Genomic DNA, 133,321 nt, shown 5'->3' with positions numbered 1-133,321 from the left:
TTCTATGATTCAATTTCCCGCTCCGAGCTTATGTCTATGCTGCAGTTTTCCTGGAAAAACGACCGTTTTCCCAGAAAAACAATACTTACATCCACACTGCTATTGCGGGATTTCGAAAGAAAGTCAAAAGAATGGAGGGGGGTTTTCTGAGGGCAGTAAACCTCATTCTACGAGGAAGATGCCTTTTTCCGAAAAAGGCACGTGTGGACGGGAAGGAGAGTGGGTTTTTTGAAAGAAGAGGCCTCCAGGAAAAAACACAGGTGCTCTGGTGGCCACTTTCTGACCACAGTAATCAGAGCTGAAATGTGAGAGAGCGTCCAATCAATGCAGACGCTCTCTTTCGAGACAGCAGATTGCTTTTTCATCGCGCTTTGGCTGTGTGGACGCTCTTTGGAAAGAAGTTTTCCCGGATGATCTCTTCCGGAAAAGCTTCTTCCGAAAGAAGCCTGCAGAACAGACGTAGCCGGAGCTCGTGCTCACAGGTTCGCCCCCGAGGGAGTCGTATCAAACCACGTGGCGAAACGTATCAAATGCCACAAACTGAGCCGGGGTCTAAATTCGAGGCCCCCTTCGAGTTGGAGGCCCAGGCTAACGGGGCCTCCTGGCCCGTCCTCTGATACGTCAGTTTCACCACCCCCATTGGGCAGCTGAGGAAAGGATGCGCAGAGAGATAAGGCAGCTGCCCGGGGCAGGAACCGGGTCTCCAGATGGAGCTCTGAGTGAGCTGTAACTAGCGAGGAAATCCCCATGCAGTGAGTCAGAAGCCACCCATGGCTGTAAAGCTGTGGGGACGCTGCCAGGGGTGCCCCCAAAATAAAGCATCGCTTGGAGGGTTCAGGGGTCCCCCGCTCCCTCGGAAGGCAACTCACTCAGTGGTTCCACATTCTGGAGCGCTGGCCGGAGCTGGTGGTGCCGATGGGGCGGCCGGGGGGTGACGCGGTTCCCCCTCCGACCGCGTGCGCTGAGCTGACCGTGCGTGGTGTTCTTGGGGGCCGGCTCCCAGTCCCGCAGCGATTTCATCAGCGGGCGCATGGAGGTGGCGCTGAGCCTGCAGGAACAGGAGGAGTGTCTCAGCCTGGCCGTGCTGGACATGCTCCGGATGGCCAAGGAGAGGAAGTGGAGCCCGGAGGAAATCTTCAGCTGCGTCAGGTGAGGACGGCGGGAGCCGGAGCCGCTCCAGAGTTCCACTCGCCCCGGTGACGGGACCCAGAGCCGTCGCAATCACAGGCTGAAAGCGCCGGCTTCCCTGCTCTGCTGGGCTCCGGGCTGGGTCCCACAGCTGGTGCCAGACCACGCTGGCTCACCCCCACTTGCTTCTCTGCCTCCCAGTGCCCCCGCCAGCTGGTTCCATGGGCCCCAGCTGGCGAGCATCCAGCATCACCTGCCCCACACACACAAACACACCCGCCGCGTCTTGCGTAACATCTGCAATGGGGAAGCCGGGTAGGAGAGGCCAAAGAGTGGGGGGAGAGATCAAGACCCAGTCTCCTCTGCCCCCCCAGCTACAAATCCTGCATCCCGGAGACACTCCGCCAGCAGATCCAGCAGCACAGCTTCCTGACCCGCAAGCGGATCCGGAGGAAGTTCCATAAGTCCCTGCAGAAGATCAGCAGCTGCCGGCCGGACAATCCGTCCCTCAAGCTGAAGTACCTGATGGACCTGGAGAAGCGGGAGAAGACGTGGGCAGTGGAGAGCTTCCTGGGGCGCGCCCCCCGCGGTGGTGAGTCGGGCCAGGAGCAGCTGCGGGTCATCCACGTCTCGGGAGAGAACGGCATCTTCTGGAGCCACAGCGGAGACGAGGTGAGGCGGGGGGATGCACAAACCTGTGACCCCCAGGGCTTTGCTGGGGGGATTCCACCATGGGCGCCTGAGATGGGCCGGGGGGGGAAGGGCTGTTGCTGCCCCACACTTTTTAAACAGGGGTGCTGGAACAATTGGCACAATGTGTGTGTGTTGGGGGGGGGCTGAGAGATATTGACCCAAGCTGTAAACCCTGGATATAATGGAAACCACTTCGAACTGGGGGGGCTGCAGCACCCCTTGTTCCAGCCACCCCCCTTTTTGTAGCCCTTTCCCCACCTCTGCATTGAACCTCAACAAGGTTGAGTTAAATGAGTCTCTGAAACCTACAGCAGCCACTAGAGGGGGCTGCCGGCGTCCATGTGGGTCACTGAGGAAGGGAATCACGAGGAAAAACCAGACAGGTTTTCGTTTCCTGTTTCTCATTTGCAAAATTCAGCACCTGTCTTGCCTGCTCTTTCCCGGGGAAACAACAGTCCACTGGAGATCGCAGAAGCCTCTAATCCGGGAAACCAGACCAGGGAGGTGGAGAGGGGAACGGCTTGTCATCCCCTCCCCCTGCTGCCTATGCCTCTGTGCATTATATTTGTTCTTTCTTGCCCACTCTTTAATCCCACCACCACCCCAGCCCTTCACTGAGGCTCCTGCGTTCTCCGGGAAGCCCAGGGGCAATAAGAATCGCCCCTCCTGCTGCGTCTAAAACCTGGGTCCGAGGCTCAGGGGACATTTCGGGTTGATTCTTCCTGCCCCCGCAGTAGGAAAACGCTCCGTTTGGAGACCCAGTTCTTCACCTCTCCTCCCCCCTCCCTGCCCCAGAACTGGCAGCCATTCTGCGACTTCCCCGAAATCGCCGACATCAGCATCAAGCAAGTGAGCCGGGATAGCAACCCCGTGGAGAACCGTCTCGTCACCGTCACCAAGACCGATAACAGGATCCTAGTGAGTGGGGACGGGGGAGAGGGGAACCTCAGTCCTGCCCCCTGCTGGTCCCTTTGGGGTTCACAGATGTCACGGGTCTTGGTGTCCTTTCCTGGAGCTGTAGGGGAAGGGACCTCGAGGGGATCTAGGTAGGACCAAGTAACCTCGACCATCCCTGACCGGTGTCTGTCCAACCTGTCTTGAAATCTCTCCAGAGATGGAGATTCCACAAGCCCCCCTGGGCAATTTATTCCAGTGTCTCACCACCCCGGACAGTTGGGAAATTTTTCCTAATGTCCAACCTAAACCTCCCCAGCTGCAGTTTAAGCCCCTTGCGGCTTGGCCTGTCCTCCGTGGTTGTGGAGAAGGATGTGTCTTTGCCATGTGCTTGCACCCTGGCATCAGGTCTCCCCTCCCCCAGTCTTCTCTTCTCCTGACTAAACAAACCCTGGTTTTTCGTCCTCCTAGCAGGGGTGTACCTGTGGGCGGGCTGTGGCTACCCACGTAGCATGCCGGCCCACCCCCTGGATCCACAGGCAGGAATTCCCAACCCAACCAGAGCTCAGCGTCCGTATCCCTCTCCTGCTGGGCCAGGGTCAGAGGCCAGAGCAGCTGCATGTGGGGTGCCGGCAAGAGCGGGGCACAGCCGGGTGGATGGACACCGAGCCGGGGTCCGGAAAGGCAGACAGAGCTCACGCCCCACCTGGGTCCCCTTCTGCCCCATGGACGCGCCCTGCAGTCTGTGTGACCCAGTTCCATATTCAGGTGGGGGGAAGGAGCGGGTAAGGGCCAGCTAGAGAGGCTGGGGGGACACGGTTTCCTGTCCCCCATCTTTGCCCACCCCAAAAATCAGGGATCACCCAGTTTTCCGGTCCTAGCTACGCCACTGCCTCACAGGTCACGTGTTCTTCATTTTCACTGCTCTCCCCTGGACACCCATGACCGCTGCCCGTCCACAATCCCTTCCCCCTGCAAATTCTCAGCCTGTTTCTCCCTCTTCGTTGGGACCAAATCTGCACCCTGCTCACTTCCCCTGCCTTCTGCAGTGAAACCAGGTCTCCGTGGCACTGAAAGAACGTGTTGGATCATCCAGGCCTGGCTTTAATATCCCCCCCCCCCAGGTCTGGGGAGCTAAGTCCCCTGTCACCACCACGTCCTCGGCTTTGGAAGATTTCGTTAGTCGTTTATGACCAAGCCTCATCCACCTCTATTTTCTAGCTTGCAAGCCCAGGAATACTGTAGCAGATCCCCCCCCCATGACATCACCCCTTTTAGCCTTAGCCAGGAACACAGTCCACCCCCTCGTTTGCCTTTTTTGCACCAGTGCCTCATTGACTCCTTCCACTCGTGATCCACCATGGGTACTGGCGCCTTTTCTACAGCCCTGCTGCCTGGCCACTCGGTCCCATTTTGTATTGGTGCCGTTGCAGTAATTTTTTTCTTGTGCGCCCCCTTTTGGAAGTGGAGGATGACGGAACAAGAAAGAACCAAAGTAAAGTCTCTCTAAGCGCACCAGTGCTGGGGAGAGCATGACATGTGCCTCTCCTCTCTCGGGTCTGCACTAGGCTCTATGCAAAGTGGGCTGCGGCAAACAGCTGTCTGCTTAGAGCTCGAACGATCTACGGGCCGGACAGCGTAAATGAAGCCACAGCTGTCACCGTACAGGTCCCCCAGCTCCTGGAGAACCGGCACCCCCATTCTCTCCCCCTCCCTCCTGCTGTCAAAACTGGTCAATTACAGGGAAACAGCACAATGCATTGGCCCTGGTTCCCGGCCCCACGGCCGGGGCTCACTGCACTGGCTTGGCCTGGCCGAAGCGCTTGTGCAGGGCTGGGTAATAATTTTGACCGGGGGGGCCACTTCAGAAATTTTTGAAGTGGCCCCGGGCCACCCTGGAAGGGGCGGGGCCTCAGGCGAACAGGCAAAGCCAGGGCACTTCCATGCTCCCCCCCCCCGCCCGAGAACCACCAGCTGGAGGTTCCCTCTAGGAGCCAGAGTTCCTGGCAGCGGGAGGAGACTTCACACACTCGCCCCTCCTGCCCCCAGGTCAATCAGGGCCTGGGGGGTGGAGCAGCGGCAAGCCCCTTTGCCCACCCCTGTGCTGGTGGGTTAGAAGGGCTCTGGCTTGGCTCAGACTCCAGCTGTGCCCCCCGCTGTCTCTCTCCGCCCCCCCGCAGGAGGTGGAGTTCCCGACACTGCCCGAGGCCCTGTCCTTCGTCTCCCTCCTCGACGGCTACTACCGGCTGACGGCAGACGCCCACCATTACTTCTGCAAGGAAGTGGCTCCCCCCCGGCTGCTGGAGAACATGGAGAACCAGTGTCACGGACCCATCAAGTGAGGATGGTGGCACGGCCGAGTTAGACGCCAGCTCTCCCGCCAACCTGGCAGCACCCGGCTCTAAATTCCAGGGGGAGGGCGGTCCCAAATTCCCTTTTCCGGGAAAGATCAAGGATGCGTTTAGGTAGGACCTACACAAAACCAACGCTTGTTAGCTCCCCCTTTTGGCTCCGACAGGGCACCGCACTGGCTCGGCTCACCACTGAAAGAGGAGGGAGATGATGCCCACACCGGGGAAAGGGGTTTTACAGAGGGGAGTATTCCTACCTCCGCGAAGGAGCGTGGTGTAGTGGTTAGAGCAGAAGAGGTCGTTAGGACTTCTGGGTTCTGTTCCAGCTGCCCTTCCGCATGGAGGAGGCGATAGCCTGTTCTGAAACCCCTTCACTGCACATCCAGCTTCACGTGGCCTTTGGAAACCGACCCAACACCCACCGGGTGCCGGGTGCCAGGGCGGTCTGCGGTATCTTAAAGGGACTGTACCAAGAGGCTCTGCTTGGCGCCTGGGATCCTGGCGCGGGGCCTGACCCTGGGCTGGGCTTTGCAGGTCCGAGTTTGCCGTGGAGAAGCTGAAACTGGCAGGGAGCAGCGAGGGGCTCTACCTCCTCCGACGCAGCCCGCAGGACTTCGACAGCTACCTGCTCACCGTCTGCATCAAGGTACGGCGTCGCCGTGAACGGGGCCTGGCCCCAGCTGGGGAGCACGGGTGTGGCAGGCAGCTTCCCAGAGTGTATTCCTGCTTCCCAGCCCTGTGCCGGGGAGGTGGGGTCTGCCCCCGGGGCTCCAACTCCAGGTGAGCATGAGAGTCCAGTCCGGGATTCCCCAGTGACCATCCAGGCTGGGCAAGGGTCAGGCTGAGTCGGCCAATCAGAGAGAGGATCTGGAGTGGGACTGGGCTTCCCTGGAACAGATACTGAAAGACCTGGCATGGATTTCTCTGCCTCCCTGGACTGGACAGTGGTCCCAGCCCCAGCTGGAGCGTTACGGCCCCCCATTGACCGGTGGCTATTTGGGGAGCAGGAGGGCCGTGCCGTGGAGCTGAGGAGGCCCAGCTCCTTGGCCGGAGGGCCCCTTGTGGCTGAGGAATCCTTTGGCTCACACGCTGGCTAACTGCCCCCTGCCCTCTCGTTTCTGCCCCGGGCCACGCAGACGCCCTTCGGACCGGACTACAAGGGCTGCCTGATCCAGAGGGACAAGGAGGGGGGCTATGCCCTGTCCGGCGTCGCCAGGTGCTTCAGCAGCCTCCAGGAGCTGCTCCGCACCTACCAGCACTGCACCCTGCACGCCGACGGGCTGGCCCTGCACCTGGCCACGTGCTGCCCTCCCCGGCCCAAAGGTAAGGCCCGGGCGGGCCAGCCCGGAGGGCATCTGGGGGCGCCACCTGGGTCCAGCCACGGGGCACATGGTGGGTGGGAGCCCGGGTCTGCCCGGCCAATGGAGGGGGAGGAGGGAGGACCCTAATGGCAGCACAATGGCCTGTGATGTCACAATGGTGGGTGTGGCCAATAGGGGGCGTGGCTCTGCCCTGTGTTGGCCACACCCACTGCCGTGACAGCCCCGCCCAGAGGTGCAGCCGGGCCCGTGGGCACTCCGGCTCGCACACGGAGCCGCGGGAGATGGTGCAGGAGGACGAGGCGAGTTTCTCCCATCCCAGAGTCTGTCTGCCTTCCGCCCCACCCCAAGCGGTGCACATCCGAGGCCAAGCCCCGAGGCCAATGCTGGGAGCCCCCTCCCTTCTTCCGCTGACCCCCGGCAGGGCGCCTGGGTCAATGACATGGCGAGACCCACCCCCCACTCACCCCAGGCCTTGCACCCGCCTGATCCAGCCCCTTCCTCCTCTTCCAAGAAAAATCCAACCTGCTGATCGTGCGAGGCAGCTGCTGCCAGCTCCCTGGTTCCCCCTGCGCACCCCGCCGCAGCGTCAACCAGATGATGTTCCACAAGATCCAGCCGGAGCACTTGACGTGGGTAAGGAGGGGGTGGGGTAGGGCCCACACCGGGGTCTGACTAGGAAGCTCTGCCTCCCCCGTGCCTCAGTTTCCCTCTGTGAAGTGGGGGGTGCTGTGGGACAAGGCTGAATCCTTTGGCTTGGGGCTGACAGGAGGAGCTGATAGGCCCCGTGCATGGCAAAGGGAGACAGACAGCGGGGACCCGCACTGCTCTGATCCCGCCCGGCCTGGGAGAGGAGTCAGACACCGGGGTGAGGGGCACAAGGGGGCTGGGATTTCCAGAGGAGGCTTGAGTGAGTTAGGTGGGCGCTGCAGCAAGGGAGGAGACACTGCAGCAGGGAGAGGCCAGTGGTGAGTGAGATCAGAAGCCATGGGGATGGGCAGGGACTTCTTTATACGACTGACCTTACCCTGGGAAAGGCAGGTCCCCTCGGCCTAGGGGCTAGGTTCCCCAGGCAGGGGCTGCTGGAGGATTGTGCCCTGGCTAGGAGGAGCCCGGGAATGACCCAAGGTGGCTGAAGGGGCATGGGGGTGCCCCTCTTTATTTATTCCTCCCCCCCCCCCATCTGTTCACTCTTGCCTGCAACAGGGCGAGAACTTGGGCCAGGGATCCTTCACCAAGCTTTACCAAGGCTTCTGGCAGGACCAAGAGGATGAGGAGAGCCACAAGACCCAAGTGCTGCTGAAGGTGATGGACGCCAGCCACGGCAGCTGCTCCGAGGTGAGGCCGGGGGTGGCCTGGGAGTGGGGGAAGGCAGGGTTCCCTGCAAGCGGAGCGCTTGGGCAGCCGCTCAGGAGAGATTCAAATGCTGCCTGGCTGATTAGCAGCACCACTGGCAGCGTATGTTTCTATTGGTGGTGCACATCCGCACCTGCCTCGGTGCACAAAATAAAATTGATTCCACACACGGTTGGAAAAAATGAGAGGGAATGTTGGTGGGGGAGCAGACGCCCTGGGCTCCCTGCAGTTCCGCCCGTGCTAGCCTAGCGAGGGCAGAGGGAGCGTATGTGCAGCACTGCACTGTGCTCAGGGGGACCCTGCCGTGGTTGAAGGATTCCTGGGGACTCCGGTGCCTGAGTGAGTCCCCTGGGCTCTGCTCCCTGCATCCTCACCAAAGAGCCAGGAACAACCAGGCTAGCAACGGGGAAACCACCCTGCCCTGCCCTCCACTGGGCATTCCCGTTGGCTCGGCTGCTCCTATTCCACCAGCCAGCTGGGGGGCACCAGGGGATGGGCGTGCCCACGGACCAGCCGCCTTCTGTCCCAGCCGGCGTCGGTTCTGCCCCAAGCCGCCCAGTCCAGAGCTCCAAAGCCAGAGCCAAAGCAAGGGGGTATCCTGGGGGGGCCCAGCCAGGCTGCTCACCCCGGTTCTCCCTCCGTTCCAGTCCTTCCTGGAAGCCGCCAGCGCCATGAGCCAGATCTCGCACAAGCACCTAGTCCTGCTCTATGGGGTCAGCATCGGGGAAGACAGTAAGTGGCGGCCCCCGCGGGGGGCTCTCCGAGGAGGCTGCCCAGCTCGTCGCGTGTCCGTGGCGGCCCCCGCGCTGGGAGTCGGCTCTGGCGCGTCACTGCGGGGAGGCCCCATTAGGCTACGTCCACCCAGATACCTCCGGCACCCCGAAACAGCGATCCCGCCCCCTAAGAGCAAGCCCGGTCTATGGAAATGCACCCGGCGCGCTATTCCCACGTCCCCGTCCGCCTCAGCGGGTTATTTCGAAACAGGCGACGCGGTTTGCGCAGCAGAAACTGCGTCGCTTATTTCGAGGTTTGGGGGGGCTGTGGAGACGCCCCGTGACCGTTGAGGCGCCCAGGCGGCTGACTGGTCAGTTTCACTGCCGGAGAACGGGACCCCGGTGTCGCATCTCTGATCACGTGGTCACCCAGGTAGTCCTGCTCTAACCACTAGGCCACTCTCCCTCCTAGAGCTGGGAATGGAACCCAGGCCTTCTGACTCCTAGCCCCTCACCCACTGGCTTCACCCTGCTCCAAGGGGCTAGGGAGAAAACCCTGAGTCCCTGCCCCTGGCTCTAACCACGTCCCCTCTCCCAGGTCCCCATTCTAGCTCTCGGGCCCCACCCTGCCCCCAGAGTGGGGAACACAGGAGTCCCGATCCCCTGTTCCAACCACTAGCCCCCCCTTGTACCCCCCTGCAGGATCCGAGTTGGCCAATCTGCAGCATTAAAACTGGTTCCAGTCCCCCCAATTCGGGTGGTGAGAGTCACCAATCCGACTCACTAAAGGTCTTAGTTGGAAAGCAGCGTGGGGCGCGGGAGCTGGGGGTCAGGCCTGGGAAGGGGGAAGGGCCCAGTGGGGTCTCCTCCCAGCCTCTGAACCAGGAGGGCACCCCGAGGACACTCCCCCCCAACCCTCTCGCAGGTCCTGGGTTTTTTTCCCTGGTTGCAGTTATTAACTCAGCAGCCTCCGTAGCCAAATCTCCTGATCCCTGCTCCCCCCCACCCCACAGGCATCATGGTGCAGGAGTACGTCCGCTATGGGGCCCTGGACACATACCTCAAGAAGCACCGGGCTGGGGGCCAGGTGACCGCCAGCTGGAAGCTGGAAGTGGCCAAACAACTGGCCTATGCACTCAACTTTTTGGTAAGCCGGCGGACGACGTGTGCTCAGCCCCCCCCCCCCCCCCCCGAGCCCCGCACCCCACATCCTCACATAACCCCACTGCAGTACGCCTCCCCCCCATACACACACACACACACACACACAGAGGCTGCTCCCAATTCAGCTGGGTAAGTGCGTTCCATTCCTCCAGCTCCACACATTTTGCAAGGGGAGGAGGGGGATGATCAACCCACTTGACAGATGGCAAAACTGAGGCCCCAGGCAGGGCAAGCCACTTACCCAAGGTTCCCCCGCTGCAGAGCCTGAAACAGAAGCCAAATCCTCTGAGTTCGAACGCCGTGCGCGATGCTACCCTGCCTTAACAGCCGGCTTTCCTTCCCCCCACCCCGCTACTGAACTGTATCTAGGGTTGCAGGCAGCCTTAATGCCCCCTGCCAGGCAGCCAAAGCATTGGACTAGGAGCTGATTGGGTCCACCTGATCTGGCTGCCGGGGTGAGTCAGCAGAAACAGCTCTGCCCGGGTGCCTCCCAGATGGCTTCAGAGCCCCAGTTTCTGCTGGAAAAGGCAGAGGAGCGCGGGGGGGACGTAGCAGCGCCCTGGCCAAATTGCCGGGGGTAGAGGGAGGTGCAGAGGCAGCGGGGCTGTTCCCGGTGGCCGGGGTTTGCGGCTGACCGCCTGGCTCCTTCCCCAGGAGGATAAGAGGATCACGCACGGCAACGTCTCCGCCAAGAAGGTGCTGCTGGCCAGGGAGGGGGACGCCGCCAGGGGCAGCCCCCCTTTCATAAAGCTCGGAGACCCCGGCGTCAGCCTCGCCATGCTGGCCAAGGAAAGTAAGTTCCCCGAGGGTGCGCTTGCCCCCATGGGGACCCATCGGGGCTTTCTCAAGGGCCCCCGTCGCCGGAGTATCCGGGTCCCTCCTCGCCTGCAACAGTGTCATCCACCCAGCCCCTTCTGCACGGCGGGCAGGGCGCCGATCCCCCTGTGCCCAGAGGGGAAACTGAGGCACGGGCAGCTGAGGCTCAGTTTTGCACGGTACTCAGGCGGGGCTGTGCTCCGCCTGGCCGTGCCCAGCAGGTTTCGGAGCCTGGATCTCCCGTCCAAGTGGGATTGAGGGGCAAAGGAGCTGTCAGTTTGGGATTCAAACGCCTCTCTTCCCCCCCCCCCCGGCGTGTGCTCCCCTGCAGTGCTGATCGACCGCATCCCCTGGGTGGCCCCCGAGTGCATCAGCGACCCCAAGACCCTGGCGCTCCAGGCCGACAAGTGGAGTTTTGGCGCCACCCTGTGGGAGATCTTCAGCGGGGGCACCATGCCCACGAGCAACCTGCAGCCCCGCCAGGTGAGTCGGCCCCTCTGCCCCTGGAATCCCCCCTTCCCGTGCGTCGGAGCCACGAGGCAGCCCCCGGGGGGCCCCCTTCCTCTGCTCCTGCCCCGTCGGCGGCTGGGATTGACAGACCTGGAGATGCAGGACAGTGGAGGTTCCTCTGGTTGGCTCAGGGCGATCCGAGGGAAGGCCTCAGTCAGCCCCTTCCCCCCCCCCCACATCGCAATCGGCTTCAAAAGCCTCAATTAGGGCTCATTCCCGTTGGCCTGGCGGGGGGCTAAGCCCCTCGGGGTCCCTGCTTCCCGCGTCCCTCGCCCGGCAAAGGCTTCGCTTTTTGGTTTCCCCCACCGGAAGCTGAAATCCCCAGGACTCCAGGAGCTGGTGCTTTATGTACAACTCCCAGGAGCCTGCAACTGACGAGAAAGCCAGGCTGCTTCAGCCCTCGGGGGCGGGGAATTAGCGGGAAGGAAAGCTGCCCTTCCCCGCCGCATCTTGTTTTTCCCGACTCTCCTTCCCCTGGCTAGAAACTCCGGTTCTACCAGGCTGGCCAGCAGCTGCCAGCTCCCAGGTGGATGGAGCTGGCCAACCTCATCACGCAGTGCATGGAGTACCGGCCGGAGCGGCGCCCCTCCTTCCGGGCCATCATCAGGGACCTCAACAGCCTCATCAGCTCGGGTGAGCGCCAGGCCGGCACGCGGGGGCACCGTGCCGAGAACAGTTTGCCTGCCGAGCCACACGCCCTGTTGTACCAGCTGGGGTCCCCTGGGCTCTGGTCCCAGTGTGCCAAGCTGACCCCAGTGCCTCTTGCTGCAGGCTGGCTCCAGGGCATGGCACCCGGTGGGGTACACTGGCCAAGCAGCCTGACCTTTCCCCATCTTTCAGATTACGAGCTGCTCTCGGACCTGGCGCCCAGCGAGCTCCCAGCCAAGGACGGGTTCTGGGGCTACGCCAAAGTCCCAGCGTGCCAGGACCCGGCCCTCTTCGAGGAGCGGTACCTGAAGTACATCTGCGTGCTGGGCAAGGTGAGACCCGCCAGGCCCCGCCGGCAGGGCAGCGGGGTCCCATTCCCGCGGGCGGCACCCCCACCAGCTGCTGAGCAAATACCCCCCAATACCCATCTCGTGGCTCGGAACCCAAGCAGGACGGGGAAGCTGGGCCGAGACCCCCCGCCGGATCCCAGCCGGCCGGGAGCACGATTGCGGGGAAAGGCAGCCCCGCCTCTCCGCGTGCTTTGTGTGTGGGGTGCCGCGACTGCCTCCCGTTTGGATCCTCAGCCGGGGGAACCGCTCCTCTCCCTCCCTCGGCTCTCGCCCGCCAGCCGGCTGGGGCTCTGCTTGGAGCTGCGCATTTCCCCGAGCCGGGACGTAGCCCTCTCATTTCGTGGGGCTAAAGTCACCTCTTTGCAAAGTTCTAAAAGGCCTAAGTTCTACTTTTGAGGGTGAAAATGGTGCATTGGCTGCCCTGCACGAGGGCCAGTTGCTCCTGGCTTCCGCCTCCACGGGTATCTTGTAGCAGGGAGTTCCGCAGGACAGACGTGCATCCCTCACTTTAGTGCTGTGCCAATCCGTGTCTCCACCTCCTTCCCCAGCCATGCTGGGTGGTGGGGGTCATGAGGGAGATCGGGGTCCTTGCCACGGCTGCTGAGCCCCCCGGGCGCCGCCCTCTCGCCTGTTCCAGGGGAACTTCGGCAGCGTGGAGCTGTGCCGCTACGACCCGCTGGGCGACAGCACCGGGGAGCTGGTGGCCGTGAAGCGGCTGCAGCAGAGCTCAGACGAGCTGCTGCGGGACTTCAAGCGGGAGATCAGCATCCTGCGCGCCCTGCACAACGATTTCGTCGTCAAGTACCGGGGCGTGTGCTACAGCCTGGGTGAGCCGGGCGCTGGGCTAGGCGGGGTGAGCGCTTGGCGCAGCAGGAGCCCAGCAGCTCTGCTAGGGCCATGGCCCTGCCAGCAGGGGGACCAGGGCAGGCCGGGGGCTGGATGTGGGGCAGAGTGTGGGGTGTTGGGGCAGGGGGCTGGGCGTGGGGCAGGGGCTGGGGCAGGGGGCTGGGCGCAGGGCAGGGGCTGGGGCAGGCCAGGGACTGGGGCAGACAGGGGCTGGGGCTGGGGCAGGCCAGGGACTGGGGCAGACAGGGGCTGGGGCAGGCCAGGGACTGGGCACGAGGCAGTGGCTGGGTGCGGGGCTGGGTGTGGGGTGTTGGGGCAGGCCAGGGCTGGCCGTGGGGCAGGGGGCTGGGGCAGGCCGGGGCTGGGCACTGGCCGTGGGGCAGGGGGCTGGGGCAGGCCGGGGCTGGGCAGAGGCCGGGGCTGCATGTGGGGCAGGGGCAGGAGGCCGGGGCTGCGGCGTGACGTGCTCTCGGCGGCAGGGCGGAGGAGCCTGCGGCTGGTCATGGAGTACCTGCCCAACGGCTGCCTGCGGGACTATCTGCATAAGAACCAGGAGCATCTGGACCACAAGAGGCTGCTGCTCTACGCCTGGCAGATCTGCAAGGTAGGGAACGCGGCTGCGTCCCCCGTCTCCCCCCCGCTCAGCCAGGGCAGCTCCTGGCACCTCCCTGGTGCCGACAGAGGGGCAGGCCCGGTTGGCCACGGCCCCGAGAGGCCCCCCAGCCAGCCCCAGCGGCAGAGGCCCGGTGACTGAGGTCTGGCGCCCGGCCGGCCCATCCCCTCCCTGCCCCGGGCAGCGCGGCGCGTCCGTGAGGCAGGGAGGGGCCGAGAGTCCAGGCCAGCGGAGCCCCAGTTTCAGTGCAGCCCATTAGAAATACCGGAGGTGGTTTCCCAGATCGGGAGCCGAGCTGGGCTTCCCAACCCTCCCGAAGCCGGGGCCTGTCAGCTGCCACCCAGCACCCCTCCCACCAGCCATCCTCGCCCCTGCAGCAGGGAGGGGAAACTGAGGCACGGGGCAGTGAAATGACTCTCCCACGGTCACCCTGGGAGCCTGGGACTCAGCTGGATGCCCGTCCTCCCCCCCCCCCCCCCCCCCGTGGGCCTGGGGCAGGCGGCACCAGACCGGAGCTGGGCAGCAGTGTGCGTTTCCCCACTCTCTTCCAGGGCATGGAGTACCTGGGATCCCAGCGCTACGTCCACAGGGACTTGGCCAGCAGGAACATCCTGGTGGAGAACGAGACCCACGTGAAGATCGGGGACTTTGGCCTGGCCAAGCTGCTGCCGCAGGACAAGGAGTACTACGTGGTGCGGGAGCCGGGACAGAGCCCCGTGTTCTGGTAGGGGAGACACGAGCTGCCAGCCCCCGCTGGGCTGAACTTCACTGTGGGGGCGGGGGAGGGCGGCCGCTCCCAGAGCAGCTGAAAGCAGCAGGACTCCTGGGTTGTTTTCCTGGCTCTGCCACTCACTCCCCGTGCAGCCTTGCCCATGACCCCTCCTCTCTCGGAGCCTCATATCTCCCCTCTGTGGAATGGGCATAAGCCACTCGAGGGACTGAGCGTTCCCCCACTCCACCATACGATCCAACCTTCCTGCTGGAGGGGCCCTTTCGCGCCAGTCACACAGTCCGTGCTAACAACGGTGCTTTGTAAACAACAGTTCAACAGCCGCCCTGTGACATCAGTTTTCTACAGAGGGGGAAACTGAGGCACGGGCCTACAGCCACCTAGCGAGTCAGCTGGGGATTCTTAGCCCTACGCTCTGTCTGCTGGACTCGGCCGCCTCTCACACTGCTCCCCTAGGGCAGTGCTAGGGAGGCCTAGATTGGTGGGGAACGGGGCAGACAGCAGGGTAGGGGGAGCTGCTGGAGGCTCCGGCCTCTAGTCCACGTATCTGGGGGGCTTTTGAAGACAAAAATGGGGGCGTTTCAAATATGCCGCCAGAGGCCCAGCTGGTGCAAACGCCAATGGAGCCGGGCCCATTGACTCCGGCCGGGGGTCTGGCCCATTGGTCGCAAACCGCTTACCCAGCCTGGCGCGTGCCCGCCTGCCTCACTGACCCCCTCCTCCCGGCCAGGTATGCGCCCGAGTCCCTGTCGGAAAACGTGTTCTCCCGCGAGTCCGACATCTGGAGCTTTGGCGTCGTCCTCTACGAGCTCTTCACGTACAGCAGCCGAAGCCGAAGCCCCTCCGAGGTGAGACCCTGCTCCCCACGGGCTCCATCACCCACTAGCACCACGGGGGCCCTGAGTTTGGAGTTTCTCCACCTCCGTGCCCAGGAAAGAGCTTTGGCCCATCCCCCTCTGCCTCCGCCCTCACGCCAGAGCATAACTTGGCCCGGCTCACTTGGGCTTGCCCCAGACGAAATGCTGAACAACCCTGGGATCCACATAATCTTCAACACTGGATGCCTCAGACGGTTTAATTTCCCTTGCCTCGGGGTGCTACTAATCAGGCAGCCCTGCCTAGGGTGGGGCTGGGTTTCCTTCCTGACCACAGCCAGCTCAAACCCTGACGCATGCGAGCTGAAAACTCTTTCACTTAATAAACATCCTATTATATTCCTGGAAACCAGCGACGCGCCTTTCTTCGCTAATATCCTGCAGCAGTAAGTTACGCAGGTGAACCCCCGCCAGGAGTCCCTCCTGGGTCATTTATCTACATCATCCCGGACAGGTGTCTGTCCAACCTGCTTTTCGATCTCTCCAGTGCTGGAGACTCCGCAACCTCCCTAGACAATTTATTCCAGTGTTTCACCAGCTGGACAGGAAGTTTTTCCTAATGTCCAACCTAAACCTCCCTTGCTGCAATTTAAGCTTCTTGTCCTGTCCTCAGAGGCCAAAGAGAACAATTTTTCTCCTTCCTTCTTGTGACGCCCTTTTAGGTACTTGAAAGCTGCTCTCCTGTCCCCTCTCTCTTCTCTTTTCCAAATTAAAGAAGCCCAATTCTTTCAGTCTGCCCTCCTAGCTCATGTTTTCCAGGCCTTTTGTCCTTTCTATTGCTCTTCTCTGGACCCTCTCCAGTCTCTCCACCTCTTTCCTGCAACGTGGTGCCCCAAACTGGACAGCAGCACCTGCCCCGCGCCCCACACCTGGCCCCAGACTGCCCCACAAGTTGCTGGACAAGCAGAACTTTGACGGGCTAACAGAGGACCCCAGGTTCTGCATGGTACCGGGGAGGGGCGGGAATCAAACATACAAGCAGCAAATGGCATCGCAGTCCCCGCTCCTGCCTGTGGAGGGAGACAAAGTCAGGTCTGGCCCGGGGCTAAGGGGACCCCCCCCAGACCCCACGCCTGCTTGCCGAGGGAGACCAACCCTTTCCTGCCTCGGTTTCCCCCCGCCTTGCAGGAATTCCTCCGCATGATGGGACTGGACAAGCCTTTGCAGGTCATTTGCCACCTGTTGGAACTCCTGAAGGAAAACAAGCGTCTCCCTGCGCCCCCCGGTTGCCCCCCGGAGGTAAGGAACTTCCCAGGGGGAGGGGGGATGGCTCCATCGTGTGCGTCCCCCTCCCCCCCACATGTTCACCCCCTTCTCCCCCCCAGGTGTACGGCCTGATGCAGGGCTGCTGGGCCTTCAGCCCAAGCAAGCGGCCCCAATTCAGCGAGCTGGGGCTGAAGATCGAGGCGCTGCGTGACAGCCGGAGCAAGGTCCGGGGGTAGCCGGGGAGGAGAGGGGGGCAGCGCCCAGGCCTCTGCGCCTGTCTGGACTTGGTGCTCCTGGACCCCGCGCGGAGAGACCCTGACGTGCGCGCCGCCCCATTGGCTGGAGGGACCGTGACGGTGGGGTCCCAGGGCAGCGGGGCCCACCTGCCGCTCGCTGGGAAGCTGCAGGCGGCGACAGAGAAGAGGGCACTGGGACACACGGTCCCCGGCAGCCCCCTGCGCCCCTCGACCCTGCCTCCCGCCCGGTTGCGGGGCTAAGCCAGACATGGCCCATGCATGAGGCAGGGCAGCGAAACCGGGGCCCTCTGGGCTGAAGGTTTCAAGGCCACCGAGCCCCACTGATCCCTCCTCCTCGCCCCGGCACCATCTACCAGCCGCAGAGCCACCAGGCTGCCCAGTCCCCAGGGAGCCTACGTCACTGGCCTAGCCTGCTCCTACGAGGCTTGACTCACCCGTGGCTGCCCGGAATCGTGGCTTCCCTAGCTTAGGACTCAGCTTCACATCAACTGGTCAGGGGCTGAGGAGCATTCCCGGCTGCAATGCCCAGCTGTTTGCCCGTGTAAGTGACTGGGGAAACTGTGTCAGCCGCCTGTTGGTGTTGGCCTCTCTGCTCCACCCTAGGGGGCGCTGCCCCTCGCTGCCCTGTGGGCTTTGCTCATGCCGTGCGAGCCCGGCCTTGAACCCAAATCAGAACTGGGACTCGCTTGCTTCTGGGTGTGATCCAGAAAGTTAAGTCGCTTTTGCAGCCACTCCTGTTTGCCTCTAGGCAAAGGAGCCGGCTGGAGCGACCGCTGCCGCCAATCTTATAAGATACTGCAGGGGCCTTCTCACACCTGGGTTTTTCGTGGAGGGGGAGAAAGGACTGGAAATCAATTTCAGCAACCCCACCCAGAGCGCTGCGAATTACAGAAGAGCAGCACTTTATGCGTTCATTTCCTTGTGCAGAGAAAATAGCAAGCTCTGAATGCAAGGAATCGCTTAGGGTTAAGCAAGTGGTTTTGGTCTTTGAAGCAGAGAGGAAGTTGGGGGATTCTTTCCCCTCTGCCCCAAAAAAGATTAAACGAACATTTTTCATTTTTATACTCATTCAAGGTGTGCTCTAAAACAGTCTTTCTCAACCTTGTTTTTTTTTAAAGTACCCCTCTTCAAAAAAAAAATTATAAGTACCGGCAGTTTCAGAAACACCAAATTATTTTCTGCAATTACAACACGTTTGTTTAAACAGTGTAATCGTAGCTGGGCGGGTGATGACCTTTTTGGGTGTAAAAAGTACAAAAATATTCAAGCGCTGTACAACTTAAAACAAAAACTCCGTTTTCTCCAAATGCCAGTTGTGTTGATGTTCCCGCCCAGACTTCTCTCGAGTACCCCTACGGGGACACGTACCACTGGGTGAGAAGCACTGATCTAAACCATTCAGCTTTTCCATTTAAAACCCAGCCGACATGGGTTAAGAAAAGTTATTTATTAGTTCCCTAAATAGAAGAACTAGAGGACACCAAATGAAGTTAATGGGGAGCAGGTTTAAAACTAATAAAAGAAAGTTCTTCTTCACACAGCGTGTAGTCAACCTGTGGAACTCCTTGCCAGAGGAGGCTGTGAAGGCTAGGACTATAACAGAGTTTAAAGAGAAGCTAGATAATTTCCTGGAGGTTAGGTCCATAAAAGGCTATTAGCCAGGGGATAAAATGGTGTCCTTGGCCTCTGTTTGTCAGAGGCTGGAGAGGGATGGCAGGAGACAAATCGCTTGATCATTGTCTTCGGTCCACCCTCTCTGGGGCACCTGGTGCTGGCCACTGTCGGCAGACAGGCTACTGGGCTAGAAGGACCTTTGATCTGACCCAGTACGGCCGTTCTTATGTTATGTTCTTATGGGTTGGCTTTTCAGAGGCTGAAACCCCTTTGGTATTGCGTGGCCAAAACGGGCAGCATTTTTGGCTCCCACACCAAAGCAGGGATCCTTTTCGTCCCACAAAACCGTTCCCAAAAAATTGGCCCAACCCCCACGTAACATAACACAGCAGGCACCTTTCGCGGATACCCCAGGCTGTGTGCCGCTTTGCAAAGCGTTAACAGATACGCCTTACGAGCCAGGGTGTTCGGGCCCATTGAACTAGATCGCTTTTACAATAGTGGGCACGTAAGAGTGGGTGGCAGGATTAGAGTTTTAATTGCTAAATAGCAGTAGCCCTCGATTTCATCATGTGCACGCCCACAAAGCAAAACAGACCTAGTGCCAGCGATAAGAATCAACTTTTACAGCCCGGCAACGTAAGATAAATGCTTTTAGAGGCTGTTATTCCGACAGGTGCTGTTAACGTCTGATTTCTCGATTAGAAAGCTTTTCACTTTTTGAACCTGGAAGGCGTCTGCCATTCACTCGTTCTCAGATTTCGCCCCACCCCTCCGGCCGCGCTTGCTTGCCACCCTGCAAATTACCTGGATTAGAAATGGACCCAAAACGCACACCCATAAACACGGCTCTGTTTGGCCACAAGGCTACAATGGAATTGCGCCTCACCTCGGGCACGAGAGGGACTTTGGACGCACGGCGGGCGTGGCAAACAATTGGCTGGCGTTCAAAAAGCCCATCGGAGCCCCTCTGCCCCAAAATGACGAGGTGCTTTAAAAAAAAGAGAGACTCATTTTGGGATCTGCGCCTTTGGCACCCGGCTCCGGCGCCCGGGAACGGCCCAGATCCAAGCTTTCAGGCAACACCTCTGGACAACCGAGCTGCCGGAATACGAGGACCGGAGCGTTACAGACAGACAGACCGCTCCCCTCCTAGGGCCGATGTTAGCGGCGGGAGGGTAGCAGCAAGATTTTGGATGAACAAAAAGCACCAAAAGTTCAACCCTGTCTGGGGGCCTAACATGGGTAACTAGCCACCCCCAGAACTGCAGGACGGATAGGGGGTGAACACGCCCCCTTGCCAGCCCCCCGCAAGCAGGGCTGTGCCTGGCACTTCCATCCTTCACCAAGCAGGGCGCTTGGCAGGGGGCAAGGCCGGGTGCCAGGCGACATGCCCCGACTCGCCGGGGGGGCCGGTTTATCGGGCGTGTGCATCTTGGCCGGGAGCAGCAGAGCGTTTGCAGCACAGGCTGTGACCTTCCCAGCTGGCTCCTCCGCCTGCCCAGGCACTAGGCTGGCTGGTGCTGGGCCCTTCAGCCCAGAGGCCGCCTGGTAAAACTGGGGCGCCTGATCCCTTTGAGCAGGGGGCGGAGGGTGCCCATGGTGTGCCAGGGCCAAATGCAGCTGCTGGGCCGGGGGGAGATCTGGCTCTTAACCAAAAGGCAACAGCCACCGGTGCTGCCCCGGGTGGCACATGCCCACTGGGCCAGGGCAGGAGGGCGGCACCCGGGTTCTCCTGGGGACCTAGCCCAGCCGCCAGGGCTGGGTAGGAGCCGAGGACAGTCCTGGCTGATGACCCCGGCGGGCCAGTTCAGGGGAAGGATCGAGGGTCCGTGCATTGGCCACATCCTGCCTGAGCCTGTCTCTCCACGGCAGGTTTTATAACCCAGGAACCATTCCCGTGGCTCAGTTCTGTCCCCGCCCACGGAACGTCCTCCTGGTGCTGCCCCAGCCCCGCCCCTTCCACGCGAGGCTCCGCCCCTGGAGACAAGCCCCGCCCACTCACTTCCCAATCCTTCCCGGCCACCTGGACGGCCAGGGCTGCCGTTCTGCAGCCGAGGCCCCAGCCTTCCACTGCTACGGGGGAGCTGGGTTGCCACACTGCAGCCCCGGCTTTCCCAAGCAACCAGGGCATGTAGGCAGCGCCTTCCCATGCCCCCACCGCCCATGGACACAGCCTGCCAGCAGCGGCCGTACCGAGGCCAAATCTAGAGGCAATACAACCTCTCTGCTCCTTCCTGAAACAGCCATCTCCCCTGGAGAGTTTAGACACAAGAAATCCGGCGCCTTCGGCCCTGTCGTCCGGGGAAGGTTTGGCGACCGAAGTGCTGGCGCCGTGCAAAAGTCGCCAGAAGTGAAAACCATTTTCAAACCCATTTTTCTAGCTCCCATTGTCGACCTTTCATGGCCATGGTGCTAGCTCCCCGATGGACAGACAGAGCAAGGCATTGTGGGGAGCATCCCTCAGGGCAGGGCGGTAGGAAGGCAGAGTTGATGCCTGCACTTCTTGGGATACCCTCGTAGCTCTGGGAGCTCCCCGAGCCAAGGAATGTCAGAGCAGCACAGCCGTCTCTCCGGCCCTCCCCCTGCAGCAGCCGCCTGCCTGCCGCTGGGTTCCTAGCTGGGCGGAACAGAAGCAGTCCAATGATTTGTTGTTTGTTTGTTCCCCAAAGGGAGCAGCTCCCTTATCTGTCAGACACTTTGCGGAGCTTTGAAAGGGGAGAGGCGCAGGCCTGCAGGGCAGCAGAGATCACAAAACACTGAGCAGAGCCACCAGGGCAGGCATGGTGGGATACTGGAAGAAGTGAGTTCTCTCAACAAAACAAACAGCAGAGCCTACCCTGGCTCTTTGTCAACAATAACGGGAGGGGAAAAGACAAAAGTCGCTCGCATGGTTGGAAGTTTTTTGTCACCAAAAGTGGGTGTTTTTCCCAACAAAAGTTGCATTGCAGTGTAAACGCTTTCACTGTTTTGTCATCAAAAAGGCAAGTTTTGGTGACAAAACACAAGGTGACAAGGCCTTTGTTAGACTAGCTGATGCTGACAGTCCCTTCTAACCCGATGCTTCTGTGAGTCAAACTACCCCCACCCAAAGAACACCAAAGGTAGCAACCAGCAAACAGCCAGGCCAGCTGTTCCACTCAGAACTAGAGCAGGGAGACATTTTTCAACCAACATTTCCTTGACTGGGAAACTGGAGGTTCAGGTCCCTCAAGACATTTTGCAAATGGAGAACTTTTTGTTTCAGCATTTCCAAAATGACGGGCTGTGATTATTTTTTAATTCTAATTCACTTTTGGTTAGGAATCTGATTTTTATGTTATTAAAGAAAAGTTTTGAAAAGGTCAAAGATGAAGCCCTTTTTTTTTTTTTTTTTTTTTTTTTTTTTAATACAACACATTTTTGTTCGAGGAAAAAGTTTTCACTTTGGTTGGACCAAAGTTTTTCTTTCAATTTTTCAGTGAAGCCAGTGAACAGAAATCTCAGAAACAGGGTCCTTTAGATGCAGCCCAGGCCCTGAGACAGTCCCTGCCTCACAGAGCTCACAGCCTAATACACAAAGGGCAAGAGGGGAAACTGAGGCACCAAGCCATGGCCTAATGCTACCTGGGAGCTCAGTGGCAGAGCTGGGATTTGTACCCAGAGGCCCAGCCTGGCACACCAGCCCCCACCGCAGCTCAACCAGAACCACATGCTTTTCTAAGCCACTGTCCCCAGTGGCTCGAAGGGGAAATCGAGGCCCGGGGTGTTGGTCCCCCCGAGTCAGTGCCCAAGACAGGGAGAGAATCTTGGCACCCGAGAGGCCAACCCAGGGTGTCAGCCAGTAGCTCACATCTGCCCGTTTGCCCAAGTCGACTCTCCCTTTCCATGCTGCCAACCTTGACTAACTATGCTCCCCCACCGTCTCCCCACCGGCATAGCAGCTCACTGGGACTTTCAGTGCTGCAATGCCAGGTGTGACGGTCTCACACACACACACACACACACACACACGCTTTATGAAGTTTTCCATATGAATGTAAATATGCATAACTAGGAGATGCAGAGATGCTTTGGAAAAAACACCTCATGTAACCGATCAGTTTTAATGTTGCAGCCTGCTAGACCTGTAGAGCCTATGTATCATTCGTGCACGAAAAGTTAGCACTATAAAGCATGAGACAGTTTATAGTTTAAAATGTGCTAGAGACATTACTGGTGCCCCGCCCCCAAAAGTTTTAACGACTTGGCAATCAACTTAATGACTTGAAAACAGACTTGTTTGTCCTGCGCGTCCAAAAGTGATTGGATGAGTAAGACATGTGACTACCCCACCTCATGCCGGCATTTCATTTTGACCCTGGGAGTTTTCCACAGAAGGGGGAGGAGGTAGAACAAAAGGTTGCAGCCCTGGGGGAAGGACGATTTAAGCAAGGGGATACCATCAGCCTGGAGATCCAAGTCAGAGTAAAAAATCAGCTGTGACTTGAAAACCATCCCTCAAATGGGAACAGCTCAGTAGGATAAGAATGTGCCTGCAGTACGTTTTTTCAGTGAATTAGCACCCGTTCTGCATTTTTTTTTCATTTTAACTTAGTAACTTACTTTGATCTGTCTGTAATAAAAACACTTTTGTTTACTATCAGGCCCAGTGTAAATCATGGTTACCTGTGGGGGAGCAACCAGTGCGCATCTCTCTCTTTCATTGACCAAGAGGGTGAACGTCCTCATGAACTTTCCTTGTGTAAAACTCTTACACAGAGATAGGCGGATTGATTTGGGGCTTTGATCTTTTGGGGGTTTGGTTCCTGGGTGCTGTGCCCTTGAACTGAGTCCTCCTAGAGCTGAAGTGGTTCAGTGTCTGTTGCTCTTCCGGGTTACCCCAACTCTGTGCCCTGTCTGGAGACCAGAGGACCTGGCCCAGCAGGACAGGGGGTGGGGAGCCCCCGAGAGCAGGAAGGAGGGTGTCAGCGGCAGGATCCGCACATCGGGGAACAAGCCCAAAGGGGCTTCTGTGACTGCACCCCAGAGATGGGCTGTTACAGGCCACACCTTAAACACACACGAGTGTGAACACCCGGCCTTGCCCAGGCCACCCACAGCCCAAGTGCTGGGTGCAGAAAAGCCCAGGCGAGCTGAACCAGCCCGGTGCCCACACCAGCTCTGCACGGAGGTCTCCGCACCGACTCTAAGGCCAAGGCAGATCATGGGAGCCCAGCACCCAGGCGGGATCAACCGAGGGGCTTCAGGCACAGGAAGGGCCAGTCACAAGCACAATTTGCTGCCGGGACAGCCTGCCCCAGGGAGGCCACCTCCGGAAACCCGAGACAAAGCACCAGCTCTAGAGCCCCCGTTTGCTCCTCCCTCCCCGTACCTCCCTCACAAACAAACCGAGCGCTCCTCGAACCGGGACCCCTCCCCAGCCACAGGCACCAGCGTGGCCAGGGACCCAGGAGTCCTGCGGAGGCTCAGCCCCCAGGCGCTGAACTAACATCCCTGCAGCCAGCAGGATTCTGAACTCAGAGCTGCAGGAATTCACCACCAGCTGAGATCCAGCCCTAGTTGGTCCGCAGGCTCCAGGGCTGCCCCCTCTTTGACCGTCTGTCAGGATATTTTGGGGGAGGAAGCATTAAAGAAGCAGAAACACCCCTCCCCCTCCGCTAGCTGTGACAGTGCGAACCAGGCCTGGGCAGCTCGGCCTAGTGGTCAGAGCAGGAGGGAGAGGCCAGGAACAGAGCCAAAACCCAGGTGAGAGGATCAGCTGCTGGAGCCCCCACGCCCAGATTCCTGATAGATACCATGACAAGCCCTCCCACCCCCACCCCGGAGCGTGCACCTCAGAACCCCCTCGACATCACCCCGGCCAACCATGCACCTGGAGAACTCTGCCCCCAGCAAGCAGCCAAGCTGTTAGAAAATAATTTATTTCAGTGCCAGTTCTCAGGAGAAGGGGGAACAGAACCAAGCCACCCAGCTGGCAGGCCTCAGTTTCCCCTGGGTTAAGGCCCCACCAGGCAGGGGCAGAAGTCACGGTGTGGCGGGGTCAGAGCAGGGACGTTCTGGTGCAGGCCTGCCCCGGCAAAAACCTTCCCAGGGCCCATGGCAGGAAGAGCAGGACAAGCCGGGGGGGGGGGGGGGGGGAGGGGAGAGCAGGAGGGGGCCTGCGAGCTAGCAAACCCTCACCCCAACAGTCAAGGAGCCCAAAGGGCTGGGGGCTTCCCCCCCCCCCCCAAGTCCGGGTGGCAGCGTGCGGAGCGAACCCACCCCCGCCACGAGGGATGGGGCGGCAAGAGAACTCTGCCACGGCCCGGGGGCGGCGATGGCCTCTTGCCACGCCAGGTGGTGAATGTAGAACCCGAGCGTCAGTTTCTTGACACTTCGGGGTGGCTTTTTTTATGGGTGCGGGAAGGGCTGGGGCCGTGTTATCTGGCCTGCTGATAGAGCCGGGGGAGATCTGCCTCTCGCTCGCCACCAGGTGCGAAGCTGAACAATTGAGGTGCCCGGTTCCGAAGGGCACAGGAACAGCCCAAGAGCTGGCGCAACAGATTAAACAAACACTCCAAGGCCGGGGACTCAGGAAACTCTGGGGTCGTGGATCCCATGAAAGGCAATTAAAGTGGCAAAGTCTCCGACGTGCGTCAGAGCTGGGGATGCGGCCAACAGGGTGCGAGAGGCGCCCGGCGCTGGTGGCTCATCTTGGTCACTTTCTACCTTGAGGAACAGAAACGGCCGGGGTGGGGGTGGGGATGGGGGTCGGGTTTAACACTTTTGCCCTGCGATTGGGCAGAGCGGGGGAAGGTTGTGGGCTCGGCTGTCGCCCCGTCCTCACGTCCTACACATCCCAGGCCTGAACCGAAAGCCTCCAGCCCAGTGAGGAGCAGCCGTGTCCTGTAAGGGTCTCGGGCACAGGCCTGGTTTTCGGAGGCAGGGGAGCAATGCAGTAACCCAGCCCTGCGGGACTGTGCCCCCGGAGGAGAGGGGCGGCCGGGTGTTAGCCCACCGGGACGGGAGGGGCCCGTTTGCTCCCCCGCAGACGTGCGGTTTTACACCCGGCATCCCCAGCCCCGGTTGGGGTCCCAAGAAGCCAGGCCCAGCCCGGTTCTTCTCTGTGGGGCCTCCCCCAAACATTTCCACCGGCGGGCAGGTCCGGGGAGAGAGGCGGGGAGCAGACGTCACGTCTCTCTGCTCTTCTGAGCAGGTGGCAGCAGTAGTCCTGCCGGTCAATATACCCAACAGCCAAACCGCCAGCAGCAAGGGGACTGTGCCTCAGCGAGGCAGGCCAGAGAGCCCCGGCGGCCGCTGAGAACACCAAATCCCTCCCCCCTCGTACTGTCTGCTTCCACCCCCGAGCCAAAATTCACCGTTGGCTTGACTGGGCACAATTCGATCGACTTTACGGGATGGTGGCTACGCTGCGGCCCGGAGCTCTGGGCAGGTGCAAGGTGGCATTGCTCGCAGCTAGTGCTGCCAGGGAAACTGAGGCTGGGCCGGCACACCCTCTGCTACCTGCAGCATTTGGACATTCGGCCCCGGAGATGCCGCATCCGAGCCAAGATCTGGGCATCGGCCAAGCCAGTGACGTCCTGCCCCGGGATTTGAGCACCAGTTGCCAACGTGCCAGTTAGTCAAGGAGGCAGAAAATTCCCCCCTCCACCCGGCAGAGTGGCCGCTTCCAGCATCTGCGTTCTCGGAAGCAGGGTGACTCCACAGCAACTCGAAGTGTCTAGTACAGCCACCGGGAAGGGAGGAGCCGAGGTAAACGCCACTGACAAAATGGGTCTAGCCAGTTGGCACAGGGAAGGACCTGGAAGTCGGCGAGCTGTTCAGCATCTCTGGGCCCTCCCTACGTGCCAGCCGCCAGAAAGCCCTGCGGTGGCGTCTTCCTGGAAGTCCCGCCTCCGTGGAGGCGGGACTTCCTGGAACAGGCCACGAGAGAACGCCACGGGTGACCTGTTTGGAGTGCGTGGGGCCCAGCCACAAAGACCTTCGTGATGGCCCTCCCCTTGGGCCCCTCCCCTTGGGCTCCTGGCACCCCTCCCCTCGGGCCCCTGGGGCCCCTCAGACGTGGTCATAGACCTGCAGCCTCTTCCCGCAGTGCAGGTCCGGCTCGTGGATGGCGTGCCACATGAGCAGCGTCTCGTAGGGCACGAAGCGGTGCACCAGCAGCAGCTCGTTGTAGTAGCAGGGGTCAAAGGACTCCAGCTTGGCAGAGGGCACCCTGACGCCCACGGTCCGGATGCCCGCGTGGGAGGCCGGGGCCAGGCCGGCTTTCTCCAGGCACATGCCCAGGTAGACGTCGTCGATGGGCAGGAGCTCGATGGCCTGCGACTCCCGGTGGATGACGCGGGCGGTGAAGCCGGACATGAGGATCCCGCCCCCACCGCAGTAGGGCGGGTAGGCGTCGGAGGCGGCGACCTGCTTGGGGACGTAGTACTTGCTCCACTTCTCCCGGACGGGCCCCACGTGGGCGATGAGCTGGCCCACGAAGAGGTGGGCCTCGCTCGGCCGGTCCAGCACGTAGCGCACCACGTTGCCCGTGTGCACGAAGACGTCGTCGTCCCCGTTGAGGACGAAGCGGGCCCCGGGGCAGCGGGCCGCCAGCCAGTCGTGGAACAGCACCTGCTTGAGGGTGAGGTTGAAGAAGCTGTCGCGGAAGGCCCACTGCAGCACGTCCCCCGAGGCGGCCGCCTCCAGCCGCAGCAGCTGGTTCAGCTTGCGGGCCTCCCGCCGGTCCCCCGCCTCGCCGACCAGGAAGAGCCGGCGGACGCGGAGCCCGTGGTAGTCCCGCTCCTCCCCCCAGGTCTTGCGGATGACCTCTCGCCGCTCGTAGTTAATGGGCGAGGACTTGATGGCCAGGAGGAGGAAGACCTCGGGGGAGCCATCGGGCCCCCCGCACTTGTCGGGCACGTCCAGCAGCTGGGGGAAGGCCCGGCAATGCTTGTAGCGCAGGAAGTCCTGGATGTGGCTGGGCAGGTCGGCAAAGCCGGAGATGTTGGCCACCGAGGCGTTCTCGTGGCAGGGGGGGATGTGGAGCGGGGGGGGCGGGGTGCTGGGGGGTGCCGGGCTGGGGGCCGGGGTCCCGCTCAGCCTCCTGACCCCCGTCTGCAGGAACTCATCCTCGTTAGCCTTGAGGAGGAAGAGGAGGCCGCTGAGCCCCACGGCTGCCAGGACGAAGACCTCAAGCTTGTAGCCCCAGCGAAGCGCCATCTTCCGCTGCAAGAGAGAAACCGAGGCAGGGGCTGATAACCGACACACGCGGCTGCACCCCCAACCGTTCCCCCGTCCCTGCCCTGCTCTGCCCTGTGGGGGGGCGGGCAGGAGCAGAGACATCTCCTCCTCCGCAGCCAGCCTGCCCCGCCACCTGGATGCTGCTCTCCTTTCCTGCCCCCTTCACTACGGCCTTGGCCCCAAACCTCGGCTCCCTCCCCAAGCCATGTGTAAGCACCACATCTGAAGCAGCTGGATTTTCAGAGGTGCCATGCGACCATGGCCAGTGGAAAGCCGGCTGGGCACTGCCCTGTGCAGCCCGACACCCCCACCCTCCCCGCTTCCCGCTGGTTGGCACTTTGCTGCAGCTTATTGGAGGGATGGACGGGTAGGCGGGGAAGAGGCGACTGCCCAAATTCCAGTTTGGGGCAGTTCTCCCTCTCCCCCGGCCCCTTGTCGGCATAGGAGCGGAATGCAAAGTCAGCACCAGGAATCTGAGCCCTCCGTAGCTGCAGGGTTTTTGGAAATGGGATTCCCAACACAGCCAGGGAGAAACGCCCTGCACACCCTGGAGGTCAGCTGCCCACCAGGGGGCCATGCAAAACTCCACAGCAACACAAGGGGCAGAAGTCAGCTGCTCTTCCCAAAAGGGAGGATCTCCATGTAGCAGTATAGGCCCTAGGAGACACAGTAGAGCAGTGCTGGTTCCTCCCTGTAGGGGGCAGTGGTGCGCGCACATGCTTTAGACTCCCCTGCTGTTCAACCACTAGCCAATTAGCCCATCATAAGACGGGATTTTCAGGTCTCTCCTCCACATCAGTCTTCTCTCCTGAACCTCTGGTCTCTCTCTGTGTCTCTCGCTCTCTCTCTCCTCCTCCTACTGCCTCCCCCTCTCTCTCAGCTCTCCTCCACCTTCTGCCTCTCTCTCTTTCTCTTCTCCCCCTCCTGCCTCTCACTCTCTCTCCTCTGTCTCCGTCGGGCATGCACGCTCGTCCAGGCCCCGCCCCCTGGGCGTGTACGTCACCGCACCAGCCCCCTTCGCCTCCCGCCGTGGCGCTCGGCTGACTTCTGCGCCGCTCAGCCGGGCCGCCGCATAGGAGCAAGCGGCCGTTTGGGGAGCGCAGGGCCCCAATAGCCGCTTGCGCCACTTGCTCCCACGCGGCGGCCCGGCTGAGCGGCGCAGAAGTCAGCCGAGCGCCACGGCGGGAGGCAACAGCGCCGCCCAGAGGGAACAGCCGGCGTTTCAGCGTTGCAGAGTCACAGACATTGGGCTACTATCGATAGGATATGCACTCAGCTCACAGCACAGATACACACCAGTCAGGGCCTGGACGTCATGGGGGGGTGCAAGGTGTCCCCCACCCCACCCCCAGCCCGGTTACTGCTACTACCCTAGAATCCTTTGCCTCCTAGGCCGGATGGGGCTGTGACAGCCGCTTGCACCTTAGCACTCGAACTCCAGGACAATGGAGAGATCCGTACCCGGGGCTCCTTGCACCCCCCTACTGCAATCAGGGGGAGCCCTGGAGAAGCAAGGTGCAGTGCGGTCAGTGAGCTACCGGGGGACTGGCTTCTCCATCTCTGGAACTTCTGACTTTGAGGCCGGCTCTGCTCCGCTTGGGTCCGGGGGAGGGCCTGTCGGGGGCTCTGTCCCGTTGGACAGTGTGATGTAGTGGGGGGTGCTGTCCGTTCGGCCATTCTCTGGTCGCTATGCTTGGGCTGTGGTGACCCCTACTGGCCTGCGTCTGGAAGCACTGCCCAGCGGGGGGCCACCCAGAGGACCCTCAGGTCAGTAGTTCATGGCCCAGCTGGTTCTTACCTGTCCAGGGAAGGGGTGTGAACAAAGGAAGGGGGTGGCTTGGAGAAGGGGCAGTTTTCTGACTGTGATGAAATGAAGAGGAGAGACTCGGCTGAGTACTGGGAGTTCGGGGGCCTGTGGACCCCTATCCCAAGGGGGCTAACTCCTGTAACCTGGCCCTGACTCCTGGAACCACATCACGTCCGTGCTGTGCTGTGTCCTGGAGCAGCACTAAACCCTCTCTATTCTACCAGCTGGCGGAGTCTCATCTTGCTGCCGACGGGGTGCAGGATCGGGGGGTACCCGACACGCCACCACACACAGGCCCTGAGCCCACAGCTTCTAGGGGCCCCGGTTCCCCATTACAGATCAAGGGGAGCTGCAGGAGCGGCGTCTGCAGGCAAGGACGGCACGGGGGGACCCCCTGCTCTGCCTCTCTCCGGGGCTGCAGGGACATGCCAGCCGCTCCCAGGAGCAACAATTCCACAGGGAGAACAACGCCAGCCACGGCAGGTTCAGCATTTGAGAACTCGGCCCTCAAAGAATTCCATGTAAAGCGCGAGAGAGAAATGAACGCGGTGAACTGCACAGGCCTGTCAAACCCCCAAACTAACCCACTTTGCAAGCAGTACAAGACACAACAACAGCCCCCCACGTGCGTGTTGGGTCAGGCGAGGAGAGGGACGGACAGTGTGCGTTTGGGAGAATGACAGACACACACAGTGGCTACGTCGACACTGGCATGACTTTCCGCAAATGCGTTTAACGGCAAACTTTTCCGTTAAACGCATTTGCGGAAAAGAGCGTCTAGATTGGCACGGACGCTTTTCCGCAAAAAAGGCTTTTTGCGGAAAAGCGTCCGTGGCCAATCTAGACGCACTTTTGTGCAAAAAAGCCCCGATCGCCATTTTCGCAATCGGGGCTTTTTTGCGCAAAACAAACCTGAGCTGCCGACACTGGCCCTTCTGCGCAAAAGGGACTTCTGCCCGCACGGGAGCAGCACAGTATTTCCACAAGCAGCGCTGATTTCAGACAGTGGGAAGCCAGTGCTCTTGTGGCAATTCAAACGGCCAGTGTAGACAGCTGGCAAGTTTTTCTTCGAGAGCAGCTGCTTTTGCGGAAAAACTTGCCAGTCTAGACACAGCCGGTGGGTGAGAGTGACAGATTTGCACTGCCACGCTCCCTCCATCCCCTTCTCCCTGTGTGGAGACAGGGTACAGAAGTGGGGGGGGGGGGACACCCTGACATCACTGCCCCCATCTCCCCCCACACACACCCTGCACAGCAAGCAGGAGGCTCCCAAGTGGGCAGCTGCAAGGCAGAGGGTGGGAGCAGCAGGACACTGGGTGGAGGGGAAACTGAAGTGCCAGCGCTCCAGAGCTTCCTGATCAAACCAGTCGGGATCACCTATTAGAGGCGCCAAGACCTACCGGTAGGTCCTGATCTCCCGGTTGGGGACCATTGTCATGGGTCATGTGCTCCAGCCCCCTAATCATTTTGCTGACCCTCTCCAATGCGTCCACGTCCTTCCTGTAGTGGGGGGCCCAGAACTGGACACAACACTCCAGATGTGGCCTCACCAGAGCCGAACAAACAGGAATAATCACTTCTCTGGATCTGCTGGCAATGCTCCTCCTAATACGCCATTCGCCCGCTTGGCTTCAAAGGCGCCCTGTTGACTCCTAGCCAGCTTCTCATCCCCTGGAAACCCCGGGGCCTTTTCTGCTGAACTGCTACTTAGCCATCCAGCCTGTAACAATACTGGGGATTCTTCCGTCCCAAGGGCAGGACTCTGCCCTTGTCCTTGCTGAACCTCATCCGATTTCTTTGGGCCCAATCCTCTAATCTGTCCAGGCCACTCTGGACCCTACCCCTGCCCTCCAGCCTATCTACCTCTCCCCCTCGCTTAGTGTCACCTGCAAACTTGCCGAGGGTGCAACCCATCCCCTCCTCCAGGTCATTCATAAAGATATTGAACAAAACCAGCCCTAGAACCGACCCTTGGGGCGCTCTGCTTGAAAGCCACCGCCAACCTGACATGGAGCCGTTGATCACTACCCACAATCTAGCCAGCTTTCTATCCACCTGACAGGCCATGTATCCAATCCAGACTTCCTTACCTTGCTGGCAAGAATCTTGTGGGAGACCGGAGCAAAAGCCTTGCTAAAGTCAAGGTCTACCACAGCCACGGACGCCCCCCCGTCCACAGAGCCAGGCACCTCATCCTAGAAGCTAAGCAGATTGGCCAGGCAGGACTTGCCCTTGGTGAATCCATGTCACTATTCCTGATCACTTCCCCTCTTCTGAGGGGTTCAGAATGGATTATTTGAGGAGCCCCTCCCTGATTTTTCCGGGCTGAGCGGGCTGTAGTTCCCTGGCTTGTCCGTCTTCCCTTTCTTAAAGCTGGGCGCTACATTTGCCTTTTTCCAATCATCCGGGACCTCTCCCGATCTCCCCGAGTTTTCAACCGCATCCCATGCCTCCCACGCCCTCAGGGGCCCACCCAGGAGGAGGGGGCTGCAGAGGGTCGTTTAAGGGGGGGTGAGCCCTGCATGGATACAGAACGGTGCATCTGCAGCCGCAAAAGTGAGCCGTGGAGATTTGCGCCCCCACCTCGGCGGATGCAGCTACCCGCCCATCCAGAGCAGGTAGCCCCATCACAGGAGGCCTCTACTCATCCGACCCTGCGCTTCCCCCTCGGGTGTCTCACCTCCCCTGCCTGCAACCTGAACCCCCATGGCCCAAGACCCCAGCCCCTTCCTGGAGGCTCAGTCCCTGTATCTCCTCGCTGGCAGGTCCACACGCTTCCCGACTTGCTCCCAGTTGGCAGGCAAGGACCCAGCTCGCTCTGCTTGCGGAACAGAGCCCAAGTACCAGCCGCAGCAACCAGCCCTGGCAACCAACCCCGGCTCGCCCACGGCTTGGCACGGGCGCCTGCCCCTTGCCCAATCTCTGCACCCGGAGCTGCAGGGCCACTAAATGACAGCCCTGGGCTGGCGAAAGAGTCCAAGAACCAGCCGGGACGGTCTGAAAGCAGCTGGGCAGCCACCTGTTTGAAAGTGGGTAGGTCATGGGCCGGGTATCGCCTGAGCACACCGGCCTCACCCCCTGCCCTGGCTTTTAGCCCCCTGGATCGGCCCCCCAAAGCTACTGACAAAGCGGGGCGCTGGGATCTTGGGATTTCGTTCCTGGCTCAGCTCCAGGGCGGAGCAGGGGCAGCTTTGGTATCACAACCAAAGGTGTATTTGTTCCCAAGGGATACATTGATTCAACCCCGTCAGTGCCAAAGCACAGTGAACACAGGGGCACAGAGAGGTGGGTGCACAAGAACCCTCTCACGGCACGTTTTGCAGGGACTCTCGCCACAACCTTGGGGTCAGCGGGGACACAGATTGTCCCTTCCCTCCCCACGGGTAAAACGGGGTCATTGTCCTCCTTGGATTGTGGGCTTTACCTCCGGCCCCCTCCCGCGGAGAGAGCATGCCCTCAATGAAAGATCAGTCCCTAGTGAGCTCATGAAACACCAGAGGCAGCGTTGCCTAGTGAGGGGAAGCAGCAGGCTGGGAGCCTGGCATTCCAATCCCATTTCACCGTGCAGCCTCGGGGGGGGGGGGGGGGGAAATCCAACCCCCTTCCTTCCCCCCGAATCTTTCTGAGGCTCAGATTGCTTGATAATCCTTCCTGACCACAGGGTTAGTCTGTGTTTGCAAAGTTGGTGGAGAAAGCAAACCAGCCCTGAATAGCAGGTTGTGAGCATTGGCAGAGTGTCAGAAGAGCAGAAGAAACCAACACCTGCAGTAAACCATGCTGCTGACGTATATGCCACCCCCTTATCTCATTGCCTTTTACAGATTTCACAAATTAACCTTCTCAGTGCCAACCTGGGCAGCCAGGGGAAATGACAAAGGTCACCCATCAGTAGCAGAGCCAAGAACAGAACTCAGGAGTCCTGAGTCCCGGGTCCCCCTCACACTTCCTCCCAGAGCCAGGAACCGAACCCAGAAACACAGGCGTAGAGCCAAGTGAATTGATTCTCAGATGGAGCTGAAAAAAGTGAAAGAAAAACTGAAAAAAGTGAAAGAAAAATAAAAACCTGTTTCTGTTTGAACCCACAACGGAATTTGCCCGGTTTTCCCCTCACCGAATATTTGCTTGTTTTCAGTCAAATGAAACATTTTGTTTGTTAAAAATAATTCAAGGGAAAGGGAAGCTCCGTCCCTTTTTTGGTTTCATTTTGCTACATTCCTCAATGAAACGCCATCTCCAAAACCAAAACTCGAAAGGTTTCGTTTCCAAGTGGATGACACAGTTTGACTTTAAAAAGAAAAAAAAACTATTTTTCTAGCCAATCAGCTAAATTCAACCTACATTTATTTGCAATTAGTTTTGGGGACCTGAAAAAAAAAAACAATGTCAGCCCAAAATGCATTTATCAGAAAAGTTTCACCCGGCTCGACCCAGAAATTCAACTTGTCTAGGGAAACGGGGAACAACTTCAGAGGTTTCCTACCCACATTCCCCGACATTTTCAAGCGGTGTGGTTCGAAATTTGGTGCCGTGGTGACAGCGGCAGATTGCGAAGTGAGCTTTTTCGGAATGCACTTGAAATAAGCGAGGCAAATTGCATCACTTATTTCGAGCTACCGGTGCAGTCGACACATGCTGAGAGACTAACAAAAATCTACACGTAGGATACAGGTGAGGGTCATAGCATCTGAAGAAGTCAGGTTTGCCCGCGGACGCGCTTGATACTACATGTGTATTTTTGTTAGCCTCTCGGTAAATATTCCCTTGGCTTCCATGACCAGTGAAACCCACACCTGATCCGTGTGGAAGGACCACCCTCAGGGCGGCTGTGCCACACAATGCTGCTGGTTTTCCAACAGGAAAACATTTCAACTGATTTCGTTTTCCTGGTAGCTCCCTGTGTCTGGCGCCTGGCTTTCTCTGGAGTCAGGGCCTGGAATTCATCCGTCGTGCTCAGCCTCTCCTGGTTGCTACGGCTCAGAATCTTAATTGTTAAACTCTCGCCGGCCGCACCAGCGCCCAGAGCAGCCACCTGGGCGTTGCACGAGTTCTGCTCAGGGAGGGGAGGCGTTGATGGTCGCGTGGATTTGCCGCAGGCCCCAGCTCGACACCGGTCTCTGTGCTTTCACTGAAGCACAACACGCCTCTGGCCTGCTCGGCTCCCATAGACGCGCCCGACGCCGCCCGAGCGTCGCCGCAACAGCCACGTCGGCCGGGAATCTGAGACAATCGTGCTCTGATTGTAACTCACACGGTGCCGACGGCCTGAATCTGCCGAGCGTCTGAACCCATCCAAGAGCCACCAACTCCCAAACGGCTGCGTTGAGACAATGCCCTCCTGTCCACGCGCATCCGGCTACGCCGGGGAGGAGACGGGACTCGAGCTGCTCCCCAATCAGTGTCCCCGGAAGTCGGGAGCAGGGCCGGGGCACCGGGGAGCGGGCCAAGCTGCATGTCTCCTGCATTCCCAAGGGCCTGTCTTCCCCACGCCTCCCTCTCCCCCTACACGCCATGTTCCTCACCGGAGGCCGGGCAGAGACGGGTTCCTGGTCGGCTGGCGCCAGCTCCACGGGGCCGACTTACCCCGGCTCCGAGACCAGCATCTCAACGTGGGAAAGAGGGTGCCGGCTGCTCCCGTCCTAGAGCCAAGCTCCGGAGCCGTGCCCCCCCGCTGCAGCTATGGTGCCGCCCGCTTGGCAACCCCCCCCCCCCCCCCGTGCCCACGTGGTCTCCGCTGGCAGCGCCCCGCGAGGCGTGTTTGCTCTCCCGAGGCACGTCAGGCACCGGCCCAATTAGCCGAGCCACAGCTGCAAGCGTCACCCTGGATGTTTGCTTAGTGCCAGCGGAGTTTCCCTGCGGCACGCTGGCCCGGCGACAGGCAGAGCCGGGCTGCTCCTTCGGAAGGGACCGTCCCGAGGCCAGGCAGCGGGGTGCACCTCTGGCCAAGCGCCGTGGCGGGAGTCACGCGCCTACCTCCCTGCCAGCACCTCTGCCCTCCTGCAGGATTGGGCCCCGACAGCGGGGACGGCCGGGTTCCGGCGCACACGGAGCAGAGAAGCCCCCAGCCTGCTCCTAGGTTGCTGCCCTGCATCACCGGCACCTCCTGGCCCTTGCAGGACGCAGATCTGCCAGGGGCAGGCCCCCCAAGAATCAGAGCGGGACCCGGGTCCCTGGCGGGGCCTTGCACCCATACCAGCCACTCGGCTCCTGGCTGGCGGTGAGCCAGGGGGGGAGGAAGGGGGGAGTTTCGGGGGTTCGGGGGGCTGCGTGCAGAGGGGGCGCTCAGAGCCCAGGAGGTTACTGGTTTAATGTCACTAGGGGAGAGGACGTTTGTCACGGCAGAGAACAGCCCAGAACTGGAGCCCCCGGCCCTGCCCAGAGGACACGGAGAAGAGGGGCCCAGGTGACCCGGTTACAATGGGGGGTGCCGGGGTATTGGAGGCTCTGCTGGGAGCCGGGGGCTGTTCGGGACAGAGGGCAGAGCAGGCAGGGCTGGGCCGGGGGGGGGGGGAGCTGAGAGGCCTGCGGGATCCTTTGCTGCGTTCAAAGCTCAATAAACCCTCCGGTTTGGGGCTGGCCGAGAGTCGCTCTCAACTAGAGAACAGGGGGGCGCTATTCCCTCTGGGGGGGGGAGACCCCGGGGGGGTCCCCCCGAAGGGGCTCATGGAGGAGGCAGGCGGCTGGAGGCCCTGAGAGGCGCCGTCCCGGAGGCGGAGGGGCAGACCCCCCAGGTGAGAGCGGGCCCCCCACGAGAGGGTCGCCGCACGGGAGGGGGCTCCCCGAGAAGGGGCTGCCGCGCTGGAGGGGGGAGCCCACTCAGGGACCGAGGGGCCAAGTGTGGGGACAACCTGTGAGCCAGAATACCCTGCCCCCACTACACACACTCAATACCCCCCAAAACACACTGCCAGAAGCCCAGGGTGACTCCTTGGGTCAGGGATAGCTCAGCACCAAGCCCCCCGGCACAGATGGGAGCCAGCAGGGAGGCAGTGAAGTGGGTGGGAAAGGCCTAGGGACAGAAAAGATCCAGGGGGACTTTGGGGCGGGCGGGCGCTTGGAAACACCCGTCACCCAAATCCCCTTCACCTCCCAGCGCCTTGGCCCGGGTCGATGCGCCCTCCTCTTCCAACCCAGGAGTCCTCAGAGCTCCTGTTTGCTTAACCCGGGATGGACCTTCCATGCATGGCCTAGAAGTGACGGGCGTACTCGGATCCTCTGAGCATCACACCAGGACCTTCCTTCCCATCCCTTGCATTTATTCAAAGCTCTCTGCAAAAAAACATCTAACTAAGCCCAAGCCATGACTGAGCAAATAGAGCAAATAGTAAGCTGAGCAAATAGATCTACGCTGCTAACACCCACCCTTTGAAACAGGCTCAGAGGGATCGCCCTGTTCGCCTGTAACTTTAAAACCAACGCGTGGTCCTGTACCACCGGAAAGACTCATCAAAAGAGAATCATAATACAGGTCCTACAATGGACAGGTACTTTTCCTGCTTTTATATATATCTTGGTTTCTGTTATTTCCACTGCAATTCAGCTGATGAAGTAGGTTTTATCCACGAAAGCTCATGAGTCCACACGCTGTGGTTAGTCTCTCCGGTGTCACTTGTTTTTAAAGTTACAGACTAACACAGCTACCCCTGAGATTTTTTTATCCTAGGCTTGGTTTAAGTTAACAAGATTTGCTTTTTTGGGGGAGGTGGGGGAATTAAAAACACCCTCCTGATATTCGGTTGCCTTTCTAACAAACATATAAGAAGATCTGATTTTAATTTGATCTTTGGAACAGATACAGAGTCCAACTGCACCGTTGGTAGGACCATGAGCTTTCATGGGCAAAACACATTTCCTTATAGTCTTGAGAATGGGTCTTTTTTTTTTTTTTAGGTATAGACCAATGTGGTATTAAGGAAAATGTTTACATAAATTGGGCTACTTTGTGGCTACTGTGGTTTTTGTTTGTTTTGTGTTGTAAAGGACGGTAGAAATCTGGCGATTCTATTTTTGCTGATTTTTCCCAGCCCAGATGAGACCACGGCGTTATCTGTTGGTCAGCTTTTACCTGGAGCGTTGTTTGTTTTTCGGTACATGTATATAAGAACATAAGAACGGCCGTACTGGGTCAGACCAAAGGTCCATCTAGCCCAGTAGCCTGTCTGCCAACAGTGGCCAGCACCAGGTGCCCCAGAGAGGGTGGACCGAAGACAATGATCAAGCGATTTGTCTCCTGCCATCCCTCTCCAGCCTCTGACAAACAGAGGCCAAGGACACCATTTCTATCCCCTGGCTAATAGCCTTTTATGGACCTAACCTCCATGAAATTATCTAGCTTCTCTTTAAACTCTATTATAGTCCTAGCCTTCACAGCCTCCTCTGGCAAGGAGTTCCACAGGTTGGCTGCACACTGTGTAAAGAAGAACTTTCTTTTATTAGTTTTAAACCTGCTTCCCATCAATTTCATTTGGTGTCCTCTAGTTCTTCTATTTAGGGAACTAATAAATAACTTTTCTTTATCAGCCCTCTCCACACCACTCATGATTTTATAGACCTCTATCATATCCCCCCTCATGTTTAATATACTTTTAAACATTCCCGGAAGAAATTCACCAACTCACTCACTCTCTCATGCGCCTCTTCACAATTGGGACCATAAGACAGTCAAAGAACGGCGATACAGGCCAGGCAAAGCAGATTCTAAGCCGTTGTGATTTATCTTGGCAAACACGAGTGTACAAAAGTATCAAACTCTGTGTGAAGGTGTGACGATGCAAACGGGGTTCCCCCATTCCTGCACCCCCGTAGCAGCAAGAACAAATTCCTCCAGCAGTAGAATAGAGGGGGTTTATTGCTCCTCCAGGATACCGCACAGCACGGACGTGAGGTGGTTACAGGAGTCAGGGCCAGGATGTTTCAGACCCCTTGGGTTAGGGTCCATCACCCCTAGCCCTCAGCCCCACCAACCTCAGTCTGCCTCCCTCATGGTTCCAGCCCCAGACTCACCCTTCCCCCAAAACACACTCCCTTTGTCCCCTCTCTTCCCTTAACAAGTAGAGCCGGTTTGGTCACTGTCCTGAGGCCCTCTTGCTGGGCCGTGCTTACAGACAACCGCCCGTGGGGGTCCTCCCCCACCAAGCCTAGCAACCAGCAAGGTACTGACACCGCACCACATCAGGGTCCAAAAAGCCGACACCCCAGGAACGCAGATTGGGAAGATCTTGCTGTTGATTGTTCGAAATGTGCCAAGGAACTTCCAACGGAGGCGTCCCCTTGTTTTCGCGTTGTAAAAGAATTCGGAACAGTGTTTCCCCATCAGTTAATTGCTAAGTTATCACCCGCAAAACCCACAGGTGTTTTCAGGTGCCTAAGGAGCTTCGTTAAAGTGCCCTGCCACCCCCCCCCCCCCAAAAAAAATCTGGAAACGGCACCTCTTACCCCGAGCCCTGCTCTTTAGCTTAGTCCTCAGCCCCCTGCAATTCCCCCCAGCACACCAGGGGCAGGAATTGCTCCATGACTCCCCCACACCTTGGCCCAGGGGCATTGGGCTAGTAGAGGCGGCTGAGTCATCGTTCCAGTGGGCAGCTTTCCAGCCCCGGAAGTGGGGCTGGCAAGGCACCAGCCCCATGGAGACTGATACTAGGCACAGCCCCCCGGGTGTGGCTCAGCCATCGGGGAGCCTGCCAGCCCCCCACATAGCTGGGGTGGCTAATTTCGGAGTCCCCACCTGCCTCTCCAACAGGCTTTGTTTGGCCTCCAAAGGAGTCGCACCTGCTCCCAACCCCCAGACCCAAGTCCGGGTCTACCCACGGGCTCTGCTTGGCCCTAGGGGGCCCGGCCGGACCCCTTACAGCCATTAGCTCCTTAACCCTTTAATACCCAGCCTGGGAGCCGCTGCGATGCCCTTGTCCGAGGTGCCAACCTGGCTGCTGGCCGGGGCTCAGAGCACCCCTTGTCCCCGGGGGCGTTGGGGATGGACCAGAATGGGGCGCTCTCCCCCTACAGCCCAGCAACTCCAGTGGGGGACTTGGGCCACGCCGATGGCACCGGCGCTGGGAAAGACAAAGAAAAGAAGCCAGAGAAATCGCAGCTGCGGGAGAGGGGCAGGGCTGGCGCTGTGCCCCATGCGAGGGATGGGCACCCGCCGATCGGAGCAGATTACATGTCACATCAGGGGTGTATGAAACCTCGAGGGAGCAGGGAGAAAACAGAAACCAGTCCCGGGCCAAGCAGCAAAGGGTGGGGCAGCCCGGGCTGCAGCGAGCAGCAATTAGCTCTAACTGCAGGAACGGTGCCGTGGGGCCAGGAGGAGACGTTCCTGGGCTGGGAGTTCGGATTCCAGGGCACCCTGGAGCCAGATCCCCGGCCAGCGGGGGGACCCCGCCCCATGGAACGGGTAGAGACAGGCAGGTGGGCACGCAGGGCGTTCCGGCCACCTGCCCCTCGCTGGCTTTGGGACCACGCTCCTAGCTGGAGGAAGGGGAACGGAGCCGTTGGCCAAGGGGCAAAAATCAGCGGCCGGCAGGAGATTTTCTGCACCGTTGGCTGGTTTTATTCCACCTTCCCAGCATGCGGGGAGAGCAGGAATGCAGGGGGAAAGGGAGCAGGCAGGCCGGGTGTGTAGCTCGAATAAGACTTAGGAACTACAGCAAGAGCTAGTTCAAGAGCTGGCAGCATCCTGGGTTGCAGCAGGACAGTGTCTGGAAGAGGCGCTCTCACCCTGGCCGGCAGCCGCGAACAGCCCAGAGAGAGGGGGATTCGGTGCTCTATTAATACAGAGGCCCCTGGTAAACTGCTGGTCTCGGTCGGGGCCGTCTCTCGGCGCCAGCATCCCGGAGGAACGGCGGCACGGGGACACCCAGGTAACCCGGGGTAGAGCAGAGACTCGACCGGGACTTGGCTCGGTTTGGGGCAAGGCCTGGCTGGTGCCAGCGGCCGGGCGGGGGGCAGGAGCCGGCGCTGGCGAGGGTCGCCGGATGGTTTCAACAGAAATCGGGGACACACTTGACGTGACATCACAATCGACATTCCGTCTGATTGAGAACACGCCGGACAGTTCTATTGTCTCCGGTCTATTGTCTCCGTTTGTTTCCCAAACTGAAAGCTCAAATACTGGACTGTCCAGTTGCAAACCAGACCCCTGGCCACCCTCGCCGCTGCCTGGGGTCTCCAAGAAGGCCCAGCGCCTGCCCCCTAACCCGGCTGGGCCCCCTCCTGTTGGGCCCCCCGGTCCTGCAATTGGGGCCAAGTCGCTGCTACCCCCACTAGCCGGATGGGGCTCTGGGAACCAGCAGAGCTGCCCAGTCGGCCCAGGTCCTCCCCAGCCCGCACCGGACCCCTCCCCGGCACAAACCCATCCCAGGCCCCTCTCCCCCAGGCCAGAGGCCCCCTGTTACCTCTCAGGCATCTTGAGGCCGGGACAGGCAGGACCCCAAGACGCTCCCCCCATCCTGGCTCCATTGGAGCCCCCCAGCCCAGGCAGGAAAAGCCAGTGGCCTATTACTGCCTGGACGAGCCCAATGCCGGAAAGGGAAGAGGGTGAGGGCCTGGGATAACAGCAAGGAAACCCGCCTGGTCCCTCTGGGTCCACCCCTCCGGAGCCAAGCCGGCCCCCCAGTACTCACAGCGGGGTGGGGAGTCAGGAGCCACCTGCTGCTGGGCACGGAGCAGCCCCAGCCGGCCGCTGCCTTGAGCGGTGACCGGGAAGGGGCCGGGGCTGGCTAACGAAGCAGTCAGGGTGTCCGCATCCCACTCAGGCAGCAGCAGTAGGACTTTTATCCTTGGGGACAACACGGGCACGCCCAGCTTAGGCTGCAGGGAAAGACACAAGCCCTCTTCCTGCCTCCCGCCTGCAGGAATTAGCCCTTCAAGGGGAGGGCTGGGGCTGCCCCGCCCCGCCACGGAGCTTAACAAATTATCCAGCACCTGCTACTCCCCTGCTTGGAATAGCAGGTGCTGGATATGAAGCCTCACGAGCCGCGGGGGCTGCTGGCTTCAGTGGCCAACTCTGCCGCTGACTTGCTGGACCTTGTGTGCCTCAGTTTCCCCCACCCCAGCCTGGAGACCGGTCCCTCCTTCCCAACTCCTCGTTTCCTGCCGCGGCGGGTGGAGGTGCAGGAAGGTGTGTGACGCCGGGGGGAGAACGGGGGTGCTTGTGTGTGGCTGGGAGGGGGGAAAGTCCTGGCCGCACCCCCCCAAGGGGGAAGCTAGGGCAGGCCCTGATCCTCCCGCCCCCCTCCCATTCGCCTGCCCGGCCTTGGCGTTCACAGGGAAGTCCCCTATGGGGTGTCCCAGCAGCTGAGCAGGGCCGACATTCTCGTGGCGCAGGGACGCTTAGAGAACCCCAGGCGGGGGGCTGAGAGCTCTGTAGGGCCCGTTCCCGCCGCCCCAGCTCTGGCTCCTTGCCCTGAACTAAAACAGGGCCAGCCTTGGGCCCACGGCCCCGCGCTACCCCAGGCTGTGCTGGGGAGGGGCACAGGACACCACCTGAGCCCCTCCACGCAGGCTGGGGGAGCCGGGCCGGGGAAGGGGTGCTTCTTTCCAGAAAGGCTGGCCCCCCTCCCATCCGTCTGGGCTACGGCGCAGCCAGCAGGCCGGGCTGGGACCACCCCACAGCCAAACGCCGGCTCAGAACCACTCGACCGCGCGCTGGGACGGTGCCCACCCCGATGCCCTGGCCCCTCGCCCTTCCCTGGGGCACTTCCCCCGGGACACCCGGCCTGGCTCCACCCGGCCCTTACTTTCTCTCGGGCCCCAGGCTGCCCCCCGAAGTCCTTTCTTGCGGCTCCGAGCCACTGCCGGGGCTGCTCAGAGAATGCCCCGTAGGAGCCTTCCCTGTGAACACCAAGGCTGGGCAGGAAATGAGGAGTTTGGAAGGAGGGACCGGTCTCCAGGCTGGGGTGGGGGAAACTGAGGCACAGAAGATCCAGCATTTGCTTGCAGGGGCCCAGCAAGTGAGCGGCAGAGTTGGCAGCCCCCGAGACTCCATCCTTGCACCCGGTGCCGCGTGAGTGTTTATATCCCAGGCAAAGTTCAAGGCCAGCAGCTTGTTCGGGGAGAAGGGGGGGGGGTTGTGGAGAAGGTGCTAGGCAGGGTTTCCTCTAAGCTGGGTGCTTGGGCTGCCATGCTGGAGCGATTCAAAGGCCACCCAGCTGATTAGCCAAGTGCCCTCCGCAGGCAGCCTGTTTCTCCCGGTGGTGCACATCGGCACCTGCCTCGGTGCACAGAACAAAATTTATTCTGTACTTGGGGGGGGAAAGGAGGGGGAACATCGGTTGGGGGGAGGGGCTGTCGTGGGGATTAACCCCAAACATACAACGGGCCCTTGTCCAGAACAGCGGTGCCCCCACCGTCGCCTGCTCGTGGCCCCCACTCTCCTCCAGGGGGCACGTGTCTGGCTCACCTTCGCCGGCTCGCCCCGCTCCCTGGGCAGCGTGGGGGGCACTGCCATGCCGCACTTAGACCCTGACCCACAGGCTTGTGCCCCCACCTAGAGCACTCTGCCAAGCAGCCCCTGCCACCTGCTGCCCACGGCGGGGGGGAGGGGCACAGAGGGGCAGGACCTTTAACCCCTCGGTGACTGCCAGAGGCTCTTGGCTGGCCCCAGGAGGCCGGAGTGGTGCGGGCCCTGAGCACCCGTGTGCATGCCCAGCCCTGCACCCAGTCCCTAGGGCTGCAATGCACCACACGCCCCTGGCTGGGGCGACGGCCGGGCTTGGCCAGGAGCCTAGAGGGAGGCTGAAGATAACAATTCTTTCCTAGGAAGAGAGACAAAGGAGCCAGGCCTGGGCGTTGGGTCAGGAGCCAGGAGGCTGAGAGCAGGAAAAGGGGGTGAAGGGGCCCGGAGCCCCTTCCCCCGAGAGGAATCAGGTTACGCGGTGCCTGGGAACCAAGAAACCTTCCCCTCTACCAGCCGGCTGAGCATCACGTCTGGCTGCGGGGAGGGGGGGGGCAGGGTCGGGGACCCCCCCCCCTGACAGCCCCACAAAAACCCTCCCTCCCCCATCCTCTGCCTCATGCTCCATCCGCTCCAGGCCAGGTCCCAAGCGGCTTTGCCCAGGGGGATAAACCCAGAGCTTGGGGCCCAGGGCCCCGGGGGGGGGGGAGGCTCGGCTCTGAGTGAGCCCCCTCCCCCGAAAGCCCCTCATGACACCAGGGTCCCTGCCCGCACCTTGGACCCCGTTCCCCACTCAGACCACCCCTGGGCCCGCTGCAGGGGTCTACACCTGGCGTTCATGAGGAACAGGGCCTGGGTTTTACCCCCCCCCCCACACACACACACACACCCTGACTCCCTCTTAACTTCAGCAGCTAGTGGATTCAGCCTCCCCCGCTGCTGTTCAGCCGGGGGGGGGGGCCCCCCGCACTGCAGCTCCCCCCCTTTGTTCCCAGCAAGCAGGGGGTCCCCAAGGGGCTGGGAAGCCACCAGGCTTGACCTGGGCCAGCCCCCTCCTGCCACACCTCCGCCCCCGGGGGCTGCGCGCTGGCTGGCAGCACCCGGGCCTGGAGCGAGAGGGGCATGGCCCTGCCCCGTGGAGCCGGGCGCAGCTGATCGAGAAGGGCAGCGGCAGCCCAGGGGGCGTTTTATTAGAAAATAAAGTGTTTATTAAAAGGGTGACCCCCCCCCCCCCGCTCTGTACAGCAGCTGGGAGAGTGGAACGGTCCGTCCCATCAGCAGGGGGCGACCTGGCTACAGCAGAGACCCCAGCGGCGGGGGACGGGGGGGGGGGTTAGGCCAACAAAGAGCAGGGCTATTCTCTGTCCAGTGCAATTTTGAGCCGCTCAGCTTGTCCAGGAGTCGAGACCCCCAGCCTGGGCACAGCAGCGTCGCTTCCCGGGTCTCACGTCAGGGGCCGGTCCCCCGCGCTCCAGCACCGACTTTGTTCCAGTGTGTAACCATCCCACAGCAGAGAAAGGCCCTGGGCCAGCGAGCCGAGGCTTTCAAACAAGGAACGCACGTGGTGGGCAAGCCCGGCCCATCAGGAACCAGCCAGATAAATGCCTAGGAAGAAACAAGGCTAAGAGAGGCTGGAGGAGAGGAGAAACGCCCACCCCCAGCACCCAGGGATGGACCCCCTGCCAAGCAGACTCCTCCCCTCCCCTTGCCGGGACGCCTTCGTTATTCCAGTTTGTCTTCAACCCCACCCCAGATCAAGCCGCAGCCTGCCAATGGAAAGAGTGCCCGAGGGGAAACTGAGGCAGGGTGACAGGCCACGCCCCCGCATGCCCAGCTGCTGCAGTTACCTGTGGCGAATCGCTTCTTCACCAGCGACATGCGGTACCCGCCGCCCGCCAGCTCCACCTCCACGCCCGACAGGGTGCTGCCCTCGCCGGTGAACTGGGCCGCCACCGGGCTGGGCTTGCTGGGGCCGTACAGGGGCTCCCAGCTGGCGGAGAGGTGGCCGCAGCCTAGGGAGCGAGGCAGAGACACACGGGGCTCAGGATCTCCCTGCCCACCCCTGGGAAGAACAGGTTCCCCCGCACCGAGCCGGGAGACGGGGGCTGCCCCACGCTGGGGGGGGAGGGGGCTGCTAAGCGCCACCAGCCCCTTCCACCCAGCCAGCAATGCCGGGGCGTGGCCAGCAGGAGGCGCCAGGCCGCATTCTCAGCCCCCCCGCAGCCTTCCCATTAGCTGTATGGCCCGTGGGCCTCACACACAGCCCTGCAAGGGGGGGGGCTCAGCTCCCGCCATGACCCCCAGGGGTCCCGCAGCTCTCACCGCCACCATCCGGGGCCCCGGGCACGTCCAGCAGCCGCCACAAGAGACGCTTCTCCTCCAGGTTCCTGCAGGGCCAGAGAGGCGGGGGCTGGGGACATGAACGGCACCAGCCCTGCCCTGGATCACCTCCGCCCCCCAGGGCCCTGCCCCCCGTCCCTCTCTCCCCACCCCCCCAGGTCCCCAGCCTCCTGCCCCATGACCCCCAGGGCCCTGCCCCCCGTCCCTCTCTCCCTGTCCCCCCCCCCCCCGGTCCCCAGCCTCCTGCCCACCCTCCCCCAGGGCCCTGCCCCCCGTCCCTCTCTCCCCACCCCCGCAGGTCCCCAGCCTCCTGCACCATGACCCCCAGGGCCCTGCCCCCTGTCCCCAGCCTCCTGCCCCATGACCCCCAGGGCCCTGCCCCCCGTCCCTCTCTCCCTGTCCCCCCCCCAGGTCCCCAGCCTCCTGCCCACCCTCCCCCAGGGCCCTGCCCCCCGTCCCTCTCTCCCCACCCCCGCAGGTCCCCAGCCTCCTGCACCATGACCCCCAGGGCCCTGCCCCCTGTCCCCAGCCTCCTGCACCATGACCCTCAGGGCCCTGTCCCCATCCCTCTCTCCCCGCCCCCCCAGGTCCCCAGCCTCCTGCACCATGACCCCCAGGGCCCTGTCCCCGTCCCTCTCTCCCTGCCCCCCCCCAGGTCCCCAGCCTCCTGCCCACCCTCCCCCAGGGCCCTGCCCCCCATCCCTCTCTCCCCGCCCCCCCCAGGTCCCCAGATTCCTGCCCCCTGTCGCCCAGTGCCCTGCCCTCAGTCCCTCTCCCCGCCCTCCCCAAATCCCGTCTCTCTCTCCCTGCCCCCCCAGCTCTCTCTGCCAGTGCCCCACATGGTCCCCAGCACCCTCCCCCAGTGCAGTCCTCGTCTGCTTTTGCCACATCCCAGGAGGTGCTGGGGCACCCGATGTGACCCCCAAGCATCCCCCCAGCCTGAGGCCCTGCAGCAGCCCCTGCCCGGCTCTCACCAGCTGGCCGCAGGCTGCAACCGCACGTTGGCCACCGGCTCCTCCACCGGCAGCAGCACCTGGACGTTGGAGAGGGGCCGGGGCGCGGCCATGGCGCCGGCGTTGTAGGCGTACTCCACGCGCACCTGGGTGGCGCCCGCTGCGCAGTCCCAGCGCACGGCCAGCTGCAGGGGGGCCGAGCCCGGACCCAGCCTGGAGCACTGCCGGGGAGCAGAGAGGGGCTACAGGGGCACCGAGGGGCGGGGGGGGCTTGGAACGGGTTCCCCTCCCACCAGAGCCAAGGGCAGAACCCAGGGGACCCGCACACCCCAGCCCCTCCCAGAGCCCTGTGCAGAGCCCAGAGTCCTAGCTCCACCCCCTGCCCCTCAGAGCCCAGAGTCCTAGCTCCACCCCCTGCCCCTCAGAGCCCAGGGTCCTAGCTCCACCCCCTGCCCCTCAGAGCCCAGAGTCCTAGCTCCACCCCCTGCCCCTCAGAGCCCAGAGTCCTAGCTCCACCCCCTGCCCCTCAGAGCCCAGAGTCCTAGCTCCACCCCCTCCCAGAGCCCAGAGTCCTGGCTCCACCCCTGCCCCTCAGAGCCCAGAGTCCTAGCTCCACCCCCTCCCAGAGCCCAGAGTCCTGGCTCCACCCCCTGCCCCTCAGAGCCCAGGGGTCCTGGCTCCACCCCCCGCCCGTCCCAGAGCCCAGGGGTCCTGGCTCCACCCCTGCCCCTCAGAGCCCAGGGGTCCTGGCTCCACCCCTGCCCCTCAGAGCCCAGGGGTCCTGGCTCCACCCCCCCCCGTCCCAGAGCCCAGGGGTCCTGGCTCCACCCCTGCCCCTCAGAGCCCAGGGTCCTGGCTCCACCCCCTGCCCCTCAGAGCCCAGGGGTCCTGGCTCCACCCCTGCCCCTCAGAGCCCAGGGGTCCTGGCTCCACCCCCTGCCCCTCAGAGCCCAGGGTCCTGGCTCCACCCCCTGCCCCTCAGAGCCCAGGGTCCTGGCTCCACCCCCTGCCCCTCAGAGCCCAGGGGTCCTGGCTCCACCCCCTGCCCCTCAGAGCCCAGGGGTCCTGGCTCCACCCCCTGCCCCTCAGAGCCCAGGGTCCTGGCTCCACCCCCGTCCCAGAGCCCAGGGTCCTGGCCCCACCCCCTGCCCCTCAGAGCCCAGGGTCCTGGCTCCACCCCCGTCCCAGAGCCCAGGGTCCTGGCTCCACCTCCTGCCCCTCAGAGCCCAGGGGTCCTGGCTCCACCCCTGCCCCTCAGAGCCCAGGGGTCCTGGCTCCACCCCCTGCCCCTCAGAGCCCAGGGTCCTGGCTCCACCCCCCTCCCAGAGCCCAGGGTCCTGGCTCCACCACCCCATCCCAGAGCCCAGGGTCCTGGCCCCAGGGGCAGTGAGGGGCGTCCCGTCCCCGCCGGCGCCTCACCTGGTACTTGAGCAGGGCCACGTTGTAGTAGGAGGCGGCCGGGGCCAGCTCCGCCTGTTTCTGCAGGTGCCCGGTCAGCGCCGCCATGTTCAGCCAGAAATCCTTGGCGCTGGGGTCGCTCTGGGAGGGGTCGCTGTGGGGCGAGGAGGGGGCGGGTCAGGCAGGCCGGGACACGCCCTGGGGGGCCCCGCCAAGCCCCCCGCCCGGCCCCCCCGGTACCTGTACAGCAGCTCGGGGCTGGGCTGGAACTGCTCGATGGGCGCCGTGTGCAGCAGGCGGAAGTTGAGGACGGGTGGGGCCGGGCTCCCGCTGAAGACGCGGACGATGCCGGCGGGGAAGGACATGGTGAGCTCGCCCGTGATCTTCACCAGACAGCTGGGGAGAGCCGGGCGTTACCGAGAGCCCAGCCCCCTCCACCCGCGGGGAGTCCAGCCCTCCCACCAGCTTGGCTTCCAGCCACCCGGGGGATTGTGGGAAGGAGGACCCAGATCTCACCATGCCCTGGGGCATGGGGGTGGCTGGGTGGCCCATCTCCCTGCCCCGTTCCCACAATTCTCTGGGGAAGGCAGGTCCAAGCGCCAGATCCCAGCCTCCCGCCGGAGGGGCCTGCGCCCGCCTGGAACATCCCAGGACAAGACGTTGGGCTCCCCCAGGCCAGGGCAGGAGACGGGCCCGCGAGTCCCTCCCGGCCGGGGGGTCAGGCGGAAGGCCGCAGGAAGGGGCATGGGCTCCGGGGCTCCGGGCGGACGCGGAAGATCCCCAGGGACTCGGCCCCGCTGGCTCCAAAGACGCACGGGGCTGGGTCACGAGGGAGGCGTCGTTGGAAAGTTCCCCTTGGCCGTGGCCTGCGCGTCGCCGGTTCCCGATTTACCCTGGCCTGCCGCCGATTTCCTTTTCCCAGATCCGGGTGGGGGACCTACGGCCCGCGGGGATCCGGCCCCGACTGCCTTGCTCCGGCCCGCCAGGCGTGGGGGTCCCCCCATAGAAAGGAGGCGGCGCTGGAGTTTGAGGGGGACGAGGGGAGCACCCCCTCCCCCCGCATTGACGCCGGGTCACTGGGGGGGGGGGGGCGGTTGTGTCTGGGTTTTTGCTTCGGTGCGGCCCCCGGCTGGCTTTCCTGATGGTCAGGGAACCCAGGAAAGGTCCCGACTTCAGCCAGCCTGCCAGCTGCGTGGCTAGGGGGAGGGGACGGGGAGGAGCCGGCGTCTTGGAATTTTTCCGTGCGCAGGGACCATCCCACCTGGGTGGTACGAGTGACGGGGGGGGGGGGCAGCTGGCTACGGAGGGGGAGACCAGAGAACGGAGCCTGAGCCGGGTACCGCGGTTCAGCTCGGCCAGGGGAGAGGGGCAGACGTGGGGAGATCTGCCCCCTCGTGCCCATGGGGACAGAGGGAGAGCCGCGCCCCAGCAGCCCCGGAGGTTTGGGGGCAGACAGGTAGCCCTCCGCTGGGCCCCAGAGCCTGGGCCAAGCCGAAAGCCCCTCTGCCCATCAGGCCGCCGCCCCCCTTACCTGTCGGGGTCCCGGCCCTTGAAGTAGGCGTGGATGTACTCGGTGAAGGCCGTCGCCACCGGAAGCGCGTCCTGGGATCCCAGCACCACAGGGCTGGGGCCTCGGGAGAGCCCTGGGGGGGGAGCCACCGATCAAACCCCGCCCAAAGTTCCCCCCGCCCCCCCTCCCCTCCCCCGGTGCTCAGGGCCAGTCACCCCCCCCCCCCATGGTACATACCGAGCCCCGGCTGCGAAGCCAAGAAGAAGCCGCGCTCGCCCAGGCTGGCGGGAGCCGAGTGCGAAGGGCCGTAGCTCCACAGGGGAGAGGGGCTGAGGGAATGATACTGGAAAACAAAGGACCGAGCGTCACCCCCCCGGGGCGAGGCCCCAGCGGAGAATCCAAGGATCCCACAGCGCTGTGCCAATGGCATCAGGAGGGCTAGCCCCATGGTACGGTTGGGGAAACCGAGGCACCGAGCGGGTGAGGACCGAGCTGGAACCAAAACCCAGCCATTCAGGGTCCCCCCGTCTCCCACTTACCACTAAACTTCACTTCCCTCCTGGCCCCGTGCGCACCAGCCCCGGTGCTAATCATTCCACCTCCCCACCCCCCAGGAAAGCCCCACGCCAAGCAGCAAAAACCAGCCACCCCAAAGGGTCCGTGCAGAGGCCCCCGCCTGGGAGCGGCATCTGTCCCGAGTGCTGCCCCGGGGTCTCAGCGAGGGGTGGGGATCAGCCTCCCTGGAGACCCCCAAGACCCACAGCGGGGGGGAGGGGGGGGAGTCTGTCGCCTGACTCTGCCTCTTTGAAAAGCTGAACCATTCTTCAGCCGCCCCCCCCCCCCCCCCCCCGCACTTCGGTCCAGCTCCAATGGCTCCGCAGCCCCCGCCAGGGGCTCAGACACACCCTCTCCCCGCAGAGCTCGGCTGCCAGCCTCCCTGCAGGACAAGTGACCGACCCGCTCTGTGCCTCAGTTTCCCCACCTGCCACAGGGGGGCGCTGGGCAGAGGTGACCGACCCGCTCTGTGCCTCAGTTTCCCCACCTGCCACAGGGGGGCGCTGGGCAGAGAGACGCCCCGGGATGGGACACAGAGCTCACGCTGGCTGGAGTCCCCCCGCCCCGCCCCCCCCCCACCCCCAGGCGGCACCACCCACCAGGTCGCTGCGGCTGCCGGCGGAGGATCTCTTCGTCCTGGAGCGGCGCGGGGGGGCCACCTTGGGGGCTGCGGGGGGCGGGGTGCACGCTGCGGGAGGCTCTGCGGAAGCACAAGGCGGGTGAGACGACAGCCCAGGGAGCAGGGGCAGACGTGCGAGCGCAGTGCCCGGCTCGTGGCGGGGGGAGACCAGGCCAGCCCCTCAACAGCTGTTTCCTCCCCACCCAGGGTGCTGATTGGCCAGCATCAGCAGAGTCCCGGCCTGGAGGGGGTGGGATCAAGGGGTGCAGAACCATCGGGGGGAAGGTCCCCACTTCTCACAGCCCCCCCTGGGACCCCGAGAAGAAGGAAGCCCAGCGGCAGATCCTGCCAACCCCCCCCCTCCCCCCGGCCATACTCACCTGGGACAGGAACCGCCGGAGAGCTGGAGTCTGCCAGCTTGGGGCTGGGCCCCCGGGGAGCCCACGGGGAGGGCTCCCTGCAGCCGGAGGGCACTGGAGAGGGCGAGGCGTCGGAGGGGGGGCAGGCCCCATTCTTGCAGGGCCGCACGGTCGGGTCCACGACGGGACTAGGAGGCCTGGCCGTGGAGGGGCCGGGCGAAGGGGCCGGGGCGCTGGCGCAGCGGGACTCGTGGGCCGCCCCCTCCTCCGAGTCCTCGCAGCCGAAGGCGGCAAAGCTGGGGGTGCCCGGGGGCCACGCCGCGGGGCTGGCGGGCTGGGGCAGCCAGGCGCTCGGCTCCTCCGGGAGCCTGGGGGAGCCCTTGGCGGGCCGTCTGGTGAGGGGGCTCTGGGGCGTCCAGGGTCTGGAGTCCGGGGAGGGGCCCATGGCGGGGTGCGAGGGGGAGTCCAGCCCCGAGTCTTCCACGTTCTCGGGGGACGAGGAGGAGAAGGGGGACGGGCTGGAGGCCAGGCCGCAGGCTCGGGAGGCTGTGGAGACAGGGTGACCTTCCCATCAGGGGGCTGCCGGTGCAGCGCTCCCCCTCCCCGGCCCCCCACATCAGCAGGGGGAGCCCTCGCCCCAAGCTGAAACCAGAGCCCAGGAACCCTGCTCCTCTTCCCAGCTCTCCCCTCACGGGTCCCTTCCCCGCCGTGCCTCAGTTTCCCCTCCTGGGAGGCAGGCCTGCCAGGCTCCCTCGGAGCAGGGCGCGTACCTGGGAAATCCTCCGCGTCGAAGGCCGACTCCAGCGGGGGCCCGAACAGGGCTGCGGAAGGGGCCACGTCCAGCCGGGGCTTCCCTGGGCACCTGGGGACGGACCAAAGCGGGGAGAGGTTGGCACAGTGACCCTTGACCCCAGAACTGGGGCCCCATTGCGCCCCGTGAGGGTCCAGTGCAGGGAGGCTGATGGCCTGGTGCCGGGAGCCGCTCCGGAGAACGGGCACCTCGTCCCTCCCTCCCCAAGAGCCCCTGCCACCCGCGCCCAAGGGACCCCGGTACCTGGGAGTCCACGCGGCAGAGTGGGACACTTGCAGCTTCCTGGGCTCGTCCCCTGCGGGAGAGGAGACGGATTTCAGCCGGGTGCCAGACTTCGGGCAGGGCACAGCGCTCCCGCCCTGCTTTCCCAACCATCTCCCTGTGCCTGGCCACAGCCCCTGTCGGTGCCCTGGGGCTGCCTGCCTGAGCCTGCAGGGAGGCTGAGCCAACAGAGCAGAGGTGGGGGGCAGCCCCAGGCCCCTTGCACGCGTGTTAACTCTGAACCCTACTGATGGCCTCCTTGAGACCAACATGAGCCATGCCACTGCCAAGCCTTTGAGAAGAACCGTTCGGTGACTCCAGCGTGCTAGACTGGGGCCTGGCACATTTCCCTCCTCGCCTCACCTGTACCTGGGGCCACGTCAGAGTCCACGTCCGCTGCGCCAGTCGTCCCTACCGATAAGTGCCCTAGGGAATAGCCAGAGCGAGAGTGTCACTGGGGATCCGGCCTGAAACCACCCCCACAGAGTGAGCAATAGCGCCCCCTGCTGAGGAGTCTGTGCACCTGCCCCCAGAGACCAGCAACTCCACCAGGGGCTAAGCAGTGTTGAGGTACTAGGGGGTCTTCGAGGAGGGGAGGCCCCTGGATTTCCGGGGCCCCTGATGCTAAGAGGGAGACCTGGCCTGGGCTCCCTCGAAACTAATTCAGCCCTGGGCAAAGGGCAGATCAGAATGGCCCAGAGGGGAGAGCCGGCCCCCGGGGCGCTGCCGGGACAGACTTGGCCCCCGTCTCCCCAGCTGCAGGAGGGGGGCACAGGCAGCCTGTGTGGAGCCCCCCCCCCCGTGTGGGGAGGAGACCCTGCACCCCAGTGAGCGCCCCCTGCTGGGCAGGAACCTGCCATGCGGCCCATCGCACCCACAACCATCTCCCCCCGCCCCACCGGGATGTGACCTCACTAGAGCCCACCCCCGGCCCCAGGAGACCCCTGCTTGGGGGGCGGGGGGCGGGGGGAACAGCACTTACTGCACATTTGCCTCTTCACCGTGCCCTGCGAGGGGACAAGGGGAGGGGTCACCACCGGGGCAGCCAGCAGCCCCCAGCCTCCCTCCCCCAGCACAGCCCCGAACCCCACAGCCGACCCCTCCCCCTGCCAGCCCCACAGCCCCCCTCCCCCAACACAGCCGACCCCTCCCCCTGCCAGCCCCACAGCCCCCCTCCCCCAACAAAGCCAACCCCTCCCCCTGCCAGCCCCACAGCCCCCCTCCCCCAACACAGCCGACCCCTTCCCCTCCCAGCCCCCAGCCTCCCTCCCCCAGCACAGCCCCGAACCCCACAGCCGACCCCTCCCCCTGCCAGCCCCACAGCCCCCCTCCCCCAACACAGCCGACCCCTTCCCCTCCCAGCCCCACAGCCCCCTCCCCCAACACAGCCGATCCCTTCCCCTCCCAGCCCCACAGCCCCCTCCCCCAACACAGCCGATCCCTTCCCCTGCCATCCCCACAGCCCCCTCCCCCAACACAGCCGACCCCTTCCCCTCCCAGCCCCACAGCCCCCCTCCCCCAACACAGCCAACCCCTTCCCCTGCCAGCCCCACAGCCCCCTCCCCCAACACAGCCGACCCCTTCCCCTCCCAGCCCCACAGCCCCCCTCCCCCAACACAGCCAACCCCTTCCCCTGCCATCCCCACAGCCCCCTCCCCCAACACAGCCGACCCCTCCCAGCCCCACAGCCCCCCTCCCCCAACACAGCCGACCCCTCCCAGCCCCAAAGCCCCCCTCCCCCAACACAGCCGACCCCTTCCCCTGCCAGTCCCACAGCCCCCCTCCCCCAACACAGCCGACCCCTCCCAGCCCCACAGCCCCCCTCCCCCAACACAGCCGACCCCTTCCCCTGCCAGTCCCACAGCCCCCCTCCCCCAACACAGCCGACCCCTCCCCCTGCCAGTCCCACAGCCCCCCTCCCCCAACACAGCCGACCCCTCCCAGCCCCACAACCCCCCTCCCCCAACACAGCCGACCCCTTCCCCTGCCAGTCCCACAGCCCCCCTCTCCCAACACAGCCGACCCCTTCCCCTCCCAGCCCCACAGCCCCCCTCCCCCAACACAGCCGACCCCTCCCAGCCCCACAGCCCCCCTCCCCCAACACAGCCGACCCCTTCCCCTGCCAGCCCCACAGCCCCCTCCCCCAACACAGCCGACCCCTTCCCCTCCCAGCCCCACAGCCCCCCTCCCCCAACACAGCCGACCCCTTCCCCTCCCATCCACTCCCCCCAGCCCCGTCACCTCTGCCCCCCTCTCGGCCTCTGCCCCCTGCCACTGCTCAGCAGGGGCTCCCCGCTTCCCCGGCTCAAGCCCTCACCGCTCACCCCGGTGCTGGGGGGCAGGGGCAGGTTCCCCACCGTCGCCTTGAGCTGCTCCACGCCGGCCTGGCCGCCCCCGGCCTCGCACGACTGCAGGGGCTTGATGTGCACGTAGAACTTGCGGGGCTCGTCCTCGTCCTCGTAGTCCGAGTCGCTGGACGAGCAGCCGCGGGGCCCGCCCGAGCCGGAGCCGCCGTCAAGGGAAACAGACACCAGCCAGCAGCGGGGCTGGGCCCCGGCCTGCCCTTCCCACAGACGCCCACTAGGGGTCGCCCCATCCCAGCTCCCTGCCTGGCCCCGGCCGGCTCCCGCACCCAGCCCCGAGTCACCAGCCTGCCTGGGCCCCCAGAGACCCCAGTTCTGTTCCTAGCTCCCTCCCCAACTCCTCCCCACCCCTGGTCCGGTGCGTACGTGCACCCACACGTGCACGCACCCACTCGTGCACGCACCCACTCGTGCACGCACCCACACGTGCGCGCTGTGAGGCCGGGCCTGTCTCCTGCCCGACCAGCCCTGATCCCAGCTGGGTCCCTCATGCCACGCCCCGCAGGGGGGGTCTGTGGGGAGAGGTGCCCCCCAACCTGGGCCTACATCTCCCGGCTTAGCCCAGGCCCTGCCGTGTTCCAGGGCCGGGGATGAGCATGGCCTGGCTTCCGGGGCACCAGGGGTCTGGAGACTGAGCTGCTGCCCTGGTACATCAGCACGGCCAAGCAGGGGAGCTGGACGCCTGGCACCTCTGCCCCCCGGACACAGCCCCACGGCCCTGGGCACTGCCAGGCAGGGGGCCGGAGGTTGAGCTACTCCAGGCCAATACCTCCCCTCCCCCTCCCTCTCCCCCCCCAAGGAGCTGAGGAGGTTAAAGCCCTGGCTGACCCTGCCCCCAGATCCAGCCCAGCCCGGCCCCTGGCCCCCTGCCCCAAGGATACTGCTCTGGTTGATGTCGGGCCGGACAGTGAACCCCTCCTCGTCCACGTCTGGGCAAGTCTACGGGGGGGAAAAACGGGGGGGGGGGGTCAGAGAGGCCACGTGCCCCACCCTGCCGTGGAGGGACCCTCCCTCCAGCACCCATTCAAGTCGGGACACCTGCCAGGTCTGCTAGCGAGGGGGACAGCAGGGGAGGGGGCACCGGCAGAGTGGGGGGAGCTGGCGGAGGCTGCAGGTGGGGGGGGGGACATCGGCAGAGTGGGGGGAGCTGGCGGAGGCTGCGGGGAGGGGGCACCGGCAGAGTGGGGGGAGCTGGCGGAGGCTGCGGGGGGGGGGGGGCACCGGCAGAGTGGGGGGAGCTGGCGGAGGCTGCAGGTGGGGGGGGGGACATCGGCAGAGCCCGGGGAAGCTGGCGGAGGCTGCGGGGGGGGAACATGCAATCCCGGCGCCACAGAACCCCTGGAGCGTGGGGTCGGGCAGCGCGAGGCAGCCTCACCCGAGCAGCGAGTCTCTGCCCTGCCCCCCATTCCCCAAAGTTGCCCCAGGTGGACGGTGCCCAGCCCCCCATCAGCGAGAGCCGCTGAGCCCCGGCGAGCCCGGCAGCATCACCGGCAGGCACCAGCAAAAGGAGGAACCAGGCCAGAGACCCCTCCCCTCCCCTCCCTGCCCCCCGCTGGCAGCTACTCACCACATCAGCATCTGGGGACTCCCTGAGGTGGGGGGAAGAGAGAGAGAGTCAGTCACCCCCTGGACCTGCCCGGAGGGGAGCTCAGACGGCGGGGGCGTGGACGGAGGGGGTGGGAGGATGGGGTGGGGGAAGGACAGGCGGGGGTGGGGGGCATGGATGGATGGACGGGGCGGGGGGGGCTCACCCAGCATCTCGCTCTCGGTCTCTCCGGCTCAGCCCGGGGATGCGGAAGGCTTTGCTGCGGCTCCTCTTGGGCCCTGAGGAGGACAGGGCAGGTGAGCTCCAGCCCCTCTTCCTGGCCAGCCCCCCCCCCCCGAGGGCATCGCCCCCCCCCCCCGCCTGCCAGCCCTTCCAGCTCTGCCCTGGGGCGATGGCAGGGCCCCGGCCCCCACCGGCAGCCGGCTGCAGAGACGTACTTGCCTTCCTGAGCTGGGGCCATGCTGCACTCGGTGAAATCCAGCGCCCCTGCAAAGGCAGAGCAAGGCTGGGTCAGCTCAGCAGAGACACCCCGCCCCCCACGCACGAGCCCCGCCCCCCACGCATGAGCCCGAGCCCTGCACCCAGAAAAAGCCCCGCCCCCCGTGCATGAGCCCGAGCCCTGCCCCTGCACAAGCCCCGCCCCCTGTGCACGAGCCGGAGCCCCGCCCCTCCATGCACAAGCCCCACACCACACATGAACCCCGCCCCCTGTGTACGAACCCTGTACCGTGCACCAGCCCTGCCCTGCCCCGCCCCCCCATGCACGAACCCCGCCCCCTGTGCACGAGCCCTGCCCTGCCCCGCCCCCCATGCACGAACCCCGCCCCCTGTGCACAAGCCCGAGCCCCGCCCCCAAGCCCTGCCTCCCCATGCCCCTCACCCGGCCTCTCGCGCCCGGTGCCCTTGCTCTCGGTGAATCTCTGCAGCAGCGTCTCAATGCCGATGTTCTCCACGTTCTGCTTGAATTCCTCGTGCACCTGGGGGTGTGGGGGGAGCAGAGCTGAGGCTGCGCACGCGTGACTGCCCTGGCCCCCCCCACTCTGCCCCATCACCCTCCGCACCAACTCAGAGCAGGATGAGACTGTGGGAGTGACAGCTGCCCTCACCTGCACCCCCCCTTCCCACTGCCCCCTCGCTCCCCCAATGCCCCCGGCCCCAGGGCATGCACCACCCCCACCCGGAGGGCAGCCAGGCCCGCGAGCCCGACCCTCACCTGTCCGATCTGCACGTGCGTGTCCTCCACCGAGTGCGAGTAGGAGCTGACCAGCCCCTTCATGTGCCGCAGGTGGGTCTCCTCCAGCTCCTGGAACCGCTGTGGGGGGGCGGGTGTTACATGGGGGTGGAGCCCCCAGCATTCCCGGGGTGTCTCCCTCAAGCCCCCCCCCCCCCCCAGCCAATGTTCCCTCTCACTTTTTCCAGCCAGGTGCGGAATACATTTTGTTCTGTGCACCCAGGCAGGTGGGGATGTGCACCACCCGCAGGAGCACACGGTGCCAGTGGTGGGCTCTCTGTTAGTCAGCCGGGCAGCATGTGACTCTCTCCAGCTCACAGGGCACGCTGCCCCGTCAGGCCCCCGGGGGTGGTGCCGTCCCAGCCCGGTCAGCCTGCACTGCCCCACGCTGCCCCGGATGAGTCTCGAACCAGAGTCCCCCTCCGAGGGCTGCCCCTCACCCCGCAGCCTCCCGACATGCCCCAATGCCCGGCCCCCTGCTCCTCTTACCACGGCCGAGTCCAGCATCTTCTGCTCGAAGTCGGCCCGGGCCACGTTGTACTTCTCCACCGCGCGGCGCAGGGCCTCAGCCGCCTTCTTCGCCTTCAGCTCGGCCTGGCCGGGACAGGATTGGGGGGGGAGGGGCTATGAGCAGACCTTGGGGCAAACCCCCCCGGCAACGGGGCACCGCACCGGGCCAGCCCCCCCGCGACGGGCCACAGCCCTTCCTGCCCCGCCCAGCCCCGCTCGCTACCTTGTCCAGCTCCTTCTGGCTGCTGCCCTCCCGGCGCAGGCGTTCCGCCTCCTGGCACTTGCCGTGGTAGTTCTCCTTGGCCTTCGGCACCAGCTGGGCCACGCCATGCAGCAACTGGATGGCCTCCAGGGTCCCCGACACCTCCTCCTTGGACTGGGGGCGAGAGAGGGGCCTGGAGATGGGGGGGACCAGGGGGAGCTTCCTTGCCACCCAAACGCCCCTCCCAGGAGCACCCCCGGGTGGGGGGCAGGGAATTGGGCATTCGGGGACGTCCAGCTTGGGCTGCCGGGCAGTGGGTGGGGGGCAGGGCCTGGTGTGTGCTGGGGCAGCCAGGGGGCGGGGTTCAGGGGGGCCCCCGGCTCGCAGGCGGGTACCTTCTTGTGCCCCTTGGCCTGCTCCTCGCCGTAGCGGGCGATCTCCTTCAGCAGATCTTGCAGCTTCCGCACCAGCTCCAGGTGGCAGAGGGCCAGCTTGTCGGAGGCCACGCGGAAGACCTCCCAGAGCGGCGCGAAGGTCCTGCCGGGGGGGAGACGGACACTGAGACCAGCCCCACCCAGGGCCGGGCGGCTGGGGGGCTCCCCAGTGGCTACCCGCCTTGGAAGGGCTGGGGGAGGGGAGGGGACATCGGGAGATACAGGGGAGCTCCATGCAGCTGGGGAGGGGGGTCACCCACCACCTCCCCCCCCGGCTCACCCGAGTTGCTGCGTGCCGCCGGCAGCCATCTTGGCCAGCTTGGCCATGGACTTGGCGTAGGTCTCCTCCACCGTGGCCCTGGAGGCAGAGAGGGGGTGAGGGGAGCCGACGGGCAGCGCAGGGGGCACCACCCTGCCCCACGCCCGGCTGGGCCCAGGCGCCGGCCCGCCGGCCCTACCTCTCGCGGACGAAGTCGCCCAGCTCCTTGGTGGAGACCTGCCCGTGCTTCATGTTGTGGTAGAGCACCTCGAAGCCCTGGTTCCTCTCCCCCTGCGGGGGGCACAGAGCGGAGCGTCAAGGGGGCAGAGTGGCCCTGGGGCCAAGGCCCTGCCCCCGGAGCGGAGCCCTCCCGGGGCACGAGCCAGCGGGCTTTGGGGGGCAGCCGCAAGGCAAGGGGCCGGGATGTGGGGGGCAGCAGAAGGCAGGGGCTGGGATGGGGCAGGCAGCTGGCAGGACAGGGGCCAAGATGTGGGGGGCCAGGACGGGGGGAGCCGTCGCAGGGCAGGAGGCCGGGCCGGGGGGCCAGGACAGGGGGAGCAAGCCACAGGTGAGGGGGCCGGGATGGGGGGGGAGGGAGCAGCCAGACAGGACCCCACGGGAAGTCCCCTCCAGCCACCACCCACTGCCTCCCCATCTCCACCAGCCCTCGCTCTCCCTGCACTAACTCATCCCTCCCCGTCTCGTAAACACTCCAGCCACACGGCTGCAGCAGTAGGCTCACTCGCACCCCCCTTATCCCCCCCCACGTGGGGGGCAGCGCCAGCCGCAGCCTCTGGGTAAACAAGCGGTGCCGTGCAGGGAGAGACGCCAGCCCGGTGCCAAGCGCTGAGGGGCACATGGTGCCAACCCTGCACAGACCGCCCGGAGGGCTCCTGCCCATGCGCTGAGGCAGGCAATGCCACTGGGACATGGGGGGGCTGTGGGCACCCGGCGGGCGAGCTCCCGGGTGCCCAGGGGCAACCCGTTCCTTCCCTGTGCCCAGCTGCCGGGGAGGCCTGTGGGGCAGGGAAATCGGACCCCGGCCCGTGTCAGGCGGGAAGTGGGGGGTGCGGCAGGCCAGGCAGAGGCGAGAGGCAGGAGGGTTAGCCAGCCTCACCAGCCCCATGTTGCAGCCATGGGGAAACTGAGGCACGGGGCAGGGACGTGACTGGCGGGAGAGGCAGCCGTGGCTCCCAGGCCCACGTGCGAGGAGAGGGGTGGGCAGGGGGGCAGGTTCACCCTGGCAGCCCCCAGGCAAACCCCCAGCACCCGCCTGCGCCTCAGCGCAGAGCCCTGGGCATGGGAGGCCGGATGCCTGGGTGCCCAGCCCAGCCCCAGCCGATACCGTCCACCCGGCCGTCTTTCTGCACCGGGCTGCAGGTAGGGGTGGCCCCGAGGGCTCTGGCAGCCCCCCCTCCCCCCGCCCTGGAGAGTCCAGGTGCGGGTGGGGAAAGGCGGCGCTGCCGCTTTAAGAAGCAGGAGCCGCCTGGCAGAGCACCCGCACCCGGGGCCCGTTGCTACGGGCGATGGGGTTGCCTAGCTACCACTTTGCCCTCCTGCTTCTGAGCTGGATCGGGTTTGAGGATGGGGGGGGTGAATGACTGGGGGGGGGGCTTAGCTGGGCGCCCTCGGAGCAGGCGGGGGCTGGGGGCTTGCACCCGGCCAGGCCCACCCAGAGCGATGCAAGCTGCCTGCAGCCACGCCTGCCTCACCCCCAGCAGTGGGGGGCTGCCCCCCATCCCGGCCCCCCTGCGGCCAGGCCATACTTTGGATGGGCAGACGCCCCTCCCTGCCCCAGCGAGCCACACAGCACAGCCCAATTGCTGGGGGAGCGACCAGGGGCCACACGGAAGAGCCCAGCTCGGAGCCCTCTCCATGCCCATCGGGAACACTTACCCAGAAATGCTCCGCAAAGCAGGACATCTTGGAGCTGGGCCGACACCCCCCGCCGCTCAGGTGGCCGGCCTCTGGACAAACACAGACACGGGGTGAGGCCGAGGCAGGCTGCTCCCTGCCACGCCCCAGGGGGGCACCGTGGGACGGAGGGGGGCTCCGCTCGGGGAGGGGACACATCACCCCCCCCGGGTGGGAACATTCCTGAGCTGCTAGAGGGGCGCTGGGACACCTGGGTTCCAACCCCAACTCCAGGAGGACACGGAGGGAGCTGGGATGCCTCCGTTCTCTGGAATTGTTCAGGCTTCTGGTGCCTCAGTTTCCCCACTCCCAAGCCGGGAGCCGATTTGCTATGTGAAGCCTTCCTCTCAAGGCACAGCGCCTCTCACGAGACCGGAGTTTCCCTCTCATATTCTGCCACCGACTCCCTGCATGAGGCAGGGCAGCCCCGTGCCTCAGTTTCCCCTCCTCAAAGCGGGGCCCAGCCCGCCGCCCGTCGGTCCCCGCAGGCTAGCGGGGATAGGCCCTCGTGGCCTGGCGGTGCTTCGGGGGGCAGAGCGACTCGCGTTTCTTTTAAAACACGAAGCAGCTCGCAGATCCATGCGGCTGTTACCATGGAAACAGGCTGCTCTTTCTATCCCACAGTCGCGGGAGCCAGGAGAGCGGCGGTGCCGGCATAGGCTGTTCACACCCGCCGAGGGCCGACAACACCGGGCCTGGCACCAAACACCCTCCCGTCCCACTCCCCTGGGTGGCTTTCCCCAAACCCAGGGGGTTCTGGATCCTGGATCCGGCCCCCCCCACACAGGGATGGTTCCCTCAGGCTGGCCCGAGCCGGCACAGAGGAGAGGCGAGAGGAACGCGACCAGGTGCTGACACCGGATAGGCAGCTGAATAATGAACGAGGCTGTGCCGTGCTCCTCCGGCACCTCCTCCCGCCCCGTCGGCGCACCCTGCAGGCAGCTGCTCACCACATCCCCCGCACGCGCCGGGCGCGTTTCCCTGTGGGGAAACTGAGGCACAGAGGCGGGCGCTGCCCAAGGCTGCAGAACGACTCGGAAACGGCAACAGAACCAAGGAGTCTAGCTCCCCATCCTCTCCCCCAGCCTCGTGCGAGCAGGTGGCGGAGTCTCCCGCGCCGCGCCGGAGGCTGATCCTGGCAGAAACCACCAAGGTCGGAGACCTCCTAGACTACAACAGGGGGGACTGGGTGGATCTCTCCACCCTCCGAACCCCCCTGCACCTACCCCCCTTGCCGCGGCCCACTCTCGATCTCCTACAGAGCCCTGTGTGAGGGGACGCCCTGCCCCTCCCTTCCCGCAAACCCTCCGTCCCTTCTTATTGGCCCCTCTTCCGTGGGCCCCCCCAGCCTCCCCATCCCTGGACCCCCAGCCGGCTGGCTTTCGAACCGCGCCTAGAGAACATCTGCACACGCTCGTGCTCCGTACTCTGCATCCCCCCCTCGTGCCCCGCCCCGATACCAAGGGCAGGGCTACCTAAGACCCGTTGAGGATGGGGGACCCTGATGTGCCCGTGTGTATTCTGCCTTAATCCCGCAGCCCATCGGGGACACTAGCTGGCTGCTCCTCCATGGGGCCGTGAGCACGGGCGTGTACTTGGCGCGGTTCACCCCCATCCTGGACGCCTGCCCCTTGTGTGGCGTGAGGGAAACACTGGCGCACACCTACCTCGAATGCGCCAGGTAGCGGCGCCTAGTCCGGCTCCTCCAGAACCTCTTATTAAGGTTCTGGCTGCACTTTTCCCTTCCCCTCTTTATCTACGCACACCCCATCCGGGCCCCACAAGGGCGCAGGACCTCCTCGCCGGCCTCCTCCTGGCTGTAGCCAACCGCCGGCTAGAACACCAGGAGGGGGATCCTGGACGAGGGGATCCCTGCGACTGGGGGGCCTATTTCCGTTCCTCCCTCGTGGCACGTATCCGGCAGAGTTCCTCTGGGCAGCGTCCACTGGCTCCAGTCACAGCGTTGAGGAGCAGCGGGCGCTGGCCGGGGTTCTCTGCTCGGTGTCCCCAGCTGGCTCCCTTGTTTTGAACCTGTGACCAGCACCCCTCCTTTTAGTCATCATTGGTCCCCAGTACTCAGCGGAGCCTGGGACGTTATCCCTCCCTCCCCATGGGCTCCCGCGGGAGCCCACTCCCTTCTCAGCCCCCAGGAATCCCGGCTGCCCCCGCCGGTCCCCAGCTCAGAGGGGTCCCTGGGACACACGAGGGGAGGCTCGTGAAGCCCCTCGGCCCCTAGTGCTCTCGCTCACGGCGGGGTAGGGGGACGCACCTGCCTGGCCTCTAACCAGACCCTGCGTCACCTGCTCCTGGAGTCTCTGGCTCCCCGCATGGCACCGCTGCTGGGCGGGGGGGACCAGCCCCGGCCCCCCCCAACTCATTCACCCGCTCCCCGACCTGCCCCTCCCCCTCCCTGCAAGAGTGAAAAACAGGAAACTGGGAAATCTTTGCGCGCTCAATTTTTCTAGTCTCTCGGGGCCCGGGGTTGGGGGACCAGCAGCCACCGCTGGGTTCTAGCCCCGGCCCCATCTGCAACCAAGGCAGCCCCCCCGCCCCAGGGCCACCGGACTCACCCAGCACTGAGGGGCGCCCGGTCCCGGCTGGCTCATGCTCAGCTCTGTCCTCCTGGCGAGGGGACCCAGCCCTGTCAAGAGAGAGAAACCAGAAGTCGGCACAGTGCTACTTCCGCTGCAGGGGCCCGAGGGAGGGGGGCGGGGGGAGTGGAACCAGCACCTGTGAGGGCCAGCTCCCTCCCTGTGCCGCTGGCCCAGCCTGGTGCTACAGCCCCTCCTCTGCCCTGGCGGGCACAGGCCTGACACAAGTGCGCAGCCGTCAGCGTGGGGCATTTCCCAAACCGGCGCTCTGCACACGCCACCTCCCGCCCACGGGGCTCCGGGCACGTTGGAAAGGAGAATGATGAGAGGAAACTGAGGCACGAAGGGACCGTGACTGGCCTGAGTCACCCAGCGGAGCTGGGAATAGAACTCAGAGCTCTCGAGTCCCCAGGACCAAAGCTCTACCCATTAGGCCCTGCTGTCTCTGGCCTAGTCATGTTCTCGCCCGGCCTGCCCCCCCCCCCCCATCCGCTCTCCGTGAGGCACCCGGGGGCGCTGCCAGTCCTGTCTCCCCACAGCAGCCTCCCGCCTAACCCGCCAGGGCGACCCACACAGGAGCGGGGCAGAGTCCACTCCGGGAGAAAGGACGCAGAGTGGAAATCGATCAATCCCGCCTCCCTGCGGGCTCATGACAGCACGGGGCTGGCATCCAACAGCCAAGCAGAGGGGATAACCCCAGCATCCCACTTTCCTGACGTCCCATGGTGCCTGGCTCCCGCGCAGCCCCCCCCCCCCCGCCCTCCGGGGTGGCCAGGATCGCCAGCTCCCCACCCCTACCTGGAGGGCGCTGCCCCAACCAACGGGTTCGGATTTCTACAGCCGCCCCCGCTTGGTCGCGCTGAGGCCGAACATGATCCCTGCTTGGCGGTGAAAGGCAGCCACCTCTGGGACGGAACGCGGCAGCTGCAGAACCACCCACAGCAACGCACCTCATGCAGGTAACAGGCAGGCAGGCTGGGATGGCCCCAGCCCCCAAATGCTGCAGAGGTGCAGCAGGCACCTCAGAGCGCTGGCGCCACCCCTGCCAGCAGACACGGGCCGCACGACAGGGAGCCGACGAATCCAAAGGCCCCAGCAGCCCTGGCCACACGGGTGCCCCGAGACAGGTGCCACCCGCTGCCAGGATCCGCATGGCAGGGCTGCAAATGCAGCCCACCCCCCTGCAGCCATGGCGGGTGCTAGGGGGCTGCGGGTCAGCGTTGAGGGGGGGCCCAGCCCTGCAAGGTGGGGGGGGCTCCGTTCGACCTGCCGCAGAGGGAGGCTTGGGACAATGCCCACCCGCCCTGCCAATCGCTCCATTTCCCAAGCGCTAAAATTAACCCTCCGAGGGTGGCAACGCCCAGAGCAAACTGGGAACGGGGCGCAGCCTGGCCCCGCTGGGCCCCGGGGAGCCGTCAGGCCTGGGACAGGGCCCCCGAGCTGGCCAGGGAACACCCGGGGCTGGCATTTAAACAGGAAAAGCCTGGGCAGGGAGCAGCCTTCCGCTTGGGAACATCCCCCCGTCACCCGCTGCCTCCCTGCCCCTCTCGGCAGCAGGCCCCCCACCCCGCATGCTGCTCACCCCAGGCCTGGCCCCACCGCAGGCGTCCAGCAACTTGCAGGGCACCTGGGTCTGGAGGAGCTGGCTTGCGAGAGCCCGTGTGTCACCCCAGTGTCCCTCTGCCCCGGATGCCCACCCCATGCCTCCGGGCAGCGGCAGAGGGGGTGCTCCTGGGAGAGAGAGGGGGATCCTGTCTTACAGAGCCGAGGGGGGGGTGCCTCAGTCTCTCCCCCCCCCCGGGGCCTGCTCAAATGGAGACATTGCTTGCCAGCCTGGCCCAGAGTTTTACCCAAGAAGGGACACATCCCCTGGCTCCTTTCGTGCCCACCTTCCCCCGGCTCCGAGAGGTACCCCCACCCGGCACCCCACACCCAGGCCCCAGCGGAACCGAGAAGCCACAAGCTCGCTCAGGGCCATGGAGCCGGGTGAGAAAGGGACCCAGCGAGCAGGCACTGGGTCCAAAGCCCGCAGGCTGGGCCCGGGGAAGCTGGCCAGGCTCTCACCCGTGTCACCAGGCTCCTGAACTCCCCCCTGGCCTGGGGCCAGAACTGCAAACTGCCACACCCCCCCCAGGGCACTGACCCCCTGCTGGCTACCCGGGTGCCCGAGGAGCAACTCCCCCCCCCCGGCCAAGGCAAGGCCAGAGGCACCTGCCCCTCGCAGATCTCCTGTAGCTTTCCTAGGCCTCACCACCCAGCGAGGGAAACTGAGGCACCAAGCCACCCAGCTCCTAGAGGCCTCACTCCTCCTGCCACCAGACTCCTGCCAGGGCTGCGTTTGGCCCCGCTAAGGTGAAGTAACGGCTGAACTCGCTCCGGGCCTGGAACGGTATCCAGGAGTCTTCCCCCCACCCCACATGCTCTGATCTCTAGGGCACAGGAATCCCGACCCCCAGCGCCCCCGATCCCTCAGCCCCTGCTCTAGGCACAGGAGCGCCCCCTCCTCCCAGCCAAACACGTCTGCCACCGGGAGAGGTCCCCGGCTCCCGGATCAGCCCAGGAGGGGCGGCGGAGCTGGGGAAGGAATTCTGCACTCCCAGCTAGCAACAGACGCCGTGCTCCCCGGGGTCACTCCAGGCCAGGCTGCCACCAGGCGAAGCCGAATGCCGGAGGGAGAGGCGCAGGGCTGGGCCCACGGGGCCCCAGGCTTGGCAGGAACCAGGCGATGCGCCGAGGCCGAGCAACGCACCAACAAACAACGCACGTCAGTGTCAGCCGCCCGGCGCTGCCAGCACCTCCCGCCGAGCCGCAGGCAAGGAGCAGAAACCAGGCCTGCGTCTCCCCCCTTCCCGGAGCAGCTGCCAAACCTCCCCGGGCAACTAGTCCCCCGGCAAACGCGCATCAACCCGACCGGCGCAGGGCCCTGCCCCGCCCATGCAGCTTCAGGCGCCGGCAGGGCAGGTCCGCCCTGGCCTGGAGCCGGGCCCAGGGAGACGCTGCGATAGGAGAACGCGCCCGGCGCTGAGCCGGTCCCCCCTCGCCTGCCCTCCGGTGCGGTGGGAGCAAGCGGCCCCCGAAGCTTTCAACCCAGCCCAGCAACAGACCCACACGAGGCGCTTTGAGGCTTCAGAACTGGCCTGGAAACTCAGCGGAGGGGAGGAGGGTGCAAGGGGTGGCAAGCTAGCCCTCTGTTAGCAGCCGTGGTGGGTCTGGGCGCCACCGGGTACCACGCTGCCAGCCTAGGGCTACAGCAAGGGTGCCAGGCCTGCAGAGTGAGCAACGTCGCCCTCTAGCGGCCGGTGCCGGGAGGATAACGCTCTACTACTGCTGCCGCCTTTTACCCGCTTCGGTTCACTCTGGTCTGTGCTGAAGACGGCAGGTTCGAATCCTGCCGGGGCCTGCACCAGAGCCGGCACGAGCCAGGATGGGAGAGGAGCAGGGCAGGGCAGGGAGCGCGATGCCAGCCCCGCCCATGTGAAGCGCCAGCCCCAGGCTCCAGACACACTGCGGGCTCTCAAAGGGTCCCCGTGCACCAAGAGGACAGAGCAGAAGCCGACCCCAAGGAATGAAACATGCAAGAAGGCAAACGCAGCACCCCCTCCCCTCCCCTCCCCCCCCCCACACACCCCAGCCCTGCATCATGGGGAGCGATGCAGCCACCCACGAGCCCCCTGGCAAACAGCCCAGCCCGGCACGGTGCTGAGAGGCCGCCCACAAGCCACATCCCCCCAGCGCCCCGCGTCAGCGGTGTCGTGCGGCGGGGGCTTCCAGGGGTGGGGCTGACGCCAGGGCCCCCGCACAGCTAACCGGCGCCTCTGAAGAGCGCTTAGCCAGCGGGCGCGTTCGGGGCTGCACCCGCCCCCCCACGCGCCCCTCAAGCTGCCGCCGCGCAGTTGCTCAGGTGTCAACGGAGACAAGGGCTGGCGAAGACGGTTACCCTCCCCCGCCCCTCGCACTCCCCACCAGGCAAAATCCTGCTGGATCCTCACTGCCCGAGCCAGGTGGAGGGGCGACCGCTCACCCCACATGGCCTAACCCCGCACGCTGCAGCCCCAAGGCGCCCCAGGGGCAGACGGCAGGTGCACGGCTCCGGCTCCCCATCCCGTGACCTTCACCGGAGAGCAGGGACGCCCGCCCCCCACCTGTGGGGCTGGGAGATTTCAGGCAGGTGGCTCGGCGGGGGCAGGAAGTGAGTCCGGGAGGAGGGGTGGGGGGAGGGCACGGAGGACTCTGCAAAACCCATTCCAAGCGCCTTCCCAGCAAAGGGTGCACCTGCCCGCTCCCCCCCCATCCCGCCTCCCCAACACCTGGCCAGGCTCGCCCCCCCCCCCTTTTGCAAATGACAAACACTGCATTTTCTCAGGCACGGGGGGGGGGGGGATGATTGCGAGGCGGATCTGCCACCACCCCCGGGCCTGGGGCCCACGGACACCAGCCAAACGGGGGGGGATGTGGCCCCACGCAATTAATGCCCCCCCCTTCCCAAGACAGACAAGCACCTGCCCCCGCAGCCTGACAGGAGGGGGGGTGGAAGCGGCAAGGAAGAGGGGGGACCCCACGCGGGGAGGGAAGCGCAACCGGGGGGGGGCGGCTCCCTGGGGGGATCAGTGGGGCGCACAAAGACCCCCCCCCCCATGGCGCAAGCGGCCCACGGGGGCCAGCAGGGGGCCCCAGCCCAGCCCGGCCCCGGGGCAGGGACTCACCTCGGCGGCCAGCGGAGCCGGAGCCTCCCGCCCCAGCGCCCGGGCTCGCAGCCTCCCCCCTGCCCGCCCCCCAGCCAGCCGGGCAGGGGCGGGGGCGGGGCCGGCGCGGGGGCCCCGCCGGGATTGGCGGGCGGGCAGGTGGTGGTTCCAAAAGGAAACAGGCGCGGCTCCTGATTGGCCCAGCCGGCGGGGATGTTGCTTTTGGCTGGAGATTTGCATCTTTTAAAGGGGCAGCGCCCCCTTTTTCCCTCCCCCCCCCCCCGACTGCGTATGTTGCGAGGGGGGAGCCTGGAGGGACCCCCCCCCCTTGCAGCCCCCACCCCAAGAGCGGGGCTGCTGGAGGCTGGGGCCGCCTGGGACTTGCCGCCTGCGGGCAAAGGAGCCAGCCAGGCCCAGGGGAAAAACAATGAATAAATAATAAACCCTGAGACCTGGCTCTGGGCAGCACTGTGCAATGGTGGATTTAATGCCCCTAAACCCCTCATGCAGCCGGATCGGCCTCTAATGCCCCTAAGCCTCTAATGCCCCTAAGCCTCTAATCCACCACGATCTGGGTGTTAAGCCCCTCAAGCTAATACCCCTAAACCCGGGGAGGGGGGAAGCCACCCACCCTGCAAATCAATCCCCTTAAAACCGCAGCGCCTAACCCTGGAATGCGTCGCAGCCAGGATCCCCAGCGGCAGCCCACCTGCCCTGGAAGCCAATACCCCTAACTCCGCCCCTGGGTCTAGTGTCCTCAGGCTGCAGGCCCGGCAGGATAGTCAAGAGGAGGGTAGCACGGGTCGGACTGGCCTTTCTCTGCGCCGCCAGTGGTCACGCTTTGCGGCTGGTGCGTCCCGTTCCCCCGGCTGCAGGCCCAAGTGAGCTCATGCCCCTGCCGCAGCTGGCACCAGGGCGGGTTTGTTTTCAGGCCGGCGCTTGTCACCGACAGTGCAGCAGCTGCTGGGGCCGAGGGAAGGGAAGGATACGCTCATCACCCTGCCAGATGTGCCCTGGCACGTGCCGTCAGACCCGCTAACGGCCGGGCAGCCCGGCCAATTGTCCTGCAGTGAGCGGGGTTTCACGTCAACACATCCATTAACCAGAGCTCAAACATGAGAGCTGGAAGGAACCTCGAGAGGGCATCAAGTCCAGCCCCTGTCCTCACGGCAGGGGTGGGGCCGCCCATACGCCGCACGCCCGGGGCCGGAACAGCCCATGTCCCGTGCGCCTGGGGGCAGGCCACCACTGCCCATGCACTGCGTGCCCGGAGCCGGCACCTGTGCCATGCGCCCGGGGCCGGCACTGACCATGTGCTGCGCACCCGGGGCTGGCTCCACCCATGCACCATGCGCCTGGGAGTGGGGCTGGCCCCGATCACTTGGCGGGCGCACAGAAATGGCCCAGCGGGCACCATGGCGCCTGCGGGCACCACACTACGGACCACTGATCTAGATCATCCCTAACAGGCGTCTGTCCAACCTGCTCTTCAATCTCTCCAGTGATGGAGCTTCCACAACCTCCCTGGGCAATTTATTCCAGTGTTTCACCCCCCTGACAGTGAGGAAGTGTTTCCTAGTGTCCAACCTAAACCTCCCTTGCCGCAGTTTAAGCCCCTTGCTTCTTGTCCTGTCCTCAGAGGCCATGGAGAACGATTCTTCTCCTTCCTCCTCAAAACACCCTTTTAGGTCCTGGAAAGCTGCTCTCCTGTCCCCTCTCAGTCTTCTCCTTTCCAAACTAAACAAGCCCCGTTCTTTCAGTCTCCCCTCACAGGTGACATTTTTTAGACCTTTCATCATTTTTGTTGCTCTTCTCCGGACCCCGTCCAGTTTCTTCACGTTTTTCCTGAAATGTGGCGCCCAGAACTGGATTCAGTCGGGGCGGCCCATGAACCTAGGGAAACTAGGCAGTTGCCTAGGGCACACCGGCCAGGGCGCCCCGTGATTACGTCACAGCCACTGATGGCCCTGCAGGCGGGGGTGCCGATCGCACCTTCCGCCTAGGGCGCCAGCTGCCGCAGCCAGCTTCGCGCCGCTCCTGGATGCGGCTCCCATCGAGGCCTAATCTGCATTGAGTAGAGCAAAAGAATGACTTCTCGGGCCTTGCAGAACGCAGGCGCTGACTCTTTGTTCTAACCACTAGACTCCACTTCCACCGCATTTCAGAACTAGCTCCTAGGAAGCCTGACTCCTTGTGCCCGCACTAACCCCGGGACAAAGGCTCCTCTCTGAGTTGCAGGTACTTCCCAACAAGGAACCAGCCAGAGAAAAAAGCCCCATCCCAAAAGGGGAAGCAGAGAAGAGGTGAAGGAAGGCCAAGCCAGACGGCCTGCTGTCAGTATTTCCAGTGGAAACGGCAGCACTTAGCACAGAGGGACTCTGTCCATGACGGGAGCTCCTACCGTGACCCACACAACAATGCTAGTGAATGCAGACAGATATCTTGAGTTGCTGGACTGCCCCAGATTTTTCTATTAGGCAAGTCACTGGAAGATTTCTGCACCAATCTTCTTCCACAGAGGAGCTCTGCATGGCCAGGCCAGCACATGCAAAACCCTGGGGCCGATCCTCCTGCCCATGTCAGTGACTTTAAAATCATGAGATTTTACCGTAACACGACGTCTTGGCGTCTCCTTTGCCTTCTGATTTCTGAGCCTTCAGGACCTCACACGGGGGACACAGAGGAGGGTTAGAAACTAACTTTTTAACGCAACCGCCAAGGTGGGGCAAGGGAATTTCTTGTATTGCACCAACTTCTGCGGGAGGAAGAACCAGGATTTCAAGCTCCGCGGCGCACCCTGACTTGAAGTCGTCATCGGCGCCCGCTTGTGTCGTTCCCCGAAAGAAGCTGGTCCGAGAAAAGCTATTTCCCTCACCCGCTCTGCCGCTCTCGGGCCCTGGAAACACATGGCTACACCACCACGGTACGTTTCCTCCTCAACAAAAGCTGAGCTCACCCCATACTCACCTGCCCCCGGAAGCAAAGGCTTTAAGAAAACCAGGCAATAAATATCACATCAGATGGCGAGAGCTGGCAGCAGCGAGCACTGCCCGGAGGGTGGGCTTTGGGAAACATTCAAACAGGCTGCTTTGAGACACACGTGGGTGGGGATTTTTCAAGTCTGATGCAGGAAAACCCCTCTTCCCTCCCAAATGGCTGAGCCTGTTTTTCACTCCCAAAAGCACACGGAGACTGGTTCTCTTGCCCAGCCCAGCCAATCCCAAAGCTAAGGAGCAAAGGGGAAGGCGGTGGGGGGTCTTTGTAAAGGCTCGGTTCATTTGGGAGGAGCCGTGGGGAGACCAGAATGCACCCAAATGTCACTGCTACCCCTTTAGCATCCCTACATGGGGCCGCTGGAGTCCGCTCAGCCCTCTGCAAGGCTGTACCAGCAGGCCCTGGAGTCAGGGCAGCGGCGTGGAAAGCCACTGGGAAAAGGAGCCCCTGATTTTCACTGCTCCCGGCACCTCGTGTTTGAGGAAATGCAAATCCACCCAGCAGGGAAGCGTTTCCGAGGTTTCATTCCGACTGCAGGGGGGTGGGTAACACGGCCCCATCCCTAGGACGCAACTTTTCACTTCCCTCCCAGCCTGAGCCCGGGTGCGAACCTTGCCTCCCGCCGCGCCGGGTGGAGAGAGGGAGCAAGGGAGGGCGGGAAGCGGGTGAGCGCCAGGCAGAAGTGCAAGGAGGCTGCGGCCGAGGGTGGGAGCAGGACCTCCCCATAAACAATAACAAAGCGCGTGTAGCGTGGGGAGCAGCCCTTAACGGCTGCCGCACGGGGCTGCAGAGAGGGACAGCTGCATGGGCATTTCTGCTCCCTCCCTTTGAGCCCGGCCCGGCTGGGAGCTGCTTGGTGCAAGGCGAAACCCAAGCCAGCCGGCTGGGGAGCGGCCGCCTGCCCTCCCATGGCGGGGTGTGAACAGCGGGTGGCAGAGGCGAGATAAAGGCGAGACACACACCTATCAAGCCCAGCTCCCGCAGGGGCCAGAAGCTGGCCTGGAGCCAGGGTGCCTGGCTCCCCAAGACAGGACTCGCAGCCTCGCCCTGTGCTGCAGCAGGCAAAGGGGCCCCTCCGGCAGCCCACAGGCTCCTCGCATTGCCCCTGCCTGTGGGGGGGGGACCCGCCGCTCCCGCTAAGGGCCTCCATGAGCCAGCGGGGAGGGGGGAACCAGAAACATGGCCGCTTCTGAAACTGGGCCTGAGCACGGGCGCAGGCCCCTCGAGGGCAGGATTGGAACCCGCTCCCCCTTTCCGAGAGCTGGTCGGAGGGCCCGGCCGGGCTGAGGAGGTGCAGGAGAAGCCGGGCCCAGAGCCAGCAGGCTAGGGCTGCCCATGCCAGGAGCAGAGGGGCTGAGCAAGGCTCATCCCGCTAGACCCCAGCAACTGCAGCCCTCCAGGCAAGGTGCAGCCGGAGGGGGGGTGCAGGAGTGGGGGCACCCTGTGCACAGATGCCCTGCCCCCCCACTCTGGCCCCCTCCCCAGCCCGCTGGCTCCTGCCCCCCACCTTCCACCCCCACCCCTGCCACCGCACACAGGAAGCCTGAACAGGGCTGCAGCGGATCTAGGCCCAGGCCCCCCTCGCCCGTTGCTGGGGAGGGCGACGCTGCCGGGGGAGGGGGCGAAGCTGCAGGCCAGGCACGCGCCCCCCCCCCCCCCCCCCATCTCCCTTCTTCCCCCAACACAGGAATCTCAGCTTCAGAAGTTTCCCAGCCGGTTTCCATGGCAACTCCTCACCCATCCCTGGCCACGTTGCCATTGGCAACGCACCCGCGCAGGCCCCAGCCTGATGCTTCTCAGGGCCCCATTGCACTGCCCCCCCACACAGATGGGAGGGTGGCAGGCCCAGGTAGCCCCCCCACTGTGCCCTTCCTTCCACAGGCCAAACAGGGGAGCCCTGCCGGGGGGGGGGGGGGGCAGCTGCAGGGGATATCCCGGGGGAAGCACCGAGGCCAAGAGCCTGGCTCCTGGTTTAGCCAACTCCCCGTCTGTGGAGAGTCACCCCATGGGTGGGAGGGGCAGGAGCCAGAGGGCTGGGGAGTTGGGTGGGGGGCAGAGCCATCCCCTCCAGGCCCCTCGCTTTCGGGGGGGTCCCCTTCTTAGCCACCTCAACTATCCTGAAGCTGTGAGCGCCGGGCAGCTGGAGGGGGATGAGCTGGGGGGCTGCGGAGCCGGGCCCCTGCCAAGCCCCTGGGTTGGGTCTCTCCGGAAAGGGGCGTAAGGGGGGGCGGGAGGGGAGGCTGCAGGAGCTCAGAGGAACCCCGTTCTGGCTCTGGCAGCCACGAGGATCCCAGCAAGAAGCCGCTCCCCCGGGCAGGGGTGCCCTGACTGCCCCCGACTTGCCCCCACTCCACCCCAGCCACTGCCCCCCACGCCTGAGCCTCCTGCCCCATGCAAGGCAGCTGATTTATGCGGGGGGAGGGGGGCAGCTGACATGCTGGTGGCTCTTTGCCCAGGTACGTTGGTCAGTTCTGGCTCCGTCTCAGGCCGGCCACCTGCCGCCGGGCACTGCCAGGCCTGCACCCCGCCAAGGCTGCAGAGGCAGCGGCCCCTGCTGGCCCCACAGGGATTCAGCGGGAGAGGCTGAATGCAGGCTGCTCCCATCCCACCCCAGCCTGGTGCCTTTCATAGGGGCGGGAGGCAGGCAGGACACCCGCCCGGCTGTGAGCAGCTCCGGCTGCAAGGGGCCTCCCCCAAAAGGGAGATCTCTGTGGTATGGCCATGGGGGGGGTGCCCCCTTCCCCACACACCCCCTGCCCAGGCAACGCTGCCATGTTTGGCATGCCCAGCAGGGCCCCGTGCGGCAGCACAGTGCGTACCCCCCAATCCTGCACCCCATCGCCAGAGGATGAGACTCTGCCCGCTAGTAGAACAGAGAAGGTTTATTGCTTCTCCAGGACGCAGCGCAGCACAGACGTGATGTGGTTACAGGAGTCAGGGGCTGGCAGCCTCAGACCCCTTGGGGCAGGGGGGCACAGGCCCCTCCCCCGACTCTCAGCACTGTCTGGTCTCATGGTTTTCCAGCCAAAAACTGCCCAGGCCCTGCCCCCCATCGTCCGTCTCCACCTCCCTCCCTGTCTCTCCCCCTGGGAAGAGCCTTATCTGCTCAGACTGGGACTAGGCCTGAGGGCCACTCCACATGTGGGAGAGTCGGTGGGAATCGCACAGCGCAGGGCAACCCCCAGTTACAGAGCAGACAGCCCCCCACTATGTCACACTCTGTACACTGAGCACTTGGACCAGTCCCAAGAGAGATTCACATGCCCTGCAGTGGATCAGAGCACCCATCGCCTGGTTCTAGGGGCAGTGCACCTCCACACAGGCCCCAGCGTCCACAACATTTATTCTGCACACGGTGGGGAAAATTCGAGGGAGCAGCGAGCCTCCGGGCAGCTCTGCCCCTTGCTGCAGAGCAACGTACGCGGTGTGGGGAAAAGCCAGCCCCCGCTCCCGAGACAGCACGGGAGTCAACAGCACTAGGCCGCTGGTAGAATCCTGCCGGCAACCTCGCGCCCTTGGCAGGCGGATGAGTTCACAGGGAGGGACACAGCCCTGCGGGGCCTGGGCTGAGCAGGGACAGCGGCCCCGCGGGCAGGGCAATGTTTTCACTGCAGCCATACCCCCAGGAAGGCGAGTTTAACACCACACACCCCAAGCTCTGGCAGCTGCATGGGCACAGCCTGCCCACAGGCTTACCCGGCCCGGGCCCACCCGCAGTCCTTGTGCTGGGATACAGCAGTCAGAGCAAAGGGCACGCTCCAAGGCAAATTCAATCCATTGTGGGAAGGGGCCATTGCTAGGGGGGGCTGGTCTGAAGCCAGACTTACCGGGCGAGCACAGTCCCAGCAACGGGCATCGTGAGGCAAGAGCCGCCCGCCGCCAGCCTGAGGCAGGAACGTACATCGACTTACTGCAGCTTGCTGCGGAGTTTGAATTTTCACCGGCGCCAAGAACTCCCACAAAAGCCCCCTCCTCCCCCCACCCACTGTGCATTTAACACCCGGGGGGGTGGGGGAGGCTGCTAGGAAGCCACGAGGCACACAGCAGTGAATCCGGCTAGTGTCTCTTTAATGCTTGTTCAATACATGTGCCAAGCCATAACATCATGTGTGCAACATCGTGGCATGAGTGTCGGTGCCTAAACCAGCAACCACCCCCTAGGCCAGGGCGCAAAGGCACAAGGGGGTGGGAAAACCCACTTCACCCCTCCCCCCGCCCCATTCTGAGCCATGAGAAAGTGGGGCAACCTCACTTTAAAAACAGCTTCTAGCTAAGAATATATAAAGCACTAAAGGTGAAACATTCCACCCCCGCCCCCCAACCACAAATCCCCAAGACGCACAGTACAATACAATCAACAGTAAAAAGGCCTCGAGCCCAGCCAGGCGAGTGCCCAGAGCAGGGTGAAACCTTCCCCGGTGGATACGAGGTGGGGATGAAAGTTGCAGGAGGGTCTCTGCCAAGCCGCTCGCCCGGGGAGGCTCTTGTGCCTCAGTGGCAATCGGATAAATAAGAAATGTGTGTGGGAACAGCTTGGGGGGAGGGAGTTTCCTTCCTTCATGTGTTTTTTTAAAAAAAAAGTTACAAACACCCCCCCCCCCCCCGAAAACCAGGTAAGTTGCAATCTTACCCAACAGGTTAGTGTCACGTCCTCTCCCCAGACTTGTTCTTCAAGAAGAGTTAGAAGCAGAAACGCTGGAATGTGGCCGGCGAGTCGGCCGGGCTGGGCCCCCACCTGGGTCCGGTGGCAGGGTGTGCAGAAGAGGGACGACAGACTTTAGGAGTCAGTTTTGACAGAGGGATTGGAGGAGGGGGTGGGATGATGGGACTGCGACCTCTGCTTCCTTCCCCAGCCCTCGCTGCTCCCGGGGAGCCCGTGGCCAATGGAAACAGCCTGCCACGCTTGACCACGGTTACAGCACCATCAGAGCTGCTGAAGTGTGAGGGGGTGGGGGTGGGGCTGGGGGCCAGTCCAACTCCCTCACCCCAGCCTGGGCTGTGCTGGCATAGGGGTGGGGGGGCAGCTCCATACCCCCACCCAGGGAGAGCCCCTTCGAAGCTGCACTACCTGTAGAAGGCAGACAGCCACGAGCCTGCTCCAGCCTCCCCCCAACCCAGGCCAAGGTTTGGAGCTTCTCTTGCGCCCCCACAGCCCACTCCCCTACCCACCCACCCCAGCAGCTTCTTCTGGGATGCCTCATGGCTATGCTCACAGATCCCCTCTCCCCACCCCACCGCCAGGGCCTCACCCAGGACTTGGGGCTTCCCGGGCTGAGGGCCCCACACCACCCCCAGTCTGGCAGGAGGGAGCTCTCAGCTGATAGGAAGACGGGGGGCAGGATGGTGCAGCAGGGCCCTGCTGACGGGCTAAGAGAGCAGCCCGAGGCAGGGGGGGAAGGGGCCGAGCGGGAGAGGCCACATGAGCAGGCATAGGGACAGCTGCAACTGTGGTGCCTCTAGGCCACACATGGCCCAGGACAGCCCGGCCCACCCTTGATCTGGGGCAAGGAGACGTGTCTAGCTGGGAAGTGGAGCAACGGCCAGTTAGGACTTTGCTGCTGTGGCCCCAAACTGACTCAGAGCAGCCAGGGGAGAGGCAGGTCGCTTGGAAACAGCTCCCCACCGCCGCTGGCCAAGGTGCCCCAACACCCCTGGGCATGCAGCTTGCAGGCTCGTTTCACTGGGGACTCCAGCAGGCAGCCACACAAGGGCAACAACTAGAAGCCACCAGACTGGAGCCAGCTCTGGGGGGCCACGCTGCAGCACCTGCCCAGGGTGAGGTACCAGGTGCACAGGGCTGACCCTGCCCCCCACCTAGGGCAGACTGGAGAAGAGGGCCAGGCCTGCCCCCCCCAGAGGCTTCGGGGGGGAGGGGCTGGAGTGGGAGATGAGCAGCCACTATGCCCCGGCACACCAGCTCCACTGGACGAGACACAGAACCCAACTCCACGCCTCAGCCAGATGCTGCCAATCCAGGAGCCAGGCCCCCTCCCCGTAGGGACACAAAGCAAGAGACCGGGCCCTGTGTGCATGCAACAGCCAGCTGGTGAGCGCGTGTGGCGCACAGGACGGGAGAGACCATGTTCAGTGTGACCCTGTCCAGAGGAAGTCCTGTCCCGCTGCAGGGAGCTGGCCACAGAGGGCCTCTTCCCATCACGCGTGGCCAGCGTGGCCTCAGCCGGTCCTGCAGGGGGAGCCCTCGCCCTTGGGTGCGACGTGCGAGGGCCTGGCTGAAGGCTGCCTTCAGAACTCCACTTTGCACGCCGGGAAGGTCTCGTCCTGCATGGCCACCGTGCTGTTGCTGCCCAGCACCGTGATGCCCAGCTCCTGCTGGCGGTCGTGGGTTTCCTGGTACCACTCGTGCATCACTAGCGAGTCGAAGGTCGGGATCAGGGTCACCTGAGCAGAGCAATTGGGGAGTCATGCAAGGCAGCAGGGGCGAGCGGCCTGCCCTCAGCCCTCCGGCAGCCCCCCTGCTGAGCCCACACCCCAACCCCTCACACCGGGGACTCTGGCGGTCTGGCCGGTGGGGGGAGCAGGTTCTCCCTGCAGGAGTAGCCAGCGGAGCAGCATGCCCGGCTCTGCCTGCTCAGCCATGAAGCTGAAAGTCCCCCCTTCCTCCCCCCACCTCCAGGGTTCTGAGCTGGAGCATGGTCACCCGCGCCCCCCACCCCGGTGTGGTGCTGACCCCCACCTGGACATCACTCGCCCACTGGTGTTTGCCAGCCAGCAGCGCATCCAGGATGGGGCGCATGACGCCCTCCTTGATGTGGTCGTCCCCGCTGATGACGTAGCAGAGGGAGCGGACCCGCCGGAAGAACTCCTCGTCCACCGTCCTAGCGCTCCAGGAGCTGGGGATGTAGGCCAGGTCCAGGTAGATGGGCGGCCCGGGAGCAGCCTTGGAGCCTGGAATGACAAGGCGAGATGGGAGACTCAGGGCAGGGCCCGGGCTCCGGCCAGGAACAGACCCGGTGCCGAGCACCTGCCACCAGTTGGCCCTCCAGGGGAGTCTCCCGGGACCCTGGCAAGGGCCGGCCGCTTGGCACATGGGTCCCAGGTTCTCGTGCATGCAGCCCCTACGTGCTCAGCCAGGCCTGGAGCCAGGACTCAGCCTCGTCTCTGCTGGAGCGTGAGATTTAACCCAGCATTGGCTGCGCAGGGCCTGGGTTACCTGCTCCCGGGGCTGTCGGGCAGGGGGGGCTTTGGGCGCTTTGCAAGAGGCTCTTCTGAAATCCCCTCGGCAGTGGCCCGGATTACGCAGGGCTTGGGCTCCGCACTGCTCATGAACAGCCGGGAGCCCCTATGCCTAGGGCAGGGGTCTCCAGCCAGTCGGTCAGGGGGATCTCCTGGTCCAGAGCACTCGGATGGCGCAGCTCCCGAGCCCCTGCCTGCCCCGGCCCCACACCGCCCCACCCCGCCCGCTGCCACTGGGGCGAACAGGCAGTGCTGGCGGGGCAGTGTGTGGAGCTATGTGGGGCCGGGGCAGACAGGCAGCCTGCTTCAGCCTCACTGTGCTGCATCCGGGAGCTGCCCACGGTAAGTGCTGCCCACCAGGGAGCTGCAGCTCAGAGCCCTCCTGCTCCCCACCCTGCCCCAGGATAAACTCGAACGCCTCCGCCCCAGCCCAGAGCCCCCTCCCCCCATGGAAGGGAGAGCGCGTGAGCCAGGACAGGTAGATCCCAGGTCACAATGCAAAAGGGGAGACCTTGGGCCCCCAACAGGCTGGACAGCACTGGGCCCCTGGATCCCCCAGGCCACAGCTGGCCAAGGCCCCCTTGCTGCCAGTCCCACTGCCTCAACTCAGCCACAGCAGCCAGGGCAGGCCAGCCCCATCTCCAGGCACCACGAGCCACTCCCCTCTGCCAGGCTCCATATCCCCGTCCCCCCGCTGCTGGCTGAGAGGAGCTGGACTCTGCCCCCCGCCCTGCGCCCAGTACCTGCGGGAGATGATCGGCCAGCTCCCGAGAGCGGCCGGGCCCCAGCGCTGCGGCTCGTGAACGACGCTCTGGAGTCTCCGCCGGCCCCGAGGCGTGGGCCCTTCTCCGGGGGGGCGCCCTTGGCCAGCGTCCTGGCCTTGTCTGCCGCGCCCACGGGGCCTCTGGCTCTGCCGCCCATGGGGGCGTGTTTGGGGGCTTCGGCCTTGTGGGACGCGGGGGCCGAGCCCAGGCGGGAGGGAGTCCGCTTCCCCGTGCTGGCCGACTCCTTCTTCCCACCCCGGGCCTGCTCCGGGGCCAGGGCCTCTGGATCCACCATGCAGATGCCAGGCTGGGCGGGGAGGGGGCAAGGGTCCTTCAGGGGCCCCAGGGGAGGGTCCCTGGCCCGGGCAGAGGCCCTGGGCAGATGCTCCGACTCCTCGTCCGAGTCCAGCCCGCCGTCGGCCGTGCTGGAGGGGCAGTCCTCGGCAGCGGGAGGGACGTCCGAGTCGGACAGCGTGGGGAGGGACTCGCTGGCCGAGGTGGGAGGGGTCTCCTCGGCCTGTGGCGGCTGCAGCCGGCGGCCCTGGCTCCTCTGGCCTCTCCGCTGGGCCAGGGGCTTGGCCAGCTCTTGGGAGAGGTCGCTGTCGTTGGACAGGTCCCGGGGGCTGACGTTGAGGGAGGGGGAGCGCTCGGACTTGGGGTGCTCGAACTCGCAGGGTGACACCAGGCAGAGGTCCACGTCGTGGGGGGAGTCAGAGCGGCGCCGGGGCCAGCGCAGCCCGTCCTCGCCGTCCAGCCGCTGGGCGTGGTGGCAGGGCCGGACGGGCAGGGACAACCCGCCTTTGCCCGGGGGGCCGTCGGGCTCCGGGGTCAGCCCGCTGGCCCGCGGCTGGTTCAGCTCCTCCTGGGGCGACTCGCTCACTGGGGGCAGCACCTGCTCGAAGGAGACCGAGAGCGACTCGTCCACCTCGGTGGAGTGGGGGGAGCCCACCTCGGCCGGCAGGGAGGGGGTGGTGATGGAGGGCGACACGTCGGGGAGCTCGTCCTTGAAGGGGCTGAGGGACAGGCAGCCCGCCTGCTTCTCCTGGGAGGAGCTGGAGCTGTCGTGGGAGGAACGAGGCCCCTCCGGCCGCCAGGAACTGAACTGCTTGTTGTCATTGGGGCAGGTGGCCAGATCCTCCACCGGGGACTGGTGGAAGGGCGTGTGCCCGGCGCTGGCAGGCCCCGAGCTGGAGGGAGACATCATCTCCAGGGTCTTCTCCTCGGAGCTGCCGCACGGGTCCTCGGCTCCCTCCGGGCAGTGGTTGAGCAGCCCCGTGGGCGTCAGGTCGAAGTCCACGCTGCGGTCGCTCTTGGGGGTCTTGGCGAGGGGCGAAGGGGGCCAGACGGCCTTCAGGGGGCTGGTCTCCAGGTAGCGGAAGCGCTGCGGGCTGTCCGGCTCCTCCGGGTCGAGGCCGTTCTCCTGGCAGTCCGCGGGCCCCCGCCCCGCACAGCCCTGGACGCCGGCGTGCGGCCCGGCCTCCCCGTTCTCCAGCGGGGACGGCTCCAGCTCGCTCTCCGCCGTGGTGATCCCCTCGTCGGTCGACTCCTCCTTCCCCCCGGCCTTGGCACCCGCCCACGCTGCCTCCAGGGACAGCGACTTGGAGCCTTCTGACGCGCCAGCCTCGGGGCTCGGGGGCTTCTTGCCGGCCGCACCTGCCTCCTTGGCCGCCTTGGCCTTGGGCCTGTCCGCTTCCTTCTTGAGAGGGGGTTTCTTCAGGCTGCCTGCCCTGGGGGCCAGCTTGCGGGGCTCTGGCCCAGGCGGTTTGCGGGCAGGCGTCTTGGTGGCCTTCCCCTCAGCGGCATCCTTCCGCGGCAGCTCCACTCTCCCCTCCCTCTTCACAGCCTTCCCCTCCGCACTGTCCTCCTTCCTCAGGGGCCTCTCCTCCTTGGACACGGCTTTCTCCTTGCTCAGCTTGGGCCTCCCGTCCCGTTTGAGCTTCTCACCGGAAGGGTCTGGCTTGGCTCTGGTCTCCTTGGCCCTCTCCTCCTCCGGCCCCGCCTTGACCCCCTCCCCCAGCCCTCTGGCCTTTTCCTTGGGCGCTGGCTTCGCCTCCCTCTTCTCCGCCTTGAGGGCTTTCTCCTTGGGAGCCGGGGACACGGCATCCGCCAGGCTCAGCTTGGAGGCCGACCGGAGGCTCTCCTTGGAGGCCGACTTGAGGCTCTCCTTGCTTTCTGCCCTCTTCTGCGCCAGTTGCTTCTCCGCTCGGGGGGTGGCCAGGCCCTTCAAGTCCTTCTCCGTGACCACCGGGCGCTTCAAGAACTCCAGGTGCTTCACCTTCTCCAGCCCCTCCAGGACCCTGCCCTGCGGGGTGCAGCCCGGGAACAGAACCCGGATGATCTTCTCCAGGGGGCTGGCGGGATGCCAGACCAGCAGGGCGCAGACGGAGGTCAGGCACTGCAGGGGCAGCGCCTGCTCGCTGGGGCGGCTCTTGGCAGGCCAGTGCTGCAGCAGGAACTCCAGCTCCTTGCTGCCCCGCACCGGGTTGAGCACGTACATGTCCAGTCTGCCCACGCCCATCTTCTGGAACAGCACCATGGGCTCCACCTTGGCGCCACCGTCCCCGCAGAGCGGGCTGGGTCGGATGCCCAGCTTCTCCAGGTAGCGCAGGGTCAGGCTGGCTTCGTCGCAGCTCTTCAGCACCCGGGAGTCGCCCTCGATGTCCTTCAGCTTCTCGGAGGCGTTGAGGAACACGACTCCCAGCTCGGGGGAGATGAGGTTCTTCACCCAGTCCCCGTTGCTCTGAGAGCCCTGCGAGGAAGGCTCCTCCTCCAGCTCGGCCACCTTCCTCTGGAGCAGGCTGTTGACCCCCGGCAGGCTGTCGGTGCCGACGTGGGTCACCAGGACGGAGTCGATCCGGTCCAGGTGCCGCACCAGCTTCCAGAAAGAGGATTTGGGGTTGGAGCCCCCGTTCACCAGGACGTTGAAGCCGTTGACAGCAAAGAAGGCCGCGTCCCCTCTCCCGCCCGGGAAGACGTAGCAGCAGGGCTTGGAGAGCTTCAGGAAGCCCACCATGGTCGGGGGCTCCAGCAGGTCGAAGGGGGACTGTGGCTCGAGGGACTCCGAGAGGTACTCCACGAACTCCTGCAGCCCCTCCATCTCCGGCAGCACGCCGCCCGGGTTGAACCGCAGCTCGATGAAGTCCTGGAGGTTGTACTGCTCCAGGCTGGAGTCCTGCCACTCCCCAAAGTCAGGGCAGCTGACAGTCAGGCTGGCCTTGGCCGAAGGGTCTGCAGAGCTCAGCATCTCACCGACCTAGAGAGACAAGCCACAGTTAGAGGCCTACAGAGCGTGAGCTAGGAGGGAGGGCCGAAAGAATTGGGCTGGTTTACTCTGGAAAAAAGATGGAGCAGGACATGAGAGCAGCTTTCAAGTGTGACAAGGAGAGAGAAAAATTGTTCCCCTTGGCCTCTGATGGCAAGCCAAGGAGCAATGGGCTTAAACCGCAGCCAGGGAGGTTTAGGTTGGACATTAGGAAACGTTTCTTAAGGCTAAGTGTAGACTACAAACTGGTATCGGAAAAAGGTACGCAAGTTGTGCTCTGCAATTTGCGAACCTTTTTCCGATCCTTTTGTCTGAAGAGGCTTTTCAAAATTTGGCCCCTCTACACTGGGCCAAATTTCGGAAAAGCCTCCTCTTTTGGAAGATCCCTTCTTCCTTGTGGCATGAGGAAGACAGGGCTTCTGAAAGAGCATGTCTGCTCTTCCGCAAAAACCACAGAAGAGCGAACAACTCCGCAGTCTAGACATACCCTCACCGTTGGAGGTGGGGGTGGGGGTGTGAAACGCTGGAATAAGTTGCCTTGGGAGGGTGTGGAACCTCCACCCCTGGAGAGACTGAAGAGCTGGTGGTTGGATGGGCATCTCTCAGGGACGGTCTAGACAGCGCCGGGTCCGGGCATGAGGGCAGGGGGCGACTTGTTGACCTCTCGAGGTCCCTTCCAGATCTAGTGTTCTGTGATCAGCAGCACACGCGGCAAGGGCTGCTGAGCCGAGCCAGGACTCCAGCCAGGCCACTGCAGGGGCTAGGCAGCCGCTCCGTCTGACCAGGATTTAGGGACAAGATCCCAGAGCAGAGCCAGCCGCAGGCCAGGCCCACACCGCCCTCATTCACCAGCACAGGGAAGGCTGCTGTCCCACGGCACCGCAGCATCGCTGGGCCCATCGCTTCCCCGTCGCCCAGGTGAGTCTCCGAGCTGAGACCTTCCCCTTTGCTTCCCGGGAAGGTGTCCCACGAACCCAGAAGCAGCAGCCTCTGCCCAGGCCTCCAGTTGCCCCCCCCCCCCCCCTTCCTAGCAGGCCAGCTTCACAGCTGGGGCAATTTGGGGCCTGCTCCCTGATGGGGGAGGGCAGGCCACTGCTGAGCAAGACCATGCTCGGGCGGCCACATGGGCCGGGCCAGGCCTGGCCTGGGGAGCGGGTCTGGGGCTGCTGGGGAAGGGAAGCCTTTGCCATGCCCGGCAAGGGGCATTTCGGGGTGCGGCATGAAGCCAAACCCCAGCTCCAGAGACAACGGCTCCGTCAGCCCCACTGGACAGAGCGACTCGGCCAAGGCTGCGCTGCTGGGGCCTGGAGCCGCAGTCAGCGGGCCTCACCCCCGAACCCCAGCTGGGTTGGCCTAAGGGGCTGGGGTCCCGAGCCACATTCGCTGCTGACAGCCTGTGGCAGAGGAGGCGCGGGTCTGAACCGGACAGCCAAGAGCTGAGCCAGGCTCCCAGCCCCCGATTCCCAGTGCAGACAGGGCGGCTAACCGCAGCCCCTTCCTATCACAGCTTTGCTCAGAGCCTCAATCCCAGCCCCACAGCCCCCCGCCCTGACAGAGCGGGGCAGGTGGAGCCAAGCCCCGGGGACGGCCACGTGCAGCCGCAGCCGGGTTTGAACCCTGGTCCTCCGTGGGCATCTCCCCCAACCTGCAGGGAGCCAGAGCCGCCTGAAGGCGTTGTCTGGGCCCGGTCTGAGAGCTGCTGGGGGGGTGCAGAGGCAGGGCCCCAGGACACACCTCTTTGTCCGTGAAGATCTGGATGAAGTCCCGCAGAGAGAAGCAGCCGGTCTGCAGCATCAGCTCCCCCGTCTCCTCCACGCAGGGGCCAGCGAACACCAGCAGCTTGTGCTGGGACACGTCCGTGATCAGGTTCCGCAGCTGGGGACCGAGAAGAGTTCAGCTCCACCGCCCCCGCGGCCCGCCATCCAGGCCTGCGCGGCTCCAGGGGATCTTGGCTGCCACCCGGAGCCGAGCACTGAGGGCCCGCCGTGCGGGGTGGGGAGACAGCAGGACACCCAGCCTGACGAGGGGGAAGAGGATTCAAGGGGAGCACCCCCACCCCCCGCAGGGAGCTCTTGTAGGCAATCGGACACTTCCTTGCCCCTCCCCCGGCTCCCAGCCCCCTCCCCACCCCTCACCTCATCACACAGGGACTTATCCGACGGGTTGAGCAGCACCAGGGTCTCCAGGACATCTCCCCGGTGGTGGAGGGTCCGCTGACCTGCCCGGGAACAAGAGGCTTTGGCATTCAGACTGGACCCCTGGGCACACCCGAGAGCTGCAGAGGGGAGCTACCCAGGGCACAGCGGACTCGGGCAGCGGCTAGAGGCCATGCACCGAGGAGCTGGGAGCAGGAGGGGAGCTGGCCGTGTGCCCCCCGACATGGCACAGCACCCCCCCAACGTACAACCCGGCCATGAGCAGGGAACCCCAGCAGCTCCATGCAGCTGTTCAGAGCATGCACAGCTCAGCTGTCTGAGCCACTCCCCCTGCCCAGGGCAGCACAGCATGGGGGCATTTCAGGGGGAACTGAGGCTAGCTAAGGTGACACCCGAGATGGCTGCTGGGGAGGGGCTGGCCTTGGTGCCAAGAGATCTGGGTCCCTTGCTCTGCCACAGGGTGCCAGCCATGAGGTGCCCAGTCCACGCCTCCACAGGGCAGCCTGAGCCAGAGGCCGAAAGGGACGTGGGCGAACAGAGCTCCTGCCAACACTCCACAATCCCAGCCAACACCAGAGGCACCGGATGGGATCACCGCGCCGGCAGCTTCTGCAGAACCCAGATACGCTGGAGAATTTGCCCCCACCCCATGGCAGAACCACTAACCGGGACACAAGCCCCGGCCATTCCCAGCCAAGGCCGGTCACTCCAGCAAGCGGCCGTCTGCCCAGGCAGGGGACCTGAGCCCCCACACAGACCCCGCTGCCGCCGGCCCCTTTCCCAGCCCCACTGCCGCTTCAGCCAGGCCGGGGGGGGGGGGGGGGGGGGGGGGGGGACACGCCGCAGGCCCCCGCTGGCTGGGAAGTGGAGCTGTGAGCCCAGCAGATCTGCCGAGCTGAAGGATGAGCCCCCCCCCCCCCCCCCCCACTTCCTTCCTGCCTCAGGAGAAGGAAGCAGAAGGGCTGACTCAGCCCAGCAGGGGGGACCCCCCCATTCTGCCCCCGATAAGGACGTGGCAGAGGAACCGGACAGGGATTGTTTTTCAGCCACAAACTCGGCGCTCCCTGAGCCCTCCGGCTGGAGTGGGACACGCTGCTGCCGTGCCAAGCGGCCGGGACCCTTTGCCTGGCTCTGCCAGGGCCCCGTGGGCACCCCCACCCGTTCTCAGGACCCGGCTGTGCTGGGTGCACATGGGGGAGGGGGAGAGAACGAACACTCACTACACTGATGGGACTGGGCCGGGGGGGGACACAGGCCAGGGTGTCTCAGCCAGCGAGAGCTGGGACCCACACACATCTCCTGGGCCATTACCCAGCCCCGTGAGCCCCAGAGGGCAGCCTGCTCCACACGGTGAGGCCCGGAGGCCCAGGGCAGCCGGATGATTCAGCCCAGCCAGTCCGGCGCTGCGCAGGGAACAGAGCCTGAGCTGGGTTGCCCAAGCTGCCTTCCCCTCAAGGGGGATCACAGGCCTGTGGAGAACAGGCCCACACAGGGCAGCCCCAGCCCTGCCCGCTGCAGTCAGAGGCACCGTTACGCCCACTGGCGTTCCCTGGCCCTCGCTCAGCAAGGCCAAAGGGGCAGACGCTGCCTTGTGAGGTGGGCAGCTCCCCACCCTCTTCCTCCCTCCCTCCCTACAGGCCTGGCTCACCGAGGCTGGCCAACGCCACCAGCTGTGCCTCTCCCAGACCCATTTTCCTCCCCAGGGGCAGGGCTAGGGCACAGCCCCATGCCCATCCAGACACGCCCCTCCCCACAGGTCCCAAAGCACAGAGGCTGGCCAGCCAAGTGCCCCCGTTCAGCCAACGCAGCTATTTGTGGGCGCTCACAGTCCGACGGGGCACGAGGAACCAGCCAGATCAACTCCAGCCGGCCCTAAGCCAAGATGGCGCCCGGCTCGGACGAGGCCTAGGAAGGGGACTGTGAGGCTGGCTATGAGGCAGCGCTCCCAGGTGGGGGGGGGCTCGCTAGCAGGACCCAGCCACACTACCCCCCCCCCCCCATCGTAACCTTGGCAGGGCAGCAAGTGGGCCATGCCGTGAGCACGGGGCCAGGCCACGGGACCTACCGGCCCCAGGCAGTCGGAGCCTTTCAGAGAGCAGGCAGGTCACAAGCCCGACGTTCTGGGGAGGCTGCCACTGGCCCCCGCCCCCAGACGGCCCTGCTGCCGCGAGGGCCGAGGTGCTGCCGAGAGCGAGAGCAGCAAAGCGGCTGAGAAAGGAGTCGGCTGGGAGCAGGCAGCCCAGCCCCCTAGCTGAGCCACCCTCGGTTCCCAGGGGGTCACGGGCTTTCTCCAGCGTTAGCTGGGAGCGGCCGTCGAGCGCCCGAGGGGATCCAGACAGGCTCTGTGCGCGCCGTGTGCCGGAGCAGGAGGGAACCGGCCCCACCGCGCTGCCAATGACCCGCCTGGGATGCGCCAGCTCACATGGCTTCTGCTCCGAGGCCCGCCCACAGCCCAGGGCCAGCAGGTCAGAGGCGCATCAGGGCACCAGCGAGCCCAGCGGTTCAGTGGCTCAAACCCAGACACCCAAGCAACTCACAGGCCTGACAAGGCCAGTTAGGGGTACACGCCCCCTCCAGGGGCCAGCTGACTGCAGGGCTGGGTGCCCTGGGGTCCCTGCCATTCAGAATGGGGGAGCTAGAGTGTTGGGGGGGCTAAGCCTCAAACCCACGTTCAACTCCCTGCTCTGCTAGAGACTGACCCTGGGCAGGCTGCTGCCTCGGTTTCCCCATCTCTACAAGAGGGGGCGTGACTTCCCTGCCTCAAGTCACGCAGGGACACAAGGCGGGGAGCTCAGGATCATTCCAGCAGCCCGGCCTCCCCGTGCCGGCGGCAGCTTCCCACCCAGCCGCCAATTCAGCACCAGCCGTCCTGGGGCCGCTATCCACACGGCCCCTGCCCAGCCCCCGTGAAACCAGGACAAGACCCTGAGCCAGGCTGAAAGCTGCCCCCGAGCAAAGCCTGATGGAGCACGCGGCCCAGGAGCAAGACACCCCATGTCACGAGGCCCTGGAGCGGCAGCTGGAGGCCCTGACTCCCTCGCTGCCAGCCACAGCCGCCTTTGAACCAGCAGCCTGGGGTCAGAGGCTTCAGATCCGGTTTCCAAGGCCCCAGCTGCCAGCCCCGGGCACAGAAGGGGCCTCTGAGCAGGGCTGCCCTAGTTTCCAAGAGGTCCTGGGGCTGGTTTGTTCACAGGGAAAGGAGCCGGGGAGGCCGGGCCAGAGAAGGCAGCTGCAGCCGCCTGGCTGGGAGGGAGAACGTCAGAGCAGCACTGTCTGCTCCGGCAGCAGGGAGCCCGTTTCATGGCTGGGAACGGTGAGGGCACCCCCAGCTGTGGCAGCAGCCCCAGAAGGGATCATGGGGCAGGAGCCAGTCCCCTTGACCCTGAGCAGGCCGGAGAGGCAGACGCGGGATACTTGCCCCAGAGGGCACGTCCTGCACCTTCCTCAGACACAGCCAGCCAGCCGCCACAAGGGACTGGATGCCGCGCTAGATGGGCTGAGGAAGGCCCCCTCGGATGCAGGACGAAGGCGTTTCTACCCTCCCGCAGCCACGCGCTTCTGGAGACAGGCCCACGAAACCTCCACGCACGCGGTCCAGCAAGAGACCCTGCTCTGGGCTGCAGGGACCCAAGTGCTCATCCCGGGCCGACAGCGAGGGTCCCACAAGCCACCTCTCCCGGCGCCGCAGCCACAGGCCAGCAAGGAGCAGAGCCAGGGACCCCGGCAGCTACCCCAGCCCCTTTCCCTCCAGGCCAGCAGCAGCCTGGAGCTCGGCTCCCCGCCAGCAGGGACGTGCCACAGCCCACCTGGATCACAAGGCAACATGGGCGCCAACATGCACTGCAGAGCGGGCCTGCTCCCAGGTGCGGGCTGGCAGGGGATTGATAGGCCTGGGCAGCAGACTCCCAGGGCCTCAAGGACAACCGGACTCACGGACCCCCTGTGAGCATCTGACATTGAGCCACCCTGGTCAGGTCTCCCCGGGCTTCACGCGAGGCAGACGGCCCATGGCGGCTGGAGGCAGGTTTCACCTCGGGACTAGCCAGAGCTGCTGCCAAACAGGGGTTGAACCCGGCCCAGCCAGAGAGCGAGGCTACCGGCTCAGGACCTTCTAAGCTCCCTGGAGATGGGCTCTGCTGTCAGGGCCCCCCCCCCCCCAATTGTGTCTGGGCCTAGGCATGGCAAACCCAACAGCTCACCCCCTGCAAGACAAGCCAAGAGCAGCCTGAAGCAAGGGACGGTCATGGCCTGTGACGTAGTGGGGGGAGCTGTCTGCTCTAACCCAGTGTGCTATGGGGGGGCCTTGCTAGTTGCTGGGCTTGGGCAGTGGGGGACCTCCACTGGCGGCTGTTTGTAGCACGGCCCAACAGGACAGCAGATGAGTCACTAGGCCTGGGTCTCACAACCTGTCCAACCAGTCGCCTCCCAGGGAGAGACACAAAGGGAAGAGGGCGGAGACCAACCCTGGTCCGGTGGGCAGGGATGGAAGAGAGTCAGTTTGTCTGGAATCATGGAGGAAGCAGCAGAGGCAACGGGCTGGGATTTAGGGGCCCAGTCTCCCCACCTCAAGGGGGGCTGAGGCATCCTAGCCTGGCCCTGTAGCTAGATTCCATCTGTGCTGTGCTGCATCCTTGGAGAAGCAATAAACTCCCTCAATCTTACTGGCTGGCGGAGTCTGTTCGTGCCACTGCGGGGGAACCCCAACGCATCATCACAGCCTGGGACAGCTGTGGTGTGGACCAGGAGATCCGGCTCAAGGCTAGATGCGGCAGTTGGGGGGCAGGGAGCAGCATGGCAGGCCCCAGCCTGGCTGCAAAGAGGCTGCCCCGCAAGGCGCGTGGAGAGGGCTCACGGCCCGGGAACGCCTGTTAGCGGCGCCCAGGAAGAATGAGCATTTGTCTGCTTGGAGAGGCCGGGGCAGAGGCATCAGCTGAAGGACGCGGCAAGTGACTCGGCACAAAGGCAGCTTTGTAGAGCTAGCTAAACGTTTGCCCAGCCCAGTAAAACACCATCAGGAAAGGGCAAGGCCCCGGTCGGCAGCCACCTAACTCCTCTCCCTCCCGCCCCCCAACCTCATGCAGCGGGAAGGATGGCGCTGCCTCTATTTCCAGCTCACTAGGTGTCCTGGCTCTCCCCCCTCCTCCCCGCAGCCTGGGCTAAGACAGACGCCGCAACACGAATTCAACTCCGCTAGGGCAGGGCGTGCACGGAGGGGGTCACACGAGGTTTCTGCAGATGCAGAGTGGAACACGCGCTCCCAGAAGCTGCTTCTGTCGCTGGATGTGTCTGGGCGCACGTTGCTCTCTGCTCCCGGTGGGCACAGCTAGTGCTGTGCCCAAGGCAACCAGCATGGGCCTGCAGCCAGTGACTGGGGGGGTTGGACAACCCCTCCCAGCACAGCCCCCCAAAAACCAGAACGAAGGGGACCAGGCCAATGCACCCCCTGCCTCCCAGGGAGCAGCCAGCCTAAACACAGCAGAGAGGAGATGCTCAGATATTGCAGAAAGGGGGCCTGGGGTACCCTGGACGGGTTACTTCCAACAGCAGGTGGCCGTCTGAAACCCACTTCTCCGCCCCATGCTCACAGATGGCAGGGCAGACAGAGCCAAGCTGCCGCCTGACTCCACCCCTCATGCAGTGAGCTGGCCTTGGAGCAGGGCAAGTTCTGGGCCAATCAGGTGGGAATTGCTCCCTCCAGCCCCCGGGGGCAGGGCCCGCTCTTCCCAGCACACACGGGCAGGACAAGCTGTGCCCTGGGAGCCCCTGCCTGAAAGCAGCATCAGGCAGGCTGGCTCCACCTCCAACAAGGTGCCAGGCCCGGGGGACCAGGGAAAGCTGCCTCCACCCCATTGCAGCTGGCAGCTCCTCCAGGCAGAGGGCGGGGAACCCCTGGGAGGGGCTGCCTGGGCAGAGGCGGAGGGAAGAGGCGGAGGGCCCTCACCTTTCACGATGCTGGAGAAGGTGGCCGAGTGGCGCGACACAAAGAGCTTCAGCTGCTCGTCTAGGTTGCAGGAGGCGAGGTCGATGTCCCAGCAGCGGATCCCTGGGGAGAGAGAACGATCAGCACCCCCAGCTCCGGGAGGGGCACGGAGCCCACGCCAGGCCCACAGCCACCGATCAGGTAAATTCACCCTCAGGTGCTTCAGTCCCCGCCCCCGTGGCACAGGGCAGCTGCCTTGGCACAGGGGGAGCGACCCGTCTGCATGGAGGGGTCACCCCCGGGACTGGGCGTGAGCCTCACTAGAGAGGGGGCTCATGTGCCAGCTGGCAAGGCGGATTCCGCCCCAGCAGCATGGACAGTGGGCCCTGGGGAGATTAATGGGGCAACCTGCAGCCACCCCAGGAGAGCCGGCCCTGCCCCAGGAGCTGTCATGGGGCCCCCTTCCCCAGGAAGGATGGACTAGCCTGGGAAGGAGACTCAGGACCAGTGGATGGGGATGGGTCAGCAGGGACCCCCACTGGGGGGGTCTGCTCTTGCTGTCCTCCCCCTGCAGGAGTTCCTCCATCCCAGGCTCGGCAGGGTAACAAACTGCATCCAGCAGAAAGATCTGAAAAGCCGCCGCAGGCCCCCGCAGCAGCCTCAGACAGCAGGGTACGCGGCACCCAGCCCGCTGCCTCGCAGGGCTCCACACACCCCAGGCCGGGCGCACGGTGCCCCGCCCAGCGAGAGGCTGGGGGTGCCAGCAACACAGAGCACACAGGCTGTCGGTAAGGGGGGCACGTGACACCGCACCGCCAGCCCCCCGGGAGCGGCTCGCAGGCAGGGCTGGTGCTAATCCCTGCTGAGAGACGCCTGCGCACCAGGCTGCAGCGCATGCAGCACAACAGCGGGGAGCACACCGCCCTGGCAATCCCAGCTGCAAGCGCCTGCCCCCACGGGCAGCACAGCCACAGTGGCCCTGACGGCCTGCATGAAACCGCCCCCCTGCAGCCTTGTGCCCACTCCGCCCCAGCCCCCGTGCCAGCGGGAGCCTTCCCCAGCAGGGCCCGGGCCTCACCTGGCAAGTGCCCTGCCCCACAGGCACGACCCCCACACACGAGCAGCTTCTGGAGACATGGGAGGGCCTTCGCTAGAACCCACCCCGACAGCTGCCTCTTCACACCGCTGCCCCAGCCCAGACAAGCAGCGGCTCGGCGGGTACCACGCACTGTTTGGGAACATGCCAGAGGACTGATGCTCCCTTGCTCGCTCCCAGGGGACCTGTTACATCTCTTGGCGCCCATCCCCCTGTACGAGCCGCTAGCACTGGCCCGTGCCAACCCAAGCCGAGATGCACTGGCAGGGCAGCTTCGGGAAGCTGGCGCGGCACCGGCTGTGGCTAAGGAGCGCCCACCCGTAGCCATCTCTTCACCTGCCTTTAGGGTCGCTGACTGGGCTGGCACCGGCCTGGCACAACAAAGGCAGGTTACACAAGGCGCCAGAGCCCTGTCACTCCAGAACCGGCTCTAGCGGTTTGCAGGGACTCTGTCCCCAGGCATCCCCAGACTCCCCCGTTTCAAGCGGCCCACAGGCTGGGCCAGCAGCCATATGGCAGGGACCCCCCTGTGCGCCTCCCCCCGACCTGCCCGGCCTGCCCATCTCTACTCCCCCAATTCCTTGCTTTGTAGGGCCGGGTCTCAGCCAGCCTCATTGGCCGAGGAGGCAGAACACACACGTCTCCAGCCAAACTCCAAGCAGAGCCTGCTGGGACGGCATCCGGCCCAAGACTCACACCCCCAGCGCCGTTACACAGCAAAGGGGAGAGGGCTCCACTGGTACGTCAACTCAGCCAGCTTGCCGGGAACCCCCCGCCCCCAAACACTGCAACAACAGCCGGGTGCGGCAGGAACTGTCGCCCCCTCGGCTGTACACAACACTCGGACTACAATCCCCTTGGGGCTCACTTCCTGTTTGGTGTCAGGACACAGGCCTGCATGACAGGGCAGTGTGTCAGCCGGAGGCTGAGCTCATCACGGGGCCCTGGAGAACGGAAAGTAACAGACACAGCAAGACAGATAAGAACAGAGCCAGCGCTAACAGTGTCACCCGGGCTTCTAACTGAAGAGCCCTCACCCCCACCCCAAGTCAGAGCTACTGGCTGCAGGACAGCTCTGTACCCTTGGCACAGGACACCATGCTAGCCGGGAGCAGCATCAATGCTTACGAGATCAGGCCCCAGCCCCCGAGCCTATCCTGCTCCTTTTGCCCTCAGTCTCATAAAAAGTCCGTTAGATCATTGATCCATTACACTGAGGGGAAACTGAGGCACTGCCGTGCTGTGACATACACTTAGGGGTGTGAGGGTCAGTTCCTGGCAAAGCCCAGCTCCCAGGCCCCTTCTTCTAGCGTGATGCACCCCACAAATACACACAAGCCCCTTCAGTGTGGGAACAGAACCCCCCAGGGATGACTGAGCGAGGATGGTCAGGCCGTTGCTCGTGTGGGTCGGAGACCGGACCCCAGACTCCATGGCCATTAGGGCAGCTGTGAGGTGTGGGTTGGACGCCAGGCGAGGGAGGGCCCAGCACGGTGGGGGGGACCGGGTCCCCAGAACGCCCACCCAGGGCATTACAGCCCGCGGAGTCAGCATCTGCATGAGCCATAGGGCACCGGGGCCCTACGCACCCAATGGCAGGGCCCCCAGCCCCTGGGCGGAGCATTTCCTAGAGGCTGGGACACAAGCTGCTCACAAACGAACCTTGGCCCCAGCCAAGTAACATCCTTCTCTGGCTCGACGAGTAAAGGTCAGACGGGGTGAGGGGTCAGCTCTGCTCTAGGCACCGGCTCCAGCCCTCCACTCCTGGGAAGCCAGCTCGAGGACAGTGAGACCACCCCTCACTGCCCTTCGTCCGGGGCTCCCAGAACCATCCATGCTTGCAGAGTGGCTCCTCTGGGAAAGGAAGCCAGCCGCATTCCCCCTCCGGCTCATGCACCTCGGTACAGCTGCACACGCCCTCCAGCCCGGACGGCGCATGGAAATCGTCACAACTGGACTTCCGCCTCCTCTTACGAGCTTCCAGTGGTGAGCACCAGCAGCCTCCGCAACAGCCCTCGAAACGAACAGAGCAGCTCACGCCTCGGTTACTCCACAAGCTCCCTTTGGCGATACGTTCCGGTTCCTCTGCTGCCATGGCTGCCTATGGCTCCACGCCCTCCGGGCTCTGCTCTCGTGCAAGAGGTCTGTCCATGCACCCCACGAGCACTGGCTGGCAAATGCCCCCTGCGGAGAACAGCCATTCCTCACGTCTGGCTAGACACGCCTGCCTTGCGCAGGATGCTACCCGAGGCGGGCTCGGAGTGTCTTTGAAGGCAGATGTGCCTTCAGCTACCGAGTGCATTACAGGTGCCCTGATATTCCCCATCAGACAGGTGCACGCTTGCTTCCCCGGAGGCACGCACCTTGCAGGAGTGACTCAGCCACGCAAGCCTCCGCTAGACGGACGAGCATTCCCTCCGGCTAAGGAGCGCGGCTGCCTTCCCAGGTTTCTCTTCAAGTGGCAGCACGTACGGCCGTCAGCTGCATTTGAAACAGTGTTCAGAAAGCCGACAGCCGCTGCGTATCTATGCGCTCCCCTTGGCCTCTCCAGTAGCCAGATGGACGCCGTTCAGGGCGTATGGTATCTGTTCATTCCTGTGCTACTCTGGCTGGTCACACTAGCTAACTGGGCTCCTCTCCCCATTCCAGGAGAGCAGCCTGCTCCCTACAGAGCTGATCCAGCAGCTACTAATGCTTCAGGAATTCCAACCCCAGACCCCCGTAGAGTCACTGCCGCGATTACAGGAAAGCAGCTTGCTTCACTCCCATCTCTAGTCCACGGGAAACAGGCTCCTGGCGGAGATTTACAAGCCGGCTTAGCAGGCAGGGCTCTTGCTCATCGCATGATCCGCTGGGGCAGCCAACAGAGAATGAATCCATCGGGCTGTCTCCCTTCCACCATCCCCCAGGAGGTGGCATGGTTAACACGCCTTCTAATCAAAGGGAGATGGTGCAAGAAAGATTAGGGCATTGGGGGGCGGGGGGGAAGAAGATGCAGAGTTGCACAAACCTTGCTCAACGTGCTCTCCCGAACAAGTAACCAGCCTGCAAAGGCTAAAACAGTTACTTATTTCAGGCCTTGAAAAGCACCTTCCGCTGGGCGAGAGTCGCTCACAGCTCCTCACAGCCCCAGGAGGGACAGCGCTTACGGCAGAACCAGGCTAAGAACACAGAATCCTGCTGCCATCCAGCACGGAGGCTGGAATTGCCTCCACTTTCAGACTTCCCATTCCAGGCTAAGGTTTCAATCTCAGGTCCATTAGCAACACAAAGCACAGATGCTCAGCAGGCCCTGGGAGGAAGCTATGAGGCAGGCTTAATTACAGCCCAGCCCTTCCCAGTTTCAGCTGTCTGTTTCCTCAACTGAGGCTGACCAGCCAAGGCAGAGCGCAGCTCCAGCTCCCTTTGCCATGCCAGACAGCTCTCCTGAGGCCCAGCGCCGGCCAGCTGCCCCATCCATCATGTCCGATTCTTCCCAGTCCCGCTCCCCCGCCCTGGTTTCTTGAGTTGGAAACAGGTCCCAGAGTAACAAAGCAAACCCCCCAACCTTCCCCAGCGCTAACAGGGCCACAGGCCTCTCTGCACGGGGTGTCCAGGTGCCAGCAGAAGCCTGGAGGGGGAAAGGATGGAGTTGCCCACATGCCAGGAGGGCACTAAGCAATGCAACAGTGCAGAACCCACACAAACACCATGACCGCCCCCAAGAGGACTCCCTTTAAACCTAAGCAATAACAGGGGGTGGGATGTGGCACTAACACACCACAAGAGGTCTTCACATACCCGTCCTACCTCCTGGGACGCAGAAAGGAAAGGAGTGTGGCGCTTCAATGAGGCCAGGGCATGGCTCCGTCTGGGGGGACCCTCTTGCAAGTATGTAGACAAATGCAGAAGGGAATCAGCCCAGGCATCGGAGCACGCGGATGCCGAGGGGCAAGTGTAACACCCAGGACAGGGCACCAGCACGCAGGAGAGGGAGCACAGTAACCCCGGGGGAAGCAGGGTGCAGACCCCAACGCTAACACGGGCAGTGGAAGACCAATAAGTACAGTACGACCGCAGCCTCGTTCCCTGGCACACAGGGGAGCCCCAGGAAAAGGGGAGTGCCTGGACACAGGAACGGCATGACCTCCCAGAGCCGTGCCCTACTTCATGGGGGAGCCCAAGGAAAGTGGGGGTGCCCTGGACACAGGCGCTGCATGCACTGGTGGGGGAGAGAGTGGGGGGGTGCACTGGACAGGTACAAGCAGGGCCATGAATGGACCCGGGCTGTCGGGGGGGGGACTCAGTGAAGGAGGGAGCAGAACGCCCAGGGGGGCAAAATGAGCGGGGGGGGCAGCTGGAGGAACGGGGAGGGGGCAGGGAGCAATGCGAGGGAGGGGGCGCTGGGGGGGGTCCCGGGGCTGAGGGGGGGCGGGGTCCCGGGGGGGTCCCGGGGCTGAGGGGGGGCGGGGTCCCGGGGCTGAGGGGGGGCGGGGTCCAGGGGGGGCGGGGTCCCGGGGCTGAGGGGGGGGCGGGGTCCCGCGGGGGGGTCCCGGGGCTGAGGGGGGGGCGGGGTCCCGCGGGGGGGGTCCCGGGGCTGAGGGGGGGGCGGGGTCCCGCGGGGGGGGTCCCGGGGCTGAGGGGGGGCGGGGCCCCGGGGGGTCTCACCTCGCTCCAGCGCGGCCAGCGCGGCGCCCCGCAGGCCGGGCCGGTGGCAGCCCCCCCCCACGATGACCAGCAGCGAGTAGCGGCGGGGCCCGGGGGGCTCGCGGGGCGGCGCCTCCCCCCGGCTCGCGCGCTCCGCGGCTCGCGCCGCCGCCGCCGCCGCCATCTTCCGGCCGGGCTCCGTCCCGCGCGACGTGCGCCCGTTGGGCCGGCCTCGCTTTACGTCCGCGCGCCGAAACCCCGCCCCGCTGATGTCATGGCCGGCCAATCAGAGGCCAGGGCGCGGGGCTGGGCGGGGCGGGGCGGGGTTCTTAAAGGGGCGGGGCTGGGCGGGGCTACTTAGAGGGGCTCAGGAGACAGGGAGGTTTTGGGGGGGGTACCAGGGGTGTGGGGGGGTCAGGGGGTATTTGGGGGTACCAGGGCTGGAGGGGGTCAGGGGTGGGGGGGTCTGGGGGTACCAGGGGTGGGGAGGTCAGGGGGTACTGGGGGGTACCAGGGGTGGGGGGTACCAGGTGGGGGGGGTCAGGGGGTACTGGGGGAACCAGGGGTGGGGGGGTTCAGGGGTGGGTGGTTCAGGGGGCATTGTGTGAGGTTATTAGGGTCTCACATTTGCTGGGATTATCAGGGCTTCAGGGTACTTGGTATCAGGGATGGGGACAAGGAGTTTTGGGGCAAGGGCTAACCAGGATTTCACATATTGGGGCTGGGGCATCAGCAACTAGGGGGCATTGGGGTGGGGGGCATCAAGACTTATGTGGAGCGGAGAGCATTGCTAGCTGGGGGTATCAGGCTGCTCCCAAGCCCGCTGCTCAGCATTGCCATAAGTACTGATAAAAAGCACTTAAGGACAGATGCCAAATACTTCTTTACAGGTACCTATGAATACAAGTATGCTGTGGAAACAGCACTTATGTATTTAAAAGTATACATGCAAGTGTTGTCAACTCCCATATTCCCCACAACTGTCTTGCCAACATAGCAATTTTCTATCTATTTCTATTTGTAGAGAGTTTGTGTATCTGAGAGTCTGTTTGTTCAGGAACTCCTCCTAAACTATAAGAGCTAGGACTCTCCCTGCCATGATTTTAATTAAGAGAAACAAAACTTATTAGAGTTAAGGACCCGAGCAATGCCAGGTAAATCTTCTAGTATAGCTATATAGAGGCCTATGCCTCAATACGTTGTCACCACAAACCAGATCTCATTTAAAAAAAAAGTTCCTTTGCAATTTTTCTCTCCTGATTCTGCAGCCAACACAACTTAAAAAAATGTGTGGGACACAAGAAGCAACAAGGAATGACATTGTACCTCTGTCACTCACACTGGTATCACGGGTCAAAATATTCCCAAACCGTTCCAAGCACCTCCTTCAAATTATCTACCCCACAAGAAAAAAAAGCCCTGGCAGCTGGAACTCAGGGCCTGAAGCTCCCAAGCCAGATTCTAGGGGCCAAACAGAATCTGGGATAATGGGGAGACAAAAAGCTATTTTGAAAAGGTACTCACAGAGTAAAACAAATGTTAGCCTTCCAGTACCTTTAGACAGTACTTGTATGTCAATACCAAGTCCAGAGTATGTAAAGTGCTAAGAGCAAGCATGCAGAGTACTTTGCCTATGTAGAGTATTTTTAAGTATGTGCTTACATATGAGAGAACAAAGGGCTGGGAGCAGTGAGGATGTCAGAGCCAGAAGCTGGGGGGGGAGGGGAGAGCATGAGGACAGGGGCATTTGCAAAGAGCAATATATCCATACCCTTTCCGTCCCCAATGACCTCTAAGCTTCCCATAGCATCTATCATCCCCATACAGCCTGACTGTCGTCACAGCCCCAGCAAAGTGCAGCCACCTCTGGGAAAGGACACGTGAAACCAGGAAACATCCAGGTGCAGTGATTTCTCTACCATTCCTTCCCAGAATTCCAGTGTCTAATCCACCAGTCTACATGTACACTGGCATGATTTTCTGGAAATGCTTTTAACGGAAAAGTTTTCAGTTAAAAGCATTTTCGGAAAAGCACGTCTAGATTGGCCACCGATGCTATTCCGCAAAAAGTGCTTTTCCAGAAAAGCATCCTGCCAATCTAGACGCGCTTTTCCGCAAAAAAGCCCCAATCGCCATTTTCGCAATCGGGGCTTTTTTGCGGAAAACAGTACTGTGCTGTCTACACTGGCCCTTTTGGGCAAACGTCTTTCGGAAAAAGACTTTTGCCCGAACAGGAGCAGCATAATTTTTCCGAAAAGCACTAATGATTTTACATTAGATCGTCAGTGCTTTTCTAGAAATTCAAGCGGCCAGTGTAGATAGCTGGCAAGCTTTTCCGGAAAAGCGGCTGATTTTCCGGAAAAACTTGCAGGTGTAGACACAGCCCCAGGGTCTTGAATACAGAGCCATATCTCCAGCCTCAAAACCCCACTAACAGTTCCAAGAGTTGCCTTGAAATTCTCCCAACCAGGCCTTCATCACCTTCCGTTTAAGAGGATATGAAATCCCCATCAAGTCAGCTCTAGCCACAGTTTACAGCCCTGACGCCTCTAATAATAAAAAGACCGAGAGGAGGGCGTAAAGCAACACCCTTCAGGAAACCTGTATCCGAAAATGTCTTGTAGTGTTAAGCCCAGTATCGTAGCGCAAACACTTTGCTCTGTATGTCAGTGCTGGTCTTTTGCTCCTCCTCCCCTTTCAGGAACCGGAGGAATGTAGCCGGGGTCAGTTTTGCCCCTGTTTTATAGAGGACAAATGACAGGGCTTGTAGTACCATGCCTGGGACAGGAACCTGCTCTCTGTGTGTCCCCACACACGAGTTTGGCTGGTGGGAGCCACTCAGACCCCCGCGGTGACTTCCATGGCTGTGTGTGCGCCCTGGGATATCTGGCATCCAGCTCCGGGTTGATTGAATACTTTTGGTACTGGAGCGAGCTGGGTCTGCCGGGGCTTCTCCCAGGAGGGTAGTAATTTCCACCCCTGCTGGGAGTTAGTGCCTGGCTGAAAGAGGGCCAGCTGCGGGGGGAGTCTAGGCTGGGGTGGATTCCCCTGCCGGTCTCTTTTTGGGATCAGCTGCACAGGAAGAAAGCAAGTTGGCATCAGACTTCCCACAGCTGCCCCAAGAGCTATGCCAAGGGCCACGCACCATGAGCATCCTGCACCCTGCCTTGTCATGCTGACTGGTGAGGACACCCCACATGCACCCCCTCCCGCCCACATGCACCCTCTCAGGCTGCCTCCCCTTCGGCCCATTCAGCAATGGGGTCGCCCTCCTGCCGGGCACTAGACGGCAGCATCCAGACAGCTGCGGCTGTTGCTTCTCCCCCCCCCCCCGTCCTGCTTGATGGGCTTTGTGCAATCATGACAGTTGAACGGCTGCTCCCTGCCCAGGCCGGTCATGGCCAGCAGCCAGCCCCCCCACTGCTGGGCGGGAAAGGTGGAGAGAAGCCAGACCGGGTGTCACTAGGTACAGGCCTGGGGCACAGGCCCTTCTACCAGCCAGGAGCCCCTGCCCCCCAGCCACTTCTGCATTTCCAGGGGCACCAAACCACAACCTGGTTGCAGAAGCGGGTCAAAAAAAGCAGGTTATGAGACATTAACCGACACTTGCGGCTTCTCTGATGCATCTCCTGGGGAGCAGCCAGGCCAGCAGAACCCTGGAGTTAAACTCTTCCGCTGCCTCTGGGGAGGAGCCAGGGCAGGAGGAAGAACAGAGCATTCACTGGGACAGTCAGCACCACGTGAGTCCCTGCTGCGCGATACCTTGGCCACATCATGAGCCATTGTGGTAGAATCTAGGGAGTGTGAGAAGGTCGCTGGGGCCTTTCCTCCAGGGACAGTGACTCTTCCTCCCCACCCCACCCCCCAGCAGTGAAACTGGGGCTCATGATGCTCCATCTCCAATATCTACGTCCCCATGCTGAGGCAAAGTTGATTTCACTGCTACACACCAGCCTTGAGCTGGGAAAATGCAACTGCCCCCTGCCGCTCTGACCCAGAAACAGCACGATAGCCTAGATCCCTAGTGGGCACACAGCCTCAGCAGCCCAGCTGCAGGAGGGGTTTGTGCGCTGCCTCCCTGTATGGCGCTTCCCATTTTACAGGCAGCAAAACAGAGTCGGAGGGGGAATGGACTTGCGTAAGGCTCACAGAAATGGGTCTGATGCTCTGCCCCCTCAAGCTATCCCATACCAACAAGGCAAAGCCCAGAACTGTTTTATGGGCATTAGATGTTGGCAACTTGGACACAGACTGATACAGCTGAATACTGAGGTGCTAGCGCCAGAAGGCACTTGCCCCTGCAGCGCCCTTCTGGGATGGATGCAGCTGGCTGTGGTTTAAGAGCTATTGGTGATTGGCTTGGAACTACGGGAAGCTTCCCCCACTAACTCCAAGACAAACTATGCTCTTAAAACACTGCAGGCTCCATCCCAGCCAAGCCAGGGTGGCTGGTGGTTTCTGTTCTAGCACTTTGGTATCAAGCTGTGTATGTCCAGCAGGCTAGTTCTGTTGAGGTTCAGCCAGAGGCTAGCCCCATGTGACTCGTGCTGTGGGTTATACAAGGGCAGGGAATTGCCCACGGTCCACATCAGCAACCATTTTCATTCATGCTCTACCACCAGGAGTCAGTCCCATTCTGTGTGACCTTAGACTAGTTAGGTTCCCTCCATAACTCAGTTTTATCATCTGTAAAATGGGAAGGCTCATACAGTAATTGAGCCTGCCTCAAACTAGTAAGTTGCATCTAAACTGGCAAGTTTTTCTGCAAAAGCAGTTGCTTTTGCGGAAAAACTTGCTTGCTGTCTACAATGGTCACTTGAATTTCCGCAAGAACGCTGACAACCTCATGTAAGATCATCAGTGTTCTTGCAGAAATGCTATGCTGCTCCTGTTTGGGCAAAAGCCCTCTTGTGCAAATGGGCCAGCGTAGACCATGCGGTATTGTTTTGCGTAAAAGAGCCCAGATGGTGAAAATGGCGACTGGGGCTTTCTTGCGCAAAACTGCGTCTAGATTGGCCACGGACGCTTTTCCACAAAAAGTGCTTTTGCGGAAAAGCGTCTGTAACAATCTAGATGCTCTTTTCCGCAAATGCTTTCAGTGGAAAAGTTTTTCCGTTAGACGCATTTGCAGAAAATCATGCCAGTCTAGACATAGCCGTGATGTAAGTGTAATTGATTCACCAATAAGCAAAAGCTATAGACGACACACACTCCCTCCCCCCTAGTACATTTTTAGCAGGCAGGTCAGGAGCCTGGCTCAGTCCTGGCTTGTGATGGAGCCAGGAGTAGCCCTGGCGCAGCTCTGCTTTTGAAGTGTATAAGGAGCTAGGCTGTCAGGCAGCCCAGCTCAGTTCCAGGTCTGGGAGCTCCAACTCCTGCATAACAGGGCTGCTGCCACGGTGCACTGCTGCCTTTATCAGAGGCAGAGGGGCAGACCATAAGCCTAGGCAGTTGCCTAGGGTGCCGCCAGCCCAGGTGCCCGATGATGACATCACGGCCATTGACAGCAGTGCAGGCGGGGGTGCTGACTGCACCTTCCGCCTGGGGCTCAGCTACTACAGCCAGCCTCAGGCCGCTCCTGGCAGGTCCATGAGGGGCACTGGTTTTTAAACCGGCTTCCCTCGCAGCCCAACTCCCGCCTGGCACCCCATGCTGCTGCCTCTGATACAGAGGCAGCAGCAAGGAGTGGAGGGGGCTCCTTGGAATTGGGGCAAGAGCTCACTGGCTGCCGGCCCCGCCCCTAGGTACTATAGAATAGTCAACTAATTGAAAAGAGCCGGGCCAGCTCGAGCCATTCCTGTACCCTGGGCAGCTCCACCCCCGGGCGCAGAGTGCATGCGTAGCCCCGCCCCCAGCATGCAGCTCCACCCCCATGCGCAGAGTGCATGCATAGCCCCGCCCCCAGCATGCAGCTCCACCCCCATGCGCAGAGTGCATGCGTAGCCCCGCCCCCAGCATGCAGCTCCACCCCCATGCGCAGAGTGCATGCGTAGCCCTGCCCCCAGCATGCAGCTCCACCCCCATGCGCAGAGTGCATGCGTAGCCCTGCCCCCAGCATGCAGCTCCACCCCCATGCGCAGAGTGCATGCATAGCCCCGCCCCCAGCATGCAGCTCCACCCCCATGCGCAGAGTGCATGCATAGCCCCGCCCCCAGCATGCAGCTCCACCCCCATGCGCAGAGTGCATGCGTGGCCCCGCCCCCAGCATGCAGCTCCACCCCCATGCGCAGAGTGCATGCGTGGCCCCGCCCCCAGCATGCTGTGCACCTTACACCTGAAAGTGGTCATACGGTACCTGAGGGCAGCTGTAAGGGGCACTGCACAGTCCCTGGTGCATGGCACCTGCTGATAGCTGCCTGGGGCACCAACCTCCGGGGAGTGACTGATGGCAGCTGTAAGGGGCACTGCATGCCCAGCCACACAGCCCCCCTTAGAGCTGCCATCAGGTGCCCCTGGCAGCACCTGGCTAGGCCCCCGGCTTAATCCAGCCCTGGATTAGAGTTCACAGAAGTTACTTTGATTAACCAACAGCAAACATCCCTTCCGCAAGCCCTTCTGCAATTGGCAGCGGCGTGCGTCCTTGAGAACCAAGGCTCCAGTCTGATCCACAGGCAGCAGCTGTTCTCCCAGGCCAGGGCTGTAGCGTGCAGTGGTGAAATCTGCTTCACTCCAGCACAGAGGGGTAGGTATTACTCAGGGAGTTAACTGGCCCTGGTCCCTAGTTTCACTGTCTGGGGAGGGTGAGAGGGAGCCACCTTCGCTGAGCTAAAGGCTCACAACCCAGCAAGGTACCCCCCCCCCACTACGTCTCACCCCCATCCCCAGAGTCAACTGACAAGTTTAACGCCAGAGGCCTCTGAGCCTGCTGTCAGAGGGCTGTGTGTTGTGGGGGCCACCTAACCTCCTAGAGAGCCACTAAAGCCCCCCCACACTAAGCCACTGCCTCAAGTCCCTCTTTGTGCAAGAGCCAGGCCAACCTGGCATAGACACCGTCCCCAAGCCCCAGCACCAGACCCTCTCCCCCCCCCCCCCACTCAGCAGAGCTCCCCCCAGGAAGCACAGGAGGCGTCAGTCACTGGATCTGTTTATTCTTAGGCACTCACGGGCCCACTGGGACATCCCCAGCGCTGCCTCAGACCCAGCGCCAGCGCGGCAGCAGCCACAACCGCACCCCCAGCGCCGGCCAGCAGCCCCAGCGCCTCTCCCCACGCCACCGGGGGCCTGCGTCCATGGGAACCTGTGGGGGAGGGAGGGGTCGGTTAGGAGAGCTCCGGTCCGAGGGGCTCCCAGTGACACCCCACCCAGCGGCCCAGGGAAGCAGGTGGCTGCACCAGCGCGAGGCTGTGCCCAGTGAGCAGCGCTGCCCAGCTCTGGCCGGGGTTGAGCCCTGCCCAGTGACAAGAGCCACCTGGGGCTGGTCTGGGTCCATCTCCCCTGGCCCGGCAGTGCAGGCACCACAGGCCGGCCCTCCGCCCCGTCACTGATGCCAGGGACACGTGGCCTCCACCAGGAGAGAGGTCCTGGGCAGCTCCAACCCAGCCCCTGTTCCTGGAGCGTTGGCCCGCAGGGTGGCCAGGCGGTTTCAACAAAGATACTAGACACACTGACAAGACAATCGACAACCCATCTGGTTTGGAAAACACCCGACAGTTCCAGTCTGTTCCCCACCAGAAAGCCCAGAGACTGGACAGTCCGGTTCAAAGCCAGACACCCGGCAGCCCTATTAGCCCCAGGGGTTTGCTACAGCCGCCAGAGCAATTCCCCAGCCCTGCTCCCTCACCTTCCTGGGCAGAGTCCTCGACTTCCTGGCCCCTGCGGAAATCCACCGGCCCCTCGGCCGTCACCAGGCTCAGCGGCTCCTGGCCCCAGGCTTGGCTCTCGGGGGCTCTTCTCTCTACAAGGGAGCAAAGGGGGGGGGGGGTCAGACGGAGCCGCTCTGTCCTGGCCCTGAGCAGCTGGGGGGCTGCAGGCTGGCTCCAGCGCCAGGCCCTGGGCAGAGTCCGGAGAAACAGAGTCACCGCCCCAGACCCTGCTGGCCGAGGAGACTCACTAGAGGGGTCACACTGGGCCCATGGACAGGCGGGTGGGGGGGCTGGGCACATTTCCAGCCCCCCCGGCTAGTTCCTGGCCATGACCCCACTCAGCTGCTGTATCTGAGGGGCCCTCCCAGCAGGGCCACGTCCCAGCCGGAGCCTCCCAGCACAGCCCCTGTAGCCCCCCAGCCCGACCTGTCTGCCCCATGTGCCTGGTCACAGAGACCTTCCTGCCTCGGCCCCAAGTCTGGGGCTCTGAGACCAGCCCCTCGCGCTGGGAATCCGCCTGGGAGGGGGCGGGAGGAGCCAGACCCGGGGCCCAGCAGCGCTTACCTCTGGCCGGCAGGGCGCCGGGGCACGGGGTGGCGCAGCGCTCCAGGCCGGAGGGCAGGCAGGCGGAGGCGCTGCAGTGGAAATACACCTGCAAGCAGAGAGGGGGCTTGGCAAGCCGCGCCGGCCGGAGGCTGTTGGGACCCAGCGCCGTCTGGGCACCTGGGGAGCGGGGCCGGGGCTGCTTGAGCCGGCGCTAGGGCCCTGCGCGTGCCTGGCTGGAGGCACAGGGGTGCCCCACGCAGCTGCACATGCCGAGCACAGCCCTGGGGCAAGGCAGGGCCTGAGGACCATGCGTGATCGCACCCCCGGAACTGCTGCCAGGCCCCGTGCATCCGCCAGCCCAGCCAGGGGACCCTTGGCCTGCCGCAGAACCATTAGGAGCTGGAAGGGCGCTGGCCCCGCGGCCGCCCAGGCCCAGCCCGGCTTGGGGCTTTGTCTGCCCCCAGGGCCTCCAGCTGCAGTCGGGACCCTGCAGGCCGGGCACTGGCCCACGAGGCTGCATGGGGCGGGCGAGGCTCAGCAGCCCTAGCAAGCTCCCTGGAAGGGCAGCCAAGGCAGGGGCCGAGCTGCACGAGGAGGCTGCCGAGCAGCTTGGAGTGGGGATCCCTGCCCACTGGCTCGGCTGGGGGGCAGCCCCAGGAGCAGGGGGCACAGGAGCCTACCGGGCCCGAGAGGGCGCGCTGGGAGCTGGCGTCCAGGAAGGTGAAGGTGCTGACGGCGAAGCGCCGATAGAGGGAGGGGAAGGGCAGCCCCGAGGCCTCCCCCACGGGCACCAGCTGGGTCTGGTAGTCGTCTGCTTCGTACGGGCACCTGCGGGGACACAGGCAGTGGTGGGCAGCAGCCTCCCCCGGACACGCCCCCCCCCCAGCCTGCTCAGACTCACCCGTCCACGAGGAGCGGCCAGTCGGGCTGCTGCCGGGGGTTGGTGCTGGGGGTGGCCCAGCACTGGTGCAGGACCAGAACCAGGCTGGGGTCTGTCCTCTGGAGGACGCGGATCTCCACGTGGACGGGGTCCCGCAGCAGCCTCACCACCGGGTACTGCTGGGCTGTGTAGTAGGCGCTGTACTGCGCGTCTGCGGGGACGGGCCAAGAGCATCACGCCCTGCCCAGGGCGGCCCCAGAGCACGAGGGGCACAGGCAGAGGGGGGCAGGACGAGCCCCTCCTGGTCCCCAAACCCCCAAGGCGCCTGGCACAGAGCCCACTGGCCACGGCCTGGAACCTGCCCTGGGACAGGCCGTTCTATCGCTACAGGGGGACGAGAGACCCTTGGGCCTTGGCCAGTCCACAGAGCGGCACCGCCATGGGCCTGGCTGGGGCCGTGGGAGACAGGCCAGGGGCGTCACTCCAGACACCTAGAACCTCCCGGCAGGGCCAGGGCAGCTCCAAGAGCCCCTCCTGGCTGCACCATGGCCAAGCTCCATTGGGTTTCCTGCCCTCCCCCCCAGTGGCTACAGCTGCCCCAGGAGCAGAGCTCCGAGCCCTCGGGCCACTCGGCCGCCCAGGGTCAGGCCCCTGCTGCGTCCCAGAAGCTGCCCCCAGCCCCAGCCGGCCCTGCACAGTCACCTGTGGCGATCCGCAGCTCCAAGGCCAGGGGGCCCTGCCCCACAGCTGGCAGGGGAGGGGGCAGGGTGGAGACCACGACGCTCACAGGGAGGGCGTCCTCAGCCGAGTAGCTGCAGCGGATGGTCAGCCTGGACGGGGGAGGGCCAGAGAGCTGCTCACCCCACACTGCAAGTGCCCCCCCCCAGCCTGGGGATCAGCCCCGGGGGTGAGACGCCGGCACCAGGCCCAGCAGTGGCCGGGAGAGGAGCCAGGCAGCCAATGGCCCCTCAGCCCCATGCATGGGCAGCACCAGGAGCCCCCAGCTGGGGGCTCTGCTCAGCCCCTCGGGGGAGGTTCAACGGCTGCAAAGGGGTCCGAGCGCCCCCCCCCCACCCTAGAGGGGCCCCCAGGAGAGGGCCCCAGACCCTGCGGGGTCACAGGGCCCATGTTCCCAGCCAGGCCTGTTACCTGAAGCTGTTGTCCCGGGTGATGGAGCCCGACCGGGACGTGAGCACTTGGCGGTCGGCTGCCAGCTCCACCTCGTACACCTGCTGGGCGCCCGCCGCCTGCCGAGGGGAGAGGCTGAGGCACCAGGGAGGCTCCCAGGGCAGAGCGGAGGTGGGGCCAGGGGGATTCCCATGTGGGGCCAGCAGGGCTGAGACCCACCTGCCCCCCCCCCCCAGGAGCCCGGCTGCCCAGGGGAGGCCCAACCTGGCTCCGATCCGTCAGGATCAGCCCCTCCCCCCCCAGCTCTGATGAGGCCTCGCAGCCCAGACACCCCATGGACACTTGCCACATAGGGGCCCTGCCCCACACTCCTTTAGCGCCCAGGCCCCTTGGCCCCTCCGGAGCCGCTTCCTGGGGGCAGGAAGCACGAGTTCTTCTCAGCCAGGGAGCAGCATCCCCCGCTGAGGGCTTGTGGGGCCCAATCCAGGGGACACCCCCAGAAGCAGGGGGGCGGGTGAAGGGGCCCAGCTGCAAGGGGCCTGGTGGTGGCAGGGCAGATACAGCCGCAGCGTGACAGTGAGACCCCCCCCAGGCTCAGGGAGGGGCCGTGCCGGCCGTGTCCCCCCCGCCGAGGGGCACTCCGGGGCAGGCGCCCCCTTACCCGCAGGGTGGTGCCGCAGGCGGAGAGCGGGAAGCGGTACACGACGAAGGCTTCGTTCCTGGACACCGGGGCGCATCTGCCGCCCTGCGCGCCCGCCGGGTGCACTGAGCTCAGGTCCAGGGGGGGCCGGGTCACGGCCCTCGAGATGGCGACCGAGAACTGGCCATCGGGGGTGCAGCGGGCGGTCACTGGGGGAGACCCACAGCCCCTCAGCAGGGCGCCCCCGGAGCCAGGGGCCAGCCCCCCCACCAGGCAGAGGGGGAGACGAGCCAGGCAGCAGGGACGAGTCCTGCCCCGACAGTCGCGGGGGTGGGAGCGTGCCCAGCCCGGGCTCCACAGGACAGCGCTCCCCCCGCTACCCCCAACCCCTGGAGCCCCCTCCCACCGGGCCCCCCACCCGCCGAGCCCTCGCTCACCCTGGTCGCCGTAGTAGCAGGGAGCCCGCCGGTCGCCGGGGCGGTAGCAGCAGCCCAGCGCCTCGCACTCCCCTCGGGCGAGGGACGGGGCAGCGCAGGGCAGCCGGAGCGAGGCCGGGACGGCCGAGCAGGCCCCAGGGCTGGGGACGTCCCAGGCTGGGGAGAGAGGCAAAGCTGGGGCCTAGGCAGGGGACGCCACACGGGGGAGCAGGGAGGGCCCCAGGCAGCCCCCCCCCCCCTCCAGGGCCATGCCCAGGAGAAGCTGGCCCGTGCCCCACCTCCCCTCAACCACCCAGGATCCACCCCGGGGCAGGCCAGAAGCCCCCCCCCCCCAGGCCCTGCTCAGGGCGGTGGCCTCCAGCCAGCCAAGCAGCAGCCCCCGCCCCGTCCGGCTTGGCGCCGAGCCCCTTACCTAGGCCGGGGTCTGGGCACCGCAGCTCCTGCTTGTGGGCGCCCCCAGGGCCTTCCACCTGCAGCACCAGCACCAGGCTGCCAGCCTAGGGAGATCAGAGGACAGGCCAGGGATGGCTGGAGGCTCTGCCCGGCCGCCCGCCCGGAGAGCCAGGGACACGAAGGGCTCAGGCGCCCCTAGCCCCTGCGCCGGGCGGGCACGGGAACCCGTCTCCCCAGGGCGCAGGCAGGGCAGCAAATGCCGAAGCCGGTTGGGGGCTGGGAGGGGGCAGAGCCAGGACCCCGAGCTGGGTCCATCCAAGGAGCAGGACGGGGCAGGGGCAGCTCTTGGGGGAGCCAAGGAGCCAGTGGAGGGTTTCAGGCTCCCCAGGCAGACTCTGGTCACCTCCCCCCTCGGCATGGCGGCCGCAGAGCTCTCCTCTGGGCAGGGAGCCCCCTCCCAGCAGGGCCAGGCCAGGGGAGACCGGCCAGCCACAGGGACCTCACGGGGGCCGGGCCAGAGCCTCCGGCTGCAGGGAGGGAAGCCAGGCAGGGCCAGGGCTGGGCGGGGACCCAGAGCAGAGCCAGGGCCTGTCACACCCGGGCTAGCGGGGCCACATGGTCACGGCGCTGCCTGGCCGAGGGACCAGACCCCGCGCAAGCACCAGCCACACCTCAGCCTCCTAGGTGTCAGGAGCGGGGGGGCCACAGAGCCACGGAGGGGAGGAGACCTGCCCCACCCCCGATCACACAGGGCCAGGAGGGGAACTCAGGTCTCCCCAGTCTGGGCAGGGACGGCCAAGCCCTTCCAGGCAGGGTCCCCTCACCCCCTCCAGCAGCCCAGCCCCCCGCCCCAGGGAGCCCCCTGTTCCCAGCCAGGCCCTTACCTGCTCCTGCACGTAACAGCCGGCGTAGGACACCTCCACCACCACGGAGCCGTCGGCTCGGGGCTGCACCCGGGTCCCACAGGCCGGGTCGCTCCGCAGGGGGTGGGGGCTGCCACCCGCGTCTGGAGGGCACGAGAGGGGCAACCCATTGAGCACCTGCCCCCCGGGGCTTCTGCTCCCACAGCCCAGCTCTGCAGACCCCCTCTCCAAGCCCTGGGCAGGGGGCTCAGCAGGAGTCTGGCCATGCTAGAGCCACTGCCCTGACCCCCCCCCCCCCCCGCCCCCTGGCATTAGGCACCCTCAGGGCTGGGCCTGGAGCCTTCCTCAGTGCCTGGGCCAAGCACGTGCAGAGATGGCCCAGTGCCACAGGCTGGCCCCCAGCAAACAGGGCACCTCCCCCTCTTCTCAGCTGTGCCCGCATGGACCACAGGTCACCCCCTCCAGCCACAGCCAAGGCAGGGAGCAGGGGCCAGGCTACAGAGCCCTGCTCAGTCCCCCAGGGGCAGCTGTAGCTGGAGACAGAGCAATGGGATGGGGCAGGCGGGGCAGGGCTGGCCACATCCAGGCATTGCTGCATGCACCTGCCCCAGCCGGCAGGGGCTGGGCCACACCTTGGCCACTTGCCCATTTCTCTCATGGCTGAGCCAACTGCCCCCAGCCCCTTTACCTGAGGGGCACAGAGCACTCCAGGGACAGCCCCTGTCCTGCCTTTGGACCCTCCTAGGAGCCAAGACTCAAGACCCCAGCAAATAACCAGCCACTTTAAAAAAAAAACAACCTCCCCAGCACCTCCTCAGCTTTGCCCACTAGGCAATGCTACCTCCCAGCACCACAGCAGCCTAGACAGGTTGGAGCTTTGCCCCACTTACCCAGAGCTCTCAGCACCAGAGGAGCCACCGCAGTCTGGCTCGGGAGCAGGGTGAACCCCAAGCTGCTCTGCCCACAGCTCAGCCAGCTAACACCCCACAGGGCACCCCCATCCCTCAAGCCAGCCTGCACCCCCAGGAAAACCAGGCTGTAAAGGAGCCAGACCATCCCAGCACCCCTCCGCCTCCCTGCCCAAACCAAGCCACCCATGCTGCCACTCACAGCCTGCCCTGCCGCAGGCGGGCCTTATACCTTCCGGGGAGCTCTGATTGGCCAGCGCTGAGGGCCGCAGTCCTGTATGGGCCAGGTGTGATGCCAAGGGGCTGTGAATGGGCCTTGATGTCGAACTCCCTGCACTCGCTCCACACCAGCAAATCCCTCCCTTGTCAGCGCTTCTCCCCCCCCCCCCTTGCTACGGCCCCCTGGGGTTAGCTAGCGCCAAAGGGAACATTTTCAAAGGGAAGTGAGGCGGGTGAAGGGAGACCCAGGAGATCTGGAGCATTTTCCATCCAAACTTGGAAAAAACGGATTTTCCACCAAACCCTTTTTCCGACCAGGACCCTGTTTTCTCCCAACAATTTCAATTGTTCACTCCCCCACCCCCATACACCCGGCAAAGGTTTCAGTCTGGCTGTGCTGCTGCAATGCCTCATGGGACTTGTAGTTCCGTTACCCCACACCCTATTCTCCTCTGTAGGCTGGACTCCCTGGCAGGAGCACCCTCCCTTATTTCCCTAGGCGGGTGGGGAAGCGCTGCGATGGGTTCCCGTGGGAGGGGGTGGCGTCTCCATCCCTAGGGGTGGTTAAGTCCCGGCGTGACCAAGCCCTGGCTGGGTTGATTGAGTCGGGGTTGGTCCTGCCTCGGGCAGGGGGCTGGACTCGATGTCACCTGCGGTCTCTTCCAGCCCTGGGATTCTATGACTGTATCGCCCGCAATGCCAGCTGGCTGCAGAGTCCCAGGATGCCTCTTCTTTCCAGGCTCTGAGTTTGGGATACAAATGTCAGAATTTTGAATTTTCACCAAAAAATCATATTTTTACGGGGGGAGGGAGGAATACAAGTTGCACAGTCGTAACAGACATTAGCCAACCCCCAGGGGGCCGTAGCAAGGGGGAGGGGGGGGAGAAGCGCTGACAAGGGAGGGATTTGCTGGTGTGGAGCCAGTGCAGGGAGTTCGACATCAAGGCCCATTCACAGCCCCTTGGCATCACACAGGACTGCGGCCCTCAGTGACTCTGCTTCTCCGGACTCTGCCCAGGGCCTGGCGCTGGAGCCAGCCTGCAGCCCCCCAGCTGCTCAGGGCCAGGACAGAGCGGCTCCATCTGACCCCCCCCCTTTGCTCCCTTGTAGAGAGAAGAGCCCCCGAGAGCCAAGCCTGGGGCCAGGAGCCACTGAGCCTGGCTGAGGGGCCGGTGGATTTCTGCAGGGGCCGGGAAGCCCCTGCCCAGGAAGGTGAGGGAGCAGGGCTGGGGAATTGCTCCGGCGGCTGTAGCAAACCCCTGGGGCTAATGGGGCTGCCGGGTGTCTGGCTTTGAACCGGACTGTCCAGTCTCTGGGCTTTCTGTTGGGAACAGACTGGAACTGTCGGGTGTTTTCCAAACCAGATGGGATGTCGATTGACACCTCAGTGTGTCTGGCATTGTTGTTGAAACCGCCTGGCCACCCTGCGGGCCAACGCTCCAGGAACAGGGGCTGGATTGGAGCTGCCCAGGCACCTTCTCCCAGAGGAGGCCAAGCGTCCCTGGCATCAGTGGGGTGGGGACCGGCCTGTCCCGTCCCTCCTGTGGTGGCTGCACTGCCAGGCCAGAGGAGATGGGCCTGGACCAGCCTCAGGCGGCTCGTGTCACCGGGCAGGGCTCAACCCCGGCCAGAGCTGGGCAGTGCTGCTCACTGGGCACAGCCTCGCGTTGGTGCAGCCGCCCGCCTCCCTGGGACACTGGGTGGGATGTCACAAAGCCCCTCGGACCGGTGCTCCTGCCACGGGGAGGGGGGAGCTGGGAGCTGCTGCGCGTGGTGCTGAAGGGGCTGCGGAGACCTGGGGGTGGCGTGCCATGGAGGGGACTAGAACGGGATCTGACCAGGCTGGGGCTCAGCTTGCTGTATCCTCTCCTAACCGACCCCTCCCTCCCCCGCAGGCTCCCACGGACGCAGGCCCCCGGTGGCGTGGGGAGAGGCGCTGGGGCTGCTGGCCGGGGCTGGGGGTGCGGTTGTGGCTGCTGGCGCTGGGTCTGAGGCACTGTTGGGATCCAGTGACGGACGCCTCCTGTGCTTCCTGGGGGTGGGGGCCGCCTGGTGCTGGGCTCTGGGCAGGGTGTGAGGCCCAGGGGGCTGCAGTGCCTGGCTGGCCTGGCTCTTGCAGGGAGAGGCACTCAGGCAATGTGGAAGGGCAGGTCACCCACCCCCCCCAACAGCTAGTGCGGGGTGGGCATCTGGTGGAGATGTGGCCTTGTGGTACCAGCTGATCCGCCCCCCACTGTGGTGCAGAGGCCCCTCTGTGAATGGGGGGGGTGCAGGGCTGGGCCGCCGGTCCTGGTGGTTGAGCAGCGCCGCAGCCACAGCCTGGTGCCCCTCCCTGCCGCCACGTCGGTGCCCCTGCTCCGCCGCTCCCGGGGAAGGTTAATGAGCCTGGCTCTGGGGGCAATGGAATCGGCTGCCTTTGAAAGACAAACACCGGCGGCGGCCAGGTGACGCCAATGGTCTGGCTCTGTCTGCGGCAGGGGGGCGAGGGGGGCGGGTGGGTGCCTGCAGCTCAGGCCCTGTCTGAGCAGGGGGGCTGGTGCCACAGCTCCAGGCTACACCCCACCCTTCCCACGGTTGGAACAGGCTGGCCCAGGCGCTCTGGGGGGTGGAGCGCTGGGCCCTAGATCCCAGCCCTGCCTCCTAGCTGTGGGCCCCCTTCTGCCGGGGCTTGGGGGGAGGTCTTTGTGCAAAGTCTGCAGTGTGATTCCACCTCTCTGCAGCTGCCCTGGGCCCCGTTAGCTTTAAGCGCCTGCCACGACCTGCGGCCTCGCCGGTGCCCCAAGGGGATCCAAGCCCTGGCCCAGCTTAGCAGGGGCAACCCAGTCCCCCATTCTGGTCACCAGCTGGAGCAAAGCCAGGCCTGGGGTCCTCGCTGAGGGAGGCAGCTTGGGGAGTTGGCCTCCAGAAATACCCCTGTGGCCCAGCTGTTCAATGTATGGAGATCGCTCCGTCTCCTAAAACGGGACCTTGAAGTCCCTGAGTCCAGGCCCTGCCTCCGCAGCCGGGCCAAGTACCGTCCCTGACCCATTTGCCCCAGACCCCTGAATGACCCACCCCAGGGATTGAGCTCAAACCCTGGGTTTAGCAGACCCACGCTCAAACCACTGAGCGTCTTCCCCCCGGGTCGGTTCTGCTACCCCCAAGCTACTGGGATATGTGGGGGGAGTTCTGAGGCTGCAGGCAGAGGGCAGGGCTCAGTGCCCAGATGTTACTGGTTACCTGTGACAAGGGAGGGGGCGTTTGTTTTGCAGAACAGCTGGAGACTGGTGACCAGACCCCACGCAGAGGACACGGCCAGGTCTGGCCAGAGGACAGTCCATGGGCAGCGGAGGGGAGACCCTGGCCACCTACCCAGCTGGTGCCAGTGAGGGGAGACCAGGGGAGGGGAGGAGGCGGAGAAGAAATGGCCGGGGGAGGGGCTGTGTGGGTCAGAGAGCAGAGCAGGCAGGACTCAGCTGGCTGCAGGGGCGACTGACCTGGGGGCCCAGGCCTGGGGGATCCGGTGCAGTGTTCAAAGCTCACTAGACCCTCCTGGGCGAGAGTCGCTCTGGGCTGGAGAACAGGGGGGCGCTCTTCCCCCCGGGGCAGGGAGCAGCCTCTCCTGCTGTGGGGCTGCCCAGCAGCGGTGCCTGCAGGGCTGCTTGGCTGTCACCCTTCCAGCTTCATTGGGGGTGTGGCTACCAGGCTAGAGCCCAGCCAGCGAGGGGCCCATCCCCCTGGGCCTGCCGGTTACCTGGGGAGATGGGTGGAGGTCTCATGCAGGGCCGGGCTGTGCAGCAAGGCAGCAGCTGGCTCCGTGCTCAGGACATGGGGTGGGGCAGGTGCCATCTCCATCTGCCTTGGGCTATGCCCGGCCGCCTGCCTTCCCCCCTCGCCCCCAGCTGGCGGAGGGGAGTCAGCGTGACTCTCTCCCTCTCCAAGGGCGTAGCCCCTCCCCGGCCAGGGTCCCCGGGGAGCCCTCCAGGCCTGGGTCAGTGTTTGCCCGTAGCTGCTCCAGGAACAGCTGCCAGAGGCGTCCAAAGGGCAGTGAGGTCCCCCAGGGCCCCTTGCGAGTCAACCCCTCCCCTAGCGCTGACCAAGGTGGCAGCGGAGGCTGGTCTGGGCACAAGGTCCTGGAGCGGCTGGCGGCAGGAGGCCCTGGGACAGCGCTAGCCCAGTCTGGGTCACCGCCCCCCCCCAGCCCCTGCCGGTTCTGCTCTGCCCGGGGCTGGCCCAAAGGCTGAGCTTACCGGGGAAACCGGCAGGGGCCCCTGGCAGCCCCGGGCCCTTGCTGAACAGAGGAGGCTGGAGCCAGCGTGTGGGATACAAATCGTTTAATGGCCCCTGTGTGCCCCGGAGGCCGAGCAGGCTCCAGGAAAGGAAAGCAGGGGGTAGGGACGGCTTGGGAAAGAAACCAGCCCCTTCCCGGGCCGAGGTCGCTCCCTTTTCCCCAGCTCCTTGGCTCTCCCTGCCCCTTGGGGCCCACATGGACCTACTCTTGGTGGGTCACCCTCCCCCCCAGAAACGGACGCACTCGCTGGGTGACCAGGCTGCTGTTTGTGTCCCTCTGGCTAATAAACCCCGGGACGTGGGGCCTTTGCTGGGGTGTTTTCCTGCGGCGCTGGGGCTCCGAGGAGGCGGCAGGGGACGGTCTAGGAGCACGGGGAGAGGAGGGTTCCTTGCTGTTGCTAGAGGCTGAGTGCACAGCTGCTCCCATCTCTCCAGGCAGCCCCCACTGCTGTCACGGCCAACCTTGGTCTCTGTCCTTTTCTGGGGGGGGGGCTAAAGCAGACAAGGCCTGGGAGCTAGAGAGGACGACACCCCCCCCCCCACAGCTGAGTCTCATTCTCCACCCCGGGCCACAGCCCAGTTGCGACCCGGAGTCAGAGTCAGTCCCTGTGCTGGAGAGATCACAGAGCAGGGGCTGGGAAGGGCTGTCTCTGTTACCAGCCGGCAGCCAGGTTAAGTGATGTGCCCAAGGTCGTGCTGGGAGTCAAGAGCAGCCCTGTGCCTTGACCCCTCGGCCGGCCTTCCTCTCCTTGCCTATTGCCTCCAACCCTCTCCCCCAGTCCCCTGCTGCGGCCATGCCCCGCGGCCGTGCCCAGCACCAGGGAGCTGGGGGGGGTGTTCCAGACGGGAGTGTAGGGGCCGTTCCCTGGGCTCTGTGGTCGCAGGCAGTGCGGGTCCCCTTTTCCTGCTGCTCAGCGCTCGCCCGAGGGACATGCCGAGGCCACCCCTGCCGGCACTGAGGGCCTGCCCCGGCGCCCGGAGCACTCGGCAGCCAGCCCCCGGGAGCAACGCTGCTCTGCCTGCTTCTCCTCCCCCGGCACGAGACATTCCCGAGGGCGCCAGAGCTGGCTCTGACCGGGCCTCCTCAAGGCCTCTCCAGCAGGAGCCGCAGCAGGGCAAGGTGGGGCCAGAGAACCGGGTGCTGGAGCCTGACATCTCAGGGCGATGGTAGAGCAACCCCCAGGCTGCTCTGCGCACAGCCAGGGCCCGAGCAGAGACACGAGGCTACCACCAGCAGCCTCCCCCTCTGCCCTGAGCAGGACCGGGCGCGGCAGAGACTCCTTGGGCACCGGGCCGGGCAGGAGAAAGGGGGGGGTAATGACGCGTTGGGGTCCCTCACCTCCTGCACCCCCGAAATGGCACAAAGACTCCACCAGCCAGTAGAATAGAGGTGGTTTATTGCCTCTCCAGGATACAGCACAGCACAGATGTCACCAGGTTACAGGGCAGGCCTAGGGTGCCTCAGCCCCCCTTGATATGGGGGGGTCTTGGCTTTTAAACCCCCCAGCCTGTTGCTGAGGCTGCTTCCTCCATGCTCCCAGACAGAAACTAACCCACCCTCCTCCAGCCCTACCCCTCAGCCAGGGCAGCATCCACCTTCCTTTGTTCCTCTCCATGGGGGTGGCTGGTCGGACGGGTTGAGAGATCCCTTTGCATAATGTCTCACTCCCTGTCCTTCTGGGCTGTGGTACTGGCAGCAGCCAGTGGGGTTACCACAGAGCCAGGTACCCCCACTACATCACAGGGGGCAACGTCACAGGGGCTGATTCTCAGAGCGGCTGAGCCCCCCGGTGAGCAGGGGCTGGGCCCTTCTGAACAGCAGGCCCGGCTGGCTTCTCCCCGCATCCCTCAAGGCAGCCCAGGACCAAAGCAGGGGCAGCTTTGTGGAGCCTTCCGAGCCGGGGGGTAAGTGCCACGGGGAGGTTCCCTCGCCCGGGCGAGAACCCGGCCGGCCTGCGGAGAGGACAGCGCCCGCCGCGGCTCCCTGCTCCCCCGGCCTGGCCTGGCATCCCCGTCCCGTCACAGGCACTTGAGGATGTGCGAGTTGCAGGCCGTCCGGCGGGGGCAGCTGCAGAGTCTCCCAATCCGGGCCCCTCTCCGCACGGCGCACGGCTCTCCAGCGTCGCACTGGGGGAGAGAAGGACCTCGCGGGTTGGCACGGCCGGGGGGGGGCGAGCGCGGCGCTCAGCTCTTTCCCAGGCCCCAAACTGGGACTGCACCTGGGACGGGGCCCCCAAGCGCTCGCTTGCTGGTTACTGGGCCCTTAAGAATGGGGGCTGGGCCCCACTGGACCGTAGGGCGTTTGCAGAGATCAAGGGGAGCAGCCTGGCCCCCTTCCCGAGCACAGGTTCCCTGCCTGCCCCTGGCAAGGGCAGAAGGTGGGGCTTCCCCATATCTTTCCAGGGGGCCAATCCCGGGGCGGGGGGAGCCCCCATTGCGTGTACTGCCCGGGGGACACAGGATGGCTCCGTGGCCTGCCCGGGAGCTGCTGCTCACTACAGGAGACTGGGTGCAGGCCCGGGGGTTGAGCTCTGCCAGGGGCCATGCTGCATGGAGGTAACGGCCGGCGCTCGCCGCAGCAGGGAGACGTGGTCGCCACCTCCCCGGGGCAAATCAGCCAGGCCGTGTTCCCCCCCCCCCCCGGGGTCCTTTCGGCACCGAGCCGGGCGTGGGCGGGCCAGGGCCCGAAGCAGGCTCCTTACCGAGGGCACTGAGCCAAGCTTCTTCTCCACGGCGGGCAGCCGCTCCGTCTTCAGCTTCTCCAGCACCTCCTGCAGCGCGTCGATCTGCGGGCGCGGGAGAACGGGGTGGGCGCTCAGCAGGGCGCTGGGGCCCTGGACTCCTGCTGCCGCCCTCCCCAAACTCGCCCGCTCGGATACGCCCGTCCAGGGGTAGGGAATGACAGTGGCCAGAAAGCAGAGCGGCCCAGCCAGGTGTCCTGTCTGCTGCCATCTGTCCAGAGAGGTTGTGTGGGTGTGTGTGTGTCTGTGTGTGTGTCTCTGCATGTGTGTCTGCGTGTGTCTCTGTGCGTGTGTGTGTTTCTGTATGTGTATGGGCATGTGTGTCTGCGTGTGTGTCTGCGTGTGTGTCTGTGCGTGTGTCTGTGCGTGTCTCTGTGCGTGTCTCTGTGCGTGTGCGTGTCTCTGTGGGCATGTGTGTCTGAGTATGGGTGTGTGTCTGTGCGTGTGCATGGGTGTGTGTGTCTCCGTGTAAATGTGTATTTCTGTGTGTATGGGCCTGTGTGTGTGTGTGTGTGTGTCTATCTGTGTGCGTGTGAATGTGCAGGCGTGTGTGTGTCTCTGTGGGCATGTGTGCCACTGTGTATATGTGTCTCTGTGTGTGTATCTGTGTGCATGTGCGTCTCTCTGTGTGTGTTTGTCTCTCTCTCTTTCTTTGTGTCTCTGTGTGCGTGTTCATGTGTCTGTGCATGTGTGTCTCTCTGCCTGTGTGCGTGTCTGTGTGTGTGTCTGTGTGTGAACCTATTTATAACGGCATATTTACTACCAGTTTCATGTGGGATTTAGCTCAGCAGCAGCTATAAATCAGTGCCCTAGAGAGCCATCCACATCCCTCCGGCAGCCCCCTTCCCTACCCCCTCTGCCTGCAGGAAGCCCCGGTCTACGGAGCCAGGCCAAGCCCCCTGGCACATGCGAGCGCCTCCCGAGCGCCCATGACTTTATCCTGGGCAGAGCCAAGCGTGCCCCTGGCGCAGCAGAGGTCTGGAGCCAGGGCCCGAGCACACCCGCCCTGGGCGCTGGAGCTAGTGGCCCGCACTGGGGCGGGTGAGCAGGCAGGTGCAGACAGGGGGGTACCCAGCAGGGTTGGTGCTGACCCCTTTGGGGTGGCCGAGAGGGGCCCAGCGGCCAGGCGTGACTAGGGGAGTTGGGCACGGCCGTAGAACAAGCCTCAGCCCTAGACACTGGTCTCTCGGGGGCAGCGCCAGGCCAGGAAGCCAGATGCCCACCCACATGCCCATCCTCCCCACTTACCAGCTCCTTCTCCCCTGGCCCGGGGCTGTCCGCGGCCCGGGGCCCCAGGCTCTCCTGGGCGGCGGCCAGCAGGCAGAGCAGGCAGAGCAGGCAGAGCCGGGAGCTGGCCATGGTCCTGCAATTCAGCCGCGGCCCAGCCGGGCCGCTCCCGCGGGCTTTATACCGCGTGGCCCCGGCGCCTCGAACGCGGAGCGACACCTCCCCGGGCGCCGGATTGGTGGAACCGGCGTCTCCGGGGGCGGGGGGCGGGGGCTGCCTGGGAGCACCGGGCCCCCCGGGAGGAGTTCAGCCTCCTGGCCCGCGGGCCACCGCGCACCCCGCCAGCCGGCTCCCTGGGGCCGCGCACCCTGCCCGGCGCTGGCAGACGAGGGCACCGCCCCGGGCACGCAGCCCGGCCGGGACGCAAGCGCCTGGCGGGGGGGGGGGGCAAAACCCACCGAGGTTAATGCCCCCCCCAGCTGGGGGGCCCGCGTGGGTTGGCAGGGGGCGCCTCACACATCAGCGTCATGACCGCGCCGGCTGGACCCCTGGGCCCCGGCAGCCCCCCCCCGCCCCCGCTTTATCGAACCTCCAAGGCCCCAGCTGCGTCCTGGTCACCGAGCCATGGGAGGGCGGCCCAGCCTGGAATGAACTCCTCGGACCCGCTGGAGGCGGGTGGGGGTGGGGGGCAGCATTGCCCGGTGGCTGCAGCCAAAGCCAGGGGTGCTCTGGCCCAGCTGGATTCTAAGCCCAGTGCCGGCAGCTCACGGAATGAGGCCCCCCCGCTCCACTTTCCCTGCCTCAGTTTCCCCAATCTCAGGCAATCAGCCCCCCCGCTTTCCCTGCCTCAGTTTCCCCAATCTCACGCAATAGCCCCCCCCCCGCTTTCCCTGCCTCAGTTTCCCCAATCTCACGCAATCAGCCCCCCTTGCTTTCCCTGCCTCAGTTTCCACAATCTCATACAATCAACCCCCCCGCTTTCCCTGCCTCAGTTTCCACAATCTCATACAATCAACCCCCCCGCTTTCCCTGCCTCAGTTTCCACAATCTCATACAATCAACCCCCCCCCCCGCTTTCCCTGCCTCAGTTTCCACAATCTCACACAATCAGCCCCCCCTCCCTGCCTCAGTTCCCCCAACCTGTAAACCTTTGCAAAGAGCCCTGTGGCCAGGAACCCCTAGTGCTGGGGCCTGTTGAGGGGAGGCGACCCCCCCGTATCCCAGCGCTGCAGGGACCCCCCCCATAGGGGCATGGCCGGAGGGGGAGGCCGGGCATAGCTCAGCCCCCAGCTGACTCCGAGAGGCGCAGGGAGGCAGAGGCGCGGCCCAGGTCCTGCGCTTCGCAGCTTAGCTCCAAAGGGTGAGAAATCCAATGGATTAAACAGGCCCAGGCGCGGATCTGCCAGGCCGCTGCGTCTCTGCCGGTAAATCACTGGAGCTGTCCGGCCCTCGCACGCCAATGGGCCCGTAGGGACCCGCCCGCCCCCGCTCAGCCGGCCGAGGACGGAGCTGGGGATTTCCGGGGCGCACGGCGGGGGCTGGAGAGGGCCGGGGAAGAGATTTCGCTTTGAAGGCTTCATCCGCGGGTTCAGAGTGATGGGGCCGCCAGACGGAGACGTAACGGCCCCAGGGGACCAGCATCTCGGATCTGCCCCCCCCCCCCCGCACTTCCCCCCAACAACCGCCCGCCCCTTGTGATCCACAGACTCCTCCCTGGAGACCGGCTCAGGCCTGCAGGCGAGCCGCACCCCGGGCTGCAGAGCGAGGCGAGAAACCGCCAGCGTCTCCTCCAACGGGAGCCCTGGAGCATGCGGGTGAGCCCCGGCAGCCAGGGTTCTGGGAGGGGAATCTCTGCCCGACCGCCCCCCCGCAGCTAGTGTCCCAGACCCGGCCCTTGGGGAGGGTGCAGCTGCAGATCCCCGCCATGACTTTGGGGGCTCCCCCCGCGGCCCATCCCCTCCTAGCAAACTCGGGGCGGTGGGTTTGCCGGCAAACCCCCCGCAGCCAGGAGCCAAGTGCCGCGCGCAACAGCGCATCCCCTCGCCTCGGCCAGCTACAGGCCGGCCCTGCCCATGGGCAGGCGCAAGGAGCGTTGATCCAAGCTCTGGAGGGACCGGGGTCGCTAGGGGGAAGAGGGAGCCCCGGACACCTGGCCAAGGGCCCCGTGCGGAACCCAGGGAGGCAAAGAAGGGGTGTGCGGGCCCAGGCGCCCCGTGGCTCTGGGCATGCTGCGAGCGGGGGGGCTTTGCGCGCCCAGTCTGGTCCTGCCACCGCTGCCCACTGCGGCTGAGTAGGAAGATCCCGGGGCCCGGTGGGCTAGTACCTGGCCTGTGTGACGTAGTGGGGAAGGGGGCTGCACCTGGCTGCGCTGGGCTGTGAGATTCCCACTGACTCACCCACGTGTGGATTGGCCCAGACACCTAGGCCAGTGGTCCCCAACACGGTGGCCAAGTGCTCAGGGCTGGCCTGGCCCTGGGCACGTGGCGCATGCATGATGCCGGAGACGGCCCCGGGCGCATCGCGCATGGTGAGCGCCTGCCCCGGGAGCGCCGCGAATTGGCCGCCCGCGCTCTGGGTGCGCGGCACTTGGAGGGGGTGCCGGCCCGGGCGCACGGTGCTTGGGGGGGAGGGGGGACGCCGGCCCCGGCCCTGGCCCCGAACGCGCGGCATTGGGGGGGGAGCTCCGGCCCCGGGCGCAAGGCGCTTGGAGGAGGCACCGGCCCTGGGCATGTGGCATTTGGGGGTGAGGGCGCCGGCCCCAGGCGCGCGGCCCTTGGGGGGGCCCCACCCCCGGGCATGCGGCTATGGGGCGGTCCTGCCCCCGGGCGCGCAAGTGTCCCTGCCCTCTGGCGCCCAGCAGGCCAACGGCCACACCCCCTGGCGCCCGGCAACCTCCCGTGGTTGGGGACCACTGACCTAGTCCCCGCCTGAGCAGGTAACAAGGCTCTTCCCAGGGGGAGAGACAAAGGGAGGCGGAGACGCCACCTGGCTGGGGGGCAGGGCCTGGGAGCTGGGCAGAGTGGGCTGGCAAACAAGAAGAGGGGACTAAATCGAGACGTGCGGGATCAGGGCCCTGTGGACCCTACCCCAAGGGGTCTAAGGCTGCCACGTGGAACCCGGGCTGAGCTGTATCTCTGAGAAGCAACGAACCCTCCATTCTACTGGCCGGCGGCGTCACATCTTGCTGCGGCCGGGGGTGCAGGGTCGGGGGGTCCCCAACGCGCCGTCACAGCCTGGCTCAGCTGTGCCCCCTGGGCCTCTACCAGGACTCCTGGTTGCTCCCCGAGGGCGCATGGGCAGGGGATCGTGCCCTGCGGTGTGGACGTGGCCTGAGCCACTTGGCGAGGGAGGGGAAGCCCCGGAGCGCTGGGATCGGTCCCCCGGGGCGGAGGGGTGGGGATCTTCAGCCCTAGAGGTGTTTAAGTCCTGGCAGGACCAAGCCCTGGCTGGGGGGGGGTCCTGCTTCGGGCAGGGGGGCTGGACTCGCTGACTCCGGAGGTCTCTGCCCACCCTGGGGTTCTATGACAAGCAACCCCTGTGTCCAGCCCCAGCGGGGCCAGGCCAGGCACGTGGGGCTTGCCCTAGGGGCCGGCCAGCTGCTGGCACTGCCCAGGCAGCTCCCACGCATGAAGCCGAGCCCCAGCTGCCTGGCAGGAGGAAGAAGGTTCCTGCGAGGCAGCTGGTGCCGGCTGTGCCTGACACCGTGCCAGGCTGCAGACTCCCCCCCCGCCCCCCGGGAACTGTCAACACCCCCCGGGCCTGCACCACGCAGGTCACCCCCAGCGCCCGGCGCCACAGTGAAATTAACCCGCCCGCCCCATGCCTAGGGAGCAGCTGGGCCCACGCTCGGCCCCTCCAGCCGTCACCCTCCCAGGGCCAGGGCAGCCAATTTACTGAGCAAACACCACTCCCCCCCAGTCTCCCTCCCCAGCCCCACCCCGCTCTGCACACAGCAGACGGCCAGCTTCAGCCAGCGGGGAAACCCCAGAGCGTGTCAGACGCCAGCAGCGCTGCCTTATGGCCCCGCCGCAGGGGGAGCTGCTCCTGGCACCAGGCTTCCCTCTAATTTTTTTCCATCTGCGTGCAGAATACATTTTGTTCTGTGCACCGAGGCATGTGCACCACCAGGAGACACACAGGCGGCTGCCAGCCACGGGCGCTCTGCTAATCAGCTGGGTGGCATTTGAGTCTCTCCTGGGCGGTCGCCCAAGCGCTCAGCTGACAGGAAAGACTGCCTGGAACTCTGCCGCTCGGCCCAGCCAAGTGACAGGGAGTTCCCCAGACCCATCCGGTTTCAGGAGCAGCCGGGTCAGTAGCTTGGCAAGCGGGCCAGGGTGGGCATCTCCCAAGGGGGCACTGGCAAGAGTTGGGCGGCTGGGGGGCCTCAGTTCCTTTGTGACAGAGGTGAGGACATTTTGTTCCGCGCTCTGGGAAAAGCCCCGGTGCCGGAGACAGGGGCAGCGCACGCCCAGCAGGGTTAACCGGACCGGGTGCAGCGCAGGGAACGCAGGCTCCTGTGGGGCGAGGTGCCAACGCCCTGTGAGGCAGAGTCCTTAGCACCCACCCTTAGAGTCCGGGGGGCAGGAAAGGCCGTTCACTGCTGGAGGAAGGGGCGCCCCCCCCATCGCAGGGCGGCTCCGTCGCCGGCTGAAGGATCCTCAGCAGACGGGAGCAAGCAGGGGCCGAGGGCGGATTCCCCGCTGAAGCAGCACCCAGGCTGAGGGGGACGGGGGATTTAAGGCAGCCCCTGCACTGATGCACCACAGCAGCCCCGGGAGGTGTTGCTGGATGGGGGCTGCCCAGCACAGGCCCTCGCCCGGGCAAAGTCGAGACAGATGGGGGGGGCACATTAAGGCAGGAACATTCTGCCTCTTTTACCGAGGCCCAGAGATGCAGCAACCCGCCCAAGGCCACCAGGGGAGGCGGTGGCAGAGGCAGGGCGCCCCCTGGCTACTGACCCCTGTGATGTGGGGGGGGGGGGGTTGTCCACTCTGGTTGCTGTGTTGGGCTGTGGGTGACCCCTACTGGTCTGTGTCTGTAAGCGCTGCCCAGCCGGGGGGCGGTCCCTGCGGACAGGCACATGGACAATGGCCAGGTCTGTGGTGTGGAGAAGGGGCCGTCTTGGCTGGGCAGTCGTGGAGACTGAATCAAGTTCTGGGGGTTCAGGGGCCTGTGGACCCCACCCCACGGGGGCTGAGGCTGCCTGGCCCCTCACCTGGCTGCCCACATTGAACCCGGGCTGGGCTGTACCTCCCTAGACTGGCCGGCGGTCGCATCTGGCTGCGGGGGTGCAGGGTCGGGGGGTCCCCTCCCGCTGCCCCCACGGCAGACCCAGGAGCCTCTCGCCCCCCGCCCTGGAGGGGGTCGAGCTGCGGAGCGGAGGGTGAGGTTTGGGGTGCAGCAGGGGGCTCCAGCCTTGAGGGGGCTCCAGCTTTGGGGGGCAGGAGAGGCTTTCCTGGAGCGGCTCCCGGGCAGGGGTGCAGCAGGGGGGCTAACGCAGCTTCCTACGCTCCTGGCCCCGTGGACCAGGCTGCGCCCGAGGCAGCCGGCAGCAGGTTCCCAGCCGATGGGAGTGCGGGGCTAGTGCTGGGGGCAGGGCAGGGAGCCCGGGTGCTCCCCCCACCCCACACACTTAGGAGCCGGGCCTGTTGCCAGCCGCTCCTGGGGGCCAGGACAGGCGGGAAGCTGCCTTAGCCCCCCCCCAACACTCACCTGATCCCCCTGCAGCCAGGAGATCCAGGGCCCGACACTCCTGCCCCAGTTCTTGGCCTGTCTCGGTCGCAGCCAGCCCCCCTGCCGCCAGGGAAACCCCCCCCACCCGCCACCCCTCCCCCAGGGAAACCCCCTCTCCCTCCCCTTCCCATGCCCCCTCTGCCCCACCGGAGCAATAACCCCTGGAGCACGGGGGTCTGACAAACACCTTTTATTGGAACTGGAGCTGGGCACCGGCCCTCCCGGCTGCGCACTCCTGCCCCCGCGCTCTTCACGCCCAGGGCTCCAGGCGCCTGCCATCCTCCCCCTCCCCGGGGTGGCCCCCGCCGGAGAGTCCAGTCCTCTAGGGGCCGAGGCCTCTGGCCAAGGGGGCAGCTGCAGGAGAGGAGACGAAGTGACGCTGCTGCCCCCTGCTGGGGGTCCCCGGAGCTTCTAGGCGGGGGGGGTGAGGGGGGAGAAGGCTGCAGGGGGCTGACTGCCCCGGGGGTCTGGCTGCCGCGCACGGGGAGATCCGGCTGCAAGCGCGTCCGCTCCCACGGGGCAGCCCGGCCCGTCTGGCCCCAGCCGCAGGCCCCTGGTGAAACAGCTGGGGGATCAGGACTGAGGGGCACTGGCAGTGTGGGGGCGAGGAAGAGCCCCGTGCCCCACAGAGCCTGCCCCAGCGGGGGGCCAGCCCCTGGAAACACCTCCAGCCAGCAGACACCCAGCGCAGCCAGCCTGCCCCTAACGGCGCGGGGACGACTTCTTCCGCCCCGGCCCCTGCTTCGGAGGGGGGGGCACCGCCTCCGCCCGGCCTTGCCGGAGTCCCTGCAAGGCACCAAAGGGGTCACGTGTAGCACTCGACGGCTGCCCCTTCCAGTCCGCCCAGCGTACCCCCCATTCCTCTGCCACCTCCCCCCCGAGGGGCACCCCGCAGGAGGTCCAGCCCCGGGGTGCGAGGCTCAGCGAGGGGGGTGCAATACTGCAAAGGGGCCGCGCAGCCCCCCCAGTGCGGGGGGCAAACCCTCCCCCCGCCAGGCCGTACCATGTAGAAGCCAGTGTGGTAGCCGCTCATGTACCAGGCCAGAAGCACGCAGGCCAGGCCCCCCCCCGCGTCGTCCTCCCCGCACAGCGGGTCCAGCAGCAGGGGCGGGGGGGGAGGGACGACCTGGAAAGGCAGCAGCAGAGATCGGGGTCAGGACACTGGCAGAGACACCCCCCCCCCCCCCCGCAGCTGGGCAATTCCAGCCCCCCCCATACAGGTGAGACGCAAACAGCCCTCCAGCGCCACCTTGTGGCTTCCTTGTGCTCCCGCCCCCCCCCCCCCCCCCAGCACCGGCAGGGACAGAAGGGAAGGGGGGGGACGCAGCGGTGCATCCCCAGCCGGGCTCGCTCACCCCAGCGTGGCCCCTCCCCGCCCCCCAACACCATCTGCTCTGCTCCTCGCTGGCTTGCGAGCTCAGGGGGAAGCAGCAGCCGGCGGCGCCCTGGAAATCCGGCCGGAGACAGGGCGGGGGCTGCCCCGTACCAAGCCCCGGGCTTCGGGCTCTGCCCAGTGCGGGAGCAGCCAGGGCCCTTCCCGCAGGGCTGGCGCGGGAGGCTCCAGGCTGGCCGCAGAAAGGGCCCCCGAAGAGGGACGTGGATACTCACCGGGGGGCAGGAGGATCTGCGGGGCGGGGGGCCGAGGGGCAGCAAAGGACCAGGCCACCAGGCGCCGCTCTGGAAGGGAGGCGGAGGGGGCGTGAGGTAGGGATGGATCCCAGCATCTCCCCTCTGCTATTCCAGGCCCCCACTGGGGCACTAGCCCCCCGGACCCCGAGGGGCTGCCCCCATCTGGGCTAAGGAGAGAGGGGGCCCTGTGTGAAGGGACCCACTTTCCGGGGGTGGAATTGGGCCGGGGCGCAGGAAGGGGACCCTGCTCCGAGGGCCACATACCCGGGGCCTCCATCGCACGGCTCTTGTGCGGTGGCACAGCGCCCCCTATGGCACAGCGCGGGTACGGCACTGTGACCCCCAGCAGCCCCCCTCAGCCCCACGCTGAGCCCGACTGCCGTGGTGGGAACTGGATCCACCCCTTCCAAAGGGACCAGGGCCCCTGCCCCCTCTAGCACTACCCTGGGGTGGAGGGATCCCCGCTGACCCCCAGGGAGAGCTCCTGGCTGGAGACACCCCATTCCCACACAGCTGCCAGGACCCCAGAAACCCCCCCCTCCCCCCCCCGCCTAGTCTCCCATCTGAGTCCTGGCCAGGCCACACTCTGCTAGCTGCAGGGCTCTGTGGCTGCAGCCCAGGATGACGGGGGGCGGGGGGGGGGGCAGGTTTCTCGCTGTCCTGCAGGGGCAATTCCAGGCACTCACCTTGGCCGGGGGGGGGAAGTAACGCGCCCACTCCGCTTTCGTGCTCTGCCTCCTGCAGCGGTGGGGCGGCTCGCGGGGGGAGCTGGGGCGGCGTCCCTCGGGGGCGTCCTCTTCAGCCTGGCCAAGGAGACAAGGAGCAGAGCGTATCCCTCGCAGGCCCCGTGCCAGACCGACGACCCCCCCACGTCTGCCCCAGGGGGAGGGGCACAGAGCCGGCTGGGGATCGGACGAGGGAGAAACACCAAATACAAAGAGAGAGTGGCCCCTCTCCCCCCCAAAGCACAGAACCTGCCGGGGAGAGCTGCTGAGGAACTCCCAGCCTCGGGGGGCGGGGGGGATGTAGCAGGGAGGAAGGAGGATTTGTGGGTCCAGACCTGCCGTGTGGGAGCAAGCCAGAGGGTCACAGCCTGGGACGAGGGAACAAGCGAGTGCAGGGGGGACAAAGGGAAGTGAAGAGAAAACCAGGGAAGAGGAATGGGCAGAGTTAAGGGGAAGTTAATGAGAGAGAAGGGGGCTGCTGCAATGGGGGGGGGGTCTGATTACAGCGGCTATCTCCCTCCTCCAGATCAGTTCCTCACTAACTCCCTATGGCCCCCCCCAGCCGCTCAGTCGGGCTCCTTTAACAGCCCTCACTCTCCCACCCCCGGGGGGGGGACACTCACCTGCCAGCTGCCCAGGTTCCCCTCCACGGCCCCGCACGGGGGCAGCAGCTCCTCCAGCGCCTGCTCTTCCTTGTTCCCGTAGCCGTCGAACTCCACCAGACACGTCCCCGCCGCGGCGTCCACCAGCCGCACCGTGGCCGGGTAGAGCAGCCCGTCCCCCGACCAGATGGCGCTGCAGGCGTCACCCGCCTTCCACTGGGGACAGGCGCCAACCGGGGCTCGCTGAGAGCCCGTCACCCCGACAGGCCTGGCTGCGAGCGTCTCCCCCCCGGGGCCCGAGTGCGAGTCTGCCTCACGGTCCCGGCCAAAGCCCCGCTGGGCCCCGCCCTCAGAGCGATGCTGAGCCTCGGAGCCAGACCCGAGCCCTGCGCCTCCTCCCCCGCTGGGAACAGAACCCAGGGGTCCTGACGCTCTCCCCCTGCTCTAACCATTCAGCCACACTTCCCCCCCTTGCTCCGGGAACAGTCCCCGGCTCCTTATCTCATGCTCTAACCACTGCACCCCACTGCCTCCCATTGAGATGGATGAAGCTGAGAGCAGATGAGTCTCCCAGAGGGTGGGTGAAATGCCAGGTCCCTCTGAGCTGGCATGACTAACCCTACCGGTGCCTCCCCACCGTGACAGGCAGCTCCATGCAGCCCCCAACCTGCAGGGTCTCACCGTTCTCCGGGGTGCCAGCGAGCCGGGGTTCTCGTCGGGGGGGAGCAGGTCCTGCAGCCGCTGCTCCTCCCGGTTGCCGTAGTGCTCGTATTCCACCGTGCAGCTGCCCCCCTCCTTGCTCAGGGACACGACGTGAGCCGGGTACAACAGCCCATCTTCGGACCAGACGGCACAGCAGGCGTCACCCACTTTCCACTGCGGGGAGACACAGGGACGGGGGCTCGGGGCTGGGGCACCACACAGCCCAGCTCAGCATGAGCCACTGTTGTGCGATGCACACGCTAGTGCAGGATTTGCACACTCGGCCCGCACCCCAGCGCTAGGCCCCGTGGCCTCCCCACAGCCGCCTCCTCACCCTGCTCCTCTTCTCACTCTCCATTCCAGCCCCTGGGGCGAGGGACCTCCCAGCAGCATAACAGAGCCCCGCCCCCAACATGGGGGGGAGGAGCCATGGGAAAACCCTCCCCTTAAAGGGACAGAAACCAAGACCTGGGGCTGAGTTTGCTAGGTGATGCCACTGGTTTCTCGTGTCCTGTGGGAGCCAATGGGAGTAGGATGGGCTGGTCCTACAGCAGATTCATGCCTCTTTCTGCTCTGCACTCACCTTGGAGCCTTCCTCCTGTTTCTCCTCCTCCTCCTCCTCTACATCGCCCTCGCTCTCCGCCCCACTGGAGGCTGAGGGCTCAGACCTCTCAGATGCCCGGTCCTTGTCCCCAGCTCGTAGGGCGTCCTGCAACGTTGGAGAGGAGAGAGGGATAGGGAGGTTGGGCGGGGGGATGTTGGGCTGGAAGGACCAACCCTTCCCCGCAGGGCTGGGGGAGTATCAGACGTGGAGGGGGAGGGACACCCAGAGCGGGCCAGCAAAGCCAGGCTCCCTGAGGGCCTCACCTGATAGGAGCGGATGGCTCGGTCGTAGGAGCGGATCAAAGCGGAGTCGTCGGTCGCGGCGCAGTCTGCAGCCTGCGGACAGCACGGGATCCGTTACCGGGGGCCGGCTCCAGTCACGACCCGGGGCTGCGTCCTCCTGCTGAGCCCAGCCCCCAGAGTTCACTCCCCTGAAAGCACGGCGCACCGATCCTGCACCGGGCCTGTGTGGGATCCACCTTCGCTTTTGGAAGCAGGCGCTTTCTCGTAGGCACCCCCGCACAACACCCAGCGGAACCACCTGGCCAGCTCGCGTGGTTTGTTTGAAACTCCTGAGCTGCGGAGGTCCTGGGGTCCCAAGAGGACAAATCAAACCCGTCGCCGCGGAAAGTTTCCCTGGAAATCTGAAGGCAAATCGCCAGTTTGAGGTGTGGGGGCTGATTCACAATTTGGGGGTTGATGAGGCCGAAATAAAACCATCAAGGCGGCCAGCAGCTCCTCTGATTCATAGGCCGAAAAGCTACAGAGCTGATTAGCCTGGACAAACCCATCCCCCGGAGAAACTCGGCTCCACAGCCAGAAGCGGATTAGACACCTTGCACTGTGCGGTACAAGGCAGACACGTTTCCCCTTGCACAGGTGGGAAGCCCCCAAAGTCGCGCAGCGAGAAACCGGCCGAGCTGGGAATAAATCTGAGGTCCCCGCAGCCCAGGCCCAGTGTTCTACCCACTAGGCCATGCTGCTTCCCAATCACCCTTCTGAACCCACGACAGGATGCTACCAAAGGGCCCACTTAGCTTCCAGCATGAACTCAGCCGGGCTCCTCACAAGCTTAAAGTTAAGCCCCTGCTTGGTTCTCTACCAGCTCAGGGCCCCTTGTAAAGGGAGCGGCAGTCGCCCCCCCCACCCCACCCCGTAACAGTCACCCTCTAAAAGCCAACGCAAAGAAGAACCCCCCTTTGTAAGAAACCAAACAGCGGCGCTGCCGTAGTGTTCGGACCCCAAAGCCAACAGGCCTTTCCACATCTTCGACAACCGATGGGGATTCCTGACGCTGGTCCCCCCCTTGCACCCCACAGCCAGGGCTGAACCCCAGGGTCTCCCCCCTCCCCAAGCAGCAATTCAACCCCCGTGTAGGGGAGGGGGCTGTCCCAGCTCCCTGTCGCTGACCCCGCTCTTTGAACCCAGCCCAAAGCAGCTCACGGAACAAACTGCTGTGGTTGCATTGAAGGGGGGGCTTTTTGCAAAAGGGGGGGCGCACTGAGTCCTGTCCTCGGGCCTGCCCCCCCCAAATGTCTAGCGAGGAAACCCCCCCACCCTAGGTTTTACAAGCTTCCCTTCTCCCCCAAAGCCTGGGGGGCTGGAGCCCAAAGGAGGGGGAGGGGTTCCAGCAGCTCCCCCCCCCCCAACACTCACCTGCTGCCCCTCCCTCTGATACACGATCTCCCCCGCACACTCAGCCATCGCACTCAATGCCTGGCCCCCCTAATGCACCATCCCAAGCGGGAGCAGCTTGCAGCCGGAGCAACTTCTTGCAAAAAGCCCATGCATGCACAAGCCCTCCCGCTGCCCCCTGGGAAATGTAGTCGTCTTGCCCCCAACCCCTGGTTGCGTTCTACAGGGCCGCCCGGAGGTTTGGACTACAGCCCCCAGAAGGCATTGCGCCCACCACCGAGTGGAGCGGGCTGGCTGGAGGAGCGCCGGCCTATGCCGCGCAGCGCCCTCTGGAGGGTGGCGGTGCACTGCGCCGTCCCAAGGGTGGCAAAGGTGGGCGGTGCAAACAGGGGAGGAGGGGGAAGCGTCCATCGGTGTAACAAGGTGCGTCGGTGCTCAGCTCGATTTTTTTTTTGTGGGTCTCTAAGCTGCCTCAAGACTAGGGGTTGTTTATAAAGTTACAGACTCGCAGGGCTGCTCCTCTGAGACTGGGTTAACAGGACTAGGATGGAGGTGGAAGGGTTTCACCGCCAGGGCCCCGAGGCCTCATGTGCCACACAGGCAAGGCGCAAAGCCAGAGTGCACCCTGCTGGGATGAAAGCTTCCTTGTGCTTTGGAGACTAGACTGAAGCCCAAGAGACGGGGGCTCAGGTCTGCTGCAGACGCCCGGGGTGACATTGGGAGAGTCGGTGCATCACTTTGTGCCTCTGTTTTCCATGTGTAAAATGGAGCTAATGGTCCTGTCTCATCTAGTTAGATAAGCAAATTCTGTGGGGCACAGACGGTGTCTTGCTCCGTGTCTGTACAGCACCCAGCGAAACAGGGCCCTGTCAGGCCCTTTACGCCATCCTGGAAATGTAAATAAAAATACTAAACAAACTCCAGCTGCAGCATTGACCAGTGTTCTCTCTAAGCACCCTAGGGCTGTGTCTAGACTGGCCCGTTTTTCCGGAAAATCAGCCGCTTTTCCGGAAAAACTTGCCAGCTGTCTACACTGGCCGCTTGAATTTCCGCAAAAGCACTGACTTCCTACTGTAAGAAATCAGTGCTTCTTGCGGAAAAACTATGCTGCTCCCGTTCGGGCAAAAGTCTTTTTCCGAAAGACTTTTGCGCAAAAGGGCCAGTGTAGACAGCTCAGCTTTGTTTTCCGCAAAAAAGCCCCGATCGCGAAAATGGCGATCGGGGCTTTTTTGCGGAAAAGCACGTCTAGATTGGCATGGACGCTTTTCCACAAAAAGTGCTTTTGCGGAAAAGCGACTGTGCCAATCTAGACGCGCTGTTCCGAAAATGCTTTTAACGGAAAACTTTTCCGTTAAAAGCATTTCCGGAAAATCATGCCAGTCTAGACGTGTCTATACCTGCAGCCTATTTCAGAATAGGGCTGCAAATGGAGGCATTCGGAATTGCAAATCAAACCTGGGATTTAAATATCCTGGGCTTGATTTGCATCTTCCTGGCCGGGCACCATTTTTTTTTTAAATTGACAAGCCCGGAATAACGACCTGCATCTACACGTGGCAGTGAAACAGGCGTTCGAAATAAAGCCCTATTTCGAACTACCGGTTAAACCTCATTGCAGGAGGAATATTTAAATCCCGGGCTTGATTTGCAATTCCAAATGCCTAGATTTGCAGCCCTATTCCAAAATAGGCAGCCACTCAGGAGAAATTCAACTGCCAGCCAGCTGATTAGAAGAGCACCCACCGCTGACAGTGTTTCTACTGGCGGTGCACATCCACACATGCCTTGGTGCACAGAACAAAATTTATTCCACACATGGATGGAAAAAAATGTGAGGGAACATTGGCCAGGACCCCTGCAGCCCACCCGCCCCCCCCCCCCATAAGGAGAAGAAAAAGTTCTGATCCTTGCAATGCCCACAGCTGCATGGGCAATTTCTCCAGGAAGCTAAGTCACCTCTGTGTGGTGTTAGGTCCACGGCTCCCTGGATGGTTTGTGCTGGAGACTAGGGGGCCTCCCTTTCTCCTTGTCTGAGCAGAACCGTCTGCTCTAGGCGAGCCATCCATGGGGCTCCCAGAATGTCTTCGCATGGGCTTCCTCAGCTGTCCGTGGGCCATCTCTCAGCTCTGACTTCATCAGGAGTGGAAGGGCTGCAGCTCTTACCGCAATCAGGCCCCAGGTACCTGAGACCGCCCAGCATGTCAGGTGGCTGAAACAGCCCTCTTGTACAGAGATCCACTGTGTGATTACACCCTGGGGAAGGTTTGGTGGAGCGGCTGTAACAATAGGCCCCAAAGCCCCACAAATGGCTCACTGCCTGTCTCCATCTCCTGGCAAAGGTGGAAACTCTGTCAGTGCCCAAATGTAGCTCTTCAATGCATTTTACAGCCAGCGTTGGCTAGAACAAAAGCCGGTATTCCCCCTGGTTTTCTCTGCCAGGCTAACACACCGCTCTGACGTTTCCCTGGCGATGACAGTCAGTGTCAACGCTCAGCCCCTCGACTTCCGTCGCCAACGATTTTCAAGGCACGCTCTGCTACTATTGCATAGGCAGCAGGGGCATATGGTCCGTGGTTCATTGTTTGCTTAGGTCTCATTCGGGTGAATACACGGCAGCGCACAACTCACATGTCCGCAGCAAGATCGGCCAAACATAGAGGAGGTTTATTCCGGGCAGCGTTGTGTTTTGCTAGCACACGCTTGGTTGCATCAGAGATAATTCCGGAGATTTATTTGCTGTGCAAGTCACCGTATTTACAAACGCCAGGGCTGGACAGCTGGACCTTTCTGGGAATTCAGATGTAACCAAATACTCCCCAACCTTATCCAAACTAGCAGCCAAAGCAAAATATCATTCGCAGGCGTCGGTCATATCCAGGGCATTCTCGAGCGTGATTCCCTTTGTAGAGCACAGGGCCTTTTGGGAGTCGGGGCCCATTGTTTTAAACAGCCGTGGACAACCTGCAGCCTGCCGGCTGTGTGCGCAGCCTTTCGGGCTTCTCTGTGTGGCCTGGGAGACATTTCTTACCGTTGTCCACGTGCAGTGTTGCCAGACTCTGCTGGTTTTACCCGCGTCGGTTTTTTCCTACCAGTGTTGCTAAAGTGACACGCACAGAAAACAGGGAAGGGAGGAGCGTGCTGATGGCACACAACACTGGGGCTATGTGTACACTGCGCCCCCCCCAGAAGATATGCAAATGAAGGGCTCGTTTGCATATCGTGTGCTCTCATTTGCATATCCTCTTCCGATCCTTTTTGCGGAAGAGGTTTTGCCGTGTCAACGGGGCCATTTGTCGGGAAAAAAACCCTTTTGCACAAGACTCTGTTGTGGCATAGTGGGGGGGGGGGGGGTCTGCTCTGTAACCCGGGGTTCCCCTGCGCTCTGAGGTGTGAGTCCCACCAATTCACCCACATGTGCATTGGCCCAGAAACCTAGTCCCAACACTGCTCTTCCCAGAGGAAGGGAGGCGGAGACGGACACCTGGCTGGGGGACAGGGTCTAGGAGGGAGTCAGTTGCTGGCTGGGAAACATGAAGGGAACAGACTAAGCTGAGGGTTGAGGGGGCGATGGATCCCCTAACCTAAGGGGTCCAAGGCCCTGACTCCTGTGTCCACATCACGTCTGTGCTGGGCTGTATCCTGGAGAAGCAATAACCCCTCTCTCTGTTCTATGGCTGCAGAGTCTGTTCTGGCTGCTACGGGGGTGCAGGATCAGGGGGACCCCGACGTGCCATCACACCTGTAAGCCTCATTTTTTGAGGAATAAGGGATCTTGCACAAAAGGTGTTTTTTTCCGGACAAATGACCCCGTCTACACGGCAAGACCTCTTCCGCAAAAAGGATCGGAAGTGGATATGCAAATGAGAGCGCACAATATGCAAATGAGCGCTTCATTTGCATCTCGTCTGCCGGAAAAAACCCGCAGTGTAGACGTAGCCTGACGGGGAGAGAAGGGCACTCCCCTGCAGCCAATCACAGCGCTGCCCCGCACGTCGCAAGTTCTAGGTCCACAAGCGCAGTGAGCAACACAACTCCGTCCTGGGAGACCTTCTTGGTTATGACAACTTAGCAGCCCCACGAGGGTTTGGCAAATCAAACCCGCTTTGGTTCCTCTGCAGCAGATGGGAACGGAGTGTCTTGAAACAGACAAAGACTTTTCCCTCTCATCTTGGACGGACCTTCAGTGTCTTCATCAATTGTGGCTGAGTCTTCTGCAGGGGCGGGGCCATTGCATGTGTTTGTATTTCTTTGGTCATTCCCCCATTTCTGGCTCACGCTCCAGTTTAATCTTTAATCCGCAGAGACTCCATGGCCAGGGATCACCGGTCCCTGCCTGTGATTAGGTGGTGTGTCCGGTTGTGGCTTTCAAAACGCCTTCTCAAGTGGCAACCGAACTCTTCCTGGGCCTGGCATTCCAGGAGGAAAGCGGGGGGTTAACGACACCAAGGGGGTGAGAATCAGAAAAAGAAATGTGGCATATCCACCCCCTAGAAACACAGGGCGCCGTGACTTTGCACAGGTGAAATACTCCGCCTGCACACTCCGGTTTCACTGCGTTTTCGTTCACTCACAGTCATTGGTTCTACTTCCACGGCGTTAGT

At 64.1% G+C, this 133,321-nt stretch overlaps 7 protein-coding genes across 12 annotated transcripts in view; 1 reads left to right on the top strand and 6 right to left on the bottom strand.

The window, feature by feature from the left end:
- The window catches only part of JAK3 (Janus kinase 3), a 25,528-nt gene extending 4,058 nt beyond the window's left edge, over window positions 1–21,470 (top strand). The window contains exons 5-24 of the mRNA XM_075902754.1: window positions 1,004–1,149; window positions 1,503–1,800; window positions 2,617–2,739; window positions 4,896–5,053; window positions 5,601–5,712; window positions 6,203–6,389; window positions 6,900–7,021; window positions 7,592–7,723; window positions 8,389–8,473; window positions 9,468–9,601; window positions 10,273–10,411; window positions 10,766–10,917; window positions 11,427–11,577; window positions 11,785–11,924; window positions 12,580–12,769; window positions 13,268–13,392; window positions 13,953–14,125; window positions 14,862–14,979; window positions 16,135–16,245; window positions 16,332–21,470. Coding sequence (XP_075758869.1) covers window positions 1,004–1,149; window positions 1,503–1,800; window positions 2,617–2,739; window positions 4,896–5,053; window positions 5,601–5,712; window positions 6,203–6,389; window positions 6,900–7,021; window positions 7,592–7,723; window positions 8,389–8,473; window positions 9,468–9,601; window positions 10,273–10,411; window positions 10,766–10,917; window positions 11,427–11,577; window positions 11,785–11,924; window positions 12,580–12,769; window positions 13,268–13,392; window positions 13,953–14,125; window positions 14,862–14,979; window positions 16,135–16,245; window positions 16,332–16,448 — 2,913 coding nt within the window. The 3' untranslated portion in view covers window positions 16,449–21,470. The remainder of the gene's footprint in view (window positions 1–1,003; window positions 1,150–1,502; window positions 1,801–2,616; window positions 2,740–4,895; window positions 5,054–5,600; window positions 5,713–6,202; window positions 6,390–6,899; window positions 7,022–7,591; window positions 7,724–8,388; window positions 8,474–9,467; window positions 9,602–10,272; window positions 10,412–10,765; window positions 10,918–11,426; window positions 11,578–11,784; window positions 11,925–12,579; window positions 12,770–13,267; window positions 13,393–13,952; window positions 14,126–14,861; window positions 14,980–16,134; window positions 16,246–16,331) is intronic.
- A 3,909-nt stretch (window positions 21,471–25,379) lies between these two features.
- On the bottom strand, window positions 25,380–41,111 carry B3GNT3 (UDP-GlcNAc:betaGal beta-1,3-N-acetylglucosaminyltransferase 3). 2 transcript variants are annotated; one of them, XM_075902756.1, is made up of 2 exons: window positions 40,716–41,111; window positions 25,380–27,275 (listed from the first exon to the last, which is right to left on the bottom strand). In XM_075902756.1, exon 2 carries the CDS (start codon window positions 27,267–27,269, stop codon window positions 26,121–26,123), a length of 1,149 nt encoding a protein of 382 aa, XP_075758871.1. In that variant the 5' UTR covers window positions 27,270–27,275; window positions 40,716–41,111; the 3' UTR covers window positions 25,380–26,120. The 2 variants fall into 2 exon arrangements, with proteins under 2 accessions (XP_075758871.1, XP_075758872.1); XM_075902757.1 differs by lacking the exon at window positions 40,716–41,111 and adding an exon at window positions 40,488–40,653.
- Window positions 41,112–43,167: 2,056 nt separating this feature from the next.
- Window positions 43,168–67,158, bottom strand: FCHO1 (FCH and mu domain containing endocytic adaptor 1). 4 transcript variants are annotated; one of them, XM_075902751.1, is made up of 29 exons: window positions 67,047–67,158; window positions 62,323–62,393; window positions 59,735–59,805; window positions 58,038–58,129; window positions 57,860–57,937; window positions 57,541–57,682; window positions 57,167–57,319; window positions 56,923–57,027; window positions 56,416–56,514; window positions 56,083–56,179; window positions 55,644–55,688; window positions 55,408–55,480; window positions 55,224–55,245; window positions 54,538–54,595; window positions 53,618–53,796; window positions 52,276–52,300; window positions 51,663–51,719; window positions 51,276–51,327; window positions 50,992–51,083; window positions 50,243–50,767; window positions 49,843–49,943; window positions 48,926–49,031; window positions 48,710–48,821; window positions 47,419–47,574; window positions 47,200–47,332; window positions 45,802–46,001; window positions 44,810–44,874; window positions 44,335–44,499; window positions 43,168–44,092 (listed from the first exon to the last, which is right to left on the bottom strand). In XM_075902751.1, exons 3-29 carry the CDS (start codon window positions 59,759–59,761, stop codon window positions 44,070–44,072), a joined length of 2,982 nt encoding a protein of 993 aa, XP_075758866.1. In that variant the 5' UTR covers window positions 59,762–59,805; window positions 62,323–62,393; window positions 67,047–67,158; the 3' UTR covers window positions 43,168–44,069. The 4 variants fall into 4 exon arrangements, with proteins under 4 accessions (XP_075758866.1, XP_075758865.1, XP_075758867.1 ...); XM_075902750.1 differs by having other exon boundaries at window positions 51,657–51,719; window positions 67,047–67,157; XM_075902752.1 differs by lacking the exon at window positions 67,047–67,158 and adding an exon at window positions 62,483–62,801 and having other exon boundaries at window positions 51,657–51,719.
- Window positions 67,159–74,070: 6,912 nt separating this feature from the next.
- On the bottom strand, window positions 74,071–95,250 carry MAP1S (microtubule associated protein 1S). The gene is made up of 7 exons (XM_075902749.1): window positions 95,059–95,250; window positions 89,337–89,438; window positions 83,375–83,457; window positions 82,974–83,114; window positions 77,957–81,230; window positions 76,714–76,925; window positions 74,071–76,418 (listed from the first exon to the last, which is right to left on the bottom strand). The coding sequence occupies exons 1-7, from the start codon at window positions 95,219–95,221 to the stop codon at window positions 76,263–76,265; spliced, it is 4,131 nt and encodes a 1,376-aa protein (XP_075758864.1). The 5' UTR covers window positions 95,222–95,250; the 3' UTR covers window positions 74,071–76,262.
- A 6,878-nt stretch (window positions 95,251–102,128) lies between these two features.
- On the bottom strand, window positions 102,129–108,837 carry LOC142819056 (zona pellucida sperm-binding protein 4-like). Its single transcript, XM_075903393.1, has 12 exons — window positions 108,617–108,837; window positions 107,748–107,869; window positions 106,883–106,967; window positions 106,471–106,626; window positions 106,055–106,242; window positions 105,415–105,512; window positions 104,968–105,095; window positions 104,287–104,476; window positions 104,066–104,213; window positions 103,404–103,491; window positions 102,818–102,931; window positions 102,129–102,274 (listed from the first exon to the last, which is right to left on the bottom strand). The coding sequence occupies exons 1-12, from the start codon at window positions 108,822–108,824 to the stop codon at window positions 102,129–102,131; spliced, it is 1,671 nt and encodes a 556-aa protein (XP_075759508.1). The 5' UTR covers window positions 108,825–108,837.
- A 6,146-nt stretch (window positions 108,838–114,983) lies between these two features.
- Window positions 114,984–117,449, bottom strand: LOC142819069 (cocaine- and amphetamine-regulated transcript protein-like). Its single transcript, XM_075903407.1, has 3 exons — window positions 117,113–117,449; window positions 115,826–115,909; window positions 114,984–115,250 (listed from the first exon to the last, which is right to left on the bottom strand). Exons 1-3 carry the CDS (start codon window positions 117,221–117,223, stop codon window positions 115,143–115,145), a joined length of 303 nt encoding a protein of 100 aa, XP_075759522.1. The 5' UTR covers window positions 117,224–117,449; the 3' UTR covers window positions 114,984–115,142.
- Window positions 117,450–122,999: 5,550 nt separating this feature from the next.
- On the bottom strand, window positions 123,000–128,898 carry LOC112547413 (survival motor neuron protein 1-like). 2 transcript variants are annotated; one of them, XM_075902738.1, is made up of 9 exons: window positions 128,742–128,897; window positions 127,350–127,421; window positions 127,066–127,191; window positions 126,462–126,656; window positions 125,802–125,996; window positions 125,140–125,256; window positions 124,433–124,501; window positions 123,828–123,950; window positions 123,000–123,610 (listed from the first exon to the last, which is right to left on the bottom strand). In XM_075902738.1, exons 1-9 carry the CDS (start codon window positions 128,787–128,789, stop codon window positions 123,527–123,529), a joined length of 1,029 nt encoding a protein of 342 aa, XP_075758853.1. In that variant the 5' UTR covers window positions 128,790–128,897; the 3' UTR covers window positions 123,000–123,526. The 2 variants fall into 2 exon arrangements, with proteins under 2 accessions (XP_075758853.1, XP_075758854.1); XM_075902739.1 differs by lacking the exon at window positions 125,802–125,996 and having other exon boundaries at window positions 128,742–128,898.
- Window positions 128,899–133,321: the final 4,423 nt, after the last annotated feature.

This window comes from Pelodiscus sinensis, chromosome 19, assembly GCF_049634645.1.
Source record: "Pelodiscus sinensis isolate JC-2024 chromosome 19, ASM4963464v1, whole genome shotgun sequence".
In the NCBI taxonomy this organism is placed as follows: Eukaryota; Metazoa; Chordata; order Testudines; family Trionychidae; genus Pelodiscus; species Pelodiscus sinensis.
Note: the sequence above shows the minus strand (reverse complement) of the source record. Positions and strands in the feature narration are given on the sequence as shown.

Coding starts and splice junctions, on each gene's coding strand:
- LOC112547413 (XM_075902738.1), bottom strand. CDS start 128,789: ATGGCTGAGTGTGCGGGGGAGATCGTGTATCAGAGGGAGGGGCAGCAG. Junction 124,502..125,139: donor ACTTCCCCCCCCCGGCCAAG/GTGAGTGCCTGG, acceptor CCTCCCTTCCAG/AGCGGCGCCTGGTGGCCTGG. Junction 123,611..123,827: donor ACCACACTGGCTTCTACATG/GTACGGCCTGGC, acceptor GGTGCCTTGCAG/GGACTCCGGCAAGGCCGGGC.
- FCHO1 (XM_075902752.1), bottom strand. CDS start 62,595: ATGCCCCACGCTGACGGCTGCGCACTTGTGTCAGGCCTGTGCCCGCCA. Junction 57,320..57,540: donor AGGCCAAGGGGCACAAGAAG/GTACCCGCCTGC, acceptor TCTCGCCCCCAG/TCCAAGGAGGAGGTGTCGGG. Junction 49,944..50,242: donor TCCGGCGGTTCCTGTCCCAG/GTGAGTATGGCC, acceptor GTGCTTCCGCAG/AGCCTCCCGCAGCGTGCACC.
- MAP1S (XM_075902749.1), bottom strand. CDS start 95,221: ATGGCGGCGGCGGCGGCGGCGCGAGCCGCGGAGCGCGCGAGCCGGGGG. Junction 89,439..95,058: donor GCTGGCCGCGCTGGAGCGAG/GTGAGACCCCCC, acceptor CTCTCTCCCCAG/GGATCCGCTGCTGGGACATC. Junction 76,419..76,713: donor AGTGGGCGAGTGATGTCCAG/GTGGGGGTCAGC, acceptor TGCTCTGCTCAG/GTGACCCTGATCCCGACCTT.
- B3GNT3 (XM_075902756.1), bottom strand. CDS start 27,269: ATGGCGCTTCGCTGGGGCTACAAGCTTGAGGTCTTCGTCCTGGCAGCC.
- LOC142819069 (XM_075903407.1), bottom strand. CDS start 117,223: ATGGCCAGCTCCCGGCTCTGCCTGCTCTGCCTGCTCTGCCTGCTGGCC. Junction 115,910..117,112: donor GGCCAGGGGAGAAGGAGCTG/GTAAGTGGGGAG, acceptor CCGCGCCCGCAG/ATCGACGCGCTGCAGGAGGT. Junction 115,251..115,825: donor AGCTTGGCTCAGTGCCCTCG/GTAAGGAGCCTG, acceptor TCTCTCCCCCAG/TGCGACGCTGGAGAGCCGTG.
- LOC142819056 (XM_075903393.1), bottom strand. CDS start 108,824: ATGGGTGGCTTGGTTTGGGCAGGGAGGCGGAGGGGTGCTGGGATGGTC. Junction 106,968..107,747: donor GCTGTTACGTGCAGGAGCAG/GTAAGGGCCTGG, acceptor TGATCTCCCTAG/GCTGGCAGCCTGGTGCTGGT. Junction 106,627..106,882: donor GTGCCCAGACCCCGGCCTAG/GTAAGGGGCTCG, acceptor CTCTCTCCCCAG/CCTGGGACGTCCCCAGCCCT.